Source organism: Mauremys reevesii, linkage group 13 (assembly GCF_016161935.1).
Source record: "Mauremys reevesii isolate NIE-2019 linkage group 13, ASM1616193v1, whole genome shotgun sequence".
NCBI classification, from domain to species: domain Eukaryota; kingdom Metazoa; phylum Chordata; order Testudines; family Geoemydidae; genus Mauremys; species Mauremys reevesii.
The window spans coordinates 43,646,381-43,749,105 of record NC_052635.1 but is presented as its reverse complement, the minus strand read 5'-3'; the positions used below and the strand labels follow the sequence as shown (position 1 = coordinate 43,749,105).

Genomic DNA, 102,725 nt, shown 5'->3' with positions numbered 1-102,725 from the left:
CTTGCCCATCCCTCTTCTCTCTCTTGACCTGCAGTTATTAGTTGTGTAACTGTGTGATCCCCCTTCCATGGAAAATATACCAAATAAAGTTGTTTTATTGTGTAGGAAATCAGGACATGTAGAGATTCAGTGTGTAATAACACAGGTCAGTCATAAAGAAATGCTGCGTGTACATAGCTAGAGAAATGTAGTCATTGGCCAGTTAATAACTTTTACAAATTAGAACTGAATTGAGACACACACAGAGCTGGTCAGGAATTTTTTTGAGTAAATGTGATTTTTCATTGGAAAATAAACATTTTGCAGGAAAGAATCTGTTTTGATGAAACCTGCATTAGGAAGGTTTCTCTAGTCCAGGATGGAATTTCTAGTCAAAACCAGGGAGGCACCCCCTGCACCCCAACCACAGCATAGCCAATACAATACAAGAACTATTTCCTACCCTCCTGCTCTCTATACCTGTTACACAGCTGCTGCTTGAGCACTACAAAAGGGGGAAGCTGGGTTTCCTACATCCCAGGGTGGCTACCAGTTATGTCCTCAGGCTACTGGTATTCTAGGGAGGATTTGAAGAGAACTTCTTTTTTTTCCTTTTTTTTGTCCCATTTCAGAGCAAAAAAATTCCAAAATCTCAAGTTTCCTAATGTCTTACTCCTCCTGTAGCCTCACTTCTCCTCTCCCAGCCCCACTGACTGACTGACGACACTACCTTGTTGTGTGTGTGTTACTTGTGTCTAATTAAGTGCTAATCAATCTGTTAATTAATTATTATTTTTGTTGTGTATTGATTTGTTTTGTATTGTTATTGTACTGCTTCCTGCTCCCAGAAAAAAATCCTGCTGGAAAAAAAAAAAAAATTGGGGTGGGAATCTGACTTGTGCTACTGCTTGGTGAGTATGAAAGTGTTTTTTTTGTGAGGGCTTTGCAGTTTGTGCAGTTTCTGCTAAAAAGCATTTTTGTTTTTTTTGAATATGATATTATGATACACATACAGCTGGACTGGGGAACTAACACCAAACTGAGCTCCCCTCCCTTCCCCACTCCCCGCTGTCATGTGTGTCATGTGTTGTTTTTTGTTTGTTGTTCAGCAGCCATCATCTACGGATGACTGAAATTCTGTTGCTAATGGATGTCCCCAGGCGCAGTAATTACATCTCTGTATGAGTCCCCTTTCTGTAGTTAGTTACTGCTACTAACAGCTGTTTTAGTACCATGGTCTTAACCAGCAGGCGCTGGCATCACTTATACCTTACCAATCTGTCACTCCTCCATTGTAACCGTGAACATGGCATGCCCAAGAGGAAACCACTCAGCCTGGGGGGCTGAAAGCTGTAGGACCTTGTTCCTTCCTCATTCCCTTGCTTGCTTCCCAGTGTTTCCTCCCTCCCAGTGAAGGAATTTGTGGAACCCCCCTCCCTCACTCAAGCTGCTTACAAACAGATCACTTCATGCAGTAGTAGTAGGCCTGAGCCACTCACACTGACCAATGGGCTCCAGAAAAAGCAAGGACTCAAGTGCGACTGTCTCTGGGGAATGCTGTCAACTCCACAAAGGTATTTAGGTGCCTAACTTCCACTGATCCAGCCTAAGCACCTTTGTGGATCTGGGCCCAGATGCTTCCTTAGCCAACACATTCCGCTGGGGAAGGGAAGCCCTAGTGGGAGCTTTTGGACTGACCCTGAACCTAGAAAACTTAGAAAAGTCAACCAACTGCGGCCCATGCCGCTTCCCGCAGCTCCCATTGGCTGGGAATGGCAAACCGTGGCCACTGGGAGCTGAGGGGGCTCCATGCCTGCGGATGCTCCAGGTAAACAAAACGTCCTGACCCACGACTGGCTTACTCTGATGGGCCGGGAGTCAAAGTTTGCCAAGCCCTGAAATATAGGGTCAGTTTATGAAAGGGTCATACAGTTTTTGCCATTTTGAGCTATCCATCTGGGGCGGGGGGGGGGGAGAGGGGGTCAGCTTATAAATGAACAGGCTAATGAATGAGTATATATGCGTCTGAGCCATATTTTTGCAGGGAGGACTTCTGTATCTCTCTTAGGTATTTCTAAGGGGCCTAGCAACATGGTTTCTAAATGTTGGATAATTACAGGATTAAAATTTCAAGTGGGTTAGCTGTGCACAGCTACCGGTATTGCAAATGAAAATGCATGATTGTGTATGCGCAGTACCATCACTAGCCATTTGTGTACAGCTATCCAGTGTGCCAATAATTAGAGGAAATGTGCACACACATTAGGTGCACGGTAATGTGTGTTGCTCCTTTTTTTGCAGAAGCGATGCAAGAGTCGTCGGTCCAGATTTTCTAACGCCAGTGACAATTTATTCACAGAACTTGCTTGTCTTTGTGTCGACAACCCAGGTTCAGGAGCAATTATTTGAAAGCCGTTACAATGTAGCTCGGGTCTGGGACCAATACAAGCTGGTACAACATAAAATAACAAACAATTACCATTAAGGCATTGCATTACTAGTATCAATATAAATTTGGTATGAATGTGAACAATTATGGCCTGTACAATTAGAATGTTAGACAATAACAAATACCTCTAGTATCCTATTGATAAAAGTGAGGCCTAGGGCTATGCAGTATTTGATGGGATACAATGGAAAACTGTTACTATGCACCTAGAAGGCAGATATGGAGAAGGCCAAGGGGTTATCTAGGGCATCCCTTATTAGTGCACAAATGCACTATTTTCTAGTACTTTGCTTGATATGTATAAAACTAGACTAGGCACCTGGGTTTCCACCGTTCCTCTGTAAAGGTGATTCCATAGTCCAACGATAGTCAGGTATATAATGAAACTGGGAGGAAGACTTCAATATTGTGCCAAAGGCAGAAGCAGTAGCAATAGTATTAGACTATTCCATTGTCACCCCACAGCTAACATGGCAGTGTCCCCATTGTACGGATTTGCATCTTTCGGTACCTTGTACTGTTTTGCTCAGCTACTGGTGACCCAGAATAATGGATGAAAAAATAAAGCATAAGTGGACAAACATGAGCCATTGCTCCAGACTCTTTTTGAACATTTCATATACTATTAGTGCTACTTTTGGCTTAACAGCTTGAACCTCAGACTGTATTTCTTTACCCTGTTGTGGGACACCTGACATCAGTTCAGACACACCAACTGTCCAATGCAAAATGGTTCAGATAACATAGAAATACAGGTGAGAGGGGATGACTAGGTACTAGCTGCATAGAGTCTGGTTCTGTGGGTAGTGTTTTATGCTTAGTTTAGAGTTCTGTGCTTCCGTACAAGAATCCAGTGCAACCAGGGGGGACGTTTGTATTGGGTGTTCAAGTTGCAGTTACGCTCTGGGTAGATAGAACCTTAGTGCAGAAGTTTCCAAAGGACAGAGACCTGTCCACAGTAGCCCATGCCGCAGTCATCATGGGATGAAATCTGCATTTGGAGACAAAAACAGGAGATACTACTGAACAGAAGAATATATACAACACAAAGTACTGAGGATGGAGGGTGCATAATTAGTCCTCCCTCCTTAACAATTTTCTCTCAGGCACCAACTAGTGTCTGTACTTTATAGGACTTAATGTAGTTGGGAATTTCTTATTCTATGAGATGGGGAGATATAGCGAGGCATTAATGTCCTGTCATTGGTACCATGAAAATACCCCAAGTTAATTGACAAGATACACCAATAACTAAATTGGGTAGCTCAGTATTAGAAGAAAAAGCCTTTCACATAAGAGAAAATAGGGCTATCTATATGGAGCAGGAGCATCTTTAAAAATCTACTTTGCGTTCTTCAGATGTGGTGCACATAAATCAGGGGTTCTCAAGCTGGGGGTCAGGACCCCTCAGGGGTTCATGGGGTTATTACCTGGGGGGCTGCAAGCTGACAGCCTACACCCCAAACCCCACTTTGCATCCAGCATTTATAATGGTGTTAAATATAAACGTGTTTTTATAAGGGGGGGTCGCACTCAGAGGCTTGCTGTGCAAAAGGGGTCACCAGTCCAAAAGTTTGACAATCACTGACATAAATGGAGAAAAAAGGAAATACAGATACGGTTAAATAAAGACGCACAGCTTCATGTGACAGGGAGGGTGAAAATATCACTCAGGAGAAATCTTGAACCAGTTCCCCTTCCAGTACATGGTTGCATAGTAGACGTGATTGCTCTGAAAAAATGGCTAGTTTGAGGGGGAGGTCAATATTACAGACAAATGGTCAGTCACATGAGAATGCCTTTTTGCAGTAGAAGTTTCTTGTAGAAACCATGCATAAGTGCTTCTCAAGAAGAATCCCTAGTCCTTTCGTGAGGTACGGGGCAGAGGTCATATCCAAGTAAATGTTACTCCTGGTGTGTTAGATCATCTCATGCAACCCAAAGCCTCCAGAACTGGCTTTAATCTGCCACAATGTCTTCCGTTGTGAGAAGGGGAAAAATTTGTGAGAGAGGTGGACAGATGGGTAAAGAGCAGAGGTGTGCAATTATTACAGGTTAATCCAACCATTGTTAAATGTTCAGCAGCCAGTCAGAAGAACTTTTTCCACATGGTTTGTGTTAAGTACTTAGTAAAGAATGTTCTCCAGGATAAACTGTCCTTGAAGCATGGGAAAAATAAATTAAGCAAAAATAATAATCGGTCTAATACAGGTTAGCCAGGTAGCCAAAGATGCATCAATGGGGCAGCTTCTAGAATCAGGACTTACCTCTTGTGCTTGCCCTGTAGCATCCAGAGATATCACAACCACCTGGGTAGCCAGGTGCTCCAGGATGGCCTCTGGCACCAGGAAAACCTGGAGGACCGGTGCTCCCAGGGGAACCCTTCAGACCTGGGTCCCCTATGACTTGTTCTCCTGGAAGGCCTGAAAAATGAATGGCATCTCAAACAGTAGAGTATAACTCTGCTGGTCCAATGCAATATCTATAGTCTGATGGCACACAACTACTGATGGTTATCTGGGGACTTTCCCTGCTCTCTTTTGAAGGAAGATGAGGTTAGAGTCCCTACTGCATCCTGCTGAAGATCTATGGACCGCTTTCCCATTTCCCACAATTTAACCCTTTCCTGCTGTTCACCAGTGCCCTAGAAGCTGTGTGATGTGGCCAGCATCACTCTGTCTGAAGAAGGCTAGAAAACGCTTGTCTGCCTTAATCAGTGCTGTCTCCTAAACATCAGGAAGAATTGCTCAGGAGTATGATGACCTATCCTCACCCTCAAGGAGTGATTCCAGCCCGTGGTGAGCAGGGAGCAGGATTAGGGAATCTCACCACTGTCTCCCATGTGGAGAATTATCAGACACTAATCCCAAGATCCTGGTGGGATTCACTGATTTTATGTCTTTATATGTCAATAGTAACAATCATATATAAAAATGATAAAATACTTTCTGCAATGCTCTCCTGCTGGCACTGAACTCAGCAATAGGCCCCCTGACGTCAGCTAAAGCAGATCAGGCTCTTGAGGGGGAGAATTTTGAGCGATTTTAGGTTCCAACAAAGTAGGGGGCCAATTTTCAAAGGGCCTTCCACTTTGTGAGCCACTGGCTTATGCCATCTGAACATCTGGTCCTGTGTGCACAAAACTCTGCAATAGTGTAGGCAATGTGAAAAGTCTGTATGTAAATTGTGTGATTAAAACATGCAATTACCTAGTTGGTATGTTCAGACATTGGGGATTTCTGCCTCTGCACTGGCAGATGTTTACCAAAGGGAGGCTCTTTGGAAAGTATGTCCCCATGGGATCTTAGAAACAGAGGAGCTGCCATACTGGAGCAGACCCATGGGCCATATAGTCTTGTTATCTGTCTCTGATAATGGCCAGCACCAGATGCTTCAGATGAAGGTGCCAGAAGCCCCGCTAGAGGCAGATTTAGGCTTATCTGCCCCTCATGAGTGAGTGTTGCTTTGAAATTGGGATGTGGCTGTTGCAAGCTATGCCCAAGCTGTTTGCTCAAACCCCTTGGGAGCACAGATGAAGAGTCAACATTACGCTTGCAACCAAAAGACTGTATTCACTGTACCTGCACGTCCTCTTGGTCCCTGGCCTCCTTCCTCCCTGGCTCCAGCCATCCCTTTCTCACCCTTGGCTCCTGGTCCTCCTGTTTGAGGATGAGAGAGAGGTGTCATTTACCAGAGCTTAACAGCTTCCCCTGAATTAACACCCTCTACTCCAGCCTCCCCATAAGGTGGCTCTTAAGTGGTATGGTCTTTGAGAAGGTTGTGGTCTTTAGTGCCCCACACAGCAAAACAGGATCCCCTCCTTTAACCCCTCCTGTGTGACCCTGTATATGTATCCTTGGGCAGCCCTTGGAATTGTCCCTCAAATAGGATCATCCCCCTACACACTGAATTTAAGTTTGTGGCTATTTATGAAACTGTAAATATAAATCAAGTCATCTTTTAATATTTATACCTGGTCTTTAAGTACAGTGTAGTGCATCATACAGTGTTAGGGAGCCTGTTAACCCTTCACTGTTGAATGCCATTTTAGTGGTGCAGTAGAAATGACTTCCTCATCGATGTGCATTGCTCTGCGGTGCCTGCAGCTCTCTGTGCATCAGAGCCAGTCTTCCTGAGCATTTTCTCCCCTTACCACCTCTAGAGGCCAGCACCCAACTGCAGCTTTCTCAGGGCAACCAGTGCAACTGCATATGCCAGGCTCTTGCTGCTCAGAGAGGGCTGGCTGGAAAACAGCAATTCCATTGTGTGCAATGTTTTGGAGGTTTGGGAATCTGTTTCCATTCTGATGAGGAATGAAACTGAGACCTTACAAAAGTTCCCCCAGTGTCACCAGCCTGGTGGTTATGACACTGGCCTGGGATGTGCTAGCCTCAGGTTCAAGTCCCTTCTCTGACTCTAATCTGGTCTCCCATGTTCCAGGTCAATATCCTGACCCGTAGGCTAATGAGTTAGTCTTACCTTCCTGATGAAATGGTCAACTATACTGGGACCTGAAGAAGAGCTCTGTGTAGCTCAAAAGTGTCTCTCTCTCACCAAACAGAAGTTGGTCCAATAAAAGATATTAACTCCCCCACCTCATGTCTCAAGACATATCTCTTGAGGAAATGGCTTTTTTTGACAGAAGTTTTGGTAAAGAGATTTTGCCCAGTTCTACACGTAAGTTCTACCTGTTCTTCATCTAGGGGATCCGTCTCCTCACGTGACCATCTGGAAATAGTTGCAGGTTGCTGTGTCCCTGCTCCACTTAATTGTCATTTTGGTAAGCTTTATGTTTTCAGGCCAGAACTAAATGACTAACCAGCTCGAGCTAGGGGTTGGCTTTTCAGAAGGATTAAGCAGCTACTGAAGCCAGAGCAGTTTCAATTAATGTTGTTGCACGAGATTCTCCAGCAAATATGTTTATAAAAATATCTACTCGGACATTATTTCCTCCCATTAACACCTGGCTTTGCCTCTCCTGCCATCAAAAATTTGTATCAATATGTGATACCTGCTCCTGAAGTGGGGCCCTTTCGTGGGAATACATGCTTGTGAGAGAGCAGCAGGAATCGCCCGACAGGCCTAGGACTCAAACTGCAGAGGAACTTCCAGTACATGGAGCGGTCCTTTGTGTTAGTAGCATAAATAGCTGCTTGCCCTACGTGTCTTGTCAGCTGGACAGAAACAGAGTTTGTTATTGAGCTTGTGAAGGGGGGAGATTTTCTTGAAATGGGAAGAAGAAAAAAAACTTTGTTTTTACATGAGGGATGGTTTTAAAAAAAAGTCAGTATGGTTGGTATATACCCCTGGTGCTAGCTCCCATCCTGTTCTCACTGGGATGCAATGAATAAAGACTGGGGAGGGGGAGAAGGGCTGCTTCAGAAGCAAACTTGCTATCCCCAAAAGCTCCAGTAAGGAGATACTTTCCCCAACACACATTTCAAGATGGCTTTTCTACAGCAAAGTAAAGAGCTCCTAAAAAGAAGGTGGGGGGAAAACAGGAAACAACGGTGCAGAATCTTTCTTGAGCGCTCTTGACAGATTCAGGTTGCTGGGTGAGCAGCCATGTGAAATGTGCCAATTAAACCCCAAACTTAGACTAAAAATGGAAGGAAATTCTACATGAAAAAGGAGGGAGAGGCTCTTCTTGCATGTGCACACAGTGACTTCCTTTTCTTTCTCTCCCAACGTTTTCATCTTTAATAATGCTGTATGTGCCGCTTTGGAGGTGCAGCCAAAAGGTTCTTCTAACAGCCTATCCTCAATACACTGTTTTATTAAACCACGGGTGGCTGCCAGGATGACGGTGCAGTCAACATTTGCCTTGTAATTAAACAAAAGTTCCAGCAACACTTTCCCCTTGCAAGTGCAGGAGCTTTAAGTTTGAGGCCAAGAGGCCAGAGATCAGAGAATATTCTCTCCAAAGCTCATGAGTTCTACTCCAAAAAGGTGCCAGCGAGTGCTCGGCCCACTGAGGGGTGGCGGGGGGGAGAGATAAGAAGCATTGCACATTGCTCTCATTCCTACACTGGAAAAAACTGTTGGCCATATGCTGGCACCTTTACTTAGTCCTTACATTGACTTCAAGGGGAGTTCTGATCAAGTAAAACTTTCAGATTTGGTCCAGCATTGTGCCCAGAGACAATGAGAGCCCACCTTGGATGGTGGGTGATGCTGCTGGGTAGAAAGTGGTCCTGTTTTTTGTTGATTAATACTTATGGGCACATGAATGTCTGGAGACATCCACCAGGACTGCACTCCATTGGGCTGGGTGATGTGAATACACACATACACACACGCACACCAACACACAAGGTCCCTACCCTGAAGAGCTTGCAATCTGAGGTGGGTAACAATACAATGGATGGGAGAAAGAAGTACAATCCAATACTGGAATCCTTCCTGCCCCATCAAACTGCTTCATGGCACAAACAAGATTTCACCACTCCCATCTGTCCTGGGCTACCTTTTGCATATAATGGAAAGGTAATTGTAATATAAACCTCAGCCATCCATGGCAGAGCGTTAAAGGATCTGACAATAAACACGCCTGGTGTGTGTAAGCAAGCTCCATAGCCTGTCTATATCTGGTACAGGAGTACATGACATTGCATGTCCCAAGTCCCATAAATTTCTCCCTTAGTACTGTTTGATAGTGGGAGGGATTATTTTAGCTGGCCTCTTTTATGTATTTCTCCAGCTACCCAATGGCACACTGGCCATGGCAGATGCTCTGGCTTTGGCCTTAACACATGTCCAGATATTTCCATCTTTTTTCCCTGTAGCCATCGTTAAACGGCTGATTTCTTAGACCCGACAGCGGTGGGAGCTGAATGAGGTGAGATCAGCTCAGGAAGGGTATTCCACAAGTAAGGGGCAGCGTGAAGGGATGTGGAGAAGAGTCACTGGCAAAGTTGAGGAGGGGAGTGTGACAAGTGATGAGCAGCTCACAGCTACTTGGGAGATCCAGTTAGAGAATGGGTGCTGCAGGATCCACTTTGCTGAACAGACCTAATGCCAGTATGCAATTACTGGCTCAGAAGTGGAGGGGAACGAAGTACAGATATTCAGGCAGACCAGATAGACACTCATGCTGGTAATCCTGGGCAGACAGTCCACTTGTTTGTAATATTAATGGGGGTGAGTGTGACTCAAAATGTCTTGGAACCATAATTTTGATGTCACTCCTGAAAACAGGGTGAGAAGGTACTAGGCTGCAGATCCTGCTCATTGCAAGAGCTAGAGCTGAACAAACCCCTCTGATCCAGTAACCTCCAAACTTTGTGGACATCTGGATCGTGAGGGAATCTTTGTTGTTGGTGCCTATCTCTATACCATGCTGAATCAATGTGAAATGGATGTGAGCTTAGTGCTCATATCTATCCGGAAGTTTAGGTGAAGAAGCTATCCTTCATTCGCCACTATGTCTGAAAGTATGAAGGCCACGGCGAAGCCATACTTAAGAACACTTCAGTCAGTACCTCTTTCCCCAGGATACGCATCTTTGCCTGGCTGTCCTGGGATACCGTCTTCTCCTCTTTCTCCTTTAGTACCAGCGATACCTGGAAGACCTGGTGGTCCAGGTCCTCCTGGCTTCAATGTGTCATCCCACACAGGAACTGGCTTCCTCGTATGTTCGTGGATGAATGAGTCGAATTTCAACACATGAGCTGAGAAGACAAGTCAGAAAATAAACTGCCTCATCTCCACTCCAGAGGAGATGCTGAGATGAGCAAAAGGCCTCAGGTCAGAACCTCTGCTGGCACAAATGTAACCTGTGTGGATAAAATAAAGGGTCCAAAAGCCTTTTTGCCCACCTTCGGGCCAAGCCCTAACCTTTTACCAGACTCAGGAAAGGTTCTGTAAGTTCTTCCAACCAAAGAAATAGTTGGAGTCCATCAAATGTGGAGCTACAGTGGACTTGGCTTAGGTTTGGAGCCAAGTAAGGGCCACCATATGGGTTGAGATCGAATAGTGCCAACGAATCTCTCAAAATATTAGCTGCATCTATACAAGACATCACCCCTCCTGCCCCAAGTCCTTTCTGTTTCTGGGTCTGAAATTGTCACTACGTTTAGTTCCAAGGACTCAGAGCAGAACCCATGCCCAAGCCCTTGAAAGCTGAAGCCGTTTAGAAGTCAGGTCCTCGTTTTGGCCCATTTTTAGTTTCCCATATACAGTTCTGATGCCATATGGTTATACATTGGTTACACAGCAGAGAGAAGGCAATACTGCAGCCCATCTTAAAAGTGCAATGTACCTATCATCAGACCAGGCGAAGGGTGGTTTGGGTTTGAAAAAAGTACTAGCTGGAAACTTCATTGAGTTTGCAAAACCACAATTAGGGGTGGTTCAGATCCACTTCTGTTTCGTCTGCACCCGAAGTTCATGGAGGGAGAGGGGAAATAGGGTGGTAGATAAGTGAAAGTGATTCCAGTTTTGGCTCATATCTATTTTACATAGATGGGAGTCAAACTATGGAAACTTTTGATATTACAATACCATTCCCTGGTTCTGGTTTTGTTTGCAAAACTCATATCAGGATGAATGATGTGGTCTGATTTTATTCTGTGTATTCTGATGTTGCCCCATCTCTAAAAAAAACTTTATATAAATAAAAATCACCAGGTACTATGAAGTTGTCAGTCCAAACTGCAGAGGTCATGAACTGAAGAGGAAGACTCTGCTGAATCATGGTCTTGCTATCTGACCTTGGGCAAAGCACTAACTTGATCTCCCTGTACATGGTCGACCCCAAGCAAATCTTGCTGACAACTCTTCATCCCAGGAAAAGCAAACACAAATCCCTGGTGCATTCAGTGGGCGTTGCCCTTGGAAAGCTTAGCTCAGATGATGCCTGGACCAAGTTCCACCCACCCACCCAAAATCAAGCCTCCTGTTTTCTCTGCTGTAGAAACGGAGGGATCAATTAATGGAACACTGGAGTGATTTTTCATAAAAGAGTCAACAGTCAATCCAAGCCTTTTCCTACACTTGAAAGAAAAATCCAGTACAAGATGCCAGGCTGGACTGCTAAGTAATATTTCCCAGGTCTTTGTTCTAATACAACTTGGTGGGGGGGAAGAGAAATGTTCAGTTTTGAGGGCCGGCCTGAGAGATTCCTACTCACTTTTAATGCTCATCACTTCACAGGATCTGACTCTTAGGGTCTGATCCAAAGCCCACTGAAGTCACAGAATAGAATATCAGGGTTGGAAGGGACCTCAGGAGATCATCTAATCCAACCCCTGCTTAAAGCAGGACCAAGCCCAATTTTGGCCCCAGATCCCTAAATGGCCCCCTCAAGGATTGAACTCACAGGCCAATGCTCAAACCACTGAGCTATCCCTCCCCCCATGGAAGGCCAAGGCCTCCTGCCAATGGATTTTGGATCAGGTTCTTCATTATGTTGTAAAACATCAAGTACTGTAGAAGCACTACTGCCCAAGGAGACATGTTATACTCACTCTGAATCATCTGCTCACATGCCTGGCTAACCAGCTGGTAAATTGTGGCCAGGGATTGTGGTTCACCCTGAAGTAAAATTAAAAATAATTAAATACTTTTGAAATAAAGTGGATAGAAGGTAAGTTTTCTGATGGCACATTCTTACCATCAGTTTGAGCTATCGAGATATTCATCACCCTGAGATATCGCTATTTATTCATCAATAGGCTTTGAAACAATAAAATCTTAACTGGTAAATATCAATAATTTTGTTTTTCCCTGCACCCACATGTTGACCAAATACATTTTCAGTCATTATTAAATGAAAATTAACCGCAACTGGAGAGTATATTTGCATATATATTTATATGGCTTGAAGGCTGATAAGTGTGTTTAGCATATAAGTCAGTACTCACTGATGCTTAAAATTAATATGATTAAATATAACAATTTTATGCCATTGTTTCTGCATCTTTAATGAATGAATCTTGACTCCTATGGTCATTACCTGCTGAATAAACAACAATTGCTTTCTGAGTTTTTTCTTAAAGTTTTTGCACAACAGGATATAAACTACTTGGAAATAAACATTGATACTAGACATAAAAATTCATAACTGTAAAAATTGAACCCTTCCAAGCCTCTTTCGAAAATGTCCATCTGTGGCTGTGCCATCGCTGTGCAATCTGACACAGAATGAAACAGAAACCGGGCACAAGGCCCGCCCGGGAAAACCAGCAATCACAACATTAAAAAAGTTCACAAAAGGAAGAGCTGGTGAAAAAGGGAGGTGACGAAATGAACAATCAGTATCAGCTTCAAATAGAAAAGTCTTGCACCCAGTCTCGAAGGCCATAGGTGCTGGAAGTAGGGGTGCTGCTGCACTTCCTGGCTAGAAGTAGTAATAGCAACCCAAATACATGGTTTCGACCTTCAACACCCACACTTTAAAAAACTCCGCCAGCACCACTTTCTAAGGGTACATCTACACTGCAAAGAAAATCCCGCGGTGTCAGGCCTCAGGGCCTCTGTCAACTGACTTAGGCTCACGGGACTTGTAGTGCTGACAATAGCGGTGTAGATGTTCCCACTCAGGCTGGAGCGCAGGCTCTGAAACCCTGTGATGGGGGAGGGTCTCAAAACCCGGGCTCCAGTCTGAGCAGGAATGTCTACACTGCTATTTTTAGCCCCATAGTGTGAGCCTGAGTCAATTGACCTGGGCTCTGAGACTTGTGCCGTGTGTTTTAATTTGCAGCGCAGATGTACCCAAAGACAGGTGCAATGGGAACCCAGTGAGAAAGAGGTCCAGCAAAGAGGTTTCTCAGGGCATGAGCCAAAGCCCATTGAAGGTAATGGAATGACTTCCGTTGGCTTCGATGTCTGTCAATCAGGTCCTGCCTGAGAAGAAACATTGTGGCAAATTCTATATTTGCATCACCTACAGACAAGGCTTGAGTTTTCCCAGTTCTCATGTGTAATTTACAGGCTGGCTGATTGCATCCTGGTACAAGAGCTGTGTGCATTCCTTGGCACCCAGTGCCACCTAGCAGTAGACAGGCCATTTAGGAGTGTAAATCTAATTGAAAGTCAATGGAACTTACACTCCTAAGGCCTAACTCCCATTGAAACCAAGAGAAGGCAGGTGCCTACGTGCTCAAGTCACCCTTGAAAATAGGACTCAGGCACTTGAGAAAATTTTAGGCAGCATTGCCAGGGGAAAATTCCCCCTCAATATCTAAAGCCAGAGTTTCAGGTTGTGTAAATCCCCTGATTCCAGTGGAGCTGCAGCTATTTATGGTAACTGAGGATCTGACCCACCAAATTTTGTTCTGAGTTAGTCAATTAGCATGTAATACATTTTTATAGAAAAATCCTTAATGGGAGTCAAGTAGTTGGTGGGCTTCCCCCCTCTTCCGCCATTACTGAGACTAGGCCTGTTGCAATATTCTGTCAGGTTCCCCTGGGACAGTCATTCAGGTGAATGGAAAGCCAAGAAGCAACAGGTAAATAAGAGAGTTCAGCACTGAAATGGCTTAATCACGTCAATGTCACTTGTACAGCTGCTCAGTGCTGCACTCAGGAACTGCACTGCACAATATAAAGAACTCCAAGGAGAAAAAACTCACTTTCTCTCCTCTTTCCCCCTTTGGACCAGGCAGACCCTGTTGAAAAAACAGAGCAAAAATAAACACTTTTTAAATTGGGAGGAGGTGAAAAATGGAAAGTAAAAGGCCAATTTAATAAACGCCGGTATTAGCACAGTACTTTGCTGTTGTGATTCTCAAGAGAACAGCCAGCGGTATGTTTGCAGGCTAACTCCAAAGTAAGGACCACATCTGCAGTGGATCTTTTCAGGTGCTCCTTCCAAAACTGTAGTCTCAGCCATTTGCATGCACAAAACCCCACCAATGTGACTGCAGGTGCACAGCGGAAGCTGATCTGACAGCCCCATTCTTTGATATCTTATGGTTGAATATCGCAGAATTATGCAAAATGCATGTACAAATGTCATTTTGTTTAGCCACAAACATGTGAACCAGTAAATACTGTGGCTGTAGTTAAGGATATATACACTCCCCTCACCCCAACAACAGAAGACCAAATTCATACGAATAATGGAGGGTTTTTATTAAGGATAACAACAAATAAGGAGGAACAGGAAAAGACTGATGCCAACAAAAAGGCAGCATCAGAGCTGTCAAAACACTACAGATCTGCCTTTGATCCAAGGTAAGTTCCCCTCATGTGCAAAGAGTTCTTCATCTGAGCTAAAGGGACAACTGCAAAGTTCAGATGTGGGCTAAGGCTTGCCCAAAAAGTTTGGTTCCCACCCATCTCTAGTGATTTCTTTCTCCAGTCCAGGATCTTACATAGGAAATTTTTGACCACTGGATTTTATTTAGCTCAGAATCCTGCAGAGGGCAATGCCTGCCATGAACAACTAGCCCTGAGTCTACTCCAAGACATTTGTCAGCCAGGTCTTTGATGAATAGCTAAAGTCCCTTCCACCGGAAGAGATGGATCTGACCTAACACCCTCAGAGCTACACACATTCAAACTTTGAGGAAGTTCAGATGCAGAGCTGAACTTTGCAGCTGCAGCTCATTTCCATTTAGGACTCTGTCAGTTTCCATGCTCTCATCAGGCACTCCTCGAGTACCATAACACACACACACACACACACACACACAAACCACTTACAGTGGGTCCAACATCACCTGGAGGTCCTCGCTCTCCGCTACTGCCTCGGGAACCTGTTATTCCTTGGAAACCCTGCAGAGATTAAATTGTGAGATGCAGCTACAGAGAAGGCCCAGTCAGCTGCATGCTTTCTTCTTCTGCTACTTGAGGCTGACATCTCCCTATGGCTCCAAGAGCACCAGCAGAATCAGTTTAGAGGGCTCAGTTAAAGGCATTGTGCCCTTAAGGTTTATGTCAGTGCATCATCCAACCATGAAGACAATGTTAAGAGTATATCATGTATGAGTCATGTTCACATCATTTATGATTACTGTCTCAATTATGGCCAGGAGAGCAGATGTGAGTTGTGTCCACAACCTGCAAAGTGGTTTTTACTCTTCAGTTTTTAGTTCTTTCATTCTATTTTGAGATTATTTTAGTCTTAGCCCAGAGCACATCTATTTTTGGACAGTTAACGCCTCTCGTTTACAGCTGAGCTTCCCCCCTCCAATGTGTAATTGCATCAATAATGAAGAATTGTTTCAAGGGAAAAAAAAACCCTGCATGCTCTAGACATCTCTGTCTGCTCCCCAGTTGTTTTTCTGCAGTTGCCAGAATTGTATAGGAAAAGGGCCAGTTATTTTCTATATATTTGTAATTTTTCACCCACTGGATTCCAGTCAATAGCGATTGACAGCTATTTAGTGGCCATGGGGAAATGAGATAGAGGTTTCAATGCATTTCCTAGTGCACAGGTGGCATCTTCGCTATTGAAAGGTTGGTCTGGTGGTTCATGCGGGGAGATTCAGTGAATCTGGGTTCACTTCCTGTGTCTGCCATGTACTGCCTGAAGTTCAGTAGTAGGTCACTGAGCCTCTCAATCCCTCAGCTCCTTATCTGTAAGGTGGGGACATAATACTTCACCACCCCGCACGGTATTGAGAGACACTCGACACTCATGTGATTGGAGCCTTATAAATAGGTAGATGAACTCTAAGGCTGTCCTTGTCGAAACCGAAGCTAAGAATTTGTGCTTGGGAGCAGCTCAGGTCCCACTGGCATGGGCAGAGCTGAGTGAGGATGTCTTGCCTGGCACCATGCCCAGCTCCAGCTAGTGACTTCAGTCTAGCATCCTGTATGCCTTAAACTCGTCCACCATCTAAGGAAGAGGAACAGTAGCCAGCTGGACCCCCTAACCCTCTGGCAAAGCACATGTCCCTCTAGAGGCTGCCCACTAGCTAAGTCGTCTACTGCTACCAGCTCACAGAGTCACTCCTGAAGCTGAAGCGGCAGAGGTCTCTGCTGCAGTGCTGAAAGTCCCAGGTTCTAGCCCTGTGATGACCCATGCCAGGGGGCGGTGACATTGGCTCCAGTGGAAAATGCAGCAAGTCAGCAGGAAGTGAAAGTTATTGCTGATGACAAGCTTCGTACTGACAGTTTGTGCAAGCTCTTACCCTGGGTCCTGGTGGCCCCGGAGGCCCCGCTGTGCCTTCCAGTCCTCTCACCCCCTGCAAACCCAACAGTGTGTTAACGAGAGGGTCCTCACAGCATTGGTGAGAGCTGAGGGTGCAGTGATGTGATGCCTGACTCCAAATGCTGTTTAGCCAGGCTTATCAATGGAACATAATAACTGCCAAACACCCAAGGATGTTGGCAACTGCTCAGCCACATAAATCTAGCTGAAGAATTTTTGGGCCAAATTTGAGATGTCTGGATCATCAGTTCACCCATCCCCGCTGCCACAGGCTTGCCCTGTGCTAGCAATATCAACTGTCTGGCGGAGAGTAGAGAAAACTGCGAATGCTGCCTCTCGACAGCAGAACGTCCACGATGCTGTGAGAAGAACAGGACCCCAGAACTCTTTGCTAGGTCAGGTGCCATGGGGGAAGTACCCAGAGAGTAAATCTCTAATCCACCATCTCAAGCCAGTTCCTCCCCTCCCCCCATACACTTTGCCATGCACTTTTTACAGGAAGTGGTGCAGATATAGTCTGGCCAAAGTTTTCAAACCTGAGTGCGTAAAGTTAGGCACCCAAGTCCATATTTGCGCACCTAAAAGCAGGCCAGTTTTCAGAGGTGCGGCGCAACCTCAGTTTCCCCCCCACACGTTAGGGCCTGTGGGTGCTCAGCATCTCTGCAAATCAGGCCACATATGGAGCGTTAGGTGCCCAGATTTGAAAATCTGGGTCTGTGTGTTATACCTTTGCACCCTGAATGCCATCTCTGCCTGGAGCTCCCTGGGCACCAGGAATACCCTGGAAAACAGAATTGCTGGTTAAGTCTGGCATCCAGCAATTACATCCCACTTCATATTTTTAATGGTGGAAATAGAGGCAACCACCAAAGAGGACAATCAAGCACAGCAGAACAAAAGAGAAACGGCACGAAAATGTCAATGAAATTCCATTTTCAATTGGCTCTGTTTCCCGGTATATGAAACTGAACCCTGCCTCATTCACCATCATAAGGCCAGACTCCTCTTCTCTCTCCTCCCCTATGCCTTACATTTTAATAGCACCTTCCATAACAGGGAGTCCCAAAAGAATTTTACAGGCCCAACTGCCTCTTCTGCACTGGGGATACTTAGGAAGTGGTAGAGAAGTGGGGTGGAAGCCGGCCTGCTGGCTCTGCCATGGCTTTACTGTTTGTCCACCGCCCAGTTTATTCTTCGGGGAAATGGGCCCAATAATACTTGCAAGGTTGGTGGGAGGCTGAACTGATTCACGTTTGCCAAGCTCCTGTGCGGGCTCAGATGCGAGCGCACAACAGCAGTGCAAGGTGTTCCTGCAGATTTCCTGCGTGATGGAGATACGGTTTCAAAGTGGGGATGGCAATAATGACAGATAATTCCTTGGATTTCAGATGTTCAGCAGTAAAATAGGTAGGTCTTTGATTCAAAGGAGTGATGTTGATTATGTTACCTGCATGCCTGGAATTCCAGTGTCTCCTTTCTCCCCTTTAATTCCTGGTGGCCCCTGGAACCAAAATGTAACAATAGAGTTGCATGTATTCTGCACCACCCCTTAAGTTGGGCAGACGTCTATCTGTCCATGGCTACTCACCACTAATGGTCAGTTCAGCATGGCCAGGAACCCAACTACCTCCACATGTCCTTTGAAGGGATTCTTGCACACCTCCATATCTGACCCTTTTGCCTGGCATTTGCATGCAGGTGTGTGTGTCTATCCACATACATGCAAGTGTATATTGCTTCTCTAACCATGATGACTGTGCTACTGAAATTTTAATACTCCGTTGGACACTTCAAGGGCTAGACTAGGGATCAGCTATCCCCCATGGCCAGTTTTTAAACCAGAATTTAGAGTCTTGTCAACATTAGGAAAACTAGATATCCCCGTAATAGCAACAGCAAAGCTGGTAGTAGCAGCATTGTAAGCAGCGGTGTAGCTAGGGCTCAGGTGTTTTTATCACCACATCCCTGTAACAAAACCAGACCCCCCATACAGACGTATCTTTCACACAGAGCAAAAGGTGGGATAACAGCAATGGGAGAGATCACGTACCACTGGACCCTGCACGGTGATTCCTTGGGAGCCTGGTGACCCTTGTTGTCCACCAGGACCCTCTGGTCCGGCTTGTCCTGGAGGACCTGGCTCACCCTAAAGCCAGTCAAAGAAATGAAACCAAATGTGGGGAGGGACACCAGCGACTTCCACACGCATTGACTGCACTGTACGACCGGTGTCAGCACAAAGCAGCTACTGGATGCAAAAGGAAGAGGCAAGGCCTGGAAGTGTCCAGTACCCTCCAATGTACAGCCCTTTGTCTTTGCAGTCCAAGGAAGTCAATGGTAAAACTCGCACTGGTTTCCAGGGAAGCAGGAGCAGCCTTGCCCTATAAGCAAATTATTCTAGTGATTGGAGCTGGTCAAAAAATGCGGGGTGGGAAGGAGAGAAAGTCCCACAAAGACTTCTGAAAATGGTGTCCATTTTTCAATGTCTTTTTTTGACCAGCTCTATCAATGATGCTGGCTTCTGTGCAGAAAAAGGACAGCAGTGTTGGGGGGGGGGTTCCCTTGCTTCTTTACTGGATTCTCTCAATCATGCTTTGTTGGGTAACACATAGCAAACACTCTGGGTGTGGATTTCAGTGCCTTCCCCACCCCCCAAATTCCAGGATGTTCAGATCCAGCCTTTTGTTTCAAACTTGTCTCTGCTCCTTTTCCACAGAGATATACCCAGTTTCCGTGGCTCACGCCTTTCCCAAGCACGCCGAGGCACAGGGACAAATCAGCCACGCACGGCAGGGAGAATAAGAGCACCGCAAAACTGGGATGAACGTTTTCCGAAAGTCAGGTTGTTTTCTTAGAAAGAAGCTTATCGGATCCATGTAGTTAAATCAACACAACTAGGTGTCTGGAGAATTTTGGAGCAGGGATCACGTCTATATCGCACAGCTCTGAGCACCCACTTGGGGCTTAAATAACCATGTCATTTTCTATTCGATTACAGACATTTTCATTGTTCTGTTTCTCAAAATCTCTGGATCCCTGCGCTAAGGAGCAAGAAGGCTCAATCATTAACGTAGGGATGAATTCAGACCTGGGGTGAGTAAATGTAAATCAATTAAAGTTAAGGAAGTTGCACGTTCTCACCCCAGGTCTGTGTATGACCTGTAGCTGCCTGAAAGAAAATCGGAGGCGGAGTGCTGTCATTGCTCACCTTCGGCCCTGGTTCCCCTTGTTCCCCTTGCGGTCCTCTTCTGCCAGGACTGCCCTGCCAAAGTGGGACAAAGCACAAGACTCTCTTGTTATTAATATTAAGTAGTGTCTGTACTGCGGTAGCGCTCATACTGCACACACACGTCAGAAGATGCTCCGTGCCCCCGAAGAGCTTGCTAGAGGGGGATGTGGCAAACAGAGCAGGAAGCAGAAGGTAACAGCGAGATACTAGTGAGTGTGAAAAGCAGCGGTCACTGCACATCTGCTGCCGGACCATCCGTCGCAGCAGAGATTTGAAGGGAGGACAATGAGGTGGCTTTGTGGATGCTTATTTCTTCCAGGCATGAGGAGCAGCACAGGAGAAAGCCTGAAGTTGCTTGGTTTTGTAACTGTAAGAAACGGCTGCCGAAGGCGACATCAGTAGCAGTGAGAGTTGACTTGTGGTTTTGCACCTCTACGGAAAATCTAGGACGGAAGCAACTTTTCTGCTCCATCTGCTTCATTCCAGAGCAGCGTGGGTGGCTCTGCGAATGGTGACGTTGACACAAATCAAAGAGGTCAGGTGAGAGGTGGCCCCCAAGAGGCTCCAAAAGCAGATCCGAATTAGGGGTTCACCCAATTTTTTAAGGACTCAGATGCGGCGTTCTAGTGAAGCCCCATCTCTAGCTCACACTCAGCTCAGCCCACATGGGAACTGCAATCGTGAAAGCTCTCACTGCGGTCGTGAGTGGATGCGTAAAGCTCCTCTCATGCTCCCAGCACATGCATATGATGGCCTTGCCGCCATATGGCCCTAGGTAAGTCTGCCACAAATGCATTTTGAGAGGGCTGAACAGTAACAAGCAGGAAATGGTTGCCTCCCCTGTGGCAAGCTCCTCTCAGGTCAATGGTGTAAGAGAGATTAGAATCAGATCCTCCGTAGTTTAGCATATTCCATAAAAAGGAAAGGTATTCAGTGGGACCATGGAAATGCAACGGAAGCATTTCGTGATGGCACTGAGATTACACACTCGTTTCTCAAAGTGCTTCTCCCGAAGTGATGCTGATTAATCTCTATTCCAGCCACTTGCAGCAAGCTGGGGATGGAACAGCAGCTCATACTTGTACAGACTCTAGAGCACACATTCTACTTTACATAAGCTCCAGATGAGCACTCTCACAGCAGGGAAGGGTAGTATATCCAGGGAGACCTGGTTTATCTGTGCATCTGCATGACCACTGGATCTACGAGGAATCTAATCTTCTAGCATGTACAGGTGCTGTATGAACTATTGACGTTTTAATCTGATGGCTTCTGTTCGTGAATCTAAATAGCAGTGGATTTGGATTAAGCAAGTCTGACTAAGAGCTTTGTTAGAGGTTGTTTATGGGGTGCCCCAAAGGGGCATATCCCTGTGCAGAAGGAGCTCATTAAGGAAGAGTGGATATGCATGAGACATCCTTGCTCACTATGCAATAACTTTAGACATGTTAAGTGCAAATCGATCAGAGTTTCATGATGCATGAAGCATGTGTGTCATAACTATATTCCCAATCATGCTGAAAGAAAACCCCTTACTCCCCTAAAGTGCACTGAAGAAATATTTAAATTAGAAGGCCGCATGGGTTCATAACTATGCAGGTAGCAGGTTATCATAGAATCACAGGACTGGAAGGAACCTCGACAGGTCTTCTAGTCCAGTCCCCTAGACTTGTGGCAGGACTAATTATCTAGACCATCCCTGACAGGTGTTTGTCTAGCCTGCTCTTAAAAATCTGCAATGCTGGAGATTCCACAACCTCCCTAGGCAATTTATTCCAGTGCTTAACCACCCTGACAGTTAGGAAGTTTTTCCTAATGTCCAACCTACACCTTCCATACTGCAATTTAAGCCCATTGCTTCTTCTCTTATTCTCAGCTGTTAAGAACAATTTTTCTCCCTCCTCCCTGTAATAACCTTTTATATAGTTGAAAACTGTTCTCATGTCTTCTCAGTATTCTCTTATCTAGACTAAACAAACACCATTTTTTCAATCTTCTCTCTTAGGTCATGTTTTCTAGACCTTTAATCGTCTTCATTGCTCTTCTCTGGACTTTCTCCAATTTGTTCACATCCTTCCAAAATGTGGCGCCCAGAACTGGACACAAAACTCCAGTTGGGGCCTAATCAGCACGGAGTAGAGCGGAAGAATTACTTTTCGTGTCTTGATTACAACACTCCTGCTAATACAGCCCAGAATGATGTTTGCTTTTTTTGCAAGAGTGTTACACTGTGGACTCATATTTAGCTTGTGGTCCACTATGACCCCCAGATCCCTTTCTGCAGTACTCCATCCTAGGCAGTCAGTTCCCATTTTGTATGTGTGCAACTGATTGTTCCTTCCTAACTGGAGTACTTTGCATTTGTCCTTATTGAATTTCATCCTATTTACTTCAGACCATTTCTCCAGTTTGTCCAGATCATTTTGAATTTTAATCCTATCCTCCAAAACACTTGCAACTCCTCCCAGGTTGGTATCATCCGCAAACTTTATAAGTGTTCTCTCTATGCCATTATCTAAATCATTGATGAAGATATTGAACAGAACCAGACCCAGATCTGATCCCTGTGGGACCCCACTCGTTATGCCCTTCCAGCATGACTGTGAAGCCACTGATAACTATTCTCTCAGAATGGTTTTCCAACCAGTTTTGCACCCACCTTATAGTAGCTCCATCTAGGTTGCATTTCCCTAGTTTATTTATGAGAAGGTCGTGCGAGACAGTATCAAAAGCCTTACTACAGTCAAGACATACCACATCTACCGCTTCCCCCCATCCACAAGGCTTGTTACCCTGTCAAAGAAAGCTGTCAGGTTGGTTTGACACAATTTGTTTTTGACAAATGACATACTGTGATGAAGCAATGAGCTGTGTAATTAAAATTTCCATTGGAATTAACCACTAGTTATTATGTAACAAACCGTTGTTCCTTGTTAATTATGAAATTGACCTCACAGATGAATCCTAATATTTAAAAGGTTAAAAAGTGCCAGTCCTGTTTGTTGGCATCAAAAGGGCACATCGGCTTCTGCCCTGTCCCCTCGCTCCAGGAAGAAGTGACTCCACACCCAGTTGGGCAGGCCCTTTTCTCAGGCCTTCGACTTTAAAATTAGCACAGCACAATTGTCCCTTCCCCCCTACTCAGGGTCTTCCTCAGGGGCCTATCTACTCCCTACTGGGTTCCATACGAGAGGCCACCTGTCTGAGAGTCCAACCCTGCTCCGGAGCTGCCCACAGGAGCCAGCCAGCTTCCTGTTCCCCAACCCCAGTGGTTTCCTATCAGCACCTCCCTGCTCCTGGCAGCTTTCTCCTCCACTGGGCCACCAGCTGGCTTTTGTAAGCACTTGATCACTAGCTGCTCTCTCTCAGCTGGGAGGGAGCTGATCCTTCGCAGATGAAGCTGGGCCCAACTCCCCTTAAAGAGCCGGCCACCCCGTAACAGGATATTATTAAACCATATTTATTTGACACAGAGAAAGATTTTTTCTACATTGTGGAAGATTCTCTGGGCTAGATTTTCAGCCCTCAGCTTCTTCATGCAAAAATTCCAATTGCACTCTGCAGGTGCAAATACCTGCTAGGTATTCCCATGCCTGCTCTTGTTGTTTAAACAGTCCTGTGGGGAAATGTTAAAATTTGCACCCAAAAAATCCATTGCGGCAAGTGGGTGCATGCATTACATGTACACGGAGGGACAGTAGGTACAGCCTTGGTTGTAAACGTTCTCCTCTCTCTGTGTAACGTGCATTATGAAACACAGAATTTGTGGTAATTATACAATTTTTCTGCAGTGACTGAAAAACAGATAGGAACAACCAGAACTTCTGAGAGCCAGAGTCAATACACACTCCTCCTACATTAAATTTTTATTGAATCCAGCCCTGAATCCAGCTGGATTCAAGGTTGCCATGCCATGCCTTTTGCATTTCAAGCGTTCATACAGGGTTTTGGAGCTTCCTATCCAACAGATCTTTACAGACAAACAAAAAGGGGAGCCAGCCTTTCTCCTGTAAGAGGATTAGTACAGTAATTCTCTCTCTGCCCCCAGCTGTCACCGTCGCCTTGCAAGATAACTTATTTCGCTTTGGCAGTAGGAGAGGGAAATGAAAGGAAAGGCCTGCCCAGGTTGAGATGGCTGCCTTGAGAGACACAAACATCGGCAGTTGTTATATTATTCAGCATTTTAAAAATACAAATACCTATGCAGAGATGGGCTTGGACCACAATGCCAGCTCCATGCGCCCTTTGCTTTGTTGGCATTTGATATTTGGATCGATATATTCTGGCTTCATTGCACCTCTGATATTAAGGGGTCTTAAACCTCCCCCCAAAGTTGGGAAGTTCAGAGTTCAGGATATGGAAATCTGCCAGCATTTACTTGGTGTTCAGAACCAAGGGAAGAGAAACCCAGCTCTGCAAGTCACAGTCATTGGGCCCAAGTTGAGCAGAGAAGGTCTCCACCTCCTTTAATCAGTTATATGATCTCATAAGAGATGATAAACATGGAGTCACATGCCATGCAGCATAGTTCATTGCTTAACTTCCTGTCTCCCTCTGTCCAGTGTCTGCCAAGATTGTGAGTTCATGGCAGGGACCTTGTCCTTTGCACATAGCTGTGAAATGCCACATGGATGCCAGACAATATGAACATTTCTAGGAACAAATGTGAGAAGGCAAACTTACAGGGGGCCCTGGAGGACCTGGCAGGCCTGGGATACCTGAAGTGCAGGTGCAGGAAGGAGTCAAGGTAGGGCAGGTCTCTTCATTTCTCTGAAAGAAAGCAAGAAAGCAAGAAAGAAAGTATGGGTAACATTCTCAAAAATTCAGTGCCATTTTCATGACTCAGGCAACTAAGTCTCATTGAAAGTAGAGCTGTCGATTAATTGCAGTTAACTCACATGATTAACTCAAAACAATTAATCGTGATTAATCGCAGTTTTAATTGCACTATTAAACAATAGAATACCAATTGAAATTTATCAAATATGTTTGGATGTTTTTCTACATTTTCAAATATATTGATTTCAGTTATAACACAGAATACAAAGTGTACAGTGCTCACTTTGTAATAAAAATAATATAAATATTTGCACTGTACAAATGATAAACAAAAGAAATTGTATTTTTCAGTTCACCTCATACAAGTACTGTAGGGAAATCTCTTTATTGTGAAGGTGCAATTTACAAATACGGATTTTTTTTGTTACATAACTGCACTCCATAACAAAACAATGTAAAACTTTTCAGCCTGCAAGTCCACTCAGTCCTACTTCTTATTCAGCCAATTGCTAAGGCAAACAAGTTTGTTTACAGTTACAGGAGATAATGCTGCCCGCTTCTTATTTACGTCACCTGAAAGTGAGAACACGCTTTCTTTTGCATGGCACTTTTGTAGCTGGCATTGCAAGATATTTACATGCCAGATATGCTAAACATTCATATGCCTCTTCATGCTTCAGCCACCATTCCAGGACATGCTTCCATGCTGATGACACTTGTTAAGAAAAGAATGCGTTAATTAAATTTTGTGTAGCAAAGTGACAACTCACCGGCACAGCACCTCCTGCTGGTCATCTGGGAATTCGCTCTTTTCCAGCGTTTGGAGCGCCCTCTGCAGGCCAATGTCTCGCCTACCGCTGGCCCCGTGTTCCTCCCAGACCCCGGTGCCATTTACCTTGGGGTTCTGCCCCAGCAGTACCCCATGGTCTTGGTCTCCCCTCCCTGGGGAACCCCCAACCCTCTAAACCCGCTTTGCCTCGGTGGCTACTGCCAGTCATCATCTAGCCCCCGCTCACTGGGGCCGACTGCAGTCTGTAATGGCCACTCATCATTGGCAAGGGGTTAGGACCTGCTGCCTTTACCTATCCCCTCTGCAGCCCCAGTACCTTTTGGCCTTAAAGCAAGGCCTGCAGCCTGGGGGTTTTACCAGGCTGGAGCTCCCCAGCTCCCTTGCCCTATTCCCCAGCCCTGCTCCCTCCAGGGCTAGAGTGAGACTCCTCCAGCTTCTGGCCCACGGCCCTCTTATCAGGGCCAGCTGGGCCCTGATTGGGCTGGTCACAGCTGTGGCTGCCTCCCCAAGCAGCCTAGCCTGGCTGTTTTTAACCCGTTCTCCAGGAGTGGGGCAGCTGCAGGCTGAACTCCTTGGGGGAGAATTGTATGTCTCCTGCTCCGTTTTACCCACATTCGACCATACATTTCATGTTATAGCAGTCTCGGACGATGACCCAACACGTTGCTCATTTTAAGAACATCTTTACCACAGATTTGACAAAACGCAAAGAAGGTACCAGTGTGAGCTTTCTAAAGAGAGCTACAGCACTCGACCCAAGGTTTAAGAATCTGAAGGGCCTGCCAAAATCTGAGAGGGATTAGGTGTGGAACATGCTTTCAGAAGTCTTAAAAGAGCAACACTCTGATGTGGAAACTACAGAACCCGAACCACCAAAAAAGAAAACCAACCTTCTGGTGATGGCATCTGACTCAGATGATGAAAATAAATACGCATCAGTCCACACTGCTTTGGATTGTTATCGAGCAAAACCCGTAATCAGCATGGACACATGTTCCCTGGAATGGTGGTTGAAGCATGAAGGAACATATGGATCTCTAGTACATCTGACACATAAATATCTTGTGACACCAACTGCAACAGTGCCACATGAATGCTAGTTCTCACTTTCAGGTGACATTGTAAACAAGAAGCAGGCGGCATTATCTCCCGCAAATGTAAACAAACTTGTTTGTCTAAGCAATTGGCTGAACAAGAAATAGGACCGAGTGGACTCGTACGCTTTGAAGTTTTCCATTGTTTTATTTTTAAATGCAGGTTTTTTTGTATATAATTCCATATTTGTAATTTCAACTTTCATGATAAAGAGATTCCACTACAGTACTTGTATTAGGTGAATTGAAAAATACTATTTCTTTTGGTTTTTACTGTGTAAATATTTGTAATAAAAATAAATATAAAGTGAGCACTGTACACTATATTTGAAAATGTAGAAAACAGCAAAAAATATTTAAATAAATGGTATTCTATTATTAATTGTGCAATAAATTGCGCGATTATTTTTTTTAATCTTTTGACAGCCCTAACTGAAATTAAATGGTACTTAGCCTCCTAAGTCCCTTTTGAACATGGGACTTAGGCACCGCTGAAAATTTTCTTTATCATTCCAGTACTTAGCTGGATTACATTTCCCATGATGCACCATGGTCTCCCCTCTTGGTGATATGAGGCAGTGCTTCATGGGAGTCCAAGGGCCATGGTGCATTATGGGAGATAAAGTCCAGCTGAGGCACAGTATTCAAATTGAAATATTTTGGTTTTCATCTGAAGTATTTCAATTTTAAGCTCAAAACCAAAACATTTTTGGATTTTGAGCATTCATTTTTTCAGGGAAAATCAAAAAACATTTTATAAAGGGAAATTTTCCAACCAGCCCTACATTTTATAGTCACTGAAATTTACAATAAATATATCCTGAGGAAAACAATCATTCAATCTACTCCTTTCTAAATATTTGCCCACAAAACAAACCACCTCTCAGTTCAGGAGGAATATGTTTTTTGTGTGCAGTAGAAGCCCAGGAGCAGAAAGGAATAGCAGGGGAATGTTATAACTTCAACTGACAAATTCAGGATTTCCGGTTCACGGGAGAATTTGAAATATCAAAAATTCCCACAAACTGGAAATCCCAAGAAAAAAAATCTTTCAGAAACCTGACACACGGCACTTCCAAAACCAAATATACTTGCCAGAACCCTGGCATCTGCTTCGTAAAACTGACATTCTTGTCTGCTGAATGTCAATTTCAGGCAGTAGCTGCTGGCGGTCCCAGGCAGGCTATCCCAGGCCAGAGACCCTGGGGCTTTCAGACTCATGGGCCAGCTGGTCCCCAAAGCTATTTTCACCAATCGTTTTAGGTTTGATGAATTGGCATTTTCTGATGCTTTGTTTCATTAGGAAAATGTCCAACCGGCTGTAGTTATAACTCAGAAATGAAGGCCAATAGCAGAGCTGTGTGGCTGACAGCACTGGCTTAGTAGATCTGATTCAAGTCAGGAATTACGTGCCCTGGTGGAGATGTGTTTGAGAAGCTCTCTTACCTGCTGAAGCCAACAGGCATTTTATTATTAATTTCACTGGGAGCAGACGCACTTGGCCTTAGCTCTAGCTAGTTTTATCGGTTTCTTGGGAAAAAATAAAAGTTCATCTTCTGGCCCTACCAAAATTCTATTTAAAGTGTCATTTCCTTGTGACACACTCCCCAGTCTCATCCCAATGAGCACATAGGTCAGTCACATCTTACCAGTGCCGGGAGATCACAACATCTATCTTCCTCTGCCCAGGAGTCACTGCAAACAATCTGTAAAGACTGCAGCTGGAACTGTGGAGCAAAGAGAATTAGACGAGTCATGAGAAGAGTTACAAATGTGACAGGTGGGTTGGCTGTGCAACCTGCCATTTCCATGGCCATACATAATTATTCTACCCGCTGCTGGAGAAGAGAGGCCCCCTAACAAGAATTTAGGTGTAGAAAAAAGGATAGAACTGCACAGTTTTTTTTTTTTTTTTAAATATAGTGCCTCCAGGTGTCCTGATGAACAGCAATTATGCAGGCTAATGCCCCCGTTATTGTATGTTCCCAACAATAGCTCACGCCAAGCCTTGTTAAGATGCCAATGAGAATAATAGCTCGTCCTACTGCAAGCCGCAGGGTGGTCTGTCAAGAAGTTGTATAAGTTCTTGGCCACTTCTGGCTGCAGTAGAATGTAAAAATAACCTTATGTAAGAGACTATCATGAGTTTTCTCCCCTTCCCCCTACCCACCACCCATACAGACACATTCTTTCAAAGGCAATTGTACAAACTGCAGACACAAGGCAATGGATACAGAATTTAGAAGGGGCGGATGGTCATTGGACTGCATTGCAAGTCTCAGGCCTTTGAGGCCAGAGCCTTGCAAAGTGAACTCTATAAGCTCATCCATGCTAACAAAACCTCAGTTTCTGATTTATTCACATTTCAGCAGCAGCCGCTCCCAAGGCCCCAGGTAATTGGCTTCAACACAAACCAAAATGTAAAAAGACAACTTTGCTCTGCTGCCACTCAAGAAAGTGGTAGAAGAACAAAAACAGCAGATATTCCTGGGAGATGCATCCTCCCCCTCCAAATAAATCTGCCCTCCTTCTCAGCCTCTCCCTAGACTGCCAGATCTTTCCGTTTTGATTAGCAAAAGGGCAAATGCAGCATGAGACCAAAAAAAGAAAAAGGGAGGGGAGATATATTTAAAACCCACAGTTTTTTAAAAATGCCATTTTTACCAAATCAAATCTCCCCCCCCAGGCATTTAATGATGAGTGAGTGGTGCGACTGGAGGAGTGGGTTGTGCAGCATATGGCTATAAAATGAGCCCCATACATCAAATGACACTTAGAGATGTCTTAAATAAGGTTTGATGATAACCAGTAATGAGGCACTCTGTCTCCTCAAGGGCAGCAGAGCTGCAGAAGACATGAAACTTTGTTAGGCTTGAAGCATGACGGGAGTAGAGAAGGTCTGGGCTGTTCATTAATAGCTCTTCAATGAGTGGATCCAGCTAGCTAAGCTGCTAAAAGGAAAAACCAGGGGGGGATAGAGGATATTTTCCTCCAAGGCAGAGATCTGACAGGGCTGCTGTCAGTCTAAACCACCACAGTATTTCTTTGGCAAATAAAATTAGAGCTGCTTGAATCCTGCTTTGTTATGAATCTGTTCCCATATCGTACTGCTCATTCCTTTGATGGCATTTCTCACGGTACGTTGCATGACTCCACTTCCTCCTGGTGTTAGCTGAGGCTGCATGCAATACAGACGGGCCAGATTGCTTGCGCAATGCTGCCTTCAGGTGTGGAAGGCTGCAGTCAGCTGATCTGTTCTTATTTGCACCCCCTAGATCTATGGTCAGAGTGCTGTGGAGCAGGCGCCGAATTCATCCTTGCCCTGCACCTGTGTAATCATTCAAACCAATGCAAATAATTCCCATGAAATCAGTGGGATTCAGGTGCCAAAATATCTTTGAGGATCTGGACCCAAGGGGCAGAAAACACTACCAGATCAGCTGCTGGAGTGTTTCTACACTTATTTTGCAGCGGTGTAAATGGCAACATGAGGTATAAGGCAATGAAGAATCAGAGTCAGTGTGTTTTTTGTCTCTGGTGCTTGTTTTTCTCATGGATCAATCAGCCCAAGACCATTGATCTTCAGGGCATGGCACAAAGCCAAGATGTTTATTTTTTTCCTTTACCTATGGGGCAAAAGTGGGCTTTTGTTTGCAACTGAGTCTGGTGTTGAGAGGGGTTTTTTGGTGACTACTCTGAGTATTGTTTTACAGTCATTCAAGGACAGTCATTCAGGAACAGTGCACTTTTGAGAATTTTAGACCAAATGAAACCCATCTGAACGCGTTGCCCCCGTGATGATTAGTATGTGGCTGCTGCCACTCCATGGGAGCTGATGTATAAAGCCTTCTCTTTTCGAAGCAATCTAGTAACCCTCCTGCCTTTTTCAGCCAAGTGCAACAGGATCTGTATGTCCTCAGGTCCAAGCTTATGTAGTATTAAAGCTCCGTGTAAGCTCCTCACCTACAGATCAGGGTGCGAGCTGATGTGACTACGTGGCACACACATGCTGTGCTACATCTCATCACAAACTCCCAAAGGTAGGAGGAGAGAGTGCAAAACACTGCATTAAAAATGCTCATCAAATTTCAAAAGCTGCAGAGGTGTATAACACTTCCCTACTTCACAGGGGGAACTCAACATGAGAGCAATGGGGAGAGGGGACAGTAATTCTATTCTGATTTGTATCCCAGCCAACCCTGAATTTAGACACAAGACTCCTCATTAAAACTGATAAACACTGGACTTACCGCTGCTGACCCACTCCTGGGTCCTCTGGTTCCTGTCAGTTTTCCTAGCATGATGAAGCCAGCTGTGGAGACGCTTCCCATAGCATTGATCGGTTTCTCTGCTATTTTCTTACAGTCCAAGTAGAGTTTGATCCTGAAATGGCTCACAGCTATGTGCACCTGGATAACAATTAAAAATAGATGTGTTAGTCCTCACCTGTTGGACGGAGGATTCTTTTTAATCATGTATCTGGCAGAGTTCATATCCACTTCAGCAAGCAAAGGCATCTTTTTTTGTGCCTGTAATGATCACAAATGATATTGGGTGAAAGCCCTAGAGAGTGAACTCCTCTACGGACAATAATACCTTGTCCTAAGGGACATCAAAACCACTGGAGAATCAAAGTTTCAGATGACTGGGGGGCGGAGGGAGCTAGTCCAACCAGCACTGACGTCTGCACTCAGGATCTCCTATTTTTAGCTCCCCTGACTATGAACAGGGGGCCAGTTTTCCCAGGGACAGTCAGCTCCTCAGCTCCCCAGTACTCCTGCAGAGTTTAGGGGCTATGCAAGAGAAAAGCTCTTCTTCAGATTCCCAGGCCTCTTCCCCAGCCAGCCCTGAGCAAGCCAGGAATCCTTGTGTGCGGAAGCCTTCAGCCCATAACAGTGTCAGTAAAGATGGCGAAAAGTTTCTGTCAAAAAAACAACAAACAGCCCACTTTATGCACTGAAGGCTTTGGAGCACAGGACTTTTGGCTTCCTCTAGGCCAACTCTTGGGATGGAAAAAAGGGACGCAGGATAGAGCTGAGAGCCGGAGCACAGTTCCTGTACAGTCAAACCCTGAAAGACATACACGAGTTCAGGGTAACCAAGAGCTTGAGTTAGCAGAGATACAGTTAATCAGACTTTGCCTGCACCTAAAGAGCCATAGGAGCCCACTGTTGGATGTCAACCCTCTTCTGGAGGAGCCATTCTTGGAGCTCTGATGTGGAGCAGATCAGCCTCCATAGTTTAGTCCGTGGGTTGTCTACTGGGACAGTTGTTAAGTAGAGCAGGGCAATTTTTTTTTGGCAAATAGAGGTTTGCTAAAAAATGCATTTTTTCAAAACTCCTCAACTATTCATGAATTTGGGTAGAATTCAGCAAATAGTTTTAGCTTGGAAAAAAATAAAAAGGAAAGGTTTAACCATTGTATTTTGATGTTTCTGAAACAAAATGTTTTGACATTTTGAAATGAAATAGTGTTTTGTTTTGAAATATAGCTAATTTACAACCAAAAAAAAAAGTGAGAAAACACCCCCAAAATGACCTGAAACAAAATGAAAAATTGCTTTGTCTGACTCAAATCAAACAAAAAAAGTCAGTTTCAGCTGGAACCAAACCACATTTCCCCCTCTCCCACCAAAGTTTTCAGTTTGACTCCCAAACCCAAAAGTCCATTATTTGCTCAGGTCTAGTTGTAAGGTGCTAATTTGGGTGGAGAGTTTTAATTTCTAAATTAGAAAAAAAAGTTGGGGACAATTTTGATGAAAATTTAAAAAAAAATGTTCCTTTATTTTCAGTCAAACAAGTGAACATTTTCTAAGTTTTTGAAGTTCAATTAATTAATTACAGGGGTGCAGGGAATTATTATTTTTTCCCTCCCAGCCAGTTACCTGGTCCAGATTTGAAGTGGTTAACTGGTGGTGAAAGAATACCCCATTAGCAGTCCCTGAGCTACGCTATGAAAGGCCTCTGCTTTAATACAAAGATCTCTCCTTCTACCCCACATGAAAATGCAGGGCTTTTCTTTTATAATCTTCTAATGCTGTTCTCAGTCTCACAGTTATTATTCTGTTTGGAAAGTGGTTATTAACAGCAAATACAAAGATGATGTTTGGTACAGATGGGAAAAAAAGAATGTGTTTTTCTCTTGCATATTTAACAGAAACCTGTATAGCCGTGCAAGAAGCCAGGTTGGATGGCAGTCAGCTGTGGGGCAGAGGCGATCTCACTGACAAACTACCCAAGGTGAGGGGCCAAGGAGAAAGAGACAGCAGACCTGAGATGATGAGTTCTTTGTGAATGTGACTCGGCTTCTTTTCCATAATGATCTGAACTGCACCTACCTAGCTGAGATCTTGCCAGGCAGGGCCCAAGCTTCCTTTTACTCCCTCTTGAATACATTGGGCTTTTAACGAGAGCGTTCAAGGCTTGCATTGTTGCAAGGTAAAGTCACCGTGGAAGGTCCTGGGAGGGAAGACACTCTTCCGACCTCTTGCAAGAAGCATTCAGGAATAAAACACTACCTACTCTGGCTGAGGCAATCCCCTAAGGAGTGCCTGCTGCCTAGATACAGGCTCTGGGGAGTGCAATAGAAAAAAGAACATTCTGTCTTTACACGGTGAGAAATTACAGTGCCCAAGCTCTCTACCATTTCCCCCTCATTTCTCCCTGTCTCCAAATCCCCCATCTATCTTTAACCATCCTCCTCTCCAGCCTCCAGAACACAGAGTTACTTCTCTTCATGAAATCTTGTTACAACCACCCCCTTCTATTCAGGTTAGGACTGATCTCTGCAAAAGTGTTTTATGGATCATGTATGAAGGATGCGCCACAAAAAGCCATTGTTTTCCACTGCTTTGTAAAATTGTTGTCCCAAAATCAAAAGGCAAAAAACAGCCTCATTTCTAACGACCTCTGACAAATCTGCCAGGTGCCCTCAACTTTGAGCTTAAAAAATGATTGCTTCTGGCACTTCAGCTGGGAATAATACCACCACCTAGTTCTTATCTAGCGCTGTTCATCTTTAGAGATCAAAGCACTTTAGAATGGAGGTCAGTATCATGATCCCCATTTTTACAGATGGGGAAATTGAGGCACAGGAAGGGATGAGACATGCTCAAGGTCACCCAGCAAGTCAGTGGCAGAGCTGGGAATTGGACCGAGGCCTCCTGAGTCCCAGACCCCTGTGCATATCCACTGGCTATATTGCCTTAGAATGTGCTCCATGGTAACTCACCTTTTTATGGGTTAGCAGAGTGAATAGCTGTGCCCACATGACAAACTGTGGGTCTATCACATACCCAATTGCCTTATTTCAGTACCTTCCTGTTTCCTACATTTCCCTTTTTAATTCTTACTCTCATATGAGGAAGAAAGTGACGGGTATGGAAGAGAAACCGGCGACTCCAGTTAAAGCCAGGAATAGAGCAGTCAGCCACTGGGCACGCTCCCCTTGCACAGGGATGGCCAGGGCACTGACACCCTGACCTGTAACCCCCTGCTAGCCTAACTTGTCCAGCTCTTTCACAGCTTATTCCATGTCCCCCACAAACACCTACTATTAGGCATATCCACCTCAACCCCAGTTCATACTACAGCCAGCCATTCCCAGTCCTTTGCCTCTCATGAGTAGGTGATTCCCTCTGCTGAACCAAGGGGTGATTTTACAGTGTGCACCAGGACTAGGCAAAGACTCGCAAATTCTTTTGCATTTAGACTGTGATTCTGCATAGACATAAACATACATTTAACTTTAAGGCCAATAGGCCATAAGTAGTCTCATTGACTTCAAAGGAACTATTTAAAAGCTTAAATCTTCTCATGGCTGGGACCAGAGTTGACATTTCAACTATACAGCCAGAGAAAAAAGGATAGTGCAATTACATGAGTACGATGCTATGCACCACTGGGACTACCACGCTGCATCATAAATGGACATGCATACACTCCAGTAAACAGATCCGTTGAGAGACACATATCAGGGCAACATTAAAATCAAAGTGAGTGAACTGAATCAGCTACTATGTTAGCTCTTATAATGCATCCCTTATGGAGAAAAAGACATATTTTTCACAGGGTGGTTATATCTTTGCTAAAGCGTTTTTATGAAAATATATCAAATATTTATACTGTACAAAACTGGCAAAATTTCATATTTAAAAAGGAAGCGCATGATTCAACATACGTTTTTTATATATATATATATATATAGCATTTCATGTTTCCACCAAATATTACATTTTAAATATGACAATTAGCCAAGTTTTTAATGTGTGGATATATTTCGTATACTCACATGTATTTTAAGTATATCTAACTATGTAATGCATTTTAAGAAATATTCAATACTTGGAAAATATGTATTTTTCATATGGGATGACTCAAAATTCCTTACAATTGCAAATCAACACAAAGAGGTTGGCCAATTTGCTAATGACTTTTTAAAGAACATTCTTATAACCACTCTTCAGTACAAATAATATATATTGAGTGCATTTTTTCTCAGCCTGCCCTTGTGAGATAATGATCTAAGTTACTCCCTCCCTTGATAAGGACCTTATGAAAGCTCCCATAGAATATCTTCTTCACTTCCTGTTGGTCAAAGGTGACTTCCTGTAAATCAGCCTTGTAGTCATGATTGAAATAGGTCAAGGATTTCTTACTGGCTACAGGGGAAAATAGGACAAATAAGAACTTAGAATTAAAATAGAATTTGATTTCACCTACAGCATGTTGAAGAAATATATAAGCTTAAACATACTGAAATATTTAATACTTGTCAAGCTATAAAAGCACAAAAAAGGAAAATAATGGTCAAAGTAAAGAATATATTGCAAAATGGAGTAAATAAAATTAGAGTTTTTAGTGGGTTTTTAACTATACAGATAAACATTTGCATATGTTATTTCAATAGCTTCTGTAATGTTCATGCTGGACACTGGCAAGTTTCAATAATAAAATTGTCCAACTGAGTATAGAAGTTGGTTCTGTTACTCTTTCAAATACCTGAATCTGATCTATACTACATGAAACCTTACAGTCAAGTATAACCCCGAGGAGTGGCTGGAAGTCCTCATCTGTTAGCTGCCACACGGCAAAGGGCTCTTTGGGAGCCTCTGGAAGGAGCCGGAGGAGGATGCTGATGGTGTGCGCAGACGGAATCCCAGAGAGAAGCACTTCACTGGAATGAGATAAGCAGAAGTCGCTCAGTGACTAATGATAATGAATGCCAGGGGCTTATGTTCTACCTTCCTGACAACCAGAACAGTTCTGAGCTACAGACAGAGTGATGTTACCGAGGCATGATAGCCTGAGTGAGGCTCATTTGTAGGCCAGATCCTCTGCTGCTGTAACTCGGTTGAAATTGAAGGACTTACCCCAGTAGAGAATCTGCTCCATATTTTGTACATTCCTCTCGGGTTTTAAAAGCACATGCAGAATTTTGCATGTGCAGGGCATCCCTGTGGCCTTATCATAGCATGACAAGGGAGGTCCAGGTCCAGTCATCATGGTCAATCTGTCACTCCCTGTGTTGGGTCAGGGAATGCTGAAGAGACAGTGAATGCAGCCTTGCATCATTCAAAAGAGAAATTTCTGGTAGCTTATGAGCTACTTTGATAGGCTCTGAAAGAGTCCTATCCAAAACTCCTTGTCAAGAAGAATGAATGATGGCTGTGATGGATGGGGTAGAAAACTAGGGGAAGATCTTCAGGCCTTGATAGAGGTACTTAGAAGTCCCTTGAAAAAAAGACACATGAGCCATACTAAGATCACTTGTGAAAATTCGGACTCAAAAATGAAACCCGTGAGAGGACTTGTAACAAGTCCAGCCATGGAGTCCTGAGAAAGTCTGGCTTTCTCTTCCAGACTTCTGTTCCAAACTTGTTACAAAGCACTTACTGCATGCAAATATCACTCAAAAGGCATAGGTCAAAACTGAATGAAGAAAGCAAAATTAGCCATGTTGCAGATACATTCATAATCTGCATGGGCCACATTTGCATGAGTAGATACACAACTCTTCAACCATCTTTTCAGGACTGCTTCAAACATAACATCAAGTTTTGTTTTGTTTTAAATGATATAATGTCCTTGGAAGGGCATATTTGTGTATCTGATACTCCTACTGGTTGAACAAATGGATTTATCTATGCTTTTTTAAATACTTAGAGCCTTCTGAATTCCCCTACTCTGTTTACTGTAAGAAGCTTTGCTTCTTTAAATAAGATTAAAATGATCCCAGTGCTGTAGTAATTACGATTCAAAATAAAATAAAACTGACTATTAAGAATCCAATCTCCCCTGATTTATACTCCATAATGCTACTGGGGTCATTGGCGCTGCCTGGAAGGAAAGTTGACCCATGATGATGCATAGGACTGTGAGAAGGAGCCTAATTAACGAGGTGCACAGTGAAGTCACATTCCAAAGTCACTGGTTAATCCTTCCTGTCAATCAAAATCAAGCTGCCCAGTGCAGCTATGAGCCTGTATTTTACAACAGTAATTGTTGGACTGCAAACCAGGAACATTAGGAGAAAGGGTGAAAGAGGTTAAAAAGGTCCTGCCCCAAACATGTTTCTAGCTGAGGCTTTGCCTCGAAGTTTGATCTTTTAAGTGCATGTGGATGAGGAGAGGAGTAGTCATGGAAAGAATTAAATGTATCCCCAACAGAGGGCAATTAAACAGAACTCTCTGGTCAGCACATGCTGTATTTGAGCACTTAATTCTGGACAGCAGTGATATTGAAGGCACACAGCTAAGACAGGGAAGGTCCCCATAGGCACCTAAAAATCTGACCTTGCAAAAACTCAACACCCCAATCACCCCACTGTATTCAGTGAAGTTCCTATGGGACATGTCCCATCATGTGATCCATCTTGAGGCAATTCAGGGGTTGATTTATGAATCAGCACACAATACATGTCTTCTAAGGGGGGAAAAAAATCTTTGCATTCTTTTTGGTTTCACTAGGGTGGGGTTAGCATTCATGGTATTTTTACTAGGAAATTGCCAGTTGAGTGTTCACTAGGCCAGTGTCTATACCCACCCCCACCAGTCAATACCTTTCACTGTGTGGACCAGAGCCAATGTTTATGCAACAGACAGAGAATAAACTCTTGTTGGAATCAATGCGGTTCTCAGCTACCTTCCCAAACTACCTTGTTCTCTGGGTTAGTTGAATATCTCTGAAGAGAGTGTAAGTACGGGTCCCGCTGAACACATATGGTTCCATGGCCACTCCTTTAATGGAGGCATATTCTTTTTCCACCAGTCCAAAAACCTCCATCATGTCAAATCCTGGAGCAGCCAGAGAAGGGCAGAGAAAGAAACACTTAGAGACAGTAGGGAAAACAATGGTTTGTAAAGGATCTGCCTGAGCAATGGTTGAGCTTTGTTTTCAACAAGGGCAAGTGCATTCCAATAAGAAGGAAGGCTAGCAGGTATAACTAATCATCAGACTGATCAAAACACGCTCCATACTGTGCCAGTGTTCTGACTTGGATCCTCTGTGTTTCTCATCAAAGTGCCACTTTGGCTTAGGAGAAATATTCACAGATCCATTTTCCAGATGCAGGTAACAGAGGAACAGAAAATTTTCAGGCTAGATTTTCCAAAGTGCCCAGAACCCAGCTCCCGCCTCTGGGAACAACTGCAAATTCTACCCATCTGGAATAATGGGCTGAGCACTTTTGAAACTCTGGCCCTAAGCGACTTGCTAAAAGTTACAGGGAAAGTTTGTGGCAGAGTTGGTGGGAACAGAACCTAATCCCTGAAGTGGTCAACCTTTGTCTACTCATTAGACCATACAAAATGCTTCAGATCTGTGTTGGTTAGGCCACCTGCTGAATGGAGATAGCAGTGCTCACCCCTGTGATGTTCTTTGACTTCCACAGATGAAAACTAACTAGGCAGGTGCAAAGAATTATTATTAGACATGTTTTTCAGCAGAGATAATTAAAAGCCCAGAGAGGTTGAGTGAGCTAGCTGGAAGGGAGCGTTGCCTAGTTCAGTGGTTCTCAAAGCCGGTTCGCTGCTTGTTCAGGGAAAGCCCCTGGCGGGCCGGGCTGGTTTGTTTACCTGCCGCGTCCGCAGGTTTGGCTGATTGCGGCTCCCACTGGCTGCGATTCGCTGCTCCAGGCCAAGGGGGGCTGCGGGAAGCGGCGTGGGCCGAGGGATGTGCTGGCTGCCCTTCCTGCAACTCCCATTGGCCTGGAGCGGCGAACCCCCCTGAACAAATGGCAGACCGGCTTTGAGAACCACTGGCCTAGTTGATTAGGAACTGGCCATGCAACCAAAAGATTAATTTTGAGATAAATGATGAATGAATAATATTTATTATGGAGCAGAGTTAAGGTTGTTTTATGATAAAATATGATATTTTTTTACATTTGAGAAAAATGATATGTTTGTTCACTATGTGAGCAGTGTAAGATCCACTATTTGTTTCCTTGCTTTAACATCCTTGAGTTTTATAAATGATAGGTGACAGACTGTATTTACCTAGGAACCTTAAAAATATATTTGGGTTATTTGTTCCTGGAATGAATTAATTACTGCTCACAAAGGCCTCAGCCACTGTAGCAAGGCCTAATAAATAAGAGTGGCACTTTAAAAAAAAATCTACAAAATGAAAAAAAAACTAAAAAAATTTGCTCTGAAAAAAACACAAGCTATAATGAGTTCTGCCTTTTCAACTTGATGCCAAATATTATCATAAAAGAAGTGGATTCTCTCCAGTAATTGCTTACGGAAGGGAAAAAAGAGAGAGTTATTCTCTGCTGCAAAATGTATCCTCTCATGTGCGAGAGCCATGAAAGTTGGTAAAGTAAAGTATTTCCATTTCTCTCATCATTTTTCAACAACTGCCCAGAGGTGACCCTGCCTTATGCGGTCTACAAAGATTTTTCCCTTGACATCTTTGACATCTCATCTCCAGCTTCATGCAGCTTCATCTCTCTTTCCCAGCTCATCATTAAAGCTCCATGAGTCACTTTCTTATTTCAGATTTTAATACAAGCAGACCTTGCACTCGGGTGGTTTTTTACAGCAGGCTGGGAAGGGTGAGGGGAAATAGCCAGTTTGTTTTAAAGAGAAGGGGGGACTAGTTCATCATATCATTTCCCTTTCAATCTGTGCTCTCCCACCTCAGCACCACGGGCTACTGATTGGATCTTCGTTCTGGTGGGTATTTTGCATTTGGGATGCTCTAATGCACATTGTCATTATGCAGCATTTAAAGTGTTCATCAGATTATTCTGACCGGTTTCAGACCCATTTCTCTCTGATTTAAGAACCCTGGGATTGGCATATTATCACCTCCATTAAAATGTATATCAAATATAATAACAATGTTTAAAAGCAAAATTTAAATTACAGTTATAACCATATTATTAATCCACCAGTGAAACAGCAATGGCACTGGGCTATTTCTTTTGATGAATCACCTATATCATGCAAGACAGTTACAGAGACATACAGGCAAATAAATGTTTGCTTGGGTATTATGGCTTGATTAGTCTGTACACAGATTGAGTAGTCTTGCAGGAATGTGGGGAGAGAGGTCAAACAGGGCAGTATATGGGATCTTAGATACTTATCTGTCCCCCTTTACCAGAGGTTCTGAGCACCTCACAGTCTCTGACAACACGCCTGTGAGGCAGAGAAGTCCTATTATCATTATTCTCTTTTCATGGTTGCGGAACTCTGGCAGAGAGAGACTAAGGGTATGGCTATGTTTGAGCTGGCAGGAGTGATTTCCAGCTGACCACGCTAGCTCCGGCCTAGCTAGCGATGACTTAAAAATAGCACTGTGCCAGCAGCACCATGGATGGCTCCCCCGAGCACTGCTTGACCCCTGGGTATGTACTCAGACAGCTATCCTGAACTGTGGCTCATGCAGCCACAGATACACTGCTATTTTTAGGTGCTAGCTCAACCAGGAGCTAGCGTGGGTATGTCTTCATGAGCTGGGAATCACATCTCCCAGCTCAAATGTCGTCCCTTAAGCGACTCAAAGAAGTTGTGGTTTGAGCATTGGCCTGCTAAACCCAGGGCTGTAAATTCAATCCTTGAGGGGGCCATTTAGGGATCTGGGGCAAAAATATCTCTGGGGATTGGTCCTCCTTTGAGCAGAGGGTTGGACTAGGTCCCTTCCAACCCTGATAGTCTATGATTCTAAGTCCCTGGCAGGGCTAGGGATTGAAACCAGGTCTTCTGAATCTCAGGCTGGAGCCCTGACCACTAGATCTCTCTAGGAAGGTGTGGGGTTGGGGCTGCCATATAGGCAGTACAAGTCACTTCCTAGGTTGCAAACTATATATAATGCGTCCTAGAGTGTATAGAGAGGATAAACGGGGAGTAGAGTTCCCCTAGTTAAATATATACCATTTGAGTCCTGACACTAGCCCTGGGCATGTCTACATCCTTTACAACCTGCAGAGATTACCTTGGGGGAGGGAAAGGGGAAAACCTTCAGGCTGGGGTTACTGAAGGAGCCTAAGTGCATTAGGCTCACAAATCGCCTTGCAGTGCAAAGGCAGTTGGATGCCTAACTTCCTATGAGGCTTTGCAATTCCCAACCTTAACCACTAGCTGTTCCCCCAAAAAGGTTGACACAGGTGGGTGATGGGAGAGCTGAGGTGCATAAATCTACCTACCTAGCTTGGATGGATGAAATAAGATACTGAGTACAACAGGGAAATGTATTTCTGTTGCCCAATGTGGTGGGGAAAGGGAAAGGAAATGAAGGTGTTTGGTAGAGACATTTGTTGAGCTCTCCCTGGTTTCCTGCATCAGACTTTCCGGCTCGGCAACAGCACTCTGGGTGTGGGGAAGATGCCATGAATGTGTGCCGGGCAAGCTTTCGTAACAGCGACGAAGATTAAAGATTAGTCAGGATCAGACAGTGTTTTCACATTCATGACAGAGCCCACCTGGGACTGAGAACTAGTAAGGTACCTTGCAGAGAGCCTTCAGTGGAACTGATAGTGGGGCAAGCTGCAGGAGAAAAAAAATGGGAAAAATCGTGAGACCCAATGGAAACCAAACTGGCAATTTATTACAGGAATAGAGCAGACATGGCTGTGGTCTGCAGCAGAATGGAAAGCACATAAAGACCTAGTGAGTGAGTCTGTGTAGACATCTTGGCACATATACCGCACATATACTTACAATATGGTCAATTCCTTGAGGCCAGGGCCCAGCCTGATGGTAGCAATAATCATTACACTTATGAGCAATCCAACAGCATACATTTGGGCCATATTTTCAACAGCTTGAAGACTGGTTGAAAACTTGTACTCCATGCAAACTTGGGTCTATGACAAGAAGCTGCATATGCACTTAGCCAATCCGCACATGCAAATATGGAAGTTTGCAAGGTTTTGCATGGCTAACTCATCACTCAAGCCTTTGAAATGATTGTCCTCTATCGGCAGGCCTCTTCATCATAACTTTGTTTTGACTCAATCTTCTACTACTGCTCGCCCATTGTGGTCTTAAACGTCGTTATAATGGGCTTTTTCTTTGATATTTCTGGTTAGTTGTAGTCTGGATACCTAAACATGTAATGCATATGTAATTGCCCAGTTTGCATAAATGATTGCTCTAACTGCATTGCAAAACAAAGGAACACAATTGCCCAACCATTTTTGAGCATGGAGCTGAGATTTCATCTTTGCAAAATTTGCCTCTCTGCATCATGTTTAAGTGGCATAGACAAGATTCTCAGAAGCTAGTATAAACAACCACATGCACAAAATCTGTGCAGGCATTTACACTCAAAATGTGCATATGCAATTGCCATGGCTGCATATGCAATTGTGGTAATTGCACACAAAGACTATGCATGTCCAGGTAATTCTGAAAATCTGGACTTAAGTGCATTCTTTCATTTTTATTCATTTGTTATCAAACTTTGAAACTTAATCTTAAAAAAAAAATGGCAATCCTTTGCCGTTCACCTTTTCAGGAAATTCTCTGCTCAATCTTATAACATCCCTGAGGCAGCGAGAGCGAAATATATGGATGCTACTCATATAAATTAGGGACAAAGGACTAGAATCAAAAGCTCTTTGGTGACAAGTTACAAAGTGCTCTCCCCATTTAAGTGGTTTGCGTATGGCAGTGTTTTAGAAAACAGAGCATGAATGTTACTTTCAATTATTTGCTGCTGTTTAAATCCCAGGGCCATGGATGCCAAATGAAACTGGGACAAGGAAAATATTTGAAAGTCAGAGATGTCCCTGAAAATCAAGCACACTTGAGAGGTTGGCTATTTCCTAAATGGCTTTTTAGGTCACTAGTTTAATGCATCTTAGCAGCTCATTACATTAAGGTTGCATTATAAACGTTCTGTTGCTATTACTACATCATATGGCATTTCACAGCTCACCAGACAAGCAGGGTTCCAGTTTTCAGTTCTTGACTACTGTAAAAGGTAGGAGGAGCTGGTCATTCCCTCCCCATTCCCCGTGGCAAATAGCCCAGCTCACTGTGTTAATTTGTGACCCCTCTCACCCACCAAGTATGAGCCACAGGCGGTTGGTACCATAGCACTCCGGGGTGACCTGAAGGCTGTGAGTCTGATGGCTCTGGGACTATGGACATCAGGTACTAAACCAAATTGACATTTTCCACTGGCCTCCATTATTTTGAGGTACATTGGTTTGCATGCACATAAAGCAAGTTTTTCTTTCTGGAAGAATTCTGTAGACCTGGGATTAGAACCAGTACTGTGCGATAAAGAAATGGAATAGGGTTCTATTGAAATGATCAGTTTCTGGTGAGTTCCACCTGTGACCCTCCTGCTCTCTCTAAGAGCGCTCCTTCTAGGTCTTGAGCCATCCCTCTGTCTTGGGGTGGAATCACACAATTCTCCCACTCTCAGACCCAGCCCTGGGTTCCAGTCCCCTGTGTATCAAGTGTGACCACCTCAGCAGGTCGGACTGACCTCCAGCCCCTGCAGTTCTGTTCTCCCCGGGCAATGACAGTGCCAATCAGCGACCAAACAGCCTCCTTAAAGCAAAGTGTCATTTGTTCAGAACAAAAGCATTTCAGAGAACCCAGATCTCAAAAAACAGCAGAACAGCCTGCACACACTTCCCCTAGCTGGGGAAGTGCGTCTTAAGCTTCAGAGTCTTCCCAGTTAAAATTCCAGATGAGCCCTCACTTGTAACGCCGACAGAGCCCGGTCATTCATAGGCGAGATGGAACCTGGGTCCTCTGAAGCTTAGTGTATGAGTCTCTAATGCATGAGCTAAAAGCCACATGTCTCTTAGCCCAGGCTGTAGCAGGCTCCTCAATCTCCAGAGGGGGATAGAGCACCACACCAATCAGGCATAGGTTACACCTACACCTGCTGGGTTTACATTAGACTCATGCTGGAAAGATACATGTCCCCTGCATCATCTTCCATGGTGTGAGAAATGACTTACACCCAGTCCTACTTGAAGTGCTAAGCCCCAACAGCTTGAGTTGCCACTGCAAGAGGACGCTTGTGAATTTCAGCTTTCTCCCACGTGACTTACCTTCTGTTTTGACGGGAATGGAGCCTTGTGCTGAGGGCAGTTTAGCCAAGGCAGAAGCTGTAAGAATAAATGCATTTGTGAGTCCTGATTCTGGGACTGTGATGTTTGGCTCGCTATTGTTCATGGTTATTAGACCTTCCCTGTGCTCCCTTCTGACTGGAAACAATAGCTTGGGAACGTGATAGGAAATGGGCACATTGTTCCAAGTGGGGACCTATTGTCTCCAATCTCATTCCCCTTTTTAAAGAGGTTAGAAGTTCACTTTCCTACTGGAATTTGCAAAAGGGCTGAGGACTTAGCTCCCTTTCCAGGGCACAAGTTGTACCCTGTAAATGTTGCACCCTCATTTTTGTGCCTGCAGAATGGACCGCGGTTGTATATCCAAGTACATGCATCTCTAACTATCTGATTTGCAAACACAGACTGGTAGCTACATCTATATTTTCATTTGTATTACTCAGATTTATACCCACAGTTCAACTTTCTGTGCAAATTACATCTGCAAAAGGGTGACCAACCCTTCTGAAAGGCCTGCCCTACATGTAAACTGCTTATCCTACACAAGCAAGTAAATCTTCATATACTTCCAGGGTGAAACTAATCTGAGGAGTCTCTCTGTTGACTTCCACAGAGTTACCCGGAGATTAATTTGGCCAAATAGGTCTCTGGCCCTTTAACTTCTAACGTTGCATTTCCCGGTTACTCTTTCCAAGCCACAGCTTAATAGGGGTAATGACAGCACCACACTTCTGTAAATTATTGGAGATCTCTGGATAAAAGGCAACGCATCAAAGGTAAATGCTTACTGATTTGCCTACCAGTTTGGCCAGTGGTGGATACAGCGTCACTCTCTCCTGTGTCATGGACAGCAGAAACCATCACCTTGTATTCTGTATTGGGAAGCAGTGACTGCAGGGTCACTCCGCTGCTTTTACCAGAAACCATTATCTACGGCAGAGATGGGAAAGACTCTTTCCGTTTTTATTCATTTGCGGAGACAAGTGGGCAATACAGGGCAACAGCAAAGCAGTTTAAGGGCTGATGACCCCACTCCCCTTCCCGGCTAGAACTGGGAAAGGTTTTTCACCCCAAACTTGTTTCTGCCTACGCAACAGCTTCAGCGCCATTGAAACGTTCCTCAAGTTCATGTTGGTTCCTCCAAACTGTTTCAGTTGGTGGGGAGGGGAGGGAGAGGAGGAAATCCCCAAAAATCAAAATGTTTCCTTTCCACATTTTATAAATGAAACATTTCAATTTTTCGGGTTGAAATCGCCTTCAATTTCAACATTTCCTTTCATTTTATTTTTACAAACATTTTAAAAAATTTAAAAATGAATGAAGCAAAATGAAACAATTTTGTCTCGACAAAATGTTTCATTTGACCTCAAATGAGTTTTTGGTTGCCATGAAAATTTTGAAAAAATTCATTTTTAATTCAACCTGAAAATACTTAAAAAAATTTTTTTGGAATTATGAGCAAAACAAAAAATCCTCTCTTCTCCCAGCACTTTTCCTGCAGACCCCCGCCCCCCACCGCCAGCCCTTAGATTCCCGCTAGGTGCCGAGACTGCCCCTCGGCTCACCAGGGAAGATTTTCAAAGGTACAGTGGGGAGTTAGGCATCCAGCTGCCATTGAAAGTTTTCTTATTTATTCTGGAAAATGTCCCCTGTTAGCATTTTCCTAATGGATATCTAAATTGGACAAGCCTACCGGTCTCAGGCCACTGTTGCCTCAACTAAATGGAAACACTGAGGGAGTTTCATCAGCCATGGTTTCTTGCTTTGGTTTCCTATTGAAGCTATAGCCTGGAGGAAGAAAGTCATCAGCCCAGGCTTATCTAGGTGCTGGGCAGCTCTGTATGAACATGGGGACATTCTCCATCCAGATGAATTTCAAACTTCCTTATGGTACTGCGGTCTAACTGGGTCTAAATGGAAAATTTGAGTGATAAAGGTTAATGCTGAATCACTTTAGGTCAGAGTGGGGGATTTGTCCATAATCCTTCACCTATTGGAAAGGCAGCACTCTGGTTTATGACGAGGGAGAGGATAAAAGAGGCGGCTGTAGTCTGAGGGGCTTTGACTGCAATGAATTCTCCTGATGTTTTATACAGAAATCCATGCAAGAGCCTAGAAGGCCTTGGCTTGAATTCACAACTGAACACGCCCTTCCTGTCTCCAAAGCGCTGCCATTAATCAGACGGAGGAAGTGAGTTGCTCTTGTACTCTTGACCAAATTTATCCTTGGGGTAACCCCACTGAGTTCAATAGAGACACATCAGGGATGACACTGGCCCCGTGTCTCTTTAGTCAGGTGCCTGGCATGTCCAAAAGCAACTAAGGACTTACTGTTTGCTGAGCGCTGTCATCAGATTCAGGAGCGTAGGTTACTCTGTAGTATTGTATGTGGCTGCCAGGGGGTCTCCAGTGGACCTGCAGGCTATTGGGGGTCTCCGAGTCTATAAGGAGGTTGGTGGGTGGGCTCTGGGAAGCTGCAGCAGGGAACAAAGATGAACTAGATGATGGGCAGATAGCAATGGATACAAACTAGGCCAAAAACACTCCCTGTCTAGCACATTAGTAAGTGTTTCACTGCTCTGCTACCATAATAGTGAGCACTCAGAACGGAGACAGAGGGGCGTCACCTTGGGGCCAGGGAATGACAGAGACCGGGTTCTTGGAGGGGAGTGGGTTGCCTAAGGGTATATAGAGAGGTCTCAACACTGAGACAAGAGAGGCCTGGGAGCTGGAAGAAAAGCTTTGGAGAGGAGACGGGAGACCTAGAAGCATAAAGAAATATAAGTGTACCCCATAGATACCCAAGGTGGCATGTATCTCTGACCCAAGATATAAAGAAGGCACATTGTGAATTGGCTTTAGAGATGGTCAGGAGTGGATCGAACATTCCAATTTACTCTGATGTCATCGCTAAGTTGATATTGTCCAGTAAATGCAACGTCCATCTGTCCCTTCTTGTTTTTAAATTCAATTTCTTACTAAAATATTAGCAGCCTTGCAGAGTGTGACACCCATAGACTTCTGAAGATGTTTCATATGAAGTTTGGGTGCGATTCCCATTGCATATCCTGAGCTGAATGTGACTCCTACAGCAGTAAGGGTCTCAGAGCCTAGGCTCCAGACTAGGCCCAATTGTCTATGCTGCAATTTTTAGCCCCAAAGCCCAAGGCCTGTGAGCCCAACTCAATAGAGCTAGGCTCTGAGACTTGGTGCTGCAGGTGTTTTAGTGTAATGTAGACACACCCTAAGACAATGGCTGAGGAAGCCAACTGCAAGAAAGGGATAGGCAACCTCTGCTTGACGTATGGTTCAAAGATATCACAGGGCTTCAGAGAGAAATATGGAGTCACCCAAAAAAGGAGTTTGTTGCTAAATGGTCTCTTGCCCAACAGTTAGAGTCTGGTCTTGAAAACCAAGAGGGGACAAGGCTGGCCCTAAGAAGGGAAAGTCTAAGGAGGAAAGAAGGAAGCAAGGTAAACTGAGAGAGGCAAAAATGTAGCAGATGAACCCAAAGGACAAGTAAGGACATGGCTGAATCCAGGATATGAGCTCTCTCTTCTCAAGCTTTACCTATAACACAAATATGCCCTTCTGCCCACCCAGAGGACTGAGGTCACCTCAGAATGTGCTTTGAACGAAGCTTTGTGGCTCGCTTTGCATTCTCATTGATTTTCTCTCCTTTTTCCTGGATCAAATAAGCTTGTTTTATTGAAACCAAATCAAAAGCTATTGACTGAGCCTTGAGGGTGCTGCTGCATGGCAGCCCAAGGTGAGGTAAACAAGGACAGGCTGAAGTGTGTTTGTTCTGGGGTGAAGGAGGGGAGCAGTCTCTCTGGGCCCAGGTCAGGTTCTTGAGTCACAAACCAAAAAAACCACTATGTTCAGAAAAAAGTTAAGGTTGAAAGCGAGTTTCAGCGGAGCCCAGATAACACCTGTTCCCACCAGACTCCCCATCACGAGATCATCTAGGCCTGCTCAGAGTGGGATTAGATAACACAGTAGTCAAAAAATGCCAGTGCCTTGTCTACACTAGCACTTCCACCAACGGTGCTGGTGCTTAATCAATGGTAGGAGACTTTCTGAAAATACTCGCTGTATGCAAGGCCAGTGAGGGAGGGAACATCCCCCAGTGGCACCCTCACTTAACAATCCTGCATTATCCCATGCTCTGTGGGTGCTCCCCAGGTCCGGGACCCACCACCAAACTCAGACCCAGCTCACTGCCTTCAGGTGAGTTTAGCTGATGAACCAGACGTCCTGACTGGCTGAAGACTTCAGCAGGCACACCCTGAAGCCCTGTATCAGTGCCGGGTCCCTGGGTGCTCAATAGCATTCCACGCCCGCTGCTGGGTTTCTGGTTCTGCTCCTAACTCCTTGTTCCTGGCTTCTTCCCACTGACTCACGGTTCCTGGTTCCTGCCCTGGTGCCAGCCCCTGCTCTGGCTGATTCTCTGGGTCTGACCCTTTGCTCCTGATTCCCAGCGCTTGGCTCCAGCTTGCTCTCTTGGCAACTTGGCTCCTGATTTGGCCTCTGGCCACTAGGCCCTGTCACCTCCACACCGACCACAAGGCCAGCCTCCCACCCTGACCATTAGGCAAGACCACCCCCAGCCTGCTCCATAGCACCCAGCGCCTCTCACAGGTTTGCTGCCTGTACTGGCCATTTCATTCAGCTAGGATGTGCCACCAATTCACTGTTTCCCTGTCGTTATTTTAAGAGAACCCAAGCTAACAAGATAGAGTAAGTTAGCGGAAAACTTCAAAGTCGGAATCACTTAGAAAGCTCCCAGGGCCCTGCAGAATCTGACAGCACGGATCTGACAGACAGGGGAAAGGTCACATTTCTGGGCTGCCCAGGAGGAAGTGAGTTTCTCTGACATGGCGAGTGCCATCTGTGCCAGCCTCATGTGCTGCCCCTTAAACCTTTTCCACGCTTCCTTCACAGCCTTCTGATTCCTCAGTCTAACGGGTATAACGTACGTGTCCTCAAATCAGGGTAAAGCTCCAGAGCGCTCTGCTCAGCGGCACTGCTGCCCGTTTCAAATGTCCCTTCGGAGCCTTATCCATCATCATTACACACACGATGCAGCTGAGTTTCTCTTGCCCTCATTGCTCAGTATTCTGGATTCTTCCCAGCATTTCCGCTCCTCGCCATTAATTTCATTAAACTTATTTACTAAACTAAGCATCAGCTTGCCCAGGTTTAAGGACCTGTCTATTCAGGACTTTGCCACTGTGGATGTTAGCTCCAGAGGGTGACAGACCAACCTGTGTTCTACTCTCAGGCCAGGTATTTAACTCCTGGGAGTGGAAAAACCCAGCTCACTATACAGTTAGAGTCCTATGTTTGTTCCCAGGCATTCCTTTAAATGTCACATCACACCCTATTCCTAAGAGGTTGGGGCTCTGAATCACCGTGCTGGACAATAATGCCAGGTCGCAATGTACTGATGAAGTATCATTTCATGCTCACCCAGCATCACCGCACATTGCTGTAGTTTCGAACACAAGCATTGAAATGTGTGTGTGGGGGGGTCCAACTTTGATAATTTTGTCCTTCAGGACAAATGCAGATTGGTGGCAACCTTAGGTGGAGGAGGAGTACTTTGCTCCAGGGAAAGGGGGTGGGATGCCTCACTTCACTCATCTGAGCTTTTGAAAGAACAGTCTTGGTGGGTTTTAAAGGGAGTCCCATCCCCCCTTCTCATGCACAAGGATGGCAGCTGCCTTACAATCCTTGAAAGGGAGCAAACAGGAAGATCGTTAGGTTTATGGCACAGATACTAAAGACTCCGATAGGTCCCAAAAAGATACGCACTGTTACATGATATCCCATTACTGTGCACAAAGGGTTGTGTGTATGCGCTTTTGTGTTATTATTAATAATAATTACTTGCATTGTGGTAGCACAGAGAGGTCCCAATCAAGCATCAGGGCCCACTGAGCTAGATAATGATAATGAAAAGACGGTCCCCTGCTGCAAAGACCCTACAATCCAAGTGTAACACAAGAGAGAACAGGTGGTTACAACGTCTATGTTGATTCTAAACCGTGCCCTTTGTAAGGGAGCACACTGCCCTGCCAAGTGACGGATTTTTGTGACAGGGCCTGTTGTCTGCAAGAGAGAGATGTCCTGTAACGTCCACTGAGCACAATCTATCTTCACAGAGTTTTGTATGTGGATTGAGCAGGGAAGTAGTCCTGATTAAAATGAACTCGCTGTGCTCACCTCAGCACCAAGGCAGGTATTTAGTTCCACATTGCAAAGCCAGTACACAAAGGCAAGTCATTTTTCTCTTAACCTTCAAGGAGGCCATATTCCCCTGGGGAGAACAGAGAAAGAGAGGCGCTCGTGTTCCTCACGCTTCCTGCATAGCCTCAGGCTTCTAGAGCAATATCCTCACTTCACTGGCTGCCCTGAGGTTACTGTATTTCTTGCAAGATGCTGCACACAATTTAAAAAAAAAAAAAGAACTTAATGGTTTAGCCTCTTCTTATATGGAGGGGTGAGAAAAAAAACAACAAAAAGAGCATGAGTCACTTTTCATCCCACATATACACCCCGCTCTGCACCCAGGCTCTCTCTTGTCACAGCATGCGTGCACCTGCTGGCTACGATGCAACAGAAGCCTTCCACTCGGAGGCGGGCTTGGAAGATTTTTGACACATCGTTGGTATTTCATCCCGCAAACCTTGGTTTTAAGAAGCATGTCAGAGTGGGGACTGAGGAGGAGTCATACAATTAAGCGGAATGATTTTCTCAAGGATGCTCAGTTGAACTTGGCCACAAAATAGAGTGAGAGTCTTTCCCATAACCTTGCCCAGTCCCTCCCCTCTCTACCAGGACACCGGCTGACTTAGCCTTTTTCAAGCTATTGGGACCACAAGCCTTCTCGGGGCTCCCCAGGAGCTGCACTCTCTCTTTGAAACAACCTCCTCCTCTTACTTCACTTTTCCTCACTGGCATTTTCTCTTTTAAATTGAGAGACAGATTTTCAAACACGTTTGGCATCAGAGTTGTGCACGCAAAATCCAGTCCCAGTTAATCTACGCACTTATTTTGATTGCACGTGCAAACTGGGTAACTGCACATGTAAATTAAGCATGCACTCTGGCTGTGTAACTGCTGGCCTAATTTGTTGAGCATCGGCCCTTTGACTGAATTAAGTGGCAGTGAAAGATTGCTATCCATGACACACGAAATCCCCTATTCACTCATTGGAAAGATATATCATGGGCAGCAGGAGTGCAAGCTGCACCCCCTTCATTGTCCCACCAGTGGCTCTCAGACTTATTCCAGCTCTACCAAAGAATGGGAAATATACACCTGAGGGTCAGTTCTGTCCTTGGCCTGTCTCCTGAGTATGCCAAGCACGACACAGACAAGATTTGCAGTGGGTTGTGTGATGTGGATCTGGTCTGAGCTCACCGCTCAGGTTTGACATTGTGGAATTCACACCTTGAAACCTCCCTGTTTGTTTACTGAAGCGTTTAAATAGCTGCAGTTATCCCTCTGGCCCGTACAATAGTATGATGCACAGTCAGTCTGTTGCATCAATTCACCTTTGTGCTGCACAGCACTTGGAAGCTCGCCTGAGGTAGCTTTACGCAAGATACATTATTATTATTCATTATTCATAAAAGCAGGGCTTTGGATTCCAAGACAGCCATTTACTCTGAGCTTCACCAACTCACAAAACACAAAACCAGACAGAACGAGTTTATTCTGCAAAGACTGTTGGGAACTAAGAGGAGAAGGAGCAGATCACAGATATTAAATGACTTGTGTTCCATTCACTGCCCGTAAAGCCATTAGACAGGGGGTATTCATTAAGAGGACATTTGGGAAGGCCACTTTTTAACTTCATTCTGTCGGCACCAAGCAAGATTCAGACTTCCCCTTAGAGCGGAGTCTGATCGCAAGGCTCACTCTCATTTTTGGAAGTGCCCCCAATGAAGAATGACTCAGCAATTATGACCCCAAATCATTCCTCACCTTCCTTAATAGACAGCACGTTATAAACAAGTAACATTAATCAGGCAACATCTAGACAGTGAATTAAACAGCCTACAGAAAGTCCGTGCAACTCACTCCAATATATTCTATATCCTCTTATGGGGAAAAAGGAAACTACATTTCAAAAACTATTGGCTTATAACACCAGCCTGCTTTCTTGAGCAGACCGCAAATCTATAACGCATCAGCCATCCAGCACACTGTCTGCAGCACTAGGGACTCGCCCAGTACATGTCACTTGAAGTTAAGAAACACATGTCGACTTCATATGCAGTGGTACTTTCCTGGAACATACAAAGCCTCGTGTGGTACAGAGCGCACCCAGCTAAAGGGCACTCCTACAGATGTACAGGGAAGACTATGTTGAGACAGATGTCCCAGGTTATAATGATTTTTCCATGAGGCTTTTAAAAGACAGAGCCCTGATCACCAAGGAACAGTCACTCAGTGGGTTTATCTACATCTGTGTCTAATAAGGCCATTTTACATGTTGTTCTAATACATTTCTTCACTGCTCAAAATACTTCCTAAAAGTGGATCATTTTAGCCTTCCATCAATTCACCAAGAGGCATCAGAGATGCAGAGACCAGCAGTCGCCAAAAGAAGTTCTAGGTGCAATCCTGCCTCCATTGACAGCAAAGGGCGTTTTGTTACTGACTTCAATGGAGCCAGGGTTTCACCCCTAGAGCACCAAAGCAAAAATCACACCAGGGCAGGACCAAGGTGCCATCTCACAGCTTTTCAGGGGGGAAAGGGGAGCACACGCCTGTAACTGATATTATTAGTCTTCACATGCACCCTGCCTGTTCCCCCTAAAAATATCTACACAAAGATACATGCACTGGGACCTAAATTCCCCAGGGCAACTAGTGATATTGGCTGCCTCCATTTCTGGCTAATCCACCTGAAACATCTTCATAGAGGACTGGCTTTCAGAGGGGAGGTGCTCAAGACCCTATAAGGTCTCTCAGGTTGGTCACCCAAAATCACCAATCACTTAGTTGGTCCAACTCACACACCTTGCCTCTCAAGTCACTTTTAGACATTTAGGCCTGGGCAGTCCTGTTGTTCAAAGCTGAGTTATTGGTCTGTGACTAGTTCAGAGACTTCCTTTCCCTGAAGACCTAGAGATTTCACATTGGTCACTTACTGGTTCTGTGCAGAATAGAGACAGTGTCGCTTCGAGCTCCATCCTTGTAATATGCCCAGATGGATATCTGGTATTCTGTGTTCTTTTTCAATCCTGGTAAGCTGGCAACAGCCAGGTTCCCGGCAACAGACAGCTGTGGCGTGGAGGAGAAATGAATGTAAGTAGAGTTCCCAGGCAGCTGCAACTACCTGGTTGAGTATGGCATCTTAAAGTATCAAATCCTTTCATAACAAGAGTCACTGTTCTCTAACAAGTCTCTTCCTACAAAAGGACTGATCACCTCAGATAGAACGATCTGAATGCTCTTCGCATAAGGACACCCAGTGTTTGCAGAGTTATAAAGAAATGATGGTCCAACCAGGGGGACTATCATCAGGACCCTTGTTTCTGATGTTCTTGCAAAAGCCCAGCCACAGTTAAGTTGTTGACCAGTAAACAGAAGGGGGTGTTAAGTAGAAGCTCTCCCAACTGTGCCCTGACTCCAGTTACCAGCTTTGTGATGCTGCTTCTGTAACCTGCAGGATGCTTTGTGAAAAGCTGTGTGGCCACGCCTGAGGAATTAGAGGTCATCAAAACTCTACCCCATCTCCCCTCCGGCCCCTATTTTTACTTTAAATGAACTTTGCACAATAGAAGCTCAAAATCTCCTGAGGTTTAAGCCAATGGCGAGGAGAGAAGAGGAAGAAGTTTTGTTTATGGATCTCTCTCACTCTCTCTCACACGCACACACACACTTCGTGAGGTACTGCACACTGATGTAATTTCATTGAAGTCAATGGAGCAATGGTAATTCACACCAGCTGAGGCTCTGACCCATCATTTTGCGTGTGGAGAAGATAGGGGGTACCTACATGCTGGCACAGGACTTTGGGGCCAAAACCTACCCTCATAGCTTTCATAAGTGTATATGAACTAGGACCAAATTTGGCCCTAGTTAGTGTTCTGTAGATGCCCAGGCAGTCTGGACATGCTGATGACAGTTAATAGTTACTTTAATACCAAGACTTAGGATACTCATTCAAGAAGCTCCAGTTACCTTGCACATGTCTGCAGTCACTTCCCCACTCAGCACTACACTTTATAGACCACACGTTAATATCCATGTAGCCGTTGGCAGGGCATGTGATATATACATGCCCAGCAGCCCTTAAACAGGCAACACACCGTCTGTGATGGAAGTGGGAATTGTCTGCAATATTTTTATGAACTACGTGTATGACTCTGTACCTATCACCCAGTGGGTGTAGAAAGGTTAAAATGCTGCACTGGGGCAAAGGAAGAGACATGAGGTGTTTCATCACATAGCTCCTGGGAGGCTATGAATGGGTCATTAAGGGCTGGCTGGAACCAACCTATATCAATGGAAGACCCCACAGAGACAATGGGAACCCCAAAGCGCTAACTACTGACACTTATCAATGGGAGCTCCCAGCGGGCTGAACATGTGAATGCAGCATGACTTTGCAGCAGGTGGACAATGGGCGGAGGTGACAGGGAAAGGAAATGAAGATGGTCCCTACAGCAGCACAACTCATGGGAGCCCTGGCTTTCCCCAGTATGGACTATGTCTTAACCTTGCCTTATTTACGCTAACCGAAGCACTTTCCCGATGCTATATTCCAGCTGACTAATAAACACTTCTCTGTTTTGAAAAGGTGCATGGAGTCACGGCAGATACTTTCTGAACTGCACTGACCCCCGAAGGGAGTAAAAGTCTGAGCAGGAGTCTGCCGCAATGGGCAGAGCTCACAATGAGAAACAGGAGTGCTGGAGCCCAAGGCGCAGCCCAGGAGGCATTGAGGACCCATGGTCTACCCTTGTAGCAGAGTGTGACCCCTTGGAGGACTACAGTGAAGGGATCTTCCCACAGGACTGCTTAAAGGCCAGGGCATAGCATAGATCCTGTAAATCCAGGACACCACCTCATTCTCCCCAGGCCTATACTGCACCCTACCTCCTGGGAGCTCTCTTCTCCACGTGCATTCCATTTAATCTGATAAACCAGGACATCAGAGGCAGCGGCTGCTTCCCATTGCAACTGGACATTGTTTCCTGAGAGCTCAGTCACCTTCAGGCCACTTGGTGGTGGAACCTTTACTGAAAGACACCAAGAAAACAAGCGTCAGGAGCCAAGGTACAGAGCAGATGGTCAGGGAGAAAAGTATTCACCAGCAGCTGTCGCTCACCAGCCTGCCATTCACTTCTTCAGACCCCAAATGACAACAGCTCATCATGAGGGACATGGATAAAATATTTGTAAACACTAATTACAGATGATTATTGTATTTGCGAGAGGACATGTGCAGTGCTGGCACTGGGAGCGGGAAGATACCAGGAGTGGCTTTCAAGGACAAAGACGTTAGTATCATGCCATGTGCTAAACTCCTGGAGAGGCAAGAGAGTCTTTTCAGGAGTCTTCCTTACTTTTATCATTTTTTATTAATTTGTTTAAACTTTAGCTCTCCTAAGAGTTCACAGGACTCCCAGCGGCAGCCTGGGCCAGGCACGGTATAGACAAGCATACAATGTAGCAGACCCATCTTGGCATATAAATAATACAGCTGGACACACACACAAATCCTGCAAAGGTTTGAGTTTTGCCCTGCTGGCTTTTACACCCCCTCCATTGGGTTCGCTCGCTGAGAATATTCTAGCATATGCACATTTTAAGGCTGAATGCACAGGTACCCACCCAGTTTGGTGTGCTCACTGCAGGAGAGGCAGCGAGGACACGTGGGAAGGGTTTTAACCAGGCTGTAAGTTTATTAGTCAAATTACAGCCAAAGTTCCTGTCGAGGGACAGCCCAGTGCAGTCACTTGACAATCCCTTGATCCTTTGCCAATTCTTGGGGTGCTCCCAACGTGGGGGTAGCCAGTCATCACACTAGGTGATTCCCTGCGCACCTCCACCCGCATCCCTCCCCCTTTCAGGGGTTGAAGCAAGAGAGGACTTTGCCCTCCCAGCCAGCACTGCCGTAAAGTGCATTGGTGGGGTGGTCCCCCCAGTCTAGTGTCCTGTGTCACGTTTGTCCCCAGGGGGTTAGACGTGATGCCCCCATCTCATAAGAAGATGCTCTTGGGATGCCCACTGTGTTACCTCTTTGGATCTGGAGCCTAAATCAGCAAGTTCCAGCACTGGGCCCCTGCCAGAAGTTGCAATAACTAAACGACTCTCCCATAACTCCCGTCTGTGCCCTCTGGGAAGGGGGGAATTCCAGCCCTCCAGTTGCTTCACAGCGAGGAAGGTGAAAAAACCCACCAGTCTCAGCCACACCTGTGATATGGGAAAATGTTCCTTCCCAGTCCCAAAGCTGTGGGTAGCAAAGCCTGCAAGAACTCAGGAAAGGGGCATAGGGGCTGACTGCTGGAATGTCAGAATGTCACAGTCTGTTTGCGGATGATTATCAAATGGGAAAGCAGGAGGAATTATCTGAATAACTTAATTATTGCAAATTATTTACCCAGACCTAGCTGTGATCCATTGGGTACTGTATAATAAGAATTAAGGCAGGCTTCTGTGTGTCTGTTTTCCCCCTAAAATGGTGAGACTTAATCTGCATTTCAACTTTCCTTTACAAATATTTTTGATGGCCTTTTTCAATTTGCTGTCCCACTTTGGTGACTGGGAAACAGGGAGTTGTGTCCACTGAGGGAAGGAGTAGACAACCAGCTAAAAGCTTCCAGGCTCTCATATACGCCGCAAAAAACAGGAGAATGGGATGGAGGGAAAGGGAACAGAGCATACAGAGGAAAAAGGGGTCAGAGAAAGGGAAAGACAAGAGTAATCAACTAAAGGAGATAGAAAACGATTGAAAGGCAGAGGGATAACATGAGAAAGGACTGTTTGGGATGGAAGAGGTGGGCACCAAAGGGGGGAGAAGACACACACCCTTTGAATGACAGAGTTATTTATTAATTCCGGTGTTATTACTTCCCCAGCAGAAAAGGGATGACTGTATTTATCTGCTTCACTTGCAGAGTTTTCCTATACAAATAAGGCGCCATCCTCTATGGAACTTAATGCAGCTCTCAATGTTGCGAACTGGGGGTGCTCCCTGGTCCCCCTCCCACCACCAGGGAAGAGGGAGGAGGGAAAGGTGCTGCTGGGAGCCTGTGCCAAATCTTTCTGGAGCTGTTACAAAGCTCTGCAGTGACCTGGAAGTCAAAGGCTCCATCCCATTAGCAGTCCCCTGACTGCCCTGACTACACTTAACAGAGCTCGGGAGACAGCAGAGTATTGCCTGCCCGCTGCACACAGTTCCTGAAGTGGTGGCAAGGCTCAGCCGGGTAACGAATGGCCGGGAGTTGGAGGCGTACGTAAATGGATGAGGACTCTGCTATTGCAAACGAGAGACTTCCAAGGGCTTGCCCATCATAACAAACCAGCACCAAGTACAGGCTCGCCTCTGCTAATGGAAAATTAATAGTTTCTGCTGATTACATAATCCTCAGGAGAGACTGACAGACACAAACACCATCATTCTCCAGGCTTCTTCAAGAGCGGCCAGCCAGCACCTCTAACCAGTTCTCCTTGAGGGGCCATCCCAGAGGAGTTCAGCTCACCAACGCCGCTACCACCCTTTACAGTCCCATCCCGGATGACTGAGAGGTACGTCGACACTGGAGGTGTCATTTCCAGCTTGAGCAGACATACAAGTGCTCGCGTGCACCTACCAATACTAAAAATAGACACGTACCCGCGGCAGCACAAGGAGAGGGATGGGCTAGCTGCCCTGAGTACAATCCTGCCCAGGGCCCTAAGTATTCACACAGGTGGCTACCTACTCCCACCACCCGGGGCTACACATCTATTTTTAACATGCTGGCTCAATCAAAACTAGCACCTGTACATCTCCCCCAGTCAGAAATTACACCTCCACAGCAAATGTACCCTCAGACACAGGGACATATTCTGGTCCCAACTGCACCCACATAAACCCTAGAGTAACTCCACTGAATTCAACAGGCTTCAAAATACAGTTGGATGAAATTTTGTGTCTGAACCTTTTTTCAACAAAAGATGCAAATTGGGGGACACCAAAAACATTTAACAAATCCCTGTCACGTTCACCAGCTTGTTCATGTCAACCCCTCCCCTCACCAAGTGGTTCATGTCAACCCCACCTCTCCGAAAATATTCTGAAAAAGCTGAAACATGTTTCAATATTTTCTAAATGTACCAATTTTTCAGTTCAAAACAGCTTTTTGTTTAGAAATTTCCTTCACTTTTATTTGGAAAAAAAAATCAAAAATGTTAAAAGTTTGAAATGTAAATGAAATGTTTTGTTTGGGGTTGAACGGAACATTTTTGCTTGACCCAAAATGATTTTTTCCTCCCCTAACTTTCTGTTATTCAAGCAGAGCTCACTTAAAGACTATCTTTCTAAATGAGCTGGCCTAGGTCAAATCCAAACCAGTGGGCTCGGTGCAGGAATTACGGGGTGAAATTCTGTGTCCTCTGCTATGCAGAAGGCCAGAAGAGCTGGTCAGAATGGTCCCTTCTGTCTCCAAGTCATTGCATCTATAAATAAAAGCAGGATTTGACCAACAGACTTTACTGAAGGCAAATGCAAATAATGGAGCAGTTAGAGTTAATTTTCATTTTCAAATCTCATCATCATTCAGAGATTTACTGCCCAACATCCAATGGCTACAAAAAAGTTTTCATTTCAAGGCAAAGCATTTTGAAATTCCAATTAGTAGTAAATTTTTCCCCAGCAAAATGTGATTGTGAAACATGTGTCCTGTTCCTGAGGACTATTAAAGCAATCTATTCAATGAGGGGTTTGAACCCCAGTAAGAACCAGGTTCGGTGCCAATGAGACTTTTGGCCACACTGAGCTGAATTTTGGCCAAGTTTGGGAGGAAAAAACCTGCCCTGACATGGGCAGAGAGAGATACTGAGGAGGGATTTAAAGTCTTCAGGTAGAAACCTGGCAGAATTCAACAAATTTCAGCCTCGATTTGCTCTGAGGTCTAAGATTTGTTTGAGCCAGAAAACCCTAGCGGTGAACATCCCGGAACTTTGGCGTCTGGGTCCAGATCTAAACTTTTGGCTGGCTGGCAGCTAGGCACCAAACTTTATAATGGACCTTGAACCAAACACATATTGACCCTCATACTCTGCCTCTGCCCTACTTACATGTGGTAACATTGCCTGTAAGCGGAAAGGATTCGCCTTCATTATAAATGGAGCTGACATTAATGAAGTACTGGGTGAGAGAGGACAGAGGTCTCAGCACAGTGGATGATGCACTGCTGGGAACTTCGACCTACAATGAAACAGAAACACCAGGTCAGGATTGTAGCATGGAGCAAGGGCAAAGAGGGACTAGGGATTCGGGATAGCTGCCCCCAAACCCTCCTGTTTCGAGGCACCATCATTATTAAAACGCTGCAGGCATGTGAGGAGCCTCTGTCAGGAGACAGCAGAGCTCTTGACAGCACACGGCGATGGTGCCTCTTATGCGAAAGGAAAGATGGGGAGGGTTTTAGTAGAGCCACACCTAGGATGCATGACTCCATATGAAGGGTTTGGAGCATGTGAGGAAATTCAGAAGGGCCCATGGAAGCGCCTGCCCATATGTTCCCGCTGCGCTAAAAGGATAGATAGGCTAGCACTACAGCTAGGGCAGGGCTGTTTCCCTATTACCCTGTCTTCTGGCAATGCAGGGGTCACACCCTTGCACAGGTATAAACCAACTGACGAATCAAGTCCGACGGGGCTACATTCTGTTCTCGGTTACACAAATGTACATCTGGAGTAACTCCGCAGCCAAGCCATTGGAGTTATCAGCGCATTCGCACTCCATCGCCGTTCTCCCGGTTTTAGCACATTCCTGTGTCCCCTAAGCAAGGACTTGCCTCTCCAGCATTGCTCCCTCTGCTTGAGATGTAGGTCACACGGTGAGCTCTCACAGCACGCGAAGCCGCAGCCCAGCTGACCTTGACAGACCCATGGCTGACCTCAGAGAACCTCAGGTGTCTAGGAGGGCTCAATGCCACTGCAACAATAATTAGCAAAAGGATGTGGTGAAGATTTTTAAGACTATACTTGTAAAGCCACTGGTTGCCTCCTGCTGCTACCTCCATCTTAACTACTGGACTTTTCCCACTGTGGGATGAAAGAGTTTCTGATGTCATTGTTCCACAGGTCTATATGATGACCTGGGAGAATGACTGGTTTATGGGTAGAGAAAGGGTCAAATCAACCCACCTACTCCCCAAGATCCAAAGAGCTCAAAACTCTCAGGAACTTCAAGTCTAGATCCTGATCCTAATTTTGTCCCTGGTCCCATCTTACAGTGGGTCCAACCTGCTGGGATAGGTGCTCAGATGCCATGGCGGTGGGTGCGGTATGAGAACCCAGGTGGATAAAGATATAGACGCAGATAGGTAACTTCAGTTCTGAACACCCCAAATTGGGAGCAGTTTGGATCCAGACCTGACTTCCCCATTCTGAATTTCAAGGAGATTCAGTCACAGTTTGCCTGGACAGAACCACTCACTTTCACAGCCCTGTATCCCAGACTGGAGTTGTTCATGAGTAAGCTTATCATACATCTAGAGGTAGCCTCGGAGAACCACCTACATTTAGCATTAGCCAGGGAAGAGGGAGCCTGTTTATGAGCTATGTGAAAAATACCCGAAGCATCTCAGTTAATAAGTCTCTCTTGCAAATTGTGCACCATTCATGCTCCTGCCTAAGGGTCAGCTGAGTCAGAGAAGGAAGTAGAACTTACGGGTGGTTTCCTGGAGGCTGGCTGGATCACTCGCCTCTTCCCCGTACATGGCGTACACCGCTACGGAGTACTCAGTGCTGGGAGACAGCTCGTCCAACAGAACCTCAGGCTGTTCCACTTTCACCTACCACAGGATAAAGAGTGATGCTCAGAGAGGTATTCTGGGGTGAGGCTCCTGCCATGGTTGCCTCCCCGTAGCAGCCTCTAACAAACCAAGAGCAAAGCAGGGCTGCAGAGACAGGAGTCTAAGGCCACAGCTTGGCTGACTCTTTGGGTACGTCTACGTTTCAAGCTGGGGGTGTGATATTCCCAGCTTGAGAAGTCAAATTTGCACTGGCTGTCCTTGAGCTAGCTATTATGAATAGAATGCAGCCTGGCTAGCTGCTTTAGGTACATATTCACAGGGGTAGGGCAGATTTGTACTCAAGATGGCTAACATGCCACTGCTTTCCTCTGCCCGCGTTACCATGGCTACACTATTTCTAGCATGGTAGCTCACTGGAAGCTGGAGTGAGTAGGTCTTCTCCAGCTCGGAGGATACACCCAGCTCCAGCTTTAAGACATATCATTAAATAGTACTTGTAACACTCTTCACCCGCCACGTAGCTGTGTCATGGTCAATGCTTCTCCACCGCCCAACCCAACAGACATCATGCACAGTGCATACAAACTCTACAGCTGGCTGGGAATTTTTCACCAGAATATTTTTTCCACTCAAAAAATACCAATTTGTTAAAACCAAAACAGTTCACAAAAAAAGGTTGGTTTCGACTAGTTTTCCAACTTAAAAAAAAAAGTTGAAATATCCTATTCTGATACTTTCTAAACAAAAAAACTTCAGTTTCTTGGTTCAAAGTGACTCATTTCAAATTTAACTTAATTTATACTTAAAAATGGTTAACAAAGAGAAAAGGGTCAAAATCAAATCAAAATGTTTTGATTGGTTTTCAAAAAATGTTCTCAAAAAGAGGCTCGCTAGCCGGTCTCGAATGGTTTAGGCACAACAAATCCTGAATCCTGGCAGGGAGTTAGACTAGGGGTACGTCTACACTACGGGACTATTCCGAATTTGCATAAACCGGTTTTGTAAAACAGATTTTATAAAACACTAAACACATTAAATCGGTGGTGTTTGAATTTCCGGGTTGAGAAATTCATTGGTGGTTCTGGGTAAATGTCGTCAGTCACTCCTTCCGCTGGGAAATCAACGGCAGACAAGCATTTCATGCCTTTTTTACCTGGATTGCCCTGGCAGATCCCATAGCATGGCAATCATGGAGCCTGTGTAGCCTTTTGTGACTGTCACATGTGGACTAGATGCCGCCACAGAGGCGATTCAGCAGCGCTACACAGCAGCATGCTTTTGCTTTTGCATGATAGCAGGGATGGTTATCAGCCATATTGCACCATCTACCATACCATAAATTGGTAATAAGATGATTGTGGCTACCAGTCCTTTTGCACTGTTCCATTTGCTGCTGTCATAAGTGCCAATGACTCCTGAGTCAATCCCTCCTTTTGGTATCTAAAAATAGAATCAGTCCTGCCTAGAATATGGGCAAGTCCTAGAATATGGGCAAGTCCTAGTCCTGCCTAGAATATGGGCAAGTGTACTAGAGAACCACTGTATCAGAGAACCAGAGAGCACAGCTGCTCTGTGTCAGATCCTGCAGAAATTATGAGCTGTATTCTATTCACAGGGGGTGCTCCTGCAACAACCCCACCTGTTGATTCCATTCTTCCCTCAGCCTTCCTGGGCTACCATAGCATTGTCCCCCCACTTGTGTGATGAAGTAATAAAGAATGCAGGAATAAGACACAGTGATATGAGTGGAAGGCAGCCTCCAGCTGCTATGATAGTCCAGACAGAACAGTAAGGAGTGTGTAGAGAGGAGCCCAGCATCCCTCTGCTAGTTCAGGTGAAGGGTGGGGCTGATGGAGCTCAGCCCCTGTTTCTATGATGATGATGGTTATCAGCCATATTGCACCATCTACCATGAAAATTAGGACCAGGCACCCTTGATCGACCTAACAGATGCTGGTCATCATGGTTACCAGTCCTTTGCCAATAGGCTGATGATGAGATCTGCAGCATTCAGTAAAGATAGGGTGACATGTTAAAGAGTCAAGAGAGGATTGTTTTCCCTTTCACTTCTGGGGTGGGTAGGGACACTGTGTTTGACCCTAGAAGCATTTGGAGCTCAGCCAAGAATGCAAAAGACTGCAGGAACTGTGGGATAGCTTGAGTCCTCCAGTCCATGCCATTTGATTCTACATTTGTCACGCAGCAGTGCGCTGAGCCCTGCTATGGCGTCTGTCTGGAGATTTTTAAAAATGATTTTGAATTGCTGATAGAACAGATTTGCCTGCCCATCCGCATGGTCCATGCGGAGCTCTTTCTTTATTTTGATTTTTAACACGCTGGGCAAACAGGAAATATTCAAAAGTTCTTTTCCTGTCTACCTGGCCACTGCATCCGAGCTCAGATTGCTGTCCAGAGCGGTCAGTGGTGCACTGTGTAATCCGATATGTTAAGAGCCATTAAAATCGATATATGGTGCCTCAGGCCTAGGGGACCCTTTTGGTCCCTTCTAACCCCTATGATTGAGACAAACTGGATTTTTTTTTTCAGTCTGTCGGGTTGCAAAAATTTGAGATGTTGACTTTTTCTCCCAATTTGGGATGGGAAACATTTTTGAAATCTCAAAAGTACTTGTGGAATGGTAAAACCATTTTCTGCCCAGCCCTACTGTACATCACGCCCACCCCCCACTCCCACCCCACCACTCACCACACTCTGTCCTTACTTCTGGGTGTACAATTCTGCTAAACAGAAATGAATGCCAATCCAGCTTGCTTAGTTTAGGGGTGGTAGAACTACAGTGGGGAAAGCAATGATTATTTTTTCTGAGAAATACTTAATTGAAAATAAAAATTAGTTTTCATTTTCATTAAAGCTATTCAGGTTTTCCTCCAAAGGCCAAAAAAAATCAGTTTACTGAAAATGGGTTTGGGGTTTTTTGACAAAAACCTAAAATATTTTAGGCAAAAATTTCAATTTTTAATGATTTAAAAAAAAAAAAGATATTTTCCATTGAAAAAATAAATAGATGAACATTTTTCGGTCAGCTCTAAATAGAACCTAGTAGCCCAGATCGCATGCAGGGACAATACACATTGCAGTAAAAAAATACAAATTAAAAATAAAAATCTGATCCTTTGTGAGCATGGAGAAGGTATAACAGACAGATCACCATCTCTTTCATTCACAGATATTCAGCACAGAAAAGCATCACAGCACAAGGATTAGGGACAGAGATGGATTCTCAAGGGATCCAGCTGTTTAAATGAACTGTCTCTAAGATTCCATGGGAGAATGCAAAGTTCTCAGCCTGCCAAGGCCCAAAAAGGATACCCCTGGGGAAGAATGACTGAAGACGGGACACGAACAAACGACTGCGGAGAAGAGAGTTCTCACAGTTTCACCATTCTACATTTGTGATGTAAAATGCTTTACACTAGAGATGGCAGGGATGTGCAGAGGGGTTATGAATTTGCATCTATGCGAAGAACATGATATCCCATTTCCCGAGAGAGACTTGAAGAGCTACACTTTTAGAAGAAGAAAAAAAGCCCACAAACCAAACCAATCCCCCCCCACAAAACAAACCTTTTCCTCGACTTTCCCATTTTTATACTTGTTTATTACTGAAGGATTGTCACCACCTACTGCTTCCAGAGCAGAACTGCACTCACTTAACATGCACGGGATAGCTTGTTTTGCAATGCTGCTCACTGCAAAAACTCAATACCTGCCTTGTAATCTGAGAAACATTCTAGGAGGTTTTAATGGAAAGACTAGAATTTGATGGGGTGGGAAGCATTTGCTGGACCACCAAGTTAACTCCTTTGTAGGTGGCCCATAGCTTTAGTGCTTTAATTTCTGTGTGAGGCAGGAGGAATTGTGGGACTGACCAGGAACATATATATAAAAAAAGCTACCCCTGTTCACTCATCCCAATGTCAAGGCCACCCAGAGAATAAGTGGCAGAGTCTTGGAAGGCCTGGCTTCCAGCCTCAAGCTCCACCGACTAGACCACGCTTCTTCTCAACACCGAGCAAGGAAGCCATAGATTTTTTTGACACGGTATCAGGCTCCAAGTGCATCATTTTGTACATGTTTGAGATAGTTCATTAAAAATGCATGTTGGATTAGATGAGCGGAGAGCTCCTTTTCTCCTGTATGGTATTATTTAAGGTTTATCCAAAGCCATAAGAGTGAGTCATATTTAAGTAAATAAAAACTAACCTGCCAAATCTACAGTTTGAAACCCAAAACATTTGTTTCATTTTTGTATAACAAGTGGATAGGGCACTGAACTGGGATTTAGGAGACCTGGGCTCAACTCCTCAGTCTGCCACTGGCCTGCTGGGTGACCTTGGGCAAGTCTTTTTCCCTCAGTTTTTCCCATCTGTAAAATGGAGATAATAATCCTGACCTCCTTTGTAAGCCACTTTGAGATCTACTGAAAAGTGCTGTATAAGAGCCATGGATTGTTATGTCTAAATATGGGCTCACTCCACAAAAGTCTGGATCCAGATCCAAACTTTCTTGAATTCCATGTTTAGACCAGGGGCTTCCACTCAGACCTTTATAGTAATAGCAGGTAGCCAGGACATTTGCAGATCTGAACCTTCCCAAAGCCTGCATTGATTCAGATCCACTTTGACTTACAAGAGATTTAAATGAAAGTCAGTTCAGTAATTCTCATGCAGACCTGGGATTTAAGTTTGGGCCCCATATGTCTGACTATATCCAGTGCGGCAAAAGGAATAATTATAACTATCTTCAGCTATACCTCTTTGGTATCATCCTCCGCTCCACTGGGGGCTGACGAACAGAGCACCAGGTACTGAGTAGCTCCACTCGCCGGCTGCCAGCTCAGTCTCAGATGGTTATGGCTCACTTCGGACGCTCTCAGGGAAAGGGGTGGTGAGAAAGCTACTCAGATGAAGGAAAACGGAACAAAAAGATTCACAAGGCAGTTGATCATTTCTGTCCTTAACCCCTCCTACCCCCCCCACACACACATAGAGATTCAAGGATATCTAAACTGTACATCAGAGCAAAACAGTTAGGTTAAAGCTATTTTAGGAGATGTGTATATGATGCTTCTATAACAGAGAATCATCAGAATCTGGTCAGAAGGCCTTATTGGCTGTTCCTGTTGGCAGGGAATATCTTTGACATGTGGAACAAAGAAATGTATCACTCCCATCACAATCTCTCTCTGTCACATGGTCATTTAACTCCAAACTTTCCTTCAAGATAGATATTGTTTGGCAGATATTAGCAATAAAAAAGAAACAACATGCAGAGAAGGTACTAAGACTTGGGAACCTTTGGACAAACTTGACAGCTGTTAGGCAGCTGAGACGACTGCCTATCATGCCAACCAATCTTGTTTCATTTTTCCTTGTGCTCCCCTATCTGTATCTTGCCTTACACTTAGCTTGTAAGATCTTTGGGCCAAGGAAGTGTGTGAACACACCACCTAGCATAGGTCTCTTAGACACTTCCACAAAACAAATTAATTACCATTTGGAACAGAGGGGGAAAAAAATCAGAAGCAACAAGACCAAAAGCCTTTCTAGAAATGTATATAGTCACCGCACGGCAATCTAAAGACTCCCTAATAGCAGTACCTGTAAAACATCGACCTCATGAGGCTTGTCTCTGCCTTTGCAAGTTTCAGCAGCTGACACAGAGTTCTTCCCCTGGCTCACACCAGTCAGCCCCAGTCAGTCTCAGGGTTTTCAATATCTATTTTTAAATTGGCTCTTTTTTGACCCTTCGGGGGACGTTCTGGGGAAAATCGTAGTACAAAAATCTCCCTCTTTCAATTATTGCATCACAAGGGAACAGCAAGGATCTCCAACATTTTAAAAGAAGAGCAGCAGTGGGTGAACAAGCCAAAAAAATAAAAAAAATTCATAAGGGAAGCGTGTGTAGGTGGGTATATGAGCATGTGTACCAGGCTTCCAGGCACAAAACTCCTGGGATGGGATGTCATTCCATTAGCATTTTATAATTCAATCCTGAGAATGTGATCCAGGAATGGCTGAGTAAATGTAGAGAGCTTAATTATAAAAACAATACAACCACAACAGAAAGCTTGATGCTGAGTCTAGTATATCCGGGTAACATTGTTTCTTCCTGCCAAAATCCTACATAGCTAATTTTCTCCCCTGAAGAACATTCATTTTGTTTACGGTCAAACATTATCTCCAGAAGTCCTGATTTACCTCAGTCATGCAAAAACACTGAAGTCAAAGGGGATTTTGCCTGAAGCATCAAGATTCCCACACACACTTTTTTTAAATATAGGGCATCATCTATATCCACAGCCTGCTTAAAGAGCTCAGACATACCCTATACATGGGGCAACCACTCAGGAGGTGGGGAAGTGCTGAGGTGATGAGGAAATCAGCACGGAGAGAACCGGGGCCTAAGGAAGAGAGTGAAAGATGCTTGGGACATGGGAAGAGAGAAGCTGTACGAAGCAGAGAGGGATGCAGGGAAGGCCAGACTAGTGCTCTCCACTCATGACCTACATGTCGAAGTGATGCCCCTCAGCCCATCTCCAACGGCATTTTCATAAATAGGAAACACTGAAACCAGGTATTCCGTGTGCGAGGTCAAATTGACAAGCTGGGTGGAGGAGGCAGATCCATCTAAAACTACCTGAAAAACACAGAGAAAGGCTGTAAGAAGTTGTGGCATCAGGAGTTGTGTAGCAGAGGAAGCAACCAACACCTGCTACAGCTGTCTACTCAGGTCTAGTCCAAGTCTGCTCTAGTTTCCAGGCACCACACACAACTAAATACAGGATCTCCTACCTCTTTGGGGATTCCTCCCCCCGATGGGTAATATACAATCCTATATTTCTTTGGTGGTCTCAGTGGAGGAGTCCAGGAAAGGTGCATGCTTTTGGAGGTCACCTCTGATATCATAAGGTTGGTGGGACTCAGATGGGGACCAGTGTTGGCTGAGACAGCTTTCACGGGACTGCCTATGAGTTCAAAAAACTAGGTTACCTTCTTATATTATCTTAACATGCCAAATGCACTTTCTACTTCTTTTTATCAAGTGACATGTCCTAATCCAGTTACAGCCTTCTTCCCTAAACACTAAGGAAGCATTTCAGCCTACCATGAACATTTAAAAGTTGGTCCAAGGAAATATAAAAATCCCATTGAGAACAAACTGTGTATTTTGTTGGAGGCTGAGAATATATTTTACATTTGAATTTGAGTCACTGCTATCGATTCAACAGACGGCCCAGCATTTGCCAGTTCCAAAGACAGTCAAATTGAACCAGAAAAGGTCTGTTGTTTTTTTTAAAAAACAAACAAAAAAACAGCCCATTTTCTCTGGGCTATCGCATGCCTGAGAAAAATTGGTCTAATTACATCAGACCAGATACAAACTAATAGGGAAGAGTCCATTTATTTTGCCAAATTCCAAACCCACTTGAATAAAGGTGCATTTGAAAGTTGAACTCTCCCATTCTATTTTAGAAAAATCTGTGAAAAAATAAAGACAGATTAAAAATTGGGGGAGGGAACTTATACACAGATATAGTATTGGTACTGGGCACTCAGCCTAACATTGGGTTGCGGGTGTGGAGGGGGGAGTCCTTCAGTCTAGTTCTAGCATCTCTTTAGCTAGAAAAACCACACTTCTTTGTATTTAGCTATCCCTTGGGGACATATGGCTTGAACTACAGGTGGAAAAAGGCTTATACTCAATAATTTTGCAATCTCTCCCCACTCAACAAAAGCCCACAGCGCTCACAAATTAATCCTTTGCTTTGGACATCTCAATGATGAACCCAACAGGCAGTGATGCAGCTGCACAGGGTAAGTTTGGGAGACACCCAGGTTGAAAATGCATTTGTTGTACATGTGCATTGAAGTGGATAAATTGGACGGGTAAGTCCCCCTCCTCCCTACACCAGTGTATTCACCTATTGTTATTTATGTACAGTATCACCCACTACATACTTTCCAACCGCCTTCCCCCTGCCCCAAGTCTCTGCCCAAGCTGCTCACAATCTAAGGGTGGAGGGTACGGGAACCACACACATTTCTACATACATCAGCTCATCTCATTGCAGGCAGCCTGGCAGAAGCGGGTCTTCGAGAGGGACTTCAGCATGGAAAGGGTAGGGGCCTTGCGGGCGAACCAAGGGAGGCTGTACCATGCATAGGGGATCACGTGAGAGGTTGGCAAACAGGCGGGCAAGGCGAGGAGCACTGGCAGAGCAGTGGAGACAGCTGCAAGAGAGGATACGCAGGGAAGGGTAGAGGTAGACAGAGCTCTGGAGGTGGTGACAATAAGCTGACAGCAGGTGGGGAGCAAGTGGAAGGATTTGAAGAGGGGATCAATGGACGGGGAGGAAGGGGAGTGTAGCGGGTGCGTTTGGCATGGACTGCAGGGGGGGATGAGGAAGCCAGGCTCGCTGGGAGGACTGAACGGGGATTGCAGGCTTTAACTCACCTGTGTTTTCACTCTTGTGCTTCTCTTTGATCCTGGTGCACAAGACCCGGGTGAGCCTGCTGACCAGTGAGCTGAGCAGGGGGAAATCCAGCACGTTATACACAGTGAGCTCCAGGGGCTCTGACGCCACCTGTCTCAGCTCTGCCTCGTCTGCATTTTTCACCCCTAAAAAGAGAGAAAGCAAAGAGCCAGTCTGCTAAGAAAACTCCCAGGAGATGAACAAGACTCAGGGCCAGAAAAAGGTCTTCCCCTATTTAATGCCCCTGTGCAGGAGCCAAGCACAACTGCAGTCTCTTGGCTAAAAATGTCTCCTAGCCTGCCCCATGGGGTGGTGCTACTCTGCAGTGCCCTGGAGTCTCGCCTGAAGCTAGAAGCACAATCTGGCCTTTAAGGAGCATGTCTGGATTGTGTTTAAATAGTGGAGGCAGGGGGTCTTCTGTGGTCCAGAGCGACACTTGCAAATCCTCCTAATACTTCCCCTCCATCCTGTTACTGCAGGCCTGGCTACCACAGAGGCTGATAATATTCCACTAAAAGACAAATCAGAACATATGTAGAAATCAATGAATGAATGAATAACACTTTGATATTTACGAGGTGCCAGCTTCCCCCACAGAGAATCTGCTGTTCACTAGAACATAAAGCTCCATCACAAATCCTTGTTATTCTTTCCACAAATCCAGCCCTGCATATCATCTGTGCACGAAGGGCCTGAAGCTCCATTGCTCTGCATCTTGTGCAGTCCCTCATGTAAAGCAGGTCCCAATTTGGATCGTGTTTTACTTCTTCTCACAGACATAAATGCCTATACAAGGTGCAGAACAGCGGCGAATCAGGCCCAGTGCCTTATGCCTGTAGAATGCCATGCCTTACCCTTGCGCATTAGAGATCCTGGTGTAAATCAGTGAAATTCCAGTGAAGTCAATGAAGCTACCCCATCTCCATCATATGGGGATCTGGCCACTAACATGCAATCCTCTGGGAAGATGTTTCTCTTGAGATTTTCTTTGTGTAACCGGCAAAAAGTAACTAGCACCAAAAGGTATCTTGTATTTAACAAATATGCTCATCTTTCCCAACTTGAGGTGGGGTTAGAAACGGATCCAAACCGAAACCTTGGATTAAAACATCCCATACTTTGGGAAAGATCCAGGTTTGGCTGTCCTGGCTTGGGCCCATCTCCATAATGTCTTGCCATATTATTCTTGGGCCGGGTAGTGTTTCCTTGTCTAACCCAGGACTGTGTTTTTGTTCTGCGTTTGTAAAGCTCCTAGCATGGCGGGATCCTGCTCCATGACTACAGCTCCTAGGCACTGCGGCAATAATGATCTGGGCAGGCGGTTTAAATCGCTTTCCTCTTTAGAGACTGTAACTCAAGTTCTGACCGTCTAGAGTCAAAATACACAAACGCTGAAAAATGTCTAAGCAAAACAACAAGGGCACGTGTCAAAGCAGGCAATACATTCAGTGCACAGGTTTTAAAGTATTATGCTGTAGACTCTATCACATTCAATGTCTTCATTCAGTATATTAAGTAAAGGACGTTGCAAAAGATATACCCATACAGTGGTATTCAATGAATTCTCTATGGTGTACTCACCATAAACCACTTCTAGTGTGGCGGAGGTGGGGAGATTGTTTACTGTTTAATTTTATTCCTCTTGCGTTAACCTTTACTAGATAAATTCAGTTATAACTGACAGCTACTCTCCCAGTCATGTTATGCCTCCTTATTGCTGCCAAATGGCAAACAGCAGATAAGACTATTAGAAATACAGAATGTTAATCAAATGGATGTAATTGGAGGCAGATTGCCAGATACAATAGGTTGGGAATTTAACCAAATGGTTCTCTTTGGAAATGGCCAATTCATCTAAACCAAAACTGTTCACAGGACAGGATCAGTTCAGCAAATTTTCAACACAAAATTTTTTTTTGAAAAAAACAAACAAAAAGTTTTGAAATTGTTGAAACATTTTGTTTGGATATCCTCAAAAAGAAAAATTCTAATTTTCCACTTTGAAGCAATTTTGTTTCAAAATGTAAGCTAATTTTAATAAATTAAAATGTTTCAATCAATCTGAAACCAAAATTCATGAAAATTTGAGATTGACTTTTTTGTCCCAATTCCGAGTGGGAACGTTCTTTGACATCTCAACATTTTTTGCAGGACATGAAAACCATTTCATGTCCAGCTCTAATAGGTTTGTTTAATTCCATTTTGAGGTAAACAGTTTAGTAATCATTGGTCTCCCATTATACAAATCCGAGGCTGTTAGAGATTTTGATGTGTAGTTGGTGAGAAAACTTTTAACTAAAACTAAACTAGCTTTTAAAAACAAAAACACAACATCCCACCATTGGCCACTCCTTGAAGATTCTATCAATCTGTCATGTCTGAATGATGCATTAATGGCCCATCTGCTCATGGTAAAGTGATATCCAACTAACAGGCCAAACTTTATGGGTAAGATTTTCCAAAGCACTCAGTGTTGGCCTAAAACTGCTCCGATTAAAGTCCAATAGCGTTTCCCATTGATTTAAAAGGGAACAGAGTTAGGCCAACCCCACCTTGTGTTATTAATAGCTGCAATCTTACCAATGGCAAATATGTCTATGCCCATATTTTTCAAGGTCTGGGCAGACCGGCTGGCATCATCCTGTGATTTTCCATCAGTCAAGAGGATCACCAGCTTGACTGCATCTGACCTGGCACCAGCTTCAGGTTTCAGATTTTGTTCTAGGACATGGGTCAAAGCGAGGCCTTGGGAAGAAAGAAGAATGGAATTAGATCCCTGAAAACAAGATTGCAGAGATGCACGTGCCTTGGGGGAAGTACAAACACCTTTCTCAGCTCCTTAGTCAAAACTGGGTATACCAACTCCGCATGAGGGATACAAACACAGCTCCTGTGCTGTGGGAATGATCTCCTGCATTGCAATCTGAAAGAGACTGTTGTAAAAAGGTCTTTTAAACACGGCTACAGTGGCTTGCTTTATAAATAAACCTTTGGCGGGTAAAGGGTTAGAACTGACATTTCTGTCATTCCAAAGTTTTTCCTCACTTCTTTGCAGACCTCCATGTTGCTCTGCGACTCTGGGGTTGCTCACAGGCGGGCGATGTTAGTTGCTTTGTTTCAAGGGATCTCAGAAGTTTCAGTTTCAAGTAGAACTCCACACACATGTAAAGAATGGTGGAGATTTTGCAAACAAATAAGAACAAAGGCGAGGCCAACGGTGGGCAGGTAAACCTTGACAGTTTCCCTTTAAAAAAAAATGCATGTGCAAAACTGTGTGCCTGATTTGCATGCATGTTTATTCCACTTTTGCTCGCAATCAAAGTAGTTGTGCATGGAAACGAGGCTTGACATTCCACACAGAGATTTAATAAAAATCATGCCTCCGATGTGTCAGCAGCGTAAACAATCCAAAACCAAAACAGCAAGATCATGAATAGAATGAAACACTAATATCTTAAGCAAAGCCAACAATGCACTAGGTGTTTTCCAAACATAAATGAAGGCAAATTTCCTGCCTTGAAGATCATACAATATGCAGCCCCAATTCAGCAAAAGCACGTAAGCATGCACTTAGCTCCCACTGTTTCAAGTGTGGCAGTGCTCTGCTGAATCGGGGCCTAAAAGACAGACAGACAAAGCATAGGGAAAAGGGATAAGATATAAGCCAAGTGGTCAAGATGGTGACATAATGTTTCAATCACACGATGAATTTGGGTAGAATATATAGATTTCCCCCAAATGTAACCATAATCAACCAGACCGTTTCTTTTAATCTTTACAGTAAGCGGATGATTTTCCCTTTGCGAAGTTCATTCTTCATCCTGCTCTTAAATCCTACCCGATCCTGTACAGGAGTCCAAGTTTCCCAGATTATCTCTGGACTTCATCTCCCTGGACCCACAGAGGCTGAGAGTGCTACACATGACTGCACCAGTCTCCCAAGGGAGTACTGCTGCGGTCACATGTTGGATTTGGGGACACTGAAGGGGGGAGCTACTCCCTCCTCCCCAACTGCAGATGCTCGGATAGTTCCCAGGTGTTCCTAGTTCAGTGGTGGCTGCTGCTCTGGGGGTGGTGTCAGCCTGGCCTTAGAATGTCCATATTCAGTTATTATTTCCTGTAGTGATGCAGTCAAAGATCTCCTGTCTGTGTGTTCCATTCTATGCATCCGAAGAAGTGAGCTGTAGAGCTCAGCTCTCATGCTGAAAAAAAAAATTTAGTTTTAAGGGTGCCACAAGTACTCCTGTTCTTTTTGCAGATACAGACTAACACGGCTGCTACTCTGAAACCAGTCAAAGAAGTAACAGTCGTGCGTTTCCTTTTGCTGGGGCATTGGTGCTATCATAGCGTGTGTGTGGGGGAGGTGCACTTGCACATGCGAGAGACACAAAGGCCCCTTCTCCTTCATTACCAATAGCTTAGGTCAGAGATATCTGCACCAGGTACAGCGACTGCGCTGTACTCTCGTAACTAACGCTGCTTTAGTCCTGTATCCAATTCAGACACATCCAGCCAGAATATTTCTCCCTTAATGTGGAGGATGCTAAGCTATTGGCTAATGATCACAGCAGGATTCTACACGCAGCCCAGCCAGAGACAGAGTGAGGGAGCCGAAGATAAAGCTTGTGTTACCTGTGAAAGTGTTGCCGCCTTTATATCGCAGGTTCCTCACCGCCTCTAACACCTCCTCCCTTGTGACGTAGGTGTTCAGGTTCCACTCTGTCCGTGGATCACTGCTGTACTGGGACAAACCTGGGGAAGGCAAGAGCAGACAACAGAGGGCAACCAAGGGATTAAGCAGCAAGATGGAAGCTGCTTTTTCCCAGGATTGCCATAGACAGGCAGCATTGGCTACCAGATTGTGCGCCAAAGCGGTGGCAACAGATCTGGGATCTACTTCCAGTTCCACCGCTGGCCTTCTGTGGGCAAAGTCACCTCTCCACGACTATGTCTCCACCTCTGAAAGGGGGATAATGGTTCTTAACTGCCCTGCAATGCGCTTTGAGATCTGAAGCGCTATATAAGAGCTAGGGATTATTGTAATTATTTCCCAGTGTGAAAATTCAGGCACAATCCTAGCTAAAATTAGGGCAGTTGCCAGGTTCCTATTCCATTGCACAGTTCCCTTCTGCTCTTCCCTTTCACCTCCCACTCCGTACCTGCGTCACCTTTCTCCCTTTAGTTACACTGGCCCAACTTTTCTAAAGTGGCCTTTCAGCTTCTCCTCCCCAGCCTGTTGTTACTGTTTATTCACTGTATTGCCACTGCGCAAGGCACTGAACCTCTGACGTGTTCCTCAAAATGTGGGCCACTGCACACACTGTAGTTGTCTGTTACAACCACTAGAGGTCAGACAAGAATCGCTGTCAATACACAAGCATAGGATCCAATGTGCGGCTGGTGAAAGAGGTTGGCCAAGAACAAAGTGCAAAAATGCAAATCTTACAGCTACCCAGAGGGGCACTTAAACAGGATAGAGTTGGATGGGACCTAATGCCCTCCGTATCCTTCCAAGGACTGCACGTATGACAGGGCACTTATCCGTCTAGCTTCGCTGCTTAAAAATGCATTTGTTCAGCTTTGTGAAAAACAGAGCCATTAGCAGATCATTCAGGCTCGTAGAATGGCCAGCAAGCACATCCTCTCCAAGTGTAGGAGACATTCCCAGGAGACAGGTTTCAGAGGGGTAGTCGTGTTAGTCTGTATCAGCAAAAACAACAAGAAGAACTTGTGGCACCTTAAAGACTAACACATTTATTTGGGCAAAAGTTTTCATGGCCTAAAACCCACTTCATCAGATGCATGGAGTGGAAAATACAGTATGAATACACACACACACACACACAGAGACAGGAAAAGATGGGGGTTGCCATATCAACTAATGAGAAATCAATTAAGGTGGGCTATTATAGTTTTAAACTATTTCCCCATGCTAATTTCCCCCCCTACTGTTACTCACACCTTCTTGTCAACTGTTTGAAATGGGCCATCCTGATTATCACTACAAAAGTTTTTTTTCCTCCTGCTGATAATAGCCCACCTTAATTGATTTGTCTCATTAGCAAGGGCGGCTCCAGGCACCAGCACAGCAAGCGGCACACAAGGGCTGCCTGCCGGTCACTGTGAGGGCGGCAGTCAGACAGCCTTTGGCGGCTTGCCTGCAGGAGGTCCGCCGGTCCCGCAGCTTCGGCGGCAATTCGGAGGCGGGTACGCCGAAGGCGCGAGATTGGCACATCACCCACAGAAATGCCGCCAAATCCGCATGACCAGCGGACCTCCTGCAGGCGTGCCACCGAAGCATGACTGCCATGCTTGGGACAGCAAAAATCACAGAGCCGCCCCTGCTCATTAGAGTTGGTATGGCAACCCCCATCTTTTCATGTTCTCTGCATATCTATCTATCTATTTATCTTCCTACTGTATTTTCTATTCCATGCATGTGATGAAGTGGGCTCTAACCCACGAAAGCTTATGCCCAAATAAATTTGTTAGTCTCTAAGGTGCCACAAGTCCTCCTTGTTCTTATTCCCAGGAGAGGAGATGTGCTGGTTTTTATCCTGATTCTGTATCTGGAGGCCTGAAGACAAGAAGCACTCTTACCTATCCTTATCTTATCCCGGGCAATACTGAATGGTGAAACCAAGGTGCTCAGGAACTCCCTGACAAGCTTGAAGTTGCCGCGTCCAATACTCCAAGACCCATCCACCAGCAGGACGATATCAGTTGTGGCCGATGTGTCACATTGAAACTGAGGACCTAGGAGACAAAGTGATTGAGATCAGTTGGAGGATGCAGGAGCTGTGACAAGAGATCCCCAGCACCACGAATCAAAACACATCCCCTTGGCTTTAAGGGCAAGAATCAAGTTTGTGAAATGTCAAAGCTGAAACTTTCATAACTTCATTAGAACCAGGAGCCAACAGACCACATTTTGTGGTTAGATGGACCAATAGTCTGTGATCCCCATAAACTGCAGTGATTAGTTTAGAGCATTAGTCCGTGATAGTACTACCTATCAGTGCTGCAAACTCAGCCTACATCTGGACAATCAAGCTTATGCTTTCTGTACAAGACTGCAGATAATGTACAGTAATGTGCCATTATAATGTAGATGATTGATCAGCAAGAAAGAATAGAATCCCACTCTCTCCTCCTTAACTGAATTTTTCCATTAAACAATCAACCAAGCAGGTACACATCTAAGACACAATCATTTGTGCCTCTGTAATGCTTTGATCTCAAAGAGCTTTACAAGTATTATTTCCATTTTGCAGATTGGCAAACCGAGACACAAAGAGATAAAATGATGTGCCAAGGCCAGAATCACAACCAATTTTCTTGCTTCCAAGGAGAGAGAGATCAACAACAAGGCATCACCTTTGCCTGGCCACTTGGCTGAGTACAAGCTTGCTTATAGCATCAGCACACAGGTGTACAGGAGTGAAGGGGTATGTTCTTGGGGTAAAGAAGTTAAACCTTTTAGGAAATATGCCTCGCCTAAGCATCGCTGTATGTAAACTGTCAGCTCCATTACATTCAGCTCTAATCCAGCTCTTTCCTTTATATCACACTAAATCTTATGGAATCTCAGGTGATTATTTAGTTCCATTCCAGCAGGAGATCCCCTACGGGCTACAATTATTCAGCTGTTTTCTCTATATTAAATCTAATCTCTTCCTAAACTGTTGGCACCATATATCTGTACACCTCCCTCCCTAGCCCATGCCTGCAGCTAGCGGGGGATAAGATAAGGCACGACACTGATAAGCTGCACCTTTCCCCTGATTTTTTTCAGATGGAGGTTTTACTTTTTTTGAGTGAACACCAGAGGGTACCGGGCAAGAGAGAACAGGCTGCACAGCAGCAGAACACATTCCTGCCGCATCGCACAGAATTACCACGCGACAGCCAGGGATTCCAATGGGCTCCTCGGACGGACCAGACTCAGGCACGCAGGGCAATCTGCTTTCCATTGGTCATCCCCTGGATTGATTCCTCCCCATGTGTGCCCAGACCTCGCCACTCAATTGCCATTCCCCACTGATAAGAGTGAGGGAGCAAATCCAGTGTCACTTAGGCTGTCTCTCCATTAGGACAAAAGGTGTGTTCTTAATCTGAGCTAACCAACACAAGGCGAAACCCTTGTGAAGACAAGGCTTGGTACTTTTCACACGACTTAGCAGATCAAATCACAGACTAAAAGGAGCCTTTAACTCGACCTAGTAACTCCTGTGAAAACAAGCAGCCTGTGTTCACTAGAATTTTACCTCAAGTTAAGAATACACCTTTTGTCCTAAGGAAGAGAAGGCCCCAGGAGACAGGACAAAAGGACTGGAGGAAACTAGAGTTTGCTGATGGACACATTGTGCACTATTGGTGCTACTGCTTGTAAAACTAGCCATTCCCTCCCACCCCCCATTTGAAAATCCTTTGCATATGATCCAGATAGCTGTGAATGTATTAGTTATTCCCAAGTCTCTGCTACCGAGCTGCAATCATAGGAACTGTTATCTATCTGTAAGGTACTTACATGACACCTATTGCTATGGTATCTGAGTGCCTCACAACCTTTAGTGCATTAATCCTCACAACAGCACTGTCCCACCTCACAGGGGTATTATCTCCATTTCATAGAGAAACTAAACTTGTCCAAGACTACACAGGAAGTTTGTGGAAGAGCAGAGACTTCAATCCAGGTCCTCCAAGTTCTTGTCTAACCACTGGAGCATCCTTCCTCTCCATTATAAGAAGGAAAGTCAGATCTGCTGAATAATTTGGATGAAAATCTTTCAGCTTGCGGGGCTTTTCAGTTTGACTATTAACTATTCGTTATTTGCAGTGCATGACAGGTCAGCTAAGTCACACGGTGTTGTTTTTACTTCTTGAGTGGACGCCTGAAACTTCCACACTAGAGAATAATGAATGGAGAAGAGCAGTTAATGAGTCAATGCACTTCCCAGTAGGAATTTTTGCATTAAGGTCTGTGACACTTTGCAGAGCTGCGAGCATTTCCATCAATACTTGGCAGGTCTCCAAATCGTGACCCTACACATAATAGCAAACTGAACAAACACCCGGATTCTTGACAAGATTCATGAATGTGGAAATGCCATAAAAATACCTAAGTCTACTGGGAATACCCTTCTCCCTTTGCTTGGATTGTTCAGAGGCAACTGCCCCTGTTTGGGTAGGATGGTGAATATTTTTAAGCTGAATCACTTTCCTGGGTGCATTCTGGAGGGGGAGAAGTTGTGTTAGAAACAAGACTCACCTCTCTTTAAAGTTTCCTTTGTGTGTTTTTCTTGGCCTAGATCTCCTCGCTCAGATGTTGTGGGGCTGCGCAGAGTTGTTTTCAGCATTGTCGGTGTTTCTGTCACACTGAACTTGGTGTTTGGTTTCCTTCCGAGGGTTTCACTTGAGTCCTTGGATACTGCTGCCTTCTGTCTTCTCTTTTCAGGTCTGGCTTTTGCTGCACTCCACAGCAGCACAAAAGAGAAACCGCCCATTCTCCTTAGCACGTCATGCACCTCCCGTTCAGAGGAACAAGCGGAACGTAGTGGAACACACTGGCTAAGTGCGTGTATATCTCACCACTGAGTTCTACCAGATGGAATGGCAGACTGGCACAAGAGTGTTTGACTGTGTCAGACCCCCAGTGGCTGGCTCACAGGGGCTAGATCATGGACTCCGATATGGCCGTGCCAAATGTTATGAACTAGGGCTGTGATTCTCAGACGAGGAGCCCTGTCCCTGACCCAGAACTGAAAGGCACCCGCTAGGAACGTTGCTTGGAAATATTCCCTTCTGATGGCCAGATTAACATTTATTATTTGGACTGTGGTAGCATCTAGGACCTCCAGCCACAGACCAGGGCTCCATTGTGCTAGGAGCTGTACAAACACCGAACAGTAAGATAGTCCCTGCCCCATTCCCCTTCCTTCCCCCATCTGCTACCCTGCCTCCTCCAGGCTTTCTGTGGCTGTTGGCCTGTGCACCGACCCTGCACATACCTGTCTTTGTTGAGGCTTCACTCGGAGCCGGTGACATTGTCTTAGCCGCTGGAATGTGCTCAGTTGCCGTATTTCTCAAAGGGGTGATGCTCTTTCCTGGAGAGGTCTCTCTGTTCCTTCGGGTATTTCTAGCCTGCGAGACGTTTTTCAGCTCCTGAACTGCAAGAGCAGCAGCAAAGGAGAAGGTGGAGAAGCAAAGGGAGTCGGCGTAAACCTGGTGCCACTGAGATCGGCCCCACAAACTGCAGCTCTCAGGCTCTCCCTGTGCCCTCTACCACCACGCCAACCACAATCACCACAAAGAGACAGTTCGTCACGCCATGGCGATGTCCAACGCCCCTCATGGGATGTTGACACTGACCCCACAGGGTATGACCGCAACTGGAGGAGACATACCCGAGCTAGCTCTGGTCAGGGACTGGGAAGCTGCAGCACCACATGCTTCGATATGGGCTAATCCTGCGTGTAATTACCCAGTGCTCCAGGAGGGCTTGTACAACCCCCGCTGAAATACGGGCGGCTGCAATGTCCTTGCTCCATTAAAGCTAGCTCAGGTGCATCCACAGCACAGACATACCCTTAGAGGACTAACTCGAAAGAAACCTGCTTGTCCAGGCACTGTAGGCCACGCCAACGGGGACAGCACATACCGTGCATCATACTTACTCACAAATTTCCTTTTAGCAAACAGGGCTTCTTGGGAGCCATTGAGCACGTAGATTTGCAGGGTGTATTCCTTCGTGGGGCTCAGCCCCCCCACTGTTGCCTTAGGCGTTTTGGTTTTCAGCATGACTTCCTGTTCCAGGTCACCTGGAATGGGGGTTTGTGAGGGGAGAGACACAAGACAGACACCTTTGAAAACAGGCTCGATGCAGAATGTGGGAGCCTTCCGAGCCGTGACAGGGGTCTCAACTGCAGGACACTGGCCAGCTGAGCTCTTGCAAATTCCTTCCATCTAATGGAATGTAGGCCAGGCAGCACCCATCTGCCAATCCAAGGTACTTACACAGCCCCCTTTACTGGAGTGTCTGAGTAAAATTAGTGTATACACACGTCCCTGCAATGCTCCCAGTCGAGCAGTGCTATAATCTCCATTTTATAGCTCGGGGAATGAGGCCCAGAGAGATTAGGCCCAAATGTGCTAAATTGACTTCTAATTTTGAGTGTCCAGTTTTGTACACTTTGGGGGATGGCCTCCTCAGAGGTGCCGAGCACCACAGCAGAGAAGGAATTTTTCAGTTAGCTGATTTCCCATCCAAAAAAATATTAGTTTGTTGAAAACAAAACTGTTTGTGGGAAAGAGTTGGTTTTGATCCATTTCTCTGCCCAAAAAGTTTCAAAAATTGTTAGAATGTCATGGTCTGATATTTTCTAAACAAAGTATTCCGGTGTCCTTGTTGGAAGTGACTTTTCGTTTTGAAATCGGAATTAATTAGAGTAAAAATCATGAAATAAAATAAAAAATAGTTCAAATTGAAACAAAATGTTTCAGAATTGTGTAAGCAAAATGTATCAATTGATCCAAACTGATTTATTTTATTTTGGTTCATGAAAATTTGAGATTTCGATTGTTCTTCCTGATTCACGATGGGAAAATATTTTGGGAAACGAAAAAAACCAAACATTTTCCCGGTACAAGAAAACCATTTCCTGACCATCTCTCCTGAGCACCCACCCCTGTCCTGGGTGTCCTTGGGAGCCGTTGGTATCTGGCACCTCTGGAAATCAGAACCATTAGGTCTAAAATTTGGACACTCAAAACTAGGTGCCACTTTTGAAAGTTTATGCCTAAGTGACTTGGCCATGGTCTCACAAGGAATCTGTGGCAAAGCAGGGAACTGAATCTTGATCTTCTGAACCAATTGGTGGTACCCTAGCCAGTGGGTCATCTCTCCTCTCTCTCTGTCACTTTCACCCCAGCTATCTGAGCAAACCCCATTTCTCTCTGGCTGATTCAGTTGCTCTATCCAGACCGAGGCCATTTCTGAAAGTGACGCCTTCTATCAGCAGGGCTGGCCTAGGTTTCATAGATCCTGTGACCAGATCTCACAAAACCCCCGACGTATGCTTAGCAGCTACACAAGCACAGATGCCATTGGTAGGGATGGGGGGAAATGTTTTGCTTAATTTCAAACCATCGAACATACTGGAAAAGAGCCAGTGGTAAAATCTCGCTGGCTCACTGCTGTGCTAGCTTGTGACGCTGCTGTCCAGCGATGGATGGATGGATGGATGGATGGATGGAGAAACAGAGAAGTTGAATAGAAAGGGGAGGCCACAGGACACTGACAGATCAAACAGTCCACAGCAGCTCTATTACTGTCATATGTCTGGCAGCAGCTGCCAGCAGCACTGTTGCTACTGGAGCTGTCAGTTGTTTGGTGGCGGCACTTAGAAACGCTGGTTGCACAGAGCAGCTTCACAGGTGACCGAAGGCTGAGGTCGCCACCACCTGTCAGTTTAAGACAGGAGCTGCTGTGGGGAGCGGAGCAGTGACATTGCTAAGGGCTTCGTCTCTGAGGCGGCATTTCCCCTGGGGTTAGTTTGCAGACCCAGTCATTCCTCCTCTTGCTGCAAGAATTTGTGACTTAGAGCCATACAACTTGCAACGCTGTCGAACTGCATCCCATCAGTGTAATATCGCTCAGTTAGAACCGCTGGAGGATATTAGGAAAAACTTTTTCACTAGTAGGGTGGTGAAGAACTGGAATGGGTTAGAGAGTGGTGAGTCTCCCTTCTTAGAGGGTTTTTAGGGTCAGGGCTTTGAAAAGCTGGCTGGGATGATTTTTAGTTGGGTGGGGTCCCTTTTTTAGGGGGGGTTGGACTAGATGACCTCCTGAGGTCCCTTCCAATCCTGAGATTCTATGAGATTCTATGATAATCTGCCAGCTAGTGATGCAGGATATTTCAGCTGGACCGTTGCCTCTGGGCAGCTGCCACCTTTCTGTGGACATGCCCCTACTGAACCAACACGGCAAGAAGCAGCAGAACAGAGGGGACAGCATCTATGGATTAACTCTCCAAAGCCGCAGCCAAATGCATGCAAGGGGGAGAGAGGAGATGAGGGGTGGGAGCGGAGTGGTAACATGTTTGCTGTGGGCAGAAAGGCTGATTGGCGCCACTGATTATCTGACAGGGTGACGGTGCTGCCTGTGCCCATCATTCTCCCATTGTGGCCCTGGCGCAAGGTTTCATCTCCCAACCATGATCACGGCCGTACCTCACCCCTGCCCAATGGGGAATGAAAGGTCTGAAGCTCCTGGAATGATCTCCTATGGTGTAACCCCTTGGGGTTTAGAGAGCATGACCCCTTTAAATCTTTTCCCCCAGGAGGGAGAGGGAGCAGTGAGAAAGGTGGCTCTGGAGTTGCAGAGAGAAAGAAGGACTGCAGCCCGCAGGCCCTCACGAAGTGAAGCAGCAGAGAACCTGCCTGAAGCCTGGGAAGGGCAGGGCGGCTGATCGGGGACAGCCCAGGACAGGAGCCAGGAGGAGCCCTGTGCCAGGGGGGAATCGCCCCAGAAGGACAGGCCAGAGCTGGACCCAGGATCACGCCTGCCCAGAGCTGGGTGGGGCTGTGAGTACTGGAACTAGTGACTCTGCATTGGGAATAAGGAGGGAGGCTGTAGCTAGTTAAGTGGGGAGGGGGTCGCTCCGTGGGGCTTTGCAGAGAGCGGCAGAAGAGGGCACCGGAGGGGTTTGCTGGGGAAAGTTCACTGGCGCCGAAGACGACCAAGAGCCCCCAAGACTCACCACTGGACGGGAACTTTGCTCAGGATTCCTGAACTCTGTGTGCAGACGCATTGCTCGGTGTCTGCCCTTCCAGACTGTGCTCCCACTGGGCCTTGGCTTGAATGCAGCCCTGTTTTACTGCTCCCCCTATATTTCCCCTTGTTGTTTTTCTCCTCTCATCCCCATGTAAATAAATAAATAAATATCTCCCTTTGTTATATCCATTGTACTTTTCCTGTGGGGGTGTGTGTTCACTCTGGGGGGTTTGGAACAGGTGCCCCTGGGGTGGAAGGGATTTTTTCCTGCTGCGTTCCTGCGCGCGCGCTCTCTTGGCCAGAGCTGCCTGCAGAGAAGACTCCATCTCGGCTACGAGGGCGCTAGAGTTACAATGGCAATTCAGATAAGCCTAGGGGAAAGGAAAGAGTATCCTCGCTCTGACACTAACCCATGCTCGCTTCAGCTATAATGAGACATCTCTGGTGAGGCTGATTTGGTTTTGTGACCACAAACTCCACTCAGAGGAAGGGAGACATTGAGAGAAAGAGACAACTGCTCCCTGGACTGCTAGTCTGTGACTGAGTTGACAGGTCCACGCGTCTGAAACTACTATGACTGACAGGTTTCTGACCCCTAAGCTTCTGAACTGATGCCTTCTTTAAGGTCCAGAAATTACTCTTTAAATCTGAGCACTAGGGAAAGCGTTAGGCATGTGGCAGTGAATGTCTGTGAGAAGGGAATTGCCTGGATCACTGGAATTCTGACAAGCCCCCGTGCACACTGCAGCCCTGGTTGTAACTGGGGATGGGGAAGTGAGAAACATTCAAGTCCAGCTGAGCAAACAGGTCCCTGCAGAGCTAGAAGCAGCATTGGCAAAAGCCCATCCAACAGCCGGTGTGCATGCATGTATTCCTTGCTGATAGTTTGCTGATAGCTACCCTCCTCTGCTTCGCTGCAAGGCCTTTCAGTGACACAGCCAGGGACAGCACCGCACCACTGTGATCAGCAGAGGTGCTTGACAAAAATCCCTTGGCATAAGAGAGCAGTAGATGGATGGATATTGCCCAGGAAGGGTCCTTAACTTTGGAATCTGCTCCCCAGCTTGGTCTTCTGGAGCCTGGGAATTCTACAAACTCCCTCTGCAAAACCCCTACCAAAAGGGGCAGCAGAATTAGATGGATTTTTTTTTCTGTTGGAGGAGGGAGTTTATAGTCTGAATTTGAGCTGTGGCCTTGTGTGGGATTTTACTATTATTTTAGTGGCTTTAATTCCTGTAAAACCTTCAGGGCTGCAGAGATCGGTGCCCTTACAAAAATGTAAGGCACCAGGCATGGCCTTGTCAGCAGACAAGGTGGTGTAAAAGTGGGCACCTCCCCTTTCCAGGGATGACAAAATCAGTACGTAATGTATGTTTGTGCTGTCATTTCAAGGGGTTCTGGGGATCTTCTGGCGCAGGACACTAAATCTTGCCAGTCACTCAGGGACTGTATTTATATGCAGAAGCTGATTCAAGGGCTCAGGAACTGGAATTAGTATGTAGGACACTGGTAAAGAGCTGCTCCCCCGTTGCTTTGCTTTGACATGACTTTCTAGAAACACAAAGCATTCCAGGAAATCAGCCTGCGTGGACAAGCCAAGGGACTGTGTGCAAACGACGCTCTAAACCAGGGGTCGGCAACCTTTCAGAAGTGCTGCGCCGAGTCTTCATTTATTCACTCTAATTTAAGGTTTCGCGTGCCAGTCATACATTTTAATGTTTTTAGAAGGTCTCTTTCTATAAGTCTATAATATATAACTAAACTAGTGTTGTATGTAAAGTAAATAAGGTTTTTAAAATGTTTAAGAAGCTTCATTTAAAATTAAATTAAAATGCAGAGCCCCCGTGGCATGTGGTGGGGACAGAGTGTGTGAGTGCCACTGAAAAAAAGCAGCTCATGGCATGTGGCACCATTGCCATGGGCTGCCTGCCTGCTGCTCTAAACCATCCCCTGGTGAAATGCACAGACTGTAAATGTGGACAGAAAGTAGGTCAGAAGTTCCCCCACCTGGAAGCACAAGATAAAACAGAGATAGAGACCCTTTGAGAAGACTGCTGAAAGCAGTAAGCAGTTAAAGTAAAGAGATTCCCATGCCTGGTAGGGGAAGGGAGGAGGACTTTTTTCCTGAGCTTTTGGGGAGTTTGGTGCATAGCTTCTTTAGGTTGCTTTGAAAATCCCAGCCAGAGATGCTGCTGCTTCAGCAGCCCTGGGAGGAGGTTGTGGAGTGCACAAGGTGGTTCTAGTATCACTAATGGATGAAGTGTATTCAGACCATCACAGAAAGCAGCTGCGGCCTCACCCCATTCGGCAGCGCAGGACGGCAGTGCTAACAGTGAGATTATTGACAGTCAAACCCACATCCTCCTGCCCCTAGATGTGTGTTAGCTGAAAGTTGGGCTCAGGCGGCTCCTGCAACCTGTATCCCTTGCAGAGTCAAATCCAGATCCCAGCAGGACGTACCTGCCATGGGCTTCACTTGAACCTTATACCCGTTGGTGTTCCCTTCTGTTTCTTTCCATTTCATCTGTAGCCTGTCTTCCGAGAGGACGGTTAGTTTCAACCGGTTTGGCCCTGGAAGAAAAGCAGAAACATCACTTGTGTTAGGTCCAGAGGCACCTGTGGCAAGCAGTCCACAGTCCACACATACTCGCCATCTGTCTGCTTTTCACATGGATCCGTCAGTCCCCCGCGATTTTGGAGGAGAAGGTTTTCCTTCCTCTCATCTAACGGAGAATCTGTCTGTTGTCATGGCTCAGACCAGCCATGACTTTAAGGAGTTTACCATAACCAGGAATTTACTGAGCAAGACACCTTCCATTCGTGGTTACTGATAAGCAGAGCAGCACAAGAGACAAGGAGGGCAAGGATAGTCGCGTGGGCATCTGAGTACCTGCTAGATCATAAAGGCAATGGAGACCAAAGTGGATCCAGGGCTTCTGCAACACCATAGTGTAACATCTACACTTTGAGCAAGGAGCATAGCCCCGCCCACTACCCTGGTTAATGGCCCTGAGCGTGCACCTAGCATCTCGGGTGAGATTCTACTCCAGGCAGATAGCTCGATCAGAGCTAACGTGGGTGTGTCTCCTCGCGCTGCGACTTACACCCCTGGCTCAAGGTGCAGGCTTCTCTGTAGCGTACCACCAAAGATCCCGGAATTAGGACTGCATCAAACAGGATGATATCAACAAGGCGAAAGGTATCAAATGACGCGCCCGTAAGACATGAGCTGCCAAGGAGTACAACAATCCCAGAGATTCTATGTTTCGCAATTCTGCAGAGAGAGTTTCCCAGGCAGTTCCGAGGCCAGATGTTAAAAAATACACAACCTGATCAAGGGTAAGTAACAACCCTTGACAGGACTATAATTCTGAAGGCAGCAGGCTCCAGCTTGTACCAGCCCCAAAACCTCCTGCTGCGGCAGGGAGGCAGCAAACAATCAGCAGATGCAGAGGAAAATGAACTGCAGGCAGGGAGAAAGAAGCAAGACTTATAATATGTTGGGCACATGCTCACAGTCTCATGATTGGGATGTGGGCAGTCATGCCTAGTGGTTGGAGCAGGAGTCAGGCCTACTGGTTAACAGGAGCGGAGCCCAGAGCCAGAGCCACTGGTCACAGCCAAAGTCAGAGGCCAAGAATCAGGGCCGAGGATTAGAACCAGGTTACCCGGAGTGAGGCCAGGCAGGGGTGGGGCTGGGTTCCAGACGGGAACAAGGAGGTGCCGGAGCTATTTCAGCCACAGACAAATGCTTTGAGCAGCCACTAAACTGCTGCTTGCTGCTACTGAGCTTAAGTGCTGGTCTGCTGACTCTTCCCACTAGCATAGCCAATCAGGCAGCCTATTACATGGCGGCCATGCTCGTTAAGTTGCCACAGCCTGACTCTGATGCAGGCCCTGATTCCTGACACCCATTCCCTTTAAATCTCCATTTCACAGAGATTCCCTATCCTCCAGCTAGATCCTTAAACTCGCGTTACTCTTTTAAATGATGATGATTCTTAGCTGAAATATAGCTACAAAAGATCTCTACTTGATTGGATGTAGTGTGTAAACCAGGCGGATTTATACTCCCTCCACCTGAATATCACAAACAAATTAAAAGCAACCTTTTCAGTAAGTTTTCCTCATTGCACTCATGAAATTCAACATGGGAGTGTGTCCTCTGACTGCATTTTCAAAAACGTGCAGCAAAAATGTGGAAACAATTGCTCATTTCATTTGTAATCACCATGATTGCAAAGGCAAACTGGTAACTAAGAATGCAAATGGCCAATTATGGTTATTTGCATGCACGATTACCAGAGTTGCACATGCAATTGTTGTAACGTAATGCAAAAATTAGGAATGCAGTTGCAGGTGCACAGTTTAAAAAGCAGCATTTGCACATGGAAAACTGGTAAGCGAATGCACAAATACTGAATTGTGCATAGAATTAGCAGTTGCAGTGACCATTCACTGTTTTGCAAATACATATACACATCTGCGTTTGTGAAATGTGCAAAGACAGAAAGACCCCCCCTAAAAAAATGTAGGCCCTAAAAGATAAAAGTCAACAATGAACAACATTATTGAGGAGCAAAACACAGCCTGGACAAATCATCAAAGTCAAGGAGTTTGACTATTCCTTAGAAACCATTAGGAACCCCTTTCCCGCCCCTACTTTGTGTTTAATGACAGCAAACTTATAAACACACAGAGGTTCAATGTTCAGAACTGACCAACTGTGCTTGTAGGGAAAAACCTCCCATTGAATGGCACTATCCTGAGTGCCCACTCGGATCGAAAACGTCTTCCACTCAAATGCCTTCTGTCATCTTTTACTGGGTAGTCACAACCCAAAACACAAAGCAGCAGCTAGCAATGGTTTAGGCAATGAGGGCCTACTTGTTTCAGCCCAACATCTGCACCTTAACCTTTTGATCCAGGCATTTCCCGAAAACATCTCAACTAGCAGACAACTATTTTGGGAAAACAAGGCTCAGATTCACATACCACCCAGGCAAAAACAAAATAGAGGAAATTAAAAGTCTTTGTTCCTTCCCCCGCACCCTGTCTTTTAAAGAGCAGGGGCAGAGATTGTTGGAAGGACCAGACCCAGAGTCAAATCTAAACAGAAATGGGGAAAGAGAATGGAACAATGACGGATTCATAGTGAGATGAAACAGGGAGCTGTCTTCGGATGGACATGTGCCATCCAGCTTTTCAGCCCTAACTCTAGGATCCCGAAAGTTTAAAAGGCCAGAATGCCCGCAGATGAATATGAGAAGGACAAGACTCTCTATAGAGCTGTTATATCCTGGATGCAAATGAGTTCCAGCTCCCTGAAAGCCCCACTGTCTGCCTGCCTTGGGTTCTACATGCACTCTTTGATATTGTAACCCTGCTCTCCAAGTGACGTGGAGTTACAGCCAGGCTCTAAATGGAAGCCTTGGAGGATTGTCAGGTACACAGCATGGATATATGTTCTTTCAAATCCAGACAGACTGCCGCCTTCCAAGACACCCAAGAACTAACCACGTACCCAGAAGGTTCTGAACACAGCGGAACCAGCATGGACCTGCTGCTGAAAGGGGCCAGGTGCAAAGAGGCTACCCAGGAGACCTTCATGCTCCCTGCATGTCACAGAGCACAGTTCACGGCAGTCTCCCACAGCCTTGTGGAGAGGGGACAGGAGGACAGGTTCAAGAGTGGGATGCCACTACTTAGATCCAGTGGTCTAATCCCACTGTCACCTAAATCCCTAGAAGGTGACTTCATAACAGAGCACTGTGGGTATCAGAGCTGGCTCTAGGCACAAGCAGACTAAGCAATTGCTTAGGGCGCCGAGGAGCCCAAGGGGGCAACCTATTAATTATGAGTATGTGTTGTGTGGGGACCCCTCAAAATATTTCTGCTTAGACCTCGCACTGGACTAGCACTGGCCCTGGTGGGTGTGTCTATTCTACAGCTGGAAGTGAGCCTCCCCGCCCAGGTAACCAGACTCATGCTCACAGGGCTCGACCTAGCTTGCTACAAACAGCACAGGGGACATCATGATGTGAGCTGCAGCTCGGGATCTCAAGCCCACCTGACCCCCTGGGCTTGAGAGCCAAGGCTGCGGCCCAAGCCACAACATCCACCCCAATAGTGTAGTTACAGGTAAACGCCCGTCACTTCTCACTTGGGGAATACAGCGTTTACTCACCCCTGCTCTCCCGTGATAAGCAAATGCTGGCGGCGTGTGATCACTCTGCGTGTGAAAACGAGCGCCACAAACGCATTTTCACGCCACTTCTGCTTTTCACCCCCGATGCCATTCTAGCTGAAACCCAATTCAAACTAAGGGCACCTCTCCACCCGAGTGTCCATCCTGCCGCTGCCCTGCGTGGAGCACCAAAAGAGTTAACGTACTCGCTTCTTTTTAACATGGCACCACTGGTCTAACACAGATATTTTTAGCATGAGCCCTGTAACACAGATCTATCCACATGGGCTGGGAGGCTTGCCCCCAGCTGCAAGGTAGACCTAGCCTGTGTCATTTTCCTACATGCAACTTGTTTACTCTGGCAATTATGCAGGGACCAGAACTTGGACTGTAGGTAACACCAGTGTAATCCACCAGCTGTTATGGAAGTTTCACTATAAATGAGGGCAGAGGTGACCTGACCAATGCTAGGTTAGGCGCGATCTGTCTAAGGCTGCCCTGCTATTGATCTGACACAAAGAAAGAAGGAAAACCAGAACTGAACTGGGGCACTGAATATCGATGCAAGGTTCCATAGGCTTAGCAGGTCTTTCTAGGAGTTGGGTTTATGTCTCCCAGTCACTGATAAGAGCTACTAGAATATCACACTCATTGCCTTGAACATCAGCCTCCCTAAACCTTTATTGCTTATGTCCAGGAGCATAAATATTAATAGAGTCAGTCAGAGACGACAGGGACATTTGACCAAAATAAAGATGAAGGCAATCAAGCTAACTCATGACCTCTCTTCTGACTCTTTAGATAGGTCTGTCCAGCATGCTTCCATTTGATCCGCTATATAGCTATTATCCCAGTCCTCAACTTAAATCTTCTGTTATGTTGGATAACATTGCCTGTTTTCTCTGAGGTATATTTACTCTTAGTTTGCCCTGGACTCCTATTTGGTGGAAAATTGGTTTCATCTTTCTCTCTCTGTGTTTTCTTCTTCAAAACTGTTCACTTTACAAATAAAAATAAAGAAGAGGATTTGCATAACCACCAGGCCTGCAAACCCAGCCTCAGCTGCTAAAAGTCAACGTAAGCTTTTCCCTGCTCATTCGTCAATCCCAAGTAATAATTATGCTACAGGAACTTCATGAGCCATTCTACAGAATGGAATTCTCTCTCTCCAGTAGCTGGATTGGCTCTCCAGTGCTACCAGCAGAAGTGATTATTTTCATCAGCAAAGGAAGTGGATCCACAGCTTTTAAAAACCACTTTTCTGGCCATAACTGCACTTTAAAACTCCCCCGTCACCACATGAATCACCTTCCTCCAGTTACCCGCCTGATCATCTACCCAGCACTACAGCAATGTCATCCCAGAGAATTAAGGAAGCACTACCGCCAGCCAACCAGGTGGCATGGAGATCCACGTTAGGAGCATGTGTGCTCTGTGCGTAGTTATCCCAGTTGTGTTCAGACTTGTTCCGCTAACCTTTCTTGTGATGCTGCAACAGCTCAGGCCTAAACAACTCAATAGCGTTGAAAATATGAAGGGTCCTTTATTAATGGCTGCATCTTGGGAACCAGCCTGACTCTAAAGTGGGACACCTGGGTACATCACTTGAATCCATCTGGCACTCAGGTGCCTTCAGACAATGCAGACCCTTAGCCATTTAGTGCCTGTCCCCGTGTCAGGGACTCGAACCCCGACAGCGAAGTTCATTGTCTGACCGCAGTGAGACAGGCAACACCAGCAAGGTCCGATCAAAAGCTCTTTATTGACAAGTGCACGCGTCAATAGAGAGCAGCTCATCTCGAGAGAACCAGCCCCCTTTTACAGCCTAGTATTAGCCTATATAGAGAGTTTTATTACGTCATAGATCATTCACTTGAGCAACCCACCTCCCCTTTGTCTAACAACTAGAAATTAGACACCTTTTAATATATACGCATGCCTAGTCTCTACAGCATTGAATTGTTAATATCTTAACAAGCGCCAAAAGTTAGAAATGTAAGGGAGTTAAACACACCGAAAACTAAACTGGGGAGTTAGAGTCAGAACTGTGGGATAGTGTTTCTTATCAGTTCTTCAAACACTGTTCCTAACACAACACAGCTGGTACCAGCCCCTCACTTATCTCATTCTTTCCCAGGGCTTTGTGAGACAATGCTGCTTCTCAGTATTTTTCCACTCTGGGATTACCCAGAAGCCTCTGTTAGCCTGACTTCAGTCAGGTTGGCATAACTGGTTTTGTGCTACATCTTTATTCAGGCCTAACACCCGGAAGGCAGGAGATGCTGGGATTGCATAGCCAGAGGCGGTGCAAGGTCAAAGAGGCAAAATCATAATAAGTCTCTGTGTGGGAGCCTTTGTTAAGTGCTTATATAAGGGACTTACTGGACGATATTTAGGAACTGAAGTATCCCTCCCTCTCTCCCCAGCACAGAGAGACGTGAGATACCACAAAGCAAGATGCCTCCTTGACATTGTGTGTAATGCTGACCTTAGTTTGCAGGAAACCGGGGGGAGCTCTGGGAATCAGACACTCACTTATGGATAAAGAGCAATTTAGCTGGCATGGAAATAACAGGATTCTGCACTGATGAGGAAACCATGCAAACTGCCAATGTAATTTGGATGCAGTCAGCGTTTTGGCTGCTGACGGCTTATACCAGTTTTAGTCCTATTCTGAAAACAAAACCAAAGTCCTGCAGGGGGTTAGGACAGGGTTACCTTCTGCATTGTGAACAGACAAAGAACATTCCCTTTCAACCCTGCCCATTACTGTGTCTGCCTTTCAGATTTGGGGCCTCTCATATCAAATGATGTCTTTCCGGGGCTACATTTTCGGATTCTGGGTCGGTACTTCCAGGTATCCAAAACAGAAATGGCTTGAATTGGATTTGACCCCGGTTCCAAATTCCATCATTTGGGTCTCTCTGTATAAAGGATCAAAACTGAACCCCAGATTGAAACCCTCCCCAACACACACACACACACACTTTGATCAGGTGCAGTGTTCCAAAGTTATCGGGTTACAAACAAACCGAGAAATGTGATGAAGCTGAGTACAGGGTCTTGGACCAACTAGATCTGTTAGCTTAGCTCAGGTGACAGCCACTCCCGTAATTATTGTATCCAATGCCTATTTGAAAAGTGATCAGAGAGCCCCGCTTACCTTGACCATTCGCGTGTCCTATGACATGACTTGCCAAGGTGATGCAGGCAAACAAGAAGGACCTGTGACTCAGCATGACGTCCTGGTCCTATATGGAGAGGAAAAGGCACTTTATGTCTAACCACATAACAAACAAAACCGCACTTACTGCATGGACTAATTTGGCTCCCTTGTTGATAAACAGGCAGAAGAGTGAATGCTCCCCTCTCACGCCTAGCAGTGGTCACCCTAAGACTGGACTGAGGGGTTCACTGACGGGCAATGTAATGACGTTTACACTGATGCCATCTACGATGAGCCATTCAGCCTCCAGGACCATCACTATTTTCAACACAGCTAACAGAGCAGACTCTGGCCCTGTGTTTCTTTACATCTTCTTGATTTAAACAACATTGTTTTTATCCTTGCTCAGCACTGTGAAGCCCACACAGGTGTGGAAAAGCAGTTCTAGTCTGCTGCAGTGTCAGTATCATCAGCAAAATTGGCAACTTTGAATTCAGAATTGCCTGGGTTTTTGAAAATAAAAAAATAATAATATTTTTTCCCAATCATCACAGCAAAAGTCAAAACACAGCTACATCAGAATAACCCAGCACCTCTCTCGGGTTTCTGGAATACAATATAAGGGGAGGGAAAGTCCACACTTAATGCCCAGAAGAGAAGCATTATTCAATGAACACTCTTCAAAGCACAGACTGTTTGATATTGCGATTGTTGTGAGGATGGAGCAGAAGGGACGCAGCTTTATAATCACACACCTGATTGCGCTTGTAGCGCCAGCAGTCCAGAGATGAAGGCCAAGTTAATTCTTGGCCTAACTTCACTGAGGTTACACTGGGGACGCATTTGGATAGTGTTTTGTTTTGACTTGTCTCCTGAGCAGGGTTGAAAAGAGGAGGAATATTTGGATTCAAAGTTGAAGGTGTTGCTTGGTTTCAATGCGTGTTCAAACCCTAAACTCAAAGCAAAACTCTGGGAACGGGATTGAGAATCTTGTACAACTAAAACATTGACAGCGACAAAATTCAGATCCACATCCAGGTCTGCATGGACCCAGGGCTTCAATCCTACACCATTCATGATGCAGACAGACCTGCAGTGCAAGCTCCTGCGCCCGTACGGTGGCTTAGGAGCCAAAACCCAGTCAGTGGGAGTCTTTCCCTAATGTTGGCAGATCCTTGAGTGCTTTATGGTTCGTAGTTCAGAGATGCCTGCTCCACAAACTCAAGACCTGGGATCGGCTCTGGGTGCTGCCTGCCTCTGTTGCTGCTGCTGAATGAGCAATTATCGCGCTTTGGGGGCTTAGGAAACCAGCAATGCAAAAAGCCAGAAGTTGCTATAAAAGCAGCGGATAGTTTCACAAATGCTGAATCCCTCTGCTGCTCCAGCCTCAGAACATCATGGGGAACCTGCACACCTGCTAACCCTGATACACACAGACTATTTGCTCCCACTCGCCAGGGCTGCGTTGGGAAACTTCACTCAGCCCGTTTCGCCTGCATCAAAACACCAGCAGTATGGGAGAGGCTGGCTGCAGAGCGATATGTATAGCGCTTGGTACCCGATTCCTACACAGTGCAATCAGCCCTTTCTCCGCAACGCCTCCTGCTTCACAAGCTGGATGACAAAGGTAGAGCAAAGCAGCTCCTCCCGGGGGAGGCCAGCAGTTTCAGTCATGTCACTGCAGGACTCGCTCGGTGGGCAGTTTGCCTGCCTCCATCTGCCTTCCTGCACTGCCAGGCAATCTCATCCCGGCTCCTGCAGCTTTCCGAAGAATCAGTGCCTGACAGCATGCGTCTCTTTACGTATCGCTTTCTGCCCCGGTGCCAGCGAGGACTTTCCTTTGATTCCTCTCTTCTCCCCCCCCCCCCCGAAGGTGTTTTGTGGGTTTTTAAAGCAATTCGTTTCCTCTCTCTCTCGCCAAAGCTCTCATTAGCTAGAAAGGCAACAGCGTGAGGCATGGCTGCCCAGGGAAGGCAGCAGGAGCTTGTCAGGTTCTCTGGGCAACACAAAGGAAGGGAGAAGTGCAATCAAAGGACAATTATAACAACAGTGCTTTCGGCCATATATTCGCACTATCTAAGACCCTGATCCTTTGCTTTCCTTGTTCAATGGGAGTTAAGGGCACTCAGCACCTTGCAGGATAGGGCCTGCAAAATGTTACAGGCCTCTGGGGGATAAAATCCAGATCTCATCCCCAGTTAACCATTTTTAAATATTTTAAACCCCCAGTTTTATTCCTAAGAGATATTAAAGTAAAACCAATTGTCATTTACGTAGGTCCTATAGAAAAACAAACTTTTTGATTCTTGGGCTGTCCCAATGACACTGCTACTGGCTAAGCTGGAATAGCCACTGCAGCTCCTCTAGGCCAGCTGCACAAGAGTGGAGGCCACTAGACCTGTATAAACTCAGAGCCATGGTCCCGCAGTGGCCTGCACTAGGCCTTTGGTGCTGGCTTCTGAGCCAGCTCCCAGCTGCAGTGCAGCCATATCCCGTAGGGCTGGTGCAGGGTCCCTTGCAGTACCCCACACAGCCCCTATTCAGCCGGTAGAACCTGTTAAACTTTGCACCGAAACTTGTTTTGAAAAAGAAAATTAAAACCACCAACACACAAAGGCTTTTTGACAAAATTTCCAATTTTCCTCAGTGTTTTGCAGAGCTTCAGGCAATGAACAATTATTGTTTTCAGTTTTTCAATGAAAACCTGAGAAAATCCACAAGATATTTAAGTGAAAATGATTTTTTTTCCAGTTTCCCTCTCAGCTTTTCATGAAAAACAGAACACTTTTTTACCACCAGGTGTAACAGCAAGGGAGATCCGAACACTGGCCCTCCACACCACCAGTCAATTTCTCTCTGAAGGTATTACATTCATCTGGCTAAAATACAGGGCAAGGGGTGTGTGGTTTGTTTGTTTTATTTAAAAGAGCTGGGGAGATGCCAACTTTGGGCCTGCCAATCTTGAGAGCGAGTCCTTAATTCACCTTGATAATGGTCTGACGTGTTGGGCAAACAGTTGTCAATCTGAACTCTAAACTGGACCATCTGAAGTGAAAGGTCTGAGCCAAACCCCTAGATCCAAACCTGATGAATCCAAACCTGGATTTTCTGACTGGTCCCTTCCTTATAATGCCCTGAAGCTAGACAGCCCTGGAATTTGGGATAGGGGTTCAAACTATGGATCTGGGGTTCCTACTTCAGGCCCTTCTCTAACATCAGAGGAATTCATCTTCATGCAGAAAAGAGGGATTTTTCTCTTATGGAAACATTCGGTGGGTTATTTACCCAGTCCATTTCCACTGCTCTCATCAGGTAGTGACAAGCCCCTCTTCCATTGCCACAGTCATGAGACATAATGGCCTTGGCTCGTTGCTTGTTCACACAACATAAAGAGATTTGCAAGAACCTGAGGTATCCCTGGACAAACTGTTCCAACTATACACCAAGGGGGAAATTCGATGTGGTGTTCTAAAGAGCGGCTCTGAATCTACAGCAGTGTAAGTGAGCGTATTGTTTATGAACCAAGAGTCTGATTCTCCTCTCTGACTCTGGTGTGAATCAGGACAGAGGACCCCCCTCCAAAGCTCCCTGAGGTCGATGGAAGCACCCCCATCAACTTCAACAGGCTGGGAATCAGGTCCAACAGGGCAAAACCAATTCAAGTGATGGAACTCCAGGCCCAATGACTCACGGTCCCTATGTTTGAACTTTATTCTATTGGCCTCATTTCACATAGTCCAACATATAATCAGCCCCTGCCACTTCTACAGCCACACTGTTCAGTCTTATTACTTTTGGCTTAGACAGGTTGTATACACTAGTTCTACCATTCACTCTACAGCAAAATTTTGATTTAGTACAAGATGATGGACAGTTATAAAGTGGCTTCTGGCAAATTTCTGCAAAAAGAACAGGAGTACGTGTGGCACCTTAGAGACTAACAAATTTATTTGAGCATAAGCTTTCACGGGCTACAGCCCACTTCATCGGATGCATGTTGTGGAAAATACAGTAGGAAGATATATATATACACACACAGAGAACATGAACCAATTGTGTCAGCTCCTCATTAGTTAAAAGGAAAAAATGGTAGGTCAGCCAGAATTTCCTACACTTTTACTCCAGGAACTGTAAAATGCTGCAATGGAAAAACATGCAAGTCGCAGCATATGGTAGTTAACTTACACCCCTGCAGTGACTGTGTTCATTGCAAGGCACGTGGCTGTGTGAAACAATTGAAATTTGCCATTGAAAATCTGAAAGCTTCAGCATCTTGCTTCTCATTTCCATTCTATATAGATATTTTCATGGAAAAATATCCACATTTTGAAATTATGTTGAGGTAAGGATCAACCTTCATATCAAAAAAATGCAAAGCCCACCTTTTTATGAATGCCTGATGCAAAGCCAACAATTCGGGACTTGCCAAAAAGGCCCTGAATTAAAATTAGGAATACTAATTTTTTTAACTGTTCTTTATTTATTATGCCAGCAATCTTTCCCATAGCTCTGCTAGGAAGATCAGAGGCAAAGAGGATGCCATCTGGAGGAATAATATTGAATTGTACATGGGTTTCTCCACTTCAGCAAAGATTAAGCTGGATCCAAAGTCCATTAAAGAAAGAAAGCAAAGTGATTAATAACACCTGGCTCTTATATAATGCCTTTCAATATAAAAAATCCTGTGTACATTAATGGGTGTTGGATCAAGCCCATTGCAATATTCTGATTCAGACAGAAGATTGCACCTTTAAGCTTCAGTGGGGAGAGTAATACACCTCTACCCTGATATAACACGACCTGATATAATGCGGTAAAGCAGCGCTCTGTGGGGGCGGGGCTGCGTGCTCCGGTGGATCAAAGCAAGTTTGATATAACGCGGTTTCACCTATAACGCGGTAAGATTTTTTGTCTCTCGAGGACAGGGTTATGTCGGGGTAGAGGTGTATATTTATCGTGTTTATCAAGTGTTGACTCAGAAAATTACCCAAGGGTAAGAAGTACACCTGCATCCTTATGGCTTAGTGCATAGAGCACTAGACTAGGACTCAGGAGACCTGGGTTCTGCTACAGGCCTGCTGGGTTACCTTGGGTAGGTTACGTCACCTCTGTGCCTCAGTTTCCCCACCTGTAAAGTGAGCACAACAATACTGAGCTTCTGGGTAAAATGTTTTGAGATCCACAGCTGGAAAGTATGGATGAAAGTCAGGCAGTGTTATCCCTCCCCCAACAGCAGGTGAGTGAGATTTCAGACCCTAAGGGTTAACTGCTGAACAGAAAACCGCCTCCCATGTTGTTCCACCTGTTTATTTCTGTCATTAATGGTGCAAGCATTCAGCCATGCAGAGGTGAGGTGCAAGATACTGACAGGACCAATATGACATCATCCCTTCTGACAGCACAGAGCCTCAGGCCTGTGGATTCCTTTCTCCCATTATTTTTCTCAGGGAAGGAATTCATGGACAGTACATAGAGCACATGATACCTATTTCCCAGTCACTAGGATGGTGGAATTTGCCACCTTTCAAAGTGGGTCTAATAATAATAATATTGTCATTATTATAATATAGGAGTAGCACTCAAAAGCTCCAATCAGGCTCAGAGTTCTGGGTGCTGCACAAATGCATCAGGAAAGTGTCCCTGCCACATAATCATAGATGGTCTAATTTAAAACGATGCAACAAGCTAACATCAACAGTAGGAAGGGATGAAGCTAGCAGCAAAAAGAGCCAGCAAGAAGAGCATGCATTTACATTGTCTGGCTTAGCTGGTTCCTGATGGTTAAAAACATTGAATTCATTTATATTAGCAACCTTCTCCCCTAGCCATCGTCAATTTGCAATTTCCCATCAGTATCAAGTGCAATTTGAGGTGGGATTTGAAGGTTAGCACCGGATGACATTTTCCAAGTTTGCAATAGAAGTTTTTAAAAAAATTTATTTTCAGCCAAAGAAAATTAGGTTTTCTACAAAATTGGTGTGCTTTTCAAGCGGGTCTGCTGAGGTGTAGTGTTACAGCCTAGGTCAGAGAGGATTTTCCATTCACAAGAGGCTGCATGAGAAAAACCACAAAGTTACTCATGGGAGAAGATGACAGGTGAAGCCAGCATCATTGGCCGAGTGGAATTTCCCTTCAGAGATTGACACACCTGGAGCTGGTAAGCTCAGTTAGTTCTAAGCTTCCCAAACACCTTCCAGAGTCAGTCACCTGCTCCAAATCCCAGGAAGAGATACCTGCTTAGCATCATGGGGTGACTTGCTATCTCAGGACTTGAACATTTTCTAAAAATCAGACTTGAAAAAAAACAAACCCATGAAAAGGTGCGACAGCTGGTTGGGAATTTTTCAAAAAAGTGTGGGGTTTGGGGTGAAAAATGCCTCGTTACTGACACCAAAACACTCTGTGGGATGCTTTCCCAGCACCTGCCACACTTTTGATTATGTAGTCGGGGCTGCATGTTGTGCTGTATAAAACGAGCAAAGGGGCAGGACTCCTCTAAACCAATATTTTCTCACGCCCCCTGCAAGGCACATAGCACCTTTGATTTCGCTCCTGTATTTACCTTCACTATGTTCAACAGCTAAGTTGAAGAGAATTTAAAGATGCTGTTAATAGGATTCCAAAGGGACTTGGAAGCTGCAGAAAGATTTGGACAGAAAAACCTCAAAGGAATACTAAGGTACTAGGTTCTCATACAGCATGAAAATTCCCCAAACCATAGATAGGGTTAGTACCAGTTTGGTACAGGCGTATAAACACAGAAACAGCTAGGGAAACACAATCCAGACAACCAGGATTATCATCAAACCTTCAGCTGTGAGCTAACAAACCCTTCTAACTACTTCACTCATAAGAAATTCCCTCAGGTTGTGCGCCACAAAAAATTCACTAAAGATCAAAACTCTCTAATGGAATCATTCACTATCTACAGAGCATCAAATAATTATAAGAAAGACATTCCTGTCAGTTCTGGGGGAATTTAGACTTCATCACAGGATAACATGAGTCTAAAAGTTACTTCACCTTAAAGAGACCAAAGTTCTAAGCTTTCAGGACCTGCTGTCACTATGGAATTGAGAACTGTACAAAACCATCAAACTTTGGCTAGGTCAGTGCACTAGCTGGGACTTTCACAAAGTTTTCAAGTCTATAAGAGTTCTTTATTCTGTCAAGAGAAAGGAAAGAGTATAGGCAAAAAAAGCACACTCTACAAAACAATACAGCCCCCTGTAGCCTAGCACAGAGAAATCGAAACAGCTTCAAAACCAACAAGGATCTGTCACAAACCTTTGCTTTTCAATTTGTTTACCCTGAAGTTGGCTGGGGAGGTGCGAAGAATCCGACTACATTCTTGATCCCTGACAAAGGAAGCCAGCACTTTGCCCGCCTCTCAGAATAGTTGAAAGATTTCTCGACTGCTGACAGAGAGAGAGGAAAAGAGAGAGAGGACGCACTATTGATTTCTCCCCACCCTCTTTACGCACCAAGCACAGAACAACCCTTCAGATTTGGACTGCTACATATGGCTAATCAAACCTGGTTTGTAAAATAGATTATTTTATTTTTCTGCAAACCATGCTGGAGTTTGTTAAGCATATTGGGAGGGCTCAAATACTGACCATCCAGCAAGGAGGAGATCTATGAATTTCTTGGGAGTGCAGCAAGGAAGGCAAGGTGGGATTCGCTTGCATTTTACTAACTCAGAATTAGAGATTGCTTCAAGCTGGACATTTCCACATCTGATTAAGTTGCCTGAACGTTTCAGAGGCCCTAATCCTGCATGACCTTGAGCGAAGTTAAGCACACCTGTAAGTTTTGCAAGCCTGGGACCCAAATCGTGGGAGCAGAGTTTGAGGCTACTGAAGTCTTATTAAATGCTGGGTCAAATTTTGGCCACAAATTGTGGAAGTTTCACAATATTAGCAGCGCGCGCGCAAGATTTACACTGTTCTCAGCCAAAATCCCGTGAAAACAGTAGTGTTAGTGAAATACTGTCAGCTTTTGTATCTGACCCATCGCCAAAGTTATAGACTCAGGTTTGCAACTGGAGATTATTCTGAAAGAATCCTCTTCTCCCACCAGCAGCACTACCGAGGTTCAATGAAAGGTCTAGAGTTTGGACCCACTGCCCAGAATACATCAGATGACAGTGACATCCTTACTATGTTATAATTTTAGACTAGATTGTAAAAGAGATCTCCAGTGATTAACAGTGGCACTATCCTAGTATGTCACAATTAGAGCTGGTGAAAAAGCTGGAATTTCCATTGCATGGGAAATGCCAACATTTTGGAATTTTCTTTCATCCTGAATCAGAATGAAAAGGCAAAAGTTTTCCACACAATGAAATTTCTGAAAAGTTTCATTTCAGAAATATGAAAAAAAAATACATAAAAGTGCTTTATTTCATACTTTTACTATTACACAAATTATTATAATATAATACAGTTCATGCAAAAACTGAAACAAACAGCTTCAAACTTAACAAAGGAAAACAAAGTGTGTTTCATAATTCCTTCACTCTAATCCACACACTTCTCCCTTTAACTAAAGCAATTTACTTTTCTTGGAACTCCCATGGATTTTAATAGCTACCTATAGTTGCTACTGTTTATCCTAAAACTAAAAGTATGCATGAAATGGAACACTGTGCCCCACCCTCATCTGAACATTGGGAAAAAATCTTGATCCAGATCAAAACTTCATTACTGGGTTTTGGGCCTCTGAGCTCAGTTCTGGATCCAGAGAAAGGTTGGTATGGTATCCCTCTCTACCTGCCTTAAGATCACTGCATGGGAACCTGATAACATGGACCTTTACTGGCCTTTCCTACACTTAGAACCCTACAGTTTGGAGTAGATCCTAGAGTTGACACACTACTTATGCATCCAAGTCAAACTGGAGTTTAAATGAGCATATCTATTAAGATGCTCTGGGTACCAATCAGCTCTCTTTGCATGCGGTTTATTTCACCTAGCTGGAAATGGGAACTGCCAGTATCTTGATAAATGGATTGAAAGACTGCCCAGTTTCCCAGTAGTGCCTGCGAGGACCTCTGCGTATCCTCCACTACAATATCTTGCTGTCCGATATTACAGTGATTTGCTGAGCAGTATCACACAAACCCCTATGCTAGCTGCACCAGTGATAGGGGAATGAATAGTTGTCTTTCATCAACAGCAGAGGCACTGCAAGGAGCCGCAGTAAAACCACAGAGCAGCCATTTCTACAGCCATGTCCATTTATGATGCACACTTGGGAACAGATTTTTACAAGTCCTCAGCATCTACAACCAGGCTCAGATTTTCAGAAGGTCAGCTCCAATTTAGGCCCCAAATGACATGAGTTACTGGGCTGCCCACCTGACTGATAGACAAGCTTTTTGGACTCTCTAGTTGCCTGGCTAGCTGACTGGGCATATTTCATGTCAGAGATGCAGCAGGAATCTTTCAGTGTTCTCAAAATAAAATATTGCAGAATTTCAGGTCTGGAAAAAAACAAAACTGAGTTTTTGGCTTTTTTGTACCATTCCAGGATGAAAAGAGTCCAAGAAATTTTCCCTCCCCCAACCCCCCCAGGACAGAAATTCCATTTCCCAGCCAGCTCCAGTAATGAATTAACTCACAAGTGTTGCGAGTGAAGGCATATTTAGGACTGACAGAAGCCTGTTGTAGATTTGACGAGTCAGTCCTGATAACATTTAACAGCGTAAGCATAAGTAGAAGAGTGTATGTGTAAGAAACTGCAGAGTAATCCTGTTGAGTGTTGTGCACATGTAAGACATTGCTAAGCAATCATGTTTGAGAGGACGAGAAAAGATAAAATAACTAATAAGCTAGAAAAGACCGGTTTGAACTCCCACTAAACCTCTACTGACAGAGGAAGAGATTTAATGTGGAAATGAGAGACTAATACATATGTATAAGATAACAAAAAAGTTATAAAGAAGTTTGTGTAACAAAGGGAGGTTGAAGCTATATTGTCTCATTGACTGTGATGAGATCATTCTGATAAGCTTCCCACTTGTGAGTAACTGATCACCACTCTGAGTGTTTTGCCTTAATAAATATTCGTTAGACCTAGCTGCTGAGTAAGTGACTCTCAATCCAACAGGGTGAAATCTTGTCCTCAACGAAATAAATTG

At 45.1% G+C, this 102,725-nt stretch overlaps 1 protein-coding gene across 4 annotated transcripts; it reads right to left on the bottom strand.

The window, feature by feature from the left end:
• Positions 1–2,322: 2,322 nt before the first annotated feature.
• Positions 2,323–99,948, bottom strand: COL20A1 (collagen type XX alpha 1 chain). Of its 4 annotated transcripts, none has more exons than XM_039499485.1 (40): positions 99,869–99,948; positions 92,579–92,666; positions 85,689–85,799; positions 80,131–80,274; positions 79,465–79,623; positions 78,726–78,923; positions 76,055–76,210; positions 74,087–74,206; positions 72,035–72,199; positions 69,436–69,600; positions 67,773–67,945; positions 67,488–67,617; positions 65,732–65,874; positions 60,873–60,996; positions 59,995–60,134; positions 59,273–59,402; positions 55,085–55,227; positions 53,131–53,263; positions 46,295–46,437; positions 44,752–44,893; positions 43,946–44,002; positions 41,376–41,414; positions 37,577–37,715; positions 35,454–35,596; positions 34,972–35,081; positions 30,672–30,830; positions 28,071–28,148; positions 24,442–24,528; positions 19,738–19,791; positions 18,580–18,675; positions 17,977–18,030; positions 17,257–17,310; positions 16,510–16,563; positions 15,077–15,148; positions 14,002–14,037; positions 11,896–11,962; positions 9,910–10,098; positions 6,010–6,087; positions 4,696–4,851; positions 2,323–3,419 (listed from the first exon to the last, which is right to left on the bottom strand). In XM_039499485.1, exons 2-40 carry the CDS (start codon positions 92,652–92,654, stop codon positions 3,406–3,408), a joined length of 4,431 nt encoding a protein of 1,476 aa, XP_039355419.1. In that variant the 5' UTR covers positions 92,655–92,666; positions 99,869–99,948; the 3' UTR covers positions 2,323–3,405. The 4 variants fall into 4 exon arrangements, 3 of the variants coding, with proteins under 3 accessions (XP_039355419.1, XP_039355420.1, XP_039355421.1); XM_039499486.1 differs by having other exon boundaries at positions 44,764–44,893; XM_039499487.1 differs by lacking the exon at positions 16,510–16,563.
• Positions 99,949–102,725: the final 2,777 nt, after the last annotated feature.

Coding starts and splice junctions, on each gene's coding strand:
- COL20A1 (XM_039499485.1), bottom strand. CDS start 92,654: ATGCTGAGTCACAGGTCCTTCTTGTTTGCCTGCATCACCTTGGCAAGT. Junction 80,275..85,688: donor TCAAGTGAAGCCCATGGCAG/GTACGTCCTGCT, acceptor CCCCCATTCCAG/GTGACCTGGAACAGGAAGTC. Junction 41,415..43,945: donor CATTCCCGTCAAAACAGAAG/GTAAGTCACGTG, acceptor TTTCTCCTGCAG/CTTGCCCCACTATCAGTTCC.